This window comes from Rhipicephalus microplus, chromosome X, assembly GCF_043290135.1.
Source record: "Rhipicephalus microplus isolate Deutch F79 chromosome X, USDA_Rmic, whole genome shotgun sequence".
NCBI lineage: Eukaryota > Metazoa > Arthropoda > Arachnida > Ixodida > Ixodidae > Rhipicephalus > Rhipicephalus microplus.
The window spans coordinates 371968911-372113089 of NC_134710.1; the positions used below are offsets into that span (position 1 = coordinate 371968911).

The following is a 144179-nucleotide window of genomic DNA, read 5'->3' on the forward strand; positions in this document are numbered from 1 at the left end:
GAATTAAAGGAGTGACTTTATTCCATATCTGCTTTAATTTTTCAGTGACATGTACCATTTCAAGCGTGTTAAAAAATGGTACTCAGAAATATCAACTTGCATTATATGTTTACACACTTGCCTCATTGCAGAAGTACTGTGTGAGGAAATGCAGCAGAAAAAAAAAAGTTTCACTCACACATAATCATCAGCCCTTGGCAACTAGTAGTGTAGCGTCAATGCAAACTCTCTTGTTCTGGGGAGTAGCAGTAAACAACTTTATTAGTAAAGCCTTATTCTGGAAAGTAATCTTCTTTTCACGAAATAATTTGAGAAGTTCTGCGATATCAAGAAAAAACGATGCTTGGAAACCTTTCAATCTTTTATCTGATATGATGTAGTGTTCCATTAGCTGGCCAATAAAATTCCGGGAAGCCTCAATACGTTTTAAAAGGCTTGACCTTGATGTCTTGACCTTCTTTTTTCAGCTGCTTTACCTCGTTCGCCAATTCATGCACTTTTTGCCTGTACCACTGCTTTGAGGGTGAAGGCAATGGGTCGTTTGTGGGAGAGAAGGGAGGATTTTGGCAACTGCCTGAATAGGGAGTTTTTGAATAGCGTATGCCATGTTAGTGTTAACTGCGGTCACCCTCTATTTCTCTCACTTAACAAAAGCCCACAAGCGGTTAGTGTATACAAAGCACGCACAGTGGCACGAAACGCTAATGCAAAGCTTTGCATGCGCTATTCGAGAGCTCCCCAATGGCAGGTGCTTCAGGGAAAGCTGTTTTTTACTGGCATATAGAAACACGAGAAAATTCTGCATTTGGAGCACAGTGCTCATGAAAATATCGAAGAAACCCAAAATCTCAAAAGTGCCGCTGCTACATTTATTACCTTTCAAAAACAAAGCTCTCTCTTGTACAAAGCACACTCCCATACTGCCTTTTGTAGGTGTGCTGGAAATAAGACAAACACGGTAGGAATGTTATAGGCCTGCCACCTCATTATTTCCCTGCCTTGTGAAAGCAACCTACTTCAATGTGTACTGAACATAAGTCGTCATTCTTTTTTGGCGCTCAGCCTTCTTGCCTCATAGCGCAGGCTCCCATGTACTGTGCAATCCCTCGGGATCCTGAAATGTACAAAAATGATTCAAAGTGTCTCTTTGGCACCCGAACACAAAAATAAAATCTTTGTATGCAAGAATGCGTTCGTAGTCACAAACATTTGTGAAGGAAAGCGAGCGAGCGAAGCTACTTACACCTGTAATAATATGCCCAGTGTTTGCTTCACGTGATTCGCACAGCCAAACGCTGCACAAAAGCCCACCATTATCACAAAAAGTGAACACAGACATCTTCAAAATCGTGTTGTTCAATTAAAGCACTATACTCAACCCCACTAGCACAAAAAAAAATGCAAAAGCCACCTATAGTGTAATGCACCCATTCGCTATCTGCCCTGGTAAAAGTGGCGGCAAGTTGGCGTTAGCCATGGAGCACCTCCGCTACTCCAGAAGCTTTAGTATAACCTCCTTGTGTTATGAAAAATTTGAATGCCATGATGAAGGTGGTAGAAAGCTTTTACTCCTCAACTGCTTAGTTCACAGATGTGTCATACTGTGTGATGAAAAAAGGTGTAGCATGCTCAGGACAACAAATGAAGACATGTGAAACAGACAAGACCTGGTGCTGTCATGTTTTCTTGTTCCTCCATAATATTACCATACCACTATAATACTCCTTACTAGTTCATCCATGGTTAAATATAGAACATAATTTATGCTGACATTTGCATCACCCTTTGATCTAAAAATAGATGCTTTATTAGGAAAGTGCAAAAAAAAGGAAGATTTTGTTGTTTCCTGATGTCATTTGGGAGCCAGTTGAGCCAGCTGGTTGTGAACACCAGAGCTAATAGTGCACCCCACACGGTAGAAATTGTGCTCGGACCCATTGGTATTCAGGCAGTGAAGCATTGCCATTTTGTGCGAAAAGTCACAGCTTTGCCAGAAAGGTGAAGCAATGAACGCGATAGTGACAAATTGAAAGGTCACACGCAGAATGGAAAGCGAATCAAAACATGCCCCGCGTTCCTCACGCACAAATAACGCACAGAACATACTCACAGGTACGGATGCACGCAAACAAGCATCTCATTTGTTACTTTACTGTGTGAAAAGCACGCACTTTTCGCAAATGGAGACTGCAATGATTGCAGTGACCTTTGTGCACCCTGTCTCTACAGCAGAATCGTTCCAGGTAAAGCCCGAGGCCAGCCAAGGCGCAGGACCTTCCCCTCCTCGTTGCAGCGAGATAAGCGCCCGTGAGGGAGCAGTGCTTCCCTTCTCTAAGCGAGGCAAAGTAGTACCGTAGCCGGTGCTGTCAGCTGTCACGCGATATGGCAACGCGCACTCATGGCACCATCTTGCTGGTAATGCTGAAAACACAATCCCCCCCCCCGTCTCGAGATGTTCCTGAGCAGCGTTAAGTGGTAGATATAAGTAGCTTGCCATTTGAACAGTGAAGGATGTGCTCCGGGGTGGCTCAGTGGTTAACGCCTTGCTGTGGTTAACCCCACGCAGAGGTCCCAGAAGTCCCACGTTCGATTCCGTGCACCGAAGTGTTCTTTTCTGGATTTTTTTTTCCTTGCCTCTTCATATATATATAGATACGTATAAATATACAGTGCATGACATCGACGCCGATAGCAAAATCCAGCCGAGTGTCCATATAATTGCTATCGCAATAAAACACCACTTCATCCACTGTGATGAGCCCCAAACATCCATAACATACGCTCAATTTCAGAAGCAACTCGTAGTACAGTCCAAGCTACGGGGTGTTCCTTTTGTCTGCCCCTACTGTGGAACTTGATTACGAACAGCTATCATTGACTACAACCCTTGATTTTTATATATTTAAGACTCATTTCTGAACGAACCGATCTGCAAGCTTGTGTCAGCAGCTTATAGGACACAGCTGGTGGCGACTTGAATTTGTTTGCATTGCTAAAAATTTTGTGACCCCCTTGAACTATTTATTTAGGCTTGGGTGAATAGTGAATTTTATGTCTGAAGCAAATTTGAAGTGAATTGTGATTTTGGTCAAATAACTTGGAATCGAATCGAATAGTGTATATATCACATATTATATCCAAAGAGGGTCATATTTGTCGTGACCAAACTAACCTGCAAACAAGGCCTGTGCAAATGCCATTTTTTGCGTCAAACGAAGTGGAAACAACTTTAAATAGTAGCAGGATTTGACTTTCCGTAGAATGCAAGTGATAGCCTAGAAAATATGTTAAGCTTTATTATTTACTATACTTTGAGCATATAAGTTAGCATAACGAGCTTTTAAACTGAAAAAAAAAAATTAACGTGGGGGTAGTATCTTCATTTAACGCCAAGTCGGGCTTTGTGGCAGAGCAGAATTCTCCTGATCACGTGTTTTCACGGCTCAGCACGACTTCACAGCATTGAAGCCAGAGACAGAGAAACGAGTTTATTTAAAGAAAGGCAGAGGAGTCGGCCTGATCGAAAGCATGCTCTAGCCTGCTACTGTACACCGGGAGAGGAGCAAGGGGGGGAAAAAAGAGTAATGCATGATGATGGTGAGAGTGGCGAGTATATACAATCCTTTCCAGCTGAGAAAGTTTTATAGCTGTGCATATACTCCAGTTGCTTTTAAAAAGACTATAAGCGCTCTTACGACCACAGTTGCAATGTTTTTTGTCAGGCAAAGGGCCCAACACGGTTTCATCAGTTGATGACCTACAGTGAAATCGTTCATGAAAAGAAATCAGTTTGTCATTCACGTGCATATGCTGGGCAATCACAAAGTATGTGCTCAAGTGTTTGTGGCACATAACAGTGTTCACAATTGGGACCGGTGTCATTGCAGCCGATAATATGTGCGTAACCTCTTGTGTACGCCACACCAAGACGAATGCAGTGAATTGTACTGGCAATGCGTAGCTTCAATTGAGGGGTCATGCGGAACCTCATTTCCAGGTCCCATTTGTGAAGTCGCCGGTGTTGCCATTGTGGTTTGGTCCAGAGCTCAAGTGTGTAGCTATGCATCACGCAGCAAAGCAGGGTGTTCATGTCAGCTCGTGAAATCGCAATGCATACTTCAGAGGCACTGTTAAGGGCAGTTTTAGCTTCAGCGTCTACCTCTTCACTTCCCATCATGCCGCAGTGTGCGGGAATCCATTGGAAAGATGATGTCCATTTGTTGAAGAAACCTAAATAAGTGCTGCAATTTCTATGGCCAAGATGTATTACAGAACCTTGCCTCAGGATGCAATTAATGGTTTGCAAAGTGAATTTAACATCATAAAAAATTGTCCAGGCTCTTGGTTGCTCTGCAGAAATAAATCATAGTGCCTCCTAGATAGCGACAGTTGATGTTGTTCTATGGTCTACCTTGAATCGTCGAGCAATATCCATGTCTGGGATGGCAAAGGCTGCGGCGGAGTTACGTAGTGTGGTAGACCCTTCTGTGTACACGAGCAGAAAATCGCCGTACGATTTATAAATGTGATGTAGGATCTGTTGTCTGAGGCCAATAGAAGAAACGAGGAACTTCTTCGTAATCCCAGGAATCGTAAGATTAACAGGTGGTTTAGGCAACATCCATGGAGGCACTGAAGGAACACTTTGTAAGAAAAACTTTTATGATAGAATATTCGCATGCCACAATATCGCTCTTGAAAAAATTCAGTCTGGATGGGTGGCAGGGAGTGCCGATAGTGGGTGCTGCTTGTGTCAGCTCAACAATCGAAGGTGAACTCCGAGTGGCTCGCAGAGCATGTATACACCAATGGGACAAGCCCGAGCCTTCACGATGGTTGCATTTGTTGAAAGTAAAGCGCGGTAGGCCCAAGCATCTTCGCAAGCTTTGACCTTGAATGCTCTCTAGCATCTTCACACAACTAGATCTCATATTAGAGAGCACCGGCATGCTGTATCGTAGGTATCCCACAAATAGAGCATTGTACTATTGGAGTAGCGATGATTCTGATGTACCCCAGCTTGCTCTTGCCATGTTGCGATGAACGAGAACAAAGCTCTTCAATTTTTACTGAAGCACTATGACGTGTCTCATCCACGATAGATCTCTGCCTACGACAACCTCTTTTAAAATAAGTTACATGTGAACTAATATATACTTGAATAAGTTCTTTCACTGCTTAGCACCACTCCACTGCAGTGAAACAACTTTTACAGGAAGTTACATGCTGATTAATATGAACATATTTGTTCGTCTCAAATAATTTGAAGTTTTCAATAATTTAATTTCAATTCAAAATGAATTCGAATACTCTATTATTCGTTCGAATTATCGAAGATTTGAATGCTTGCCTAAGCTTAAAATTAATACTATAGTCTACTTGGCTTTCACAGAAATCAATTTTTAAATGTAAAGAACTGAACTGACTACACCGTAGAAATGAGTAGAAGTACTGCCAAACAGAACATTTTTATTCATGCTTGCAAATTATTCAGTTGCTGAGGCATTCCAGCTCACTGTTTCGTTCACTTCGCCTGGCCTTCATCTGGCTTCACACTTCCATCACCTGCCTCAGGCACAACTTCAGAAATCCACTTTAGGTATGGTGGGTTTCCATGCTGGATCTGCGAATATCAAATACAGATGTAAAAAAGAGGAATCACTTTCTCACTACACTCTGCTGCAATGTGCATGATAAGAATACCAGGAGAAATTGTTCAGTAATCTTGTAAAAAAAGGAAATGTGTTTATTTGGACCTGTCGAGGCTCTTATTTTAACCTATGGCCTCAGAAAATGTGGCATGGAATCCAGGACGCTCTCTCCTTACCTTTTCTTCAATCATTCTGCACATTTTAAGTAATGCGAGTACACCTTCTGACACTAAGTGGGCATAAAAGCACATTTTATATAAACAGGACACCCAACTACATAAAAAGTGCAAGTACAATGAGTACAAAAAAAAAGAAATACGCTTTGGTTCCACACTAGCACTTTGCTAGTGTGGGAACCCTGTTCATCCTTTACTATTCGCAATGTTCATAGACTGTCGCGCCGCCTAGTGGAATTCAGGAGCGTCCTCTCAATAATGATAATAGAGAGACACGCCCTTGTTCAACTGTGCTAGCCTCAGCGTTAATGCGTTAGCAAGAAACGAACAAAAACCAGTTTGTATGTTTGGTGCATAATTGACGTGATCAGTGAATATACCGGACCGTCCGTGACGCGATGCATCTGATTCGTTCTTGCGAGATGCGAAGTTTTCGTGAAAATACGTGGCAACTCATGCGTTCATTCATAGCCCACCGAATACACATATCAGCTTCACAAAATTTTCTGCAGCCACATTGAGTAGTTAAATGTCCTCATCTGACTTTTCAGTTGAAACCCACTTTATTTTACGTGCGTATAGCATTCGTCAATGCTTTTGTAGTGCGTGAATCCCATAACAATAATTGTACGTGGAAAGTAGCACAGACTCGCGCTTTGCTCTTCCAAACCTTGGCGAATGCTGTGCGGATTGATTTTTAGGCAGCACACTGCAAGCAATTCACTTCTTGCTAAGTGTCAGCACTGGTGTCGGTGCGAATTGTTCTCCGCACCCAGAAAAACATGGTAAGTGACACCATGTTGGTATTGTGCGTGGTGAGTGATGCCTTATTGGTGTTATCGAAGTTATTAAGCGGGGAAAATTTCTCAGATTCCTTTCAGCAGTGGTGTTTAAAAAAACCGTCTTGGCGTGGAGGATTTTCATTGAACGTAGAACGCAGCCAGAGTGACAGCGACAATGAACGATCAGCCGCTAGCTTACGAGAAGTAAGGTGCACTTCACGTCTCCTTGTGCGTTAAGTCTTTGCGGTCCAAAACTTTTACCGACTTTCCGCCTCTACCAGTCCGAAACTATTTTGCCAGTTTCTGGTGCCACGAGAAAACACGAACTGCGGAAGAAAAACTCACAGGATATTTATTTTTGCTCTTGCATTATACAGGCAACTCCTTTAGCGATATTTAGGCAGCATGTGATACCGCTAAAAGCTTTCTCCTGGAAGCAGGCCAGGGTTGTTACTGCAGGTTTTGCAAAAAAAACTCAGTTTCCCGCCTGCTTCGTTTTGTTTGCCTATTGCTAGAAATGATGCAGTCCTTGCTGCTTCGCCCTGGGAGCTTGTAGATGAAGTGGCTCCTTCTATCTAGCCTTTCTTCACAATTGTTCCGTGCTGACGGGCCCCCTTTTCGGGCTTCAGCCCTCATATTACCCACAAGCTGTTGGATGAGGTTGCGGCAGTACTGCAGGTATCACTGTTCATGCTGGCCGTGTATCTGCAGCTGTATGCACCTCAAAATAGAACTGTTGACAATGAAAACTTCCAGAATCCAGAAAAAAAAGCATGTGCCACCATTTCATCGTCTTGCTACAAGATGCGTAGCTCGCACAGTAATGATCCGCACAGTCAACTGCACCCATGTTTTCTGTGTAGTCACATATTCCCTCCTGCTTGTGTCCTTGTGACTTTTTTCATACATACATTGTGGGCAGAACTAAGCATGATGACTTGACATTTGTCTCTCCAAGCAAGCAAAATGTAGGAGTCTTCACATTTCTTTAGCTTCTTCTTGACCTGCTGTGGCATTTGCTTGTGATTCGGCGTCATGGTACCTGTCAATAATATATTCTGTCTTAGTAACTTCTCGGCAAGCGTTGGCAAAGTCTAAAATCTGTCAATGTAGAGGTGGTAGCCACTCCCCGGCGTATCTTGCTACACTTTCTGGAGCAGGTGCAGAACAATCCGGCAGGTGAAGGGCAGCTCAAGGCGGCGGCAGAGACTGTCAGTTGTTGTGCTGCCGTAGTAGGGCTAAAATGCCGAAATGTACCCCGTTCGGCAGTCAGCAAGTGCGTAAATATGCATGCCCAATTTGGTTAGCTTCTGTGGATTGTAGCATTTGAAAGAGACACGGCCTTTGAATCCAGCGGTGCTCTCGTCGATGCAAATCTTGGGGTCGGCTCTGAAGTGCTCTCGGCATTTTGCGTCGATGTTTGCACAATGTCTATGATTTCACTCTCAAGAGTCGGCCGCCGACCTAAAGAGGCATCAAGGCATGGGGCAACGTGCAACATCCAATAAATGTGCAGTAATCTCTTCCGGCAGAAGACGTGCCATAAGAAAGGCATCTTGTTTATAATATCGTGGCTAAAATACTCTTCCAACTCCGCTTTTGGATTCAAGGCCATGTTTATAATTATACAAAGAAAAGCTTTGAATTCTGTCAAAGTTACGTCTTCCCAGTGCTTCCGAATTGAGTCCTTTGAAAGCTCACCAGCACTCGAAATTTTTCCATGCCCATAGGGGTTTGTTTCATGCACAATATTGTCCATCAGCTGGTCGATAAAAAAACAGCTGAAGATAATCCAGGTCAATGTTGTGATTAAAAGCGCTTACTTGTGATCCTGGGCTCATGACAGTGAAGAGAAAGTGAGTGAAATGAGGCAGTGAATTATCCAAGTAAGCCTTCCATTCCGTAGCACGTGGTCGCGCACTGGTCCCTTGTGTGTGCGAACAGACACACAAAAAAAAAACAGTCCGCCGCCGCCGTCGTCATTCACATTGGTTGAATCACTGTCACCACTGTCTGATGGGTGCAAATAATTCTGTTCCTCACTAAAGTCATCTTCCCGTTTGCTAAAAGTGCCACCGTAAAATGCACGCGGTGAAAACGTGACCATGCTTCTCAACGAACCAATTGTGAGTGGATACGCTCTAGGTTCCGTGCTGAACATAGTGCTGCATCCTAGTGTAAAAAAAGTAAACACCAACAAATGAAGCTCACTCATTTCTCGAGAGATGGCGCTTCATGTATTTAAAAAATGTGCGCGACTTGCAGTGAGAAAGTCGCGAATGTTAAATGAGGAACACGCTCAACGCTTGACAGCGGTGTGGGGTTGTCGGGCGCTGCCCGACAACGAACCGCAAAGGGTTAATGTTTTTTCCCGCTCGTAAGTCACTTTTATTGTATTATTCGTATGATATCACTCAGCAAGCTTAAAATAAGGTACAGTTTTTCTTGTGCATTGCATGCAGCTCAATTACAGTAGATATTACGGAGCGCCGCTTGCCCCCAACACACTCGAGCTCAACCAGCGCTGCAAAATGGTTAGAGCAATGAAACCTGCAGTTACGACTAAAGCCCACATCTCTCTGCTCATACTGTACTTCATTGGTACGGTCCGTATGATGTTGCTTGTCGTTCGACAAATTTTCACAATTTTGACGGTGCAAAAAGCGTATGCGTGTATTCGTTTCCATATCGTTGTTGCGATCGTGCTGATGGAATCCGCAACATCTGCATGCAGTGAATCGCGCACTGTAAGAGTCTGAAACACAAGCACTGCTTAAAGGGAAGTTAAATGATTGTATTCCATTGAAGAAGCAACTAGATGGTGCTTACAACGCAAGTAATGGCGACGGCGTAATATGTTTGCAAAGCATTGGTACATAAAAATTCGGTCTCATGCAGCCACGACGGCGCGCTGCTTGCTAGTGGCCCACTACTGCTGCAAATCTGTCAGTCAGGCTTGGCACAAACCATCTCGGAGTGCCATTCAGTTCATACTTCAATCAATTCAAGTTCGCACAGTTTTCTGTAGCATGCGCACCATTAGGCAAGGGGTCGCCGATACCACCACTATTCTCACTGTGGCAAGATATGAGGTAGGCAACATTTAGTAGTTTTTATCGTTTGGGAAGGTACTTTAGTACGATTTACATTCATTGGACGATGAAGAGTTCATCTGATGAAAGTGGCATGGGGAGTACATCCGTGTGTCCTATCTTTTTCTATGCGAGTCCATGGGTCGATCATTCTCCCGCAGCCATCTTGGGTTGCAAGAGGCGCCACCTATAGTCCGTGGGCAGTGCGAATACAAGCCTTCATCAAGCTTAAGAGATATCATTTCAAGCATGTACCACAACTGGTTTTTACTTAAAAAAAATCCCTTAAGGAGATTTCATTACGTTTTTACAAACCAATTCAGCTGATTGCACATGTCCACTTCTATTTTACTATTATTATATGCATTAAAAGGTGCTTCAGGTGACACAACACACAATCAGAAACACTCGCATGTAGTACACTCAAACCTTGATATAATGAACACAATATAACGAAATATTGGAAATAACGACGAAAATAAAAAATAGTCTTGCAATGTATAGTATTGGAAATATGTATACCTTTTTAACAAATTTTCAAATATAATGAGCTCATTTTCGTGTAGGATGCAACTTTGTTATAATGTGGTTTGAGTGTAATTATAATAATAAATGTGTTTTATGTCCCAAAACCAGAATATAATTTTGAAAGATGTCTTAGTGAAGGGCTTCGGAAATTTCGGCCGCCTGTGAATCTTTAATGACAACCTTTATATAGGTGCACAGTCCTCTAGCATTTCGCCTCAACTGAAATGTTGCCACTACCGGAAATCAATCCAGCGACCTCCAGGTCAGCAGTCGAGCATAATACCTACTTGATCACCGTGTGGGGTCAAACACTCATGCGAGTGATATACAGTAGAACGCATTTATAGGTTAGTACAGGCATGATAACTTTGTTTGGTTCTCTTATAGCTGTTCATTTACTACATATAGTATTATGAATTCGGAACTTCTTGAGAGCCTCATGGATGCAGTAAAAGCTTGTTAATTTGATCTAAAGCCCTGGTCCCTGCATAGCCCATTGTAGTTCTATTGGGAAAAACTACCGATAATTCGAATGCATTGGTATCCACAATGCTCGATTTGAACTGGGAGCCCCAGGTATTCATCGCTGCTTGCAGAAGATAGGCTCAGGTGATCACAATGTGTTGAAATATCATTATAAAAAATTATTTTATATTGAAATATTTGGTGAGAGTTTATCCCAGTACGGAATGCTTTAAAGGGCCCCTAAACCACCCAGCAGTTGAAATTTAGTTGAGGCGAGGAAATTGTGCTCGAGTTTACAATGAACACGTAGCAGTGAGAATTTTTCGAAACGGTGCCGTAATAGCGGAGTTACACGCGTTAGATGATCGAAACCCGACGATCGCTTTTTCCCCTCTTTCCTACACTACCCTCTTCCAAAACCACTTGGCTCCTCCTCGCTGAGTCAGCTGAGTGTGCCTCCTCATCTCGCGTGGCATAAGTCACCACTGGCGCACTGTTCGAGACAGGGTCTACTTCCGGTTACCGCGATCCGCCACTCCAACGCCCCAGCTCGCCGTCAACTGTGTTGTGTGTGTCATTTAGGTGCACTGATTGTTAACTAACTGCTGTTGCTGTTGTGCCGGCCCGTGCACCTATGCTAGCGACTTGGCAGTTGCGGTACTGGCTGGAGATGTCGATTTGTAAGTGGCAACACGATGAAGAACAGCAAGGTGTGCGCGAACAGCTGTTTGCAGAGTGACCGGAAGTCGTCGGTTGTCGTTCGGCCAATTGCAAGCATGGAAAATGGTGATGTCATCCAGCTTCACTGGTGATGTCACACGTCCGTGGCGGGAGTGGTGGGGATCAGAAAAGAGAAGCTATAGTTTTTTTCAAAATTGTGGCGTGCCCACTTCATGTAGCGCTGCACCGTGTGGCATCGTTGATCGCGATGGCATTCTGCACTCGATGCGCTTGTTTACTTGAAATGTTTGGAAAAATATCGGAGGGGGTTCGGGAAAATATCGGAGCACATCCAGCAGCATCAAACAATGCCATTCAAAAATGTAGACATGTGCACAAAGCACCGCTTCAAAAAAGAAAAAAAAGAGAAAAAAACATTCAAGGCAGCTGCGGGCAACACCGCTGCCCGACTGTGTCGGAAATGACGGCAATGCATTCAGAACGTTCTGGCGAAATCCGTTTCTGCAAGACAGAGCACGCGAAACGCTCCGTCACTAAGTGGGTTGCTCCTAATCTGCCAGTGGAACATGCGAACTTGCTCTGAATCTGCTAGCGGAATGCAGCTTTTCGGCCGCGAAGCAAGAAAACTTGCTCCCGCTCTATGAGTAAAATTCGTCATTAGTTTTAGAGCAGATTTCTTTAGCCACACATCTCTGTTAACGAATTTTTTTCGTTTTGCTTTCTCATCAATACGAAAAATTTCAGCGGTTTTTACTAAGCGTTCAATGCTGATCTAGTGACCAGACTTACCCCAACTTGAGTGACCTCCCTCAACGCCGGAATAGTCTAGGGAGGGGGCTCTTGCTCGGAACTGCCCTGAAATCGAAGATGGCAGCCGACCCCCCCCCCCCCCCCTTGAGAAAAGAAATGCAACGCATTGAAACCAAAAAGCCTTATCAGTGACATTCGTTCTTATTTAATCACTCTCAAAACTATCGAATCACTCTTCGAAGTCGGAGCCGAAAACTAAGTCTAGGCATTCGTATTGTAAATTCTTGAGATGCTCAAGTGCCACGGCGCCAATGTCGGACAGGCAGTCATGCAGCTCGCCATCCTCGGAGCCGTCGAGTGCGTTGTAAATTCCACACCCTTGAAAGAGTGCACGACTGTTTCTACAGTCACAGGGGCCCAAGCCTCAGACACAAAATTCAGAGCGTCCTACCACGAGGGCTTTTGCAGATTGCCTTTCAGTGTTCTTTCTTTCCTTATGAACATCTCCCAAGAATGCCGAAGGTTCGCCTTGAATGGCCTGTTCCAAAAGACGTCGGCTGGCCGCAGTTGGCTTGTGCAGCCCCCAGGCACATAAACGACGTCTGTGTCACGTTCCGCTATTGTGTCTTTTGCTCCTTCAGTCTTGTGCATAGGTGCTTGATCCAGCACAAGTAGCCGCCGCACATCGTCGTTGTTTGGCCCCTACACCCTTGCCAGCTACTCCGGCAGTTTATCCGACGTCATCCAACTATTTTTCGATGTCGTGACGCGAACAATGGCTACAAAAATAAAAGAAAGTCCGGTCAACTGAGGTCACCGTAATCAAGCACATTTTCTTAATTGTTACTTTCTCCCATGAAAACAAAAAGAAAAAATACCGATGCACAAACTTCGTCACTCACCTAGTATAGAAAGGCTCATGAACACTTTGGTTGGTATCTTTCCACTTGGTTCCTTAACAACGATAAAAGCTGGTACTAGTTTGTGGCCGCTTGCGCATGCTGTGAATGTAACCCTAAAGCGCAGCCAGTATTGGTAATGGGCATGGTGCTCGCCCCAAGGACGTTGTTCGTCCTGCTCGCCGGCAAGTCCATTCGGGCTGGTCCATATTACAAATGTTGTATGGTGTGTAGTCGGGGCATGCTCGCAGGCTATTTACAGCAGAGCGAAATACCTTTGCTGTCTCTAAGAAATCATCAGGCGTCTTCTGACTCTTGTTTGTGGATTGGCGCAATGTCACGCCAAAACCGCTGCTTCCACCTCTTGATATACTGGCTCAACACAGCAAAATTTCCTAGCTGCAAGCTGTTTCGACAGCTTCTTCTGAGAGAAGTTTGTTACTAACAGCACGTCCAGCACTCCTTTCCGGCTCGAGGAACTCAAAAAGAGTATAGTCTACTTCCTCACTAAACACTGGCGCTCCATTGCTCAACTTACGCCGAAGTTTGGCAGTGCCAAAGCTTTGTTGCAATAAGCTCTCGAACTTGTCTTACTCGCGGACCCTTTTTATGTCAATACTGAAGTGGGGAGCTGTCACGTGCACATTTTTTCCGGCCTGGCGATGCCGTTTTAAAACTTATTTTCTTTAACTTTATAGAAATGCATGTCCGAAGTGGCTGCTGTCACATTCGGAACCTACAAACGACTACAATAAAATGGCAGGCACCGTGCCGATGCCAGAGAATGTGGTCAATGTGGTCACATGACCAATTTTTGGATTGGATTTTAGATTAGGCAAGAGCATAGCAGTTGGCGTGGTTTCGATTTCGGCAGTTCGGGGTGAGTCAGCAGAGAGTGGCGGGTTGATGATTGGGGGGGGGGGCACTTGCGCGGTTGAGATATCTTCACGGTACATGAGGACGGCGCTTACATGGGTGGGGGCGTTTGATTCATATTTTACGGTATATATTAAACTTTACAACATCAAAGCTGAAAGCACAGTAACAAAAAGAAGAAACATAAGCGGTGCTCTGAAAAGCTACTCAACCGAATAAGAAAATTTATTGTTAAAATGTTACAATGTTCAAAATGTGGTGAAAATACCTCATCTAACATGAACATCAACTCAAGACTAGAGATGAAGTAATATGATAAAAGTTATCTTCATACTAAACCAATAGGGCTCTATAAAAATAAATGTAAAAAACTTATGTTCCGGTCATTAAAGTGCCACAGCCGACATGAGAACTGCGGAAAAATTTAGACAGACTTGCCATGCCACTGCTAGGCAATTAAGTGATTTTTTTTATTAGGATAGGAACTACATGGACACTCGACGGGTTTTCTTTGTCACCTCCAAATTCTGTGCAAACTATAAGTTGGTAAGATTTCCCGCGCATCATACATTCTACCTGCGCATAAAATTGCGCAAGCTGGGGTGGTGAGAGCTACTCAAGCAGAGATTAAAGAAGACGGCCGATCTCCGTCGCTTGAAGGCGCACGCAGTACCATCCTACCGCGTGTTACACCTGCTGTCGAATGCTCAAGCACAGATCAAACACGCCGCTTGTCTTGAACAGTCATGAAAAAATGCGCAGGGGAAGGGGGAGGGGATGGGTCACTCGAGCAGCAGCGGTGAACTTTGATTCTAAGTGCATGGTTGCGATAATCTGGTGTGCACGCTATCGGCAAGCATGAGCGCGCGATTCGTAAACGATTCTACGTGGTGCACTCTCAACAGAAAGAGATTGTGCAATAAGAGCATTTCTCCTTGGAGCGGCCGTACGTCTTTTCTTACACCAGCGTTTTGTAGAGTGTCGGGATGTCGGATCTAAAAGTGTTACCTTTCAGCCTTCGTATTGTCACGAGGTTGTGAGGTTCACGAAGGCAGCAGCCGCTGTTTCATGAGTGAACCTTATTTGGGCAAACCTGTGCCCTGAAAATGAACCGTCACTCTACAAGCAATATAATCTGTACACTGACAGCAGCAAACCAGAGCATCGGCTGTCAATCTCCCAAGCAGCAAAGTGCGTTGGCATTTATACACGTGCCATCAAAGATTCCCGCGTTATCACTAATGGCTGCGTAAGTTTCACAACTCTAATGTATGCATTGTGTAATGTATGCATCTCATCAGAAGGTTCTAAGATGATCTACATTGCTACAAGCAATACACACTGTGGACTGATAGCAGCAAACCAGAGTGTCGGCCATCAATAATTTGCCAAGCAGCAAAGTGCGTCGGCATTTATACATGTGCTATCAAAGGTTCCAGCGTTATCGCTAGCGGGTGCGTAAGTTTCAGAACAAACTCTAATGTGCACTTTGTGCACATTAGAGTTTCTCTAAAAATTTCTGCCTATTAGTTTCTTTGTAAGCTAAGAAAGTCTTCAGTAACTGGCAGCCTAAATGGCACATTTTTTTAGTTTTTTTGTTGGTATTATATGAGTACCAATTTTATCGCATAACTTGTTTTTGTCATTCAAAATGACAGTGTGGTTACATTACATTATAAAAAATGCTTATTGTCACTTGACAACATAAAAGCTTCCGTGAAATGGAAAAAATGAAAGCTTATTTGCAACATTGCAGAAAATTAGGTGTACAAAGCCTCTACAGAATATAATATATGCAGGTAACAAAGTTAAGACTGTGGCCACATACAACTGTAGCAGTGGGCAGTGAAAAGATATTTAAATGTACACAGTAAGATATCATGTAGCTACATGATAAGATATTATGTAGAGGTCAAAGTATTGAATTGTGGCAGCAGTGGACTTGTGCGGCGCCGCGGTCTCTGATAATTCGCTATTAGTTCCGCATAACAGCCTATTTTACACTTCTACACGCATGTGTAGGGCATGCTAAGCCAATCCCGAATTACCACAGTCTGTGGGGTAGCGCAAAAGGGTGCACTCGAAAGCTACGAAACCGGTGGCTAACGACAGGACAGCGGCTAGCGCCGTCGTTATTGTAATGTCGATATTGTAATGAATTAGGCTAAGGACAGGACGGCGGCTAACGATGTTGGTAAATGGTCTAGTCATTCCAGGCCGGCGAGCCAGCGACGCCAAAGATATTGTAACAAAACCAGCGATCAGAAACTGAGGCGAGACCTATTGGCCGACCGATGTTGCGAAAGAAAGGTGGCAGTGTTAAAAACATGGGCTTTGTCTGGCGATGCGGGTGCTCAGAGTAGCAGGGGCAAAGGACAGAGGGGGTGCGTAACAAAAAACGGTCGGGGAGAGCAACAACAAAAGGGCTACAGAAGCAGGGACGGCAATGAACAATAAAAATGCATGGACACCTTGCTGGTGGCGTATCGGTTATCAAAAGTGGCTTCCCAGGAAGTCACCGGAGCACTGACTTCGTTCGTTGAAACCGATCGGTGGGGCTCAGAGACGTTTGTTGTAAGTGCGATTTCGAGCCATTGAAAGAATGTATATTTTCATGGTTATGCGGGCATCCTTCGTTTTAAGCAAAGGCTCGTTTCAAGCGAGGCCGTTATATGTAGACTCGACTGTAGCTCAATCACCCCTTCAGCCACTGCCTCAGCCAACCACACACTTGACATCTTCAAACCGTTTTCGAAAAATGACTTTTTCTTAGCACAGTAGTTTTATTCTGTGGTGACATTTAGTACAGCTTCACCGAGTGCTGCAAAAGCTTCAGCTGCAACACGTGTAAACTCATATCTCATTATAACAAAGTTCCATCTTACATGAAAATAAGTTTGTTATATCCAAAGATTTGTTGTAAAAGTATGTTCCTAACACAAGACCTATTGGAAGACTATTCTTCATTTACTTTGTAATAACCAATAATTCGTTACATCTGGTTTCGTTATATTGAGGCTTCAGTGTATATATGCATTTGTTCTACACACTTTTGTTCTGACACCATGGCTACAACAACAGCGAGGAGAACACTATAGAGCCGACCATGAAACATGAAGAATGGATGCTGTAGAACACCTCCAGTACGCCACAGGTCAATACAAGACCTATGTAAGCGTGCATGCAGCCACTACTATACAAGGCACTGCGCCACGTAGCCATAGCACCACTGTAGCTACTGTTTCTTGAGAAATAACTGTTTCTTGAGAAATCAATGTTATCTGCTCTTGCACCACAAAACTGGCTTGTCAGCTTCAATTTTTACTGAGTTTGCATCGTATGTTCCGCCAGATAATATGTCCATTTTTTATGTTTTCTTCATTATGTATCAATGAGGTTCTACATGAGCTTGACCATGAGCACTAAACGTATTGAGATTAGAACAATAAAAACATTGTTCAGTGAAAGCACAAAACACACTTACCGGTGTAGATATGACCTCACACACTTCATAAGGGTGGTTTTCTCTGTAAAATGAAATGTGTTCTTACTACTACTGATATGACTCAAAGCTTCCATGACTACCATGACATTTGTTTGCAAATCATAAGCTATGCAAAAAGTACAAGTAGGAACACCAACATACACGTCACAAATCAAGAAATGCTGTATAAAGGGAAATTGCAATAAAATGTTGATCTATACTGAGAGCCTAGTTCAGACATTGTGGATTATACTGAGCATCTTTCATAAACCTAAAACTTTCTTGTCTTGGTCACATTCAGTCTGCTTGTCATGCATGGCACAGAGGTTTGTGCGTTCCACCTTAAGAGGAGATGGTGGTCTTGAAATGAAAATTTTTATTATTGGAAATATTGTAATGAAATTAGGTGTACATATGTATTTCTTGCTCCTCTTTTCAAAAATGTAAGTAGTTTTAATGTTATCAAATTGTGAGGGCATAAGTGAAGTCTAATTGTGTCATTTCTTACAGGTGGTTGAGGTACTTTCCCTCAATATTTTTAGGTTCTGTTTAGAATGCAAGTATAGCTAAAGACCTGCCGTGTGGAGCTAAGCTATTTATATTGTCGATGAGATACATCATCACATAAAAATTCTCAATTGCACTGATGCTCTACAATTCAGAAATTTAATTAGCTCAGATATCATTTGATATGTCCCTCTTAACTACAAAAACATAGCGTAGCTCCACAGTCCTGTTTCTTACGAGTTCAGCGGTATGCAATTTTAAAAATTGCTTCACAAAAACATAATGAAAAGTGCCGTAAGGCTGGTCAGGTTGGCAAAAAAATGAAGCAAGACTGAAAGTTGGGCTTGTTGGTGATACATTATGGGCAGAAACAGCGCACAAATTCACGGGACGAAGAGTGTCTCTTCTCTTTGTCCCGTGAGTTTGTGCGCTGTTTCTGCCCATAATGGCAAAAAATTGAAGCTGAGAAAACTGTATTTGAAGTTTCGACATGCACTGCAAAATTTTCTAGAAGGAACTGTTACCACAAATTTTATACACAGGTTCCCCACCTATTCCCCGGCAAAACAAAACAAAATTTGCCTTATTTCACCCTTGGAATCATTTCAAAAAAATTTTTCCAATGTGGAAAGGATCATCAGAACTCCACCATGACACGCTGTTGAGGGGTTCTGGAAAATGTGTGGGGTATGAGGCTCAAAAAACTAGCTATGAGGCAGCATACTGCCCTGGGAAATAGGTCGCTGTGTTCTGGACCCTCAAGGGACCATCAAAATGTTCAGAAAACCGGGCATCTGTCCGGCAAATTGAATGCCCGCAAAAATGCTTCTTTTTTACAGGTGTTTTTTTCTTGACACAGAGGGTCGCCGTGGCTTTAGTACAAAATTCTTGTTGCAATCTTGTAAATGCATTGTTTAGGTGGCTCTGAGAAGAGTCGCTTATCGAAAAAAACTGATGTGGCCAGTGGTACCTCAGTGGTCAACAAGTTGGCCCAAAAAAAATTCTCCTATTTTCTTTTGCACGGCATTTCACTTGCGCGTGATGATGTCGGCCTCAATTTCAGCTACATGCCATGCTGTCGCTGTTCACCGATGACAGTGTCATCAGTGCTCGCGTCAGCTCCGAGCTCGTTGGCTGGGTAGGCACTGCTAAAAAGGGGATGGTGAAGGCTATAAGCGCTGACTCCAAGGAGGTTGAACTTTCGTGTATCCGACTTTCCCGACAAATCGATCTTCGTGTGCGCCAATTTCTCAACTCGCTGCGCCTGCTTCGCCGTTGAGTAGTATGCAGCATCAATCCAAAGTGTATAGCTCGTCGAACTTGGTCCTACGGCGTCGTCAGTAGACAGCGTCGTTAAAGTTTTTGGCGGATCCAACGGGTTCAGTCGTGACAGCAACTAGCTGCCAAAGGGCACTTGTGGCCGGCACCTTCTTGCTCCAAGGCCATTTTTTACAGCTTCCGAAAACTCGTCGCGACAATAATTTCAGACGGGAGTCTCCAGGCATCTCGATCGCGATGAAAAAGTACCGTTGCAAAGCAGAAACATGGATACATGCAAGAAAATGAAAAAAAAAAAAAGACGCGTTGGTCACCCGAGCCAATGGGAGACTAGGAAAGGTGCGCTTGCAAAGCGCGCCGCGTGAGGGCCAATCGGCGATCTAAAAACAACCTTTGGAAATCCCGCGACAGCAGCCATTCCGCTTGAGCGACGCCATTTTGAGATGGCGCAAAATGTGCACAAAGAAAACAGCTTCAAATCAAGCCCAAGATGGCGGCGCTCGGTCCGCCGCAATGCACATGGCGCACGCAGGAAGTTTGAACAAATTTCGTCCTTTTGAGGACATTTTAGTGCGACTGGGGTGCATTGAAGGCCGATCTTATTGCGTTTCTCGACCGAATTCAGCGTTAGAAATTTGAGAGTAGGTGCCCAGAAGTACCAAGGCCCCGAAAATAGGCTTTACAAAAAATCGATTATTTGACCATTTTTTACCTTTCTTTGACCCCAGTGACCCCCTAAACAAGACCATGCTGTATTATTCGTTCGGCATTTTTCTTAGAATATTCCTCGTTAGTGTCTAAGGAATAGCTTTTATTGAGATTACATAAAGAAACAAGCAAAAAACCTCAATTAACCACAAATCAATAAGTGCAACATACATTTAGCCGCTCCTAAACATTGTGCATCACTCTTATTGCTGTACATCATGTACAGATTGCAGAACGAAACATATGAACAGGGGCATCTTCATTACTATTACAGTTAAACCTGCTTATAATGAACCTTCATATAACGAATTCCTCGATATAACAAAGTTTTTCCATTCCCCGCTGTCGCTCCAAAGAAGCACAAGTATTTGCGACCTCTATGTAACAAAGTAACAGCGGGAGACAACCTTGATATAATGAATTTGCCTCACGAAAAATCTGGTAATATTGCTCTGCATTTAGACATTTTTGGTACAATCATGCATTGTCCGCGGCTGCCCCACCGCTAACGAAGCGTGAAGCGGAGGCAGCGGGCGCACGAGTCGTGTTTGTGCCTGCGTGAGGCGGGCCTGCACCCCACGAGCCTGCATTGCCGCAATCCTCGCCATCGTGGTCGCATGCACAGGTGTGTCCCTCCCCCCCCCCCCCCCGGCCCTCTCCCTACTCCAGACCAAAAAAAAAAAAAAAAGCTACTACTTTTGCGCATTGGCAGTACCACGTTTTCAACAAGCATCATATATGTGGGGCCGTGCTGCATATAGAGGGCGCTTTACTGAATAGTTTCCCGAGGTATCCGTGTCTGTATCCATGTCGTTCGCTCTTCGTTTTTGACGCCATGCGCACACGCATAGTTTCACTGCGCATGCTTGATGTGGCCACCGCCAACGTTCAGCTTTGCCTTTTTTTTTTTTATGGGGACAGCAGTTATGTATATGGACAGTGTCGGCTGGTTTATTGACACCGCCGCCATTCATTGTACATGAGATGTATACGTATCTATATATATGAAAGCTAAAGAAAAAAAGCCACCCGCACTCGGCGCCGAGCTTGTAATAATGCACTGACGCACGCTCATCTCCCAGGCGTACTTTGCCCCGCGAATGGGGAAGGAGTTAGATGCTTCTGCACGCACACTTATCCTTCCATGGGGAGAATCACGCGCAATTGACTTTGACCGGAACGATTGTGTTAAGTTGCCAGGCCCACAAAGTTATGTTATTCTGCCCACTACATGTAGCGCTGTGGCGTGTGGCATCGTTGATCGCAACGGCATTCTGCACTCGATGAGCTTGTTTACTTGAAATGTTTGGAAAAATATCGGAGGGGGTTAGTTAGTTATGTTATTCTGAAACGAAAAACAATTCCGAAGGGAAACTTTCCCCGTGGCATCCACATCCGTGCTCAAGTGAAAGGGTGGATGACAGCAGACCTCATGGTCGATTGGATCAAGACGGTTTGGGGGCGAAGAGCAGGAGCACTTCTGCTTCCTTCTTGTGCTGGACAGCTTTCGAAACCATCTGGTTGACATTGTCCGTACCAAGCTGAAGGAGTGGCGCACGGAAATCACAGTGATCCCTTGGGGTCTAATTTCCCTGCTACAGCCTCTGGACGTGTCACTGAACAAACCGTTCAAGGACAACGTCCGAAGGCTGTACGCAGAGTGGATGGCGGCGAGCGACCACGATTTCACGCCAAGTGGCAAAATCAGGAGACCATCTGTGGAAGTCCTCTGCTCATGGATTCTCGGAGTGTGGATTACCATTTCCGACGAGGTGGTCATCAAGAACTTCAAAAAGACTGGCATTTCCAACGCCCTCGACGATACGGAAGATGACCGTCTGTGGGACAGTGAAGACACTGCCGGTTCCAACAGGGAATCGTGCGGCGACAACACTGTCGCCAGTGACGCTTCGGAGTCTGCGTGAACGTTAGGGGGTCAGAGAAGTAAAAAATAAAGGGGCAGTGTGCCATGCATGTAGCTCCTGCGTAATGCGAGCATTTTATTACAAAGGTAAGCCTTAATTCACTTTTATTTTTGGTTATGTTCATGATAGTTATCGTAAAAATTTTAATTAGCGACTTTTTTGGGTTTTCAATGCTCAGAATATTTTTTCACGGAAAATTTACCACGCGTAATGATCTCATCCCGAAGTTGCAGTGAATTTTTTTGAAAAAAAAGTGCGATCATTATGCGAGTATATGCGGTACTCACCGAGATAGCAAGCGCGCCACCGATCGCGACCGCCCTTAAAAATCCAAGTTCGGTATTGCTACTCGAGTGATTACCCCTCTCCTTCCCCATGTTGTTTCATGCTCGTTCAAGAAGGGTGGTTTACTTTCTGTTAGAGCATTCGACGGCAGTTTTAACAACACGCAGGAGATGATATGCACTTTTCAGGCGATAGGAATGGGCTGACTGATTTGCTCTCTGCTTCAGCAGCACTCGCGCACTTTCACCTGCTCGTGAAAGTTACGATGCACGGGGGCATATGTATTATCAATTTGGACTTGTTAGGGAACATGGCGGCAACGACAAACACCCGCCGAGAGTGTCCATATAATTAGTATCACAATAATAATGCAGTTTTTTACTGTAAAATAGGTGTTTTGGGTTAGCTCTGCTTTTAGCCCTCCTTTTGTTTATTTTGCGCATTTGTCTTTCAAATTTTTGTACCGAACATATATATAACGAAATTGTCTTTATAACAAATTTTTACGAGAATTTATCAATTTCGTTATATATAAGTTCAACTGTATTTGCATCATCAACATATTAATAAATAATTTTGGTGCTGGCATCCGGTGTGCCAGGAGAGCTATGCCAGCTGAGCTGGGCTATGAGCCATTTCTCATAGTAGCGTAATAAATCACAGGACTAGATAATCTGGCACTTCAGACCATTGTTTCACATGAACTCACACAAAGGACAAGCCAACCTAGTCGGAAAGTCGCAGCAAAGAGGGGAAGCTGGTTGGGTTAAATTTAACATGGCACAATAATAAGATAATGCATTAAATGAATCTTCAAAGAGCACTAAATGACACGAGTCAACACAGCTAGCAACAACTTTTCCGCCTTCCTACATGAATCCTACCAATAATGTAGCAACTGCTATATTATTAGCATTCCTCTTCTGAATAGTCAGGTTTAAGGGGTTGAAGGGCATTGCATCTGACTATGATACAACACAATGCAAAACAAAAGCTATGTGCACTAGGTTTTTCATATAATGCAGTGGTGGTCCAGCCAGTTTAAGATAAGGAGCAATTTTTTGGAGCAGAGAAAAGTCCGTTTTAGAGCACAATTGGACCTGGAGAAGTGTGTTTTGAAGCAGGTTTGGAGCAGACAAAACAGAAATTGGAATAACTTGGAGTAGAATATGTATAAATTTTCGGTGAACGACCTTATTAGTCTACAAGAAGCCAAGGCTAACATCCAGAGAGCATCTATTAGTCAAGGTCTTAGCATGAAAAAGTGTCACATCCTGGCTTCACTGCACAGCACAGGATATGTGTTGAAATGAAGCATTAGTGACAAGGCAAGCATGCACATATGGTTTATGTGAATGACAAGTGTCATAAGGTCATTCAAAAAAGAAAGAAGTCCTAACCAGAAACCAGCAGTTTAACAATTGAGAAAAAAGACAAAAAACTCGTTGCAACTAAGAAAATACTGTTTAAAAGTGCCTGCGTATACAGCGCCTTTATTAATCACAATTCGCTCGGGATGACGTTCTGTCATACTCAATAATTTTTAGAGGTGTGAGCACTGCATGGAATTCTCCTTTAACTTTCAAGAACTTCGGTTGGAGAACTTACTAACGATTTTCCAAATATCAAGAAAATGTCTTCAAAAAATATAACTGGTACAAAGTAAACTGGTGTGAAGGGGGTGGGGTCAGTGGACAATCCAAACATAAATGGGAGGGATGCTCTTCTTCAAAGTAGACAAGTTCGCCAGTCGAACATTGGCTTCCACAGTGACACCCTATGTTGATGGATTTTTCACCTTAACATACTGTCAAAATGTGATTGGTGGGTATGCTATCACACGGTCGGGGAATAACCATGGCATTCCACAGACAGGCCACATGATACAGGACAACCCCCACATTATTAAGTGGGAAGAGTGCTACAGTATTTTTTTTAAGGGGCGGGAGTGGCCCAAAACCTCCTCTTTCCCAAAATCAATACCCCCTGGTTCATATCCACTGTTGACAAGGGTCCTAGACTGAGTTTGGCTGGGAAGGATGATGTATGGTTCAGCAAGTGCCCAGGACTAACAGGACTGCATATAATTTACAGTATTGCTTTACAATTTATACTTAACAAAGCCACTGCACCTGCACAGCTCTCTAGGTGGTCCGTGAACAGTGAGAAATCCCCATGGCAGCACCATTCAGTGCCTGCGTTATACAAAAACTGTGGCCTCGGAGGAAACGAGTCAGAATGACTTGCAACCTAGACTATCTCTTTCACCTTTAATTGCGTTAGCAATTACATGGACACTCTCGATTGGTTTTTGCTGCCAGCGTCGCCGCCATGTTTTGAATAAGTCCAAGCTGACATGTCCATGCGCATCGTATGTTTTACCCACGGGTGAGGGTGAACTCGCGGGAATGGTAGCGATGAACGCGGCTGAAGACGAGGTCAAGCGAGCCAGCCTATCTCCATCACTAGGAGAGTGCATGCAATATAATCCCCCCATGTGTTAGATCAGCCGTCTAATGCTCAAGCAGAGGAAGCACCCCCTGCAGTCTCTAACGGGCATAAAGGGATGCACGGAGGGGGCAGAGGTCGTGCTGGAGGAACTGTGAATTTTGATTCTAAGGCTGCGGTCACTAGCGCGCGTACTAACTCAACCAGCATCAGCAGTCCGCACGCTGCGCTCTCAACACGAAAAAACTGTGTGAAAAGAGCATCTTTCCATAGAGCGACTGTATTCTCTTACATCAGTGCATTCTCTAGTTACAAGATATTGCATACAAAACAGATAGCTACCAGCCTCACTTAGCATAATGTTAAAATTTTTTTCTACTACATTTAATGCTTTGCTTGCGGTGAAACAGCTTTTTTTGTTTATTGATGGCAATATAGATTATTTTAATGGCGTTTAGGCCACGCTAGAGAGCATTTGTTTTTTTTTTATTTGTGGCTGACTGCATGGCCTAGCATCTACGTTGGCTTTTTACCGAGTTACGTCAGTTTCCCAATCAAGACGCGCGATGAGCGCTGAGACATGCGCGAGTAGCAGCTGCGCCACATCATGCCAGAGGTGCTCAAGAGGGTATTTAGGTTTAGCTTTATGATAGGCATTCAGAGGAATATTGCGCAATGCAATTAGGAGGCACTTACCAACTTTTTTTTTCTTTGAGAAATGTCAAACTTTCACAAGACCACATTTTCATTCGCGTGAAGATAGCAGACAGTGTCGATACTTAGCTATTGCCGCTTGGCCGCGGTGGTTACATAACAGAAGGTAAACTGACTCGTGAGCGAAAAAAATAAGAACTTTTCTATACCTGTTATCACCAGTTTCCTCACAAATATGAGAGATTGTTGACGATATTCTAAACTTTCAACATCGGAGACACACACACAGATGCAGAAACTTTTGCTAGGCTGAATATTACGAAAAGCACACCGCAGAAATGAATTCAGTAGAGGGCATCGACGGCATTATGGAAAAGCTCTAGTAGTGTTTGTTGTGACTCAAATATTTTTGGGCAGAAAACAGCTCGATGGTGTAAAAAATGTGGATTAGTCAACTTTAGTGCAGTTGCCGTCAGCTTTACTTGAATGCATGCAACAAGGTGCAGAAGCATGGAATCGTAGCGAAATTAGGCAATTGGACCATCACTGCATAATGATATAGCACTTGTGCAGAAAACCCAGTGCACAGAACCAAACATTTCCTGTCAAGTTAGTCTCGAGCACGATGGTGAAGTGCCAAACTGTGGCCAAAAGGAATCTCAGTTGACTCACCGAACAAATTTTGTCATTTCATCTAGCCGCGATGACCGGGACTTGATCACCTGAATGAAAGATTCCAAACAACATATTAGTAAAATGCACGTCCGTCCGTATGTAGAAATACAGCTGCTGTGGCTAAGAATCCCACCTGCAACAGCGCATCCAGTGGCAGCAGCGGGTGAGCCAACCACACGCTAAGGTTCTAACGGGAGTATTCATCACACCGCAAGTTATGTTCAAATAGGTATAGAACATTCATTTTTGCTTTTCTTCACTGTGATTCCAAATTATCGTGACATGCTGGTTTACATTGCAATTCTCTCAGCTGAGGAAAAATCTGCACACTATACCTTTAATATACATAAAAGCTATATAATATACTAGCAAAACAATTTGTACATTAGAAATCAGTGCACCAAAGAAACTATCAGAACATTAAATGTCACTAACTATGAGGGTGCGTTGTGGTGACGTCCTCTTTTTTTTTTTTTTTTCAAGTGCTGTGCTTCGCACTTATACACTGCATTCTTTGGAAGCCTAAAATAGCATCAAGGTGCAGTGATGGCCGTTACCCTTTCCAGTGGGCCGATGTTCACAAGAAGAATTGTAAGACTGTGCGAATTAGTTAATTTTAGATTCGAAGCGAATAGTTATTTTGGTTGAATATTTTGAATCAAATTCGAATAGTATATATGACATATAAAGAAAAATGGGCATATTTATCATGACCTAACTAATCTGCACAATATTTTTTGAAAATCGAACTGGGGCCTCTATTCAAATGCTATTTTTTATTTTGTTCAAAGAAAGTCTAAAGAACTTTGAGTAGTAACAGGATTTGAATTTCAGTAGGATACGAGTCATAACCCTTCAAATACAAACATTTTAAAATTTATTACACTTAGAGCATGTAGGTTGTCATAATTAGCTTTTAAGCTTGTTAAAATGAATTGACTTGAGAGTAATATATTAAGAGACCATGCGACTTTTTCAAGTAGCCATGGAATAGAATCCCTAAAGAAGCTTACTTATTGCCTCGTGAATTCACCGCAGCAAATATTTCTAGAATCCGCCCAGTACACGCAGAGTTGCAAAGATTTCTCGAACACTGCAAGTGCATTCTCTCTTCTCATCCCAATGAAAGCGCTAAGAGCAGGAAGGGATGGCACAGGGAAAGAAAATACGCCACATGTGCTTTCTGAGCTTGTGCAGTAATTTGCCGAGAGAAGAGAGCAATTTTTAGCTGACCTTTAGAATTTCTTATGAATTGCACGCTGCGTGCTGCGCTATATTATTTGACTTGCGTGTCCTCGGTAGCCTAGACTACTTATCAGCAGTGTTTTCTAACAATGCTCCAAAAGTGTTGCAAGGCCCCTTTAAATCTGAAGGGGAGCTTCGAGTAAAGCGGATTTTTCCTGAATAGGTGCTTTCACGGTTCAGCACCCCTACACTGCAGTGAAACCACTTTTAGAGGCGGTACATTCGTACTAATATGCACTTATTCGTTCCTTGCGAGTTATTCGAAATTTTCAATAATTCAAATGTGAATTGAAGCAAATTCAAATACCATACTATTCATTCGAATATTTAAAGCATTCGAATATTTGCACAAGCCTAGACAATTGAATTTATGGGCATACTTTAGAAGTGCTGTGATGTGAGTGCAAATGAAAACATTACATTTATTTACAGGAAGTGCAAATACTTTAAATTGTAAAATTCCAGTGCGTATCAAATCAAATAGCAAGCACTATTAGAAAATACTTGATAGTTCAACTATTTGCAGACCCCTAAAAATGCAACGCAGTGTTATTTATTCCCCATCCCCCTCTAGTTTATGGACTCTGTTATTTCAAAATTTTAGCACAAGAACGTTTGCATGAAGAAAAAACAGGAAACAGGAACAAGCACAGTAAGTCAGCTGAACAAGAAAATCTTTTGAAATCAGATGACAGAAAAAAACTAATATGGCCTTGTCTTACAACCCTACTAATTCACTGACACATGTGAGCTAGCAATGACAAAATCATAGCTCACGTGGAAGAAAAATGTTGACTGGTAGAGGCTTCTATTATTATACTGTATAATCATTTGCCTTTGTACAGCAAAACTCATATTTTTAAGCTAGGTTCAGTTGCTCTTGTACTCAGCATTACTCAATAACATGTTCGTTTTTTTTTTTTGTTGTTCACAACACCAAACACACTTCAGTTTTCTTAAGCTGAAAAATTATCTGACAATTCTAGATGTCACAGCCTAAAGAAAAACTACAGCAAAAAACTGAGTTATGCTTGGTATGCACCTACACAAATATATAATACTTGTGATGAACCTAAAAGCTACAATGTTAGAGGGTATTATTGAGAACTAACAGACAATGATGCCAAGGAAAGTATGGGAGATGTTATAACACGTAATTGTAATGTAAATATGAACTAGAAAAAGTGGATAAATGATGACTTGGCACAGGCAGGATCCATACCGGCAGCATCGTGTTGCATGTATCCGATGGTTCAGTGACTGTACCGCCCTGTTTAAGTGTGCTGGTTAACATGGTTAGCAACATCAACCGAACGACTTTCGGAGTTGAGAAAGGCAATACGTCCGTGCTGTTGTCTCGTCAAGTATGCGTTGCCCACGGCCTCATGGAACTGACAAAACAGCCTGAGACAACTCTACGAACGAATTTCAGTCATGAATAACATCACTTCACGAGGCAGTGTTGTCACTTACTTCGAAGACACAACAACTTGAGAGCTAGCTTGTCACTTGCACAACTCTCTTCCAGTCCTCACGACGACAAGCAAGACTTCCGGTTAAGCTTGATGTGAATTCTGTTCTATCGACTTCACAGAAAAAAAGTCTTCGCTACCTCCTACTTTCCTTCAGTGACTGCATTGCCACGACGTCAAAAATCAGACGCCCGTTGTGAAGCACAGAATTATACCCGAGCCTAAAAAGACCTATTCAGCAACATGCTTATCGTTTTTCCCGCAGAAAAAAAGATACCATTAACTACCAAGTTCAACAAGTGCTTGCTGACGACATCATCCAACCATCTACAGGAACATGGGCATTGTGTTGGTCAAAAAGAAAAACAGCACATTGCTTCTCTGTGTTGATTATTGCAAACTGAACAATGTGACAAAAAAGACATCTAACCGCTTCCTCCCATCAATGACTCACTCGACCACCTTCAAAACGCCAGGTATTTTTCATCCACACATCTGTGCAGTGGTTATTGACAAACTGAGGTTGATGAGTGTGACCTAAAAAAGACTGCATTCATTACTCCTGATAGGCACGTTGAATTCAAGGTGCTTCCTTTCGGACTGCACTCTGCTCCCGTAACTTTTCAACGAATGATGAACACAGTTTTGTCAACTCCGAACTGGCTATTGTGTCTTGTCTATTTATATAACATTGTCGTTTTTCCAGCGACTTTCGAGCAGCACCTTTAGTGTCTTTGGACAGTATTTGATTCACTTCCAACAGCTGGCCTGTCACTCAAGCCTGAAAAATGCCATTTCAGCTCTGAGGAGCTGATATTTCTTGGCCATGTCATAAGCAGCGATAGGATTCGCACAGACCCCCGAGAAAACGCGGGATGTTGCTGCCTTCCCAACCCTAATGAACAAATACGACGTTTGCCACTTTCTGGGATATTGTGCGTACTACTGTCGTTTTGTCCCAAACTTATCGAAAATAGCAGAACCCTTACACCATCTTACGTGAAACGCCGCTTTTGTGCGGGAGACAAAACAACACAAAGCTTTCTGCGAGCTATGATAATAATGCCTTCAGACTTTACCAATCTTGGGTAACTTCGGTCGCAGGTTCGGATGCTGCAGGTGGCAAGTAATCTTTTGTCCACTTTTCTTTCTTCACATTTACATAACAATTACTTCTAATAACATTTTCTATACTTCTCTTGGCATTGTTGTTTGTTAATTCTCATTAATATTGTGTTTAACCATGAAAACGAGCCCTTAAATTTACACTTTTTTCCTATGTGTGAGGGCAAAAGATCTATTTACAAAATATGCACAGAAAATTACCATAAGTACTTCAGAGTCAGTCTGAATCTCACTTTTCCACTCGTATCTGCAAAAGAAAGCAAGAACTCTGCCATGAACTGGAATTGTCAGGAGGTTATCACAACAAAGAGCTGAAAATGTTTCAGTGAAAACTCTGCCGCTGATGCCTAATCTACAGATTTTCAACTCGTTAAATATGTGCACACAACATAATGAGTCATTCACACATGCTTTTCCTCACCTTACACTAACTGTGTCATGCAGTGCATTTACAAGATCAGAATGAACCAAGTAGATTGCAAAAAAAGTAGTTATTGAACAACTAAGCTTATCTACAAAGCCAACAAGGCACGCACGTGCTGTCCAGATGCAGACCAAGTCTCAAATTAAAAAATAGGCAGATAAAATAAAACTATAAATACGAAATTTCTTGCAGAAACAAACCATGGAGTGTCAACGCCTTCCTACCCAAGGAGCAATGAGAGAGTCAAATGAGCTATTATAACGAGCAATAACAGTAGTACAAGTGTCATCCATACTCTTTTATGATGTACTGAAGGCCTGCTTGATGCATTGTTATGCCTCACCTTTTATATAAGAGGCATTTTCATGAGTCTTGCCACTACTGAGTTAAAAAAAAAAATATGCTACTACCTGATAACATATCTTCATTAGCAAAAAGTAAAGAAAACTAGAAAGTCCAGCCACTTACACTGATGTAATGCCAGGAACTATGTTGACACATGCTGCCAGCTTCTTTTCGACTAGGCCACTGGAAGAACCAAGACAGTTTCAAAAAATTAGTGCTCATGTTTATATAAGAACTAGTATACAAGGAGCCCTGAAAAACTTCACCTTCACTCAAGAATTTTGTGCTTGAACTGCTGTTGCAGAGATCAAAATGCTTTACAACAAGGCAAATGTACTATGTTCTGCAAGCCAATGAGATCATCCTTTTTATTCATCTTTTGAGCCTGTATTAAGGCCTACTAAGCGCGTCTTTGTTAAGCAGCAAGAACATAACTGACAAAGGGAGTAAATAATAAAATAATGAGGTTACACAATTGGCCTAAAACAAAGTGGCTTTTTAAAGTGGCAAATAAAAGCGTTAGTAAAGATCCATAAATAAAGGCACTTTCCTACAATAAAAAGTGACAAGTGCCGCCAGTTGAGGCATATCATGTAATTTGTCAGGACTACTTGAAAGCCTGATATACTATAAATTATCAACTGAGCATTCTTTACATGATATTGTTACGTTTGAATTAAGCTTGACAGTGTTTATTTTCAGGATGAGAATGAGGTCAGGCAATGGAAGGCTAAGATAAAGCCCACAGGCGACACCCGACAACTTAGTCTTCCTCTTCCACATGCCCGGCTTATACCGTAGCAATCCCCGGTTCACAGACGAGGCCTACTAGACAAGTCCAAGTCACTGGAGGAATGATATCTCTTGGGCAAGCCACATGCACCAACTGCATTTAATTTGACCGATGACAAGGTGTCATCAAGCGTGCCACAACGTACGTTAAGTCACTCAAGCAAACTACAATGATGAAAGAGCCAGTATACTGTGGTAAAAACTTTTGGCATATACCACGTTTGCCAAATACCACGTTTGCATTGGGGGGTCCACAACCACAAAAATTCACCTCTGTCAAATAAGATCACACCATGGCGTTGATCAAACTGCTGCTTGGAGCGACCTTATGATGCCAGTGTGTGCAGGTGCGAATTCTGGTGGGCTTCTTCAGCCTAGCACGTTTCGGCCACTGAGTCATTGGCATGGAGCTTAAGTAGGAGGATCGTATTGAGGGAGCTGTACGGTGATAGAGTGTAGAGCATGTAGAAAAGAGAAAGTCCATAATCTAGTGCTTCATTCTATTGTACGCAGAGAAAATAAACGATAACATTGCATTCCAGCTCTTGTGATTGGACAAGACATACATAGCGAGCATGTTCATACGTCCTACAAGACCGTTTTTCTGGAGATGGTATGGTGTTGAATGTTGGAACTGCGAAGTACAGAGGCGAAGCAATTCTTCCACAGCATCCTCGATAAATTAGCGATCACAGTCACTAATGATTACTCGAGGTGGACCATGGAAAAAAACTACAGAGTGCAACAAAAAGGCAGCGTCGCGATCAGCTGTGGAAGATGGCATTGCAGTGGTTTTGGCAATCGATGAAGGTGATCAATGCACACTATTATCCAGCGGTTGTTGTTCAAACATAGTGCAGGGGTGCAACAGCTAAAATACTCATTGGAGCAACTTGTGGAGCAGCAAAATGTTACTTTTGGAGCGCTAAATTACAAATATGAAGCACGTTACAAGGAAAAAAAAACACATTTTTTATCATGAAATACATCATTTGGAGCAGTATAAAAAAGAAGGGTTACATTTAGGAAAAAAGTATGTATAATTCAACATCATCTTAATCGTGTAATGTGAACATGAGCACTACTATTTCTATATAAGTAGTATTTTCAAAGACCCCGCTGAGCAAACAATGATAAAAGTCCATATTAGCATTCGCTGCACCTGTCAAATCATTTGACAGACTCAGTGAATTTAAATATCGATCTGCCAAGCTCCCAATCTTGAAATTTGGGAGATTCATAAAACCGAGGAGTAGGGGTGCTGAAAAAAAAACTGGCGCACAATTCAGTTTATTATTTTAGGGAAGCAGAAATGTCATACACTTCAAATGATTGCCAGTAGCTTATTTACACATCAGTGAATATACTGGTACTCAGAATTGTGTGGCATACAAACGCATGAGTAACTGAGCAAAATGCGCAGTGTCTCACTAGCACTTACAGCCTCATTTAAATCTCATTACACTTTTCCGCAGGGCACCGGTGTACTGCGGCCAAGGTAGCTCAAGCAGCATTAGAACCAAAGGCAAGAAATTTTCTAACCGTTACACCACCACCCCACTTCCCACCCTTTTTTTTTTTTTTTTCACAGTGGGGTTAGCTGCCGCTTCAGCTCCCTTGCAAGGTGCGTTCGATCAGGTAAAGTAAAAACGGCGCGTGCCCATTGGCCCGGCAATGGCACCAAATATCTATTGCCAGGACAACACAACATCAAGAGAAAAGTGTTTGATGTGGCACTGCTAGGGCAATCAACGTGGTCGCTGGCAATGCTGGCGTTCGTAGCACGTTGAGCTTGTTCGGGAGAGGAAAACACTCCCAGCTTTAGTTTTTAACAAGGCATAGCAGCGTTTTCAGGCTAGGTAATTTACATTTCCCGTGAAGTGCTGGTGGCTACAGCAACGTATTTTGTCTTGAAGCTCTGTCGTCCCGCTGATAGGTATTGGCTGCGGTCAGCGAACTGATGGGCGTGCCTAGAAACCATAGTGCCTAGAATATTTGAAGTGTATTCTAGGCACTATAGTTTAGGTCTGCGCAATTTGATTGATGGCGCAAACTGCAGGTGGCCAACGTGGCCTGCATTTCTCGCCGAAATTAGCGAACCTGAAAAATATTTTGAGGCTGGCTGGGCAATTTGGCGCAGCGTGGCGCAATTTCAACAAATTGGCACAATCGGTGCAGCTGTTATAGTGAGAACAGGTCCAACAGGTCGATGCCAACCTGCTTCAAAGGTGTAGTAGGCGGCACTACGGGGTGAAGAAAGCCGCGCGGGAAACTTGTCAGTTGTTTGTGACGCTGACACTTTTCGCAGCCCGAGTCGTATTGCTTCATAGAATCTCGTATTCGAGGCCAGTGAAAACATTTTTGTGCTCAATGTAAGGTGTGAATGAAGCCAAAGTGTCCTGATATTTGATCATCGTGCATAGCACGAAGAATGTTACTTCGAAGACTTTCAGGTGCCACCAGTAAAAAACGTGCGCCCCTTGCTGAGTAACTAGCCTTGCAAAACAGTCCATCACGAAGGCAAAAGCGACCACTACTTTTGAGACTGCGGGCATCAGCGAATAGAGGATCTAAAGATACATCATTTAGTTGTTCCCGCTTGAAGATGTTGGGGTCCAGAAACGTTTGAGATACTGCTGCAAAACACATGTCGAAGGTATCTGCACTATCTTTCGTCGTGGTCATTGGTAAGCGAGAAAGGCAATCAGCATTCGAATGACGCCTTTCACTTATATACTAAATGCTGAAGTTAATTTACTTACATACTAAATGCTCAAGATAATTTTTTGGCCGCATAAAGCCCATCTTGCAAAGTGGCCAGAAGGGTCTCTAACAGTAACCAGTCAACACAATGAATAATGGTCTGTCACAACCATGAACGAATGGCTACAGAGATAGCAAGAGAACTTCTGAATGGCGAATACAGCCACTATGTATTCTTGCTCTGTCACCGTACAATTCTTTTCAGCCTTGCTTAAAGGTCAACTTGTACAAGTAACTACATGCTCTGCATTATTATGGCACTGAACAAGTGCACCTCCAATGCCAATTCCACTTGCGTCAGTCTTCAGTAGAAGCAGGTGGATTTAAGTGGCGGAAAATAAGTTCTGATGTCAGTAGAAGCTTCAGTTCAGAAAATGCGGCATAACATTTAGGCGTCCACTTGAATGAGCTGTCTTTTCACAACAAGCTTGTCACTGGGTGCACAACATCCACGAATCTAGGCACAAAACGATGAAAGTAGGAACATAACCACAAGAAGCTGTGAAGTTCTTTTACAGGATGTCTACCATTTTTCCTTTTCCAAATTCCCCGACTTTTCCAGGTTTTCCATGATGTTTAAAAGCAAATGCCATGACAGTCATGTCTTCCTGAAAAACTCTGTGCACAGGAAACAAACCTTTGAGTGAAAAAAAATAATTAAATCAGACGCTCACATAGAATAAGTAAACATATATACCGCACATGCTCAGAATGTTCTGAGCATGTGCGGTAAATATGAAGAAGTACATTTGGCCAAAATAAAGCCTCTGAGCCAGGCAGCGAGCAAGTTGGCTATTTAATGTACGGAAGAACCAGAAGCAAACTCCCGAGTTAAAATTAACTGCTGCTGGAAGTTTGAAGGAGCGTGCGATAGTCCAACAACGCAGCCAAAGCTGCTACGAAACCTAGAAGTAGTGCTATCTCGTGGCATTCGTCTAAAAGGAAGACAGAGGAGCCCGGTCAGCTCTCTCACTGAAGTATCAAGTTCACTATATATCAAGTTCACATCCAGGCTGCTCAGGATGTGGATAGAATTGGATTAGATTAACATGGATTAGATTGACATGGACTGCTGTATTGACTATTGATTTGCATCCCCACCTGATTTGCACACCTCTAAAATATAGTTTTAAGCAACAAAGAATAACTACTACTTGTGTACTCTGTGCCCCTTGCCTTGACAACAACTAATGACAATGTCACAAGAACGTAGCGGTACAGCAAAATCTTCTTTATATTTCTTTTTTTTCCACGGCGTGCACATGCGTGTTGGGGTTCTATTTCTCTGGACTTTGATGCTTGGAGCACGACAGAAGTTCTTAGATGCCTGCAATAAAAACTGGGGGTAGCATTTAAAGAGCTGACATTTGAAAAATATGTGATGGCAAAAAGGGAATCTGTCAGGTCGGAACAGAGCTACCTTGATTCCATAGCTGAATCACAAATGCCAGCATGTAACCTTTGTTTACGTACTCTTCTATGAATGTGACGCCAAAAAATATACACAGATTTACAAACACAATCTCAAGAAACTAAAATGAAGAATTTAGCTGAAGTTATCCAATGCTACCCTTGAAACATGAGTAACCAGTAATAAGTGCTTAGCTGAGGACGTTTGCCACTGAATCGCCAATAATAAAAATAGTAATAACAACAACAAAATGCATGACGTACACCGGCATGCCTGTGCTGATGGCAGTTCTACCCTAACCAAAAGAGCTTCAGGCAGAGCCGAAAGCGTGGTCAAAAAACATGCACAAATTTACCTACGTGAGTAATGTGGTTCAAAAGTCATATGCTGTATGATATTGTTACACGACATCGGCTATGAGAGAGCATCAGGTAGACGACGAAGACGATGAATGCGATCGCGCTCATGTTGTTGTTGCTGTTGTACCTTCATCTTGGCCACAGCTGCCTCAGACTCTCCCTGTATATTTTGTAAATATATTTATTTCATTCATTCTCTCACCCCCGTGACTGACATTTGGTGGAGGTGTGGGGTACAACACGATATAACGGAGCTCCGCAGTGGCCGACATTTGGACTTTTCTACCATGGCAAACCAGCGACCCGCTCCCGCCGAGGCGACTACAACAACTATTGTCCTTCCGCAACTAAAAGATCCTGGCACGTTCTGTGGCACTGATGATGTCGACATCGAAGAATGTTTGCCGTTGTACGAACGTACAAGTAAGAATTACCGCTGGGATCAAACTCTTATGCTGGCTAACATCCTGTTCTACTTGAAAGGAACAGCAAAAGTGTGGTTCGAGAACCACGAAGATGAAATTGGAAGCTGGGATGCGTGCAAGACAAAGATGCGCATCCTTTTTGGCAAGTCTGTGGGTAGAAAGACAGGGGCCAAGAAGGAGTTGGCATCTCGTGCGCAAACGTCAGCAGAGTCCTAGGTGACTTACATACAGGACGTGCTTGCCCTTTGCGGAAAAGCAGACAATGGCACGGAAGAAACCGAGAAAGTAGCACACATATCGAAAGGCATTTGCAGATGATGCGTTCATACTCTCATATGCAAGGACTGCAACACGGTCGATGTCATCATCAAGGAGTGCCAGCGTTTTGAGGCCGCAAAAAATCGACGTATCGCCCATCATTTCACTCAACTACCAAACACAGCAGCAACCTGGTTGTGCGAAGACGGGCCTGCACTACAGATGCCATTAACTGCAGAGCATGTGACCAAGATCATCAGACATGAACTTGAAGCTCTGTCTCCTGCGTCCACATGCTCCCATGCCTGTGAATCTAGCCCTCAGAGGGTGCCACTAGTACATGCCATCGTGTGATGACCTTTCACATGCTGGACTGGCCTCCGAGTGTACTACAGCTTCCTCTCAGCCGATCGACCGTCGTCGACCACCGGTTTCGTTTGCCCAAAGCCAAAACCTTCTGATGCGCCCTCGCAATCCAGTCGAGTGCAGGACTGCTGAGGATCATCTGATTTGTTTCAACTGCCGCCATATCGGTCACGTGGCCCGCCATTGTAACACTCGGCGGTATTGGCATCAGGCATCCTATGGGTACACCCATCGCCCAGGGAGGGATCATGGACGCTTTCAACCTTACCGAGAATCACCTCAGACCACCAGTGAAGACGGCCCTTCTATGTTGCCATATCGTCGTCGTTCTCCATCTTTGCATGCTCACCAGTCCCGTTCACCGCTCTCCCGTCACCCGTCCTCTCGCTCGCCCCAATTTTGCCGACTGACCACTTGCCGCAAGAAAACTGGATGATGCAGCTCCCGGAGGTGATGGTGCATCAACCACTTGCTTGCCGAATCCTCTGACCATGCTGCTAACTCGACGCAACCTTATCGACATTGAAGTAGACGACACACCCGTTGTTGCACTTGTGGACACAAGGGCTCACATTTCAGTGATGAATTCAGAACTTCGTTGCCGCCTTAGGAAAGTTTTAATGCCACCCACAGTACCACTCATTCAGGTTGCCGACGGTGGCACATTTCCCATGCTCCACGTGTATAAGAGTTACCGATCGCTCCACGACAGTGCTATTTGCTGTGCTCAAGAAATGTTCCCATGAACTTATCCTCGGCATGGACTTTCTATTCGCCCACTCTGCCCTTATCGATTGTGAAACCGGCATGCTTCAACTTGATTTATCGTGCTACCATGATGACCCAACACCAGCTCAACCACGTCTGTGTTCTGTAGATCACGTTCGTCCAGCACCTCAAGCCGTTACCTACGTGAACCTGAGATCTGTCCCTCCTGTTCCCGACGGTGCCTCCATGTTGATTGATATGTGGGGTTTAACGTCCCAAACCACCATATGATTATGAGAGACGCCGTAGTGGAGGGCTCCAAAAGTTTCGATTACCAGGGGTTCTTTAACGTGCACCCAAATCTGAGCACACGGGCCTACAACATTTCCGCCTCCATGGCAAATGCAGCCACAGCAGCCGGAATTCGAACCTGCGACCTGCGGGTCAGCAGCCGAGTACCTTAGCCACTAGACCACTGCGGCGGGGCCGATGCCTACATGTTGACACCTATTGCTGATGTTCTCCTGGCCAAAAATGTTGCCGTGCCTCACACACTTTTGAAAGTCACGGGAAATACAGCATCTCTTCCGATCCTAAACTTCAGCTGGTGCACTTAACTTATCCCAGATGGTATCACTTTGGCAAAAGTTTCTTTTATAGATGCTGCCATTTCGGCGTTCGTTGCCAAATCTTCTTCGTCATCTGCCCCATTCTCCTCCTAGAAGAGCACAGCGGATGCCACCATCGACAAGATGATCGCCCCCGACCTTCTTCCAGCACAAACAGCTGATATCCGACATCTGCTGAAATCCTACCATGACAACTTTGATTTTGATGACCGCCCTTTGGGTCAGACATCCTTCGTAACTCATAGGATTAACACTGGAGATGCCAGCCCCATCCGACGACGTCCTTATCGCGTGTCTAATGCTGAGCGACAAGTTATCCCGCACAAAGTTGAAGAAATGCTCACAAAAGACGTCATCGAACCTTCCTTCAGTCCACGGGCATTGTCGGTCGTGCTAGTCAAGAAGAAGGATGGCAGCTGGCGCTTCTGCGTAGGCTACCGTCATTTATACAAAGTAACACATAAGGACCTGCATCTACTGCCGCGGATTGACAATGCTCTCGACTGCCTACATGGGTCTGCCTACTTTTCATCTATCGACTTACGATCAGGATGCTGGCAGATTTCTGTCGATCATCGACACCGTGAGAAAACCGCATTCATTACACCTGGTGGACATTTCCAGTTCAAGGTTATACCATTCAGATTGTGTAATGCCCCAGCTACATTTGAAAAAATAATGGACTCTCTCCTGCGTGGATACAAATGGTCTACATGCCTGTGCTATCTCGATGACGTCATCGTATCTTCACCTACAATCGTAAGCCATCTTAGCCGCCTATCGGCTCTTCTTGAGGTTTTCCGGACAGCAGGACTTCAGCTCAACTCTTCCAAATGTCATTTTGGCCGTCGGGAAATCACTGTGCTAGGCCACCTTCTCAGTGCTCGAGGCGTGCAACCTGTTCCTAACAAAATTAGAGTTGTCAAAGATTTTCTCCTACCACGTTCCGCAAAATATGTACGCAGTTTTATTGGCCTCTGTTCTTACTTTCGACATTTTGTGAAGAATTTCACTGACATTGCCTGACCACTTACAGAACTACTGAAGAAGAACAGGCCTTTTTATTGGGGTACTGACAAAGCGACTACCTTCAGCACCCTGATTAGTTTGTGGGGTTTAACGTCCCAAAACCACCATTTGATTATGAGAGACGCCGGGCTCCGGAAATTTTGACCACCTGGGGTTCTTTAACGTGCACCCGAACCTGAGTACACGGGCCTACAACATTTCCACCTCCATCGGAAATGCAGCCGCCACAGCCGGGATTTGATCCCGCGACCTGCGGGTCAGCAGCCGAGTACCTCAGCCACTAGACCACCGTGGCGGGGCTGCCTTCAGCACCCTTACAACCTTACTTACTTCCCCAACGATCTTGGCACATTTTGACCAGTCAGCCCATACTGAAGTTCGTATAGGCCAACGGACATGGAATCAGTGCTGTTCTCGCCCAGCGGCAACGAGGACAGGATAACGTCATCGCTTATGCCAGTCGCCTCCTTTCTCCTTCGGAGAGCAAGTTTTCGATCACACAGCGTGAGTGCCTCCTCGCACTAGTCTGGGCAGTCAGAAAATTTCGACCATACTTGTTTGGCCGCACCTTTTCGGTAATTACGGATCACCATGCCTTGTGCTGGCTGTCGTCCCTTAAAGATCGAACTGGGCGACTTGGCCATTGGGCCCTTAAAACTCCAAGAATACAGCTTTGACATGGCATACAAATCTTGCCTAATGCACCAGGATGCCGACTGTCTATGCCGTCAACCCGTGGATCCACCCGACCTTTCAGCACATAATTCTGACCCTTGTGTCTTCACCATGTCTGCTTTCAACGACATGCGCAAGGAACAGCTCATGATGTCCACTTGCGGTCTATCGTGCAGAGTCTACGTTTGCCCCACTCAGACCCGTCGCTACACATGTTCATTCTACGCGATGGCATTCTTTACCAACACAACACCAGACCCGAGGGACCAGAGCTACTACTTATGGTTCCTGTGACACTCCGTTCTGCTGTTCTTGAACAGCTTCACGATGCCCCAACCGCGGGACATCTCTGGGTCACGCGCACGTACGATTGCGTGCAGTGTATTTTTCTGGCCAGGCCTTTCTTGTTCTGCACCAGTGCGCCGATACATTGCTGCTTGTGAGTCCTGCCAGCACTCCAAAATTTCACCTTGCCACCAGCTGGTCTGCTCCAACCAATCGACATACCCATCGTCCCTTTCTACCGCGTCGGTCTTGATCTCGTTGGACCATTTCCTACTTCTCCCACTGGAAACAAGTGGATAGCCATGGCCACTGACTACGCCACAAGATACCCTATCACACGAACGCTACCGACAAGCTGTGCCACTGACGTCGCGGATTTCTTGCTTTATGACGTAATTCTTCATGGCACTACTGGACAGCTGATGACCGATCGTGGCTCATTTCTTTGAAAAGTAGTAAGTGACATCCTTCGCTCGTGTTTGACGCGTCACAAGCTCACTACGGCCTACCACTCGCAAACAAATGGTCTTACCGAGCGCCTAAATAGAACATTCACAACAATGCTCTCCATGTATATTTCCAAAGATCACCTTGATTGGGATAGTACTTCGCCTTATGCGACATTCGGATACAATTAGTCACGCCCCGACACCACTGGCTTCTCCCCTTTCTATTTATTGTTCGGCCTCCATCCAGTGTTACCCTTCGAGACTCTTCTCCCATCGACTATGCAAATGGTTACACAGTATGCCCGGTATGCCACTGCTCGGGCTCAAGTGGCCCGCGAAATCGCACAGGAACGTCTTCTTGGCTTGCAGCTCTCTCAGAAGGCCCGCTACGATAGCCATCACAGAGTAGTTTCCTACTCTCCAGGTTCATTGGTCCTCTTCTGGACACCATGCTGCCACTTGGCCTCTCTTCGAAGCTCCTATCTCGCTACTCTGGGCCTTACAAGGTTTTACGCCGGCTTACTGAGATCACATATGAGATCGCTCTGTTGGACAGTCAGTCGTCGTCGTCCGCACCCGCCACTGTCTGAAACCATACATCTCTGCATATGATGCTACTCTCCTTTAGGCGCCGAGACGGCGCTACCGGCGGCAGGGGGTTATATGTTACACGATCGGCAACGAGAGAGCATCAGCTAGACGACGAAAATAATGAACGCAATTGCGCTCGTGTTGTTGTTGCTGTTGTACCTCCATCTTGGCCGCAGCTGCCTCTGACTCTCCCTGTATATTTTGTAAATATATTTATTTCATTCATTCTCTCACCCCCGTGACAATATGTAAAAGCAACAGACATCAAAATAGTTTATGTACTCATATGAAAGCTAAGAAATGCCATAATCAACGTGAAGGACAGGTTGCCGAGCGTAAATTCCCCCAGTCTTGTTTGTGCCACAGGCCCCCATGGTTGTGACAACCAGTACAATGATGAAACCGGTGATTTCCATGAGTTAAACAACATCAACATGATGTGACAAAACGAGGCGTGACCTCGAACCCCCTTGCTTAACTCATAAAATCTACAATTAATCAGATTGACTGGTCAAGCGCACATGCCCTGGGAGGGAGGGAGGGGAGGGAAGAGAAGCTAGCGTTATCCTGCAGGTGGAATCCCTGCACGTACAGCCAACTGCCTATACACTGAACAGGAGCTTCTGACAATAAACGCTCAGGGCTTATGTCACGTACTAAGGTGTACTAAAGTAGACACTAAAGAGAAAGAGTCAAAAGTGGTATAGATTGCAAACTGCATTCTGACAACCCTAATGCCTTACTTTTAACTATTATAAGAATAAAATAAAGGTTGAAGTTTCATTTCAAAATGCATTTCTTGTATTTTCATGACACTGACTTGAGAAAATTTTCTGAAACTTCGTTTGCTACATCTATGGCATGTACAGATCAAAATGTACATTTCTATCAAGGAGAAGCTATGTACGCCCCAGTAGACGCCTTCAAAATTTATGACATCACGGCGTTCGGTACAGGAATCTGAAGGTGGCGTCTCCATCTGCATTTTCTTTTTTAGGGCTTTCTCGCTTACCAAGCATTGCGTTGCGATAAGAGTGGTGTTTTAGAGATTCTTAAATTGTACTTCACCAATACACAAAAAATAGTTTTGCTCTTAGTGTCCCTTTGAGTATGCTGTGCCTTTTTTATGGGTTTTACTGTGAACAAGGCTCCCGCATGAGGTGCCAGAATGTCAGTAAACTGTATTCCTTTGGTTCGTGTATCCTTTCGTGCTTGCTCTAAGAAGCAACAGTTATGAACTGCCTTTTTTTCCCCATCTTTTCTAGTTGTTCATTGTAGCCAGCCGAAACAGAGACTTTTCAAGCTTTGATCAATGGCAATGCTTATTTTTGTTACGAATGCACAGACTGCCGTCAGTTTCCACGATCTGGCCAAGTTTCTCAGATATTCCCCGACATTTCCAGAAGGACCTAAATTCCCCAACTTTACCAGGTTTTCCAGGTTGAATGACACCCTGTTTTAGTGTTTGGGTGGTTTGAATGTGCTGACTGCTTTAATTTTGCAGGTATCTGGCCTGACACCATCTTTGTCAGCTAGGTGACCGAGATCCAATGCTTGTCATTTCCCAAAGCTGCACTTCTTACAGTTCAAAATCAAACGGTCCTTTTTGACACAGTCTAAAACAAGACTCAATGATGACATATGGTGTTTATTGGCACAAGGGCCATGTGATGGCCAAAGAGCAGCATGAACTATGATGACCGAAAAGCAATGGTACGCTATTGAAGTGATATGAACAGGATACCAACAATGATAGTGCTGTGGGGCTGTAAAGGAGCCTAAAATTACGCGCCCGGAGGCAGGTTAAAACTCAAAACTATTAAAATCATGGAGATGATGTGAAACGTGTGACGCTGGAATAAATGGCAGTGTTGGTGGTGCGGCGCGCCACAGCCGCGACCTCTGTGCAAGAGTCGAGCTACGGATAATTTCGGTATATGGGGTGAAAACTATGTACATCTTTTAAAACGTAAGAACTGACTGAAGTTTAAAAAGCGGATCCCTACCAATCAGCACATTAGGATCTAGTGATAGCTGCTGTCGGGCAATAAAAAGTGGTTTTTCCTTAAATCATCGAAATCACTACACTGAACTAGGATGTGGAGTACCGTAAGTGGATCTCCACACCTCTCACAGATGAGTTGGTCATCGCCAGACAAAGGTATGAATGTGTAGAGTGTGTGTGTCCTATTTGCAGCCTTGTAAGTGTAACTTGTATGTAGGGGGGAGATGATTTAGACTCCAACCAAAAGTTTTGAAAAAACATGACATTTCGAAACCGACTTGGTTCCTTCCTTTGGGGGTGACTGCGGAGACTACGTAGCAGCGGCGTCTTCAAAGCACTCTCAGGGCGGATAATGACCTCTCCCCCTTTCTCTCTCTCATTTTGCCGTGGAGCGCAGTCCATGTGTATACGCTGGGGGAAAGGCTCCGAGAAAGCGGTTCAGACAGCACCTAAATTCCGTGCACCCAACCATACAAATCACGACCGAGTGTGAAAGCGACAACTGCCTGCCCTTTCTCGACGTCCAGGTGACAAGAAACCTGGAGTTCTCCGTTCACAGAAAGCCAATGCACACTGGTTTTCCCACCCCGCCTGCTACAAGGCCTCAGTTGTGATCACGCTACTCCAGAGAGCTAAGAACTTATGCTCCAGTGACACGGAGCGAAAGAAAGAAGAGGCCCGTATAATTGCAGAACTCAGAAAAAACGGATACCCAAAGAACTTCATTCGAGCCGCCACCCGCCACGCAGAGCAACGAAGGATACGAAAACATCAATCAACCTTAAGGGGAGATGCTACTCGAAGACACTTTTTTTTATTATTCACCCTACAGCAATGAAACTTGAGCTGTTTATGGAACATTTTATGCTGATTTCCAATTTATTATTAGTTTTCTTTCAAGTTGCTTACTTTCAGCTCTGCAAAATGACAAAGTGAAAACCTTAACCCTTTTGCCCCCCCTCTTTTCATCCCTGAACTTCCGTAATTTTTTACCATTCATAGTTCATAATGTTTGAAATAAAGTTTAGAATGCAAATAACTAATTAGGAAGCATATACAAAATATGTAATGGGCGTGAAAAAAAATAGATGTAAAAAGTCTATAATTCGCCTACCCTAGTAAAGGTTTACATAGATTTTTTTTATTAGACAATAAAATATTAACATTTAAACTATATAATTGCATTTGCCATACTTTAGAAAAAATTTGGGCAATATTTCATGCAGATCTAAGCACTGGAAGTGCCCGAAAAAGGAGGGGCACATTGAAAAAAATGCCAAAATTTGTTTTGAGAAAAAATGAGTTTTTAAGTTAAAATTGAGTTTTTATTTATGAAAGATATTAAATCTGATGAAATTTGCGCACCAAAAAGAACACTCTTTCTTGTAGTGGCCACTGCGACTAAAATACGCCAGCCCCATGAGTTGGTCCCTTTCGGCTTTTTCGAGCCGACTCCTCACAGACATTTCGCTCCCAGACAGAGCCATGAAAAGCTTGCCAAACTTCCGCTCCATCTGGCAGAGCCTTGTGCCAACTGCAAGCTAGGAAGAAGTTCGACAGGACAGCGAAATCCAAACTAAGTCCAGTGTCATGCCATCTTGCGGCCATGTTTGTGCCACATACCGTCGTACATAATGGCAATGACGTCCCTGCTAAGTTCTCTCACTGCGAGCTCTTTCAACCTCGCAAGATTGCTGATGACATCATTCATTGCCGCATCATGAACTTTCCGGCTGACAGGTGTGAATGACTTTTGATGCATTGGTTTTGACTTTGATGCATTGACCGCAAGTTTGGCATTGATCGCAAGATGGTTTGATTTTGATGAATTGGTCGCAAGTGCAATCCGCACAACGGCTTTCACTTGCGAGCAATGCATTTTTCCTTCATAACGGAGATAATTACACGAGAAAAGCATTGTTCAGCTCCGCTGCTCAACAAGACATGAACCCCGCAAATAGGTTTCACAGCGCATATAGGCACACAGAGGCCAATGGCGGTCCCGATCCGTACCACATGATGAGCCAGTCGCGGCGCTCAAAAAACGCGCAGAAGCATGCTTCTTTCTATTATTTCTTGTGCCGCATCAGCGAGGGAAACTGTTGTTATTTGAATAGCGAGGCTCGACTCTTCGGCTCATGCGATCAACAATGGCGAGCGGCGGCGCATTATTTGGGGCAAGGTGCTCGAAGACTGCACACTTTGGACCTTTTAACAGGCACCTTGTGCTCTTTAGATGCAATTTTAAAACATTTCCGGTTAAGTCTCGACCTGTACTTTTTTTTTCATAGTAGAGGTAATCTAGTAATTTTGAAAAAAAAACAAACTCCCGTTTTTCGACTCGCATCTCCCCTTCATTGATAGCCCCTAGAAACGCGTACCGGTCCCATATGCTCAGGGAACCAGCGAGATGTTAGCGCGGATCTTCAAGAAGGAAGGGGTTCGCATCGCGCACGTGCCTTCGTGTAGGCTGGGCCGCCTCCTCCCCTGCCCGAAAGACCGGCCAACAAGGGACAGAACCCTTGGTGTCGTTTACGAAATTCCGTGCGCCGAGTACCCCTCTTCGTATATCGGTGAGACAAAAACCTACCGGAACGACTGAAGCAACACGCCAACAATGTGCGGAAGCTCTACAAAGAGCGCAGCACAGTCGCCGAACATTCTGAGACGTGGGATCACCAGATAAATTCACCGGGAAAGCGAGCCGAACTGGAGGAAAAGGTTATTAGTCAAGCCATGGCACAAACAGAGGATAGCCCTTAACATCAACCACTCTCTTGGAACCCTTCCCCCTGTGCATACACATGGACTGCGCTCCACAGCAAAACGGGAGAGAGGGGGGTCATTATCCGCCCCACGAGTGCTTTGAAACACCACTGCTACGTAGTCTCCACAGTTACCCTTGAGGAAGGAACGAAGTCGGTTTCAAAGCGTCAGGTTTCTTCAGAACTTTTAGTTGTAGTCTAAACCATCTCTCAGTTTCATATCCAACCAGACAGACTTCTCTCGAATGTTTACATTCAACATGTGTGTAGCGTGATCTAGACACTCATGGCAAACTTCCAAGTATCGGTTTAATAACATGTGGTTTGCCATCTGTTTGCCAATCCCATAGGCGCTGCCAGCACGCCCTGAGCTCCCGTTGTAACAAGCGTTTCATGTCGAGTGAAGGGACGGCCATGGGTGCATTGGCGGGAATGTGGTCGTGCGCTGACGCAGAGGCAGCTAGCTGGTCTGCTGCCACATTTCCAGCATTCTCACAGTGCCCTGGAACCCAGCACACAACAACATGTCGTTTGAGGGCGTAGATACTGCATAAAAGACAGTAAAGCGACACAAGTACAGGATTTTAATGTTGTTTAAGTGTTTTCAAAGCTGTCACAACGCTCATCAAATTTGTGAATACAACCATGCATTGTAGTTGTAATTGCTTAATATGCCTGACAGCCACAGATACCGCATGGGCTTCTGCGATAAAAATGCTTGTTTGGGGGTGCAGCATACCGTAATATGAAAAAGATAGGCCAACAGCTGCATAGGACACGCCAGTGTGAGACTTCGAAGCATCTGTGAAAAATTCTGGGGAAGTATACCTGTGTTGCAGTTCGAGGAAGTGTGTGCGCATATGTGCAATAGGTGCATGTTTAGTGACCTCCACAAAAGATAGATTGCAGTTTATAACCTGCCAATGCCACGGTGGCGAATATATTGCTTAAGTTATAAAACAGTGTTCTACAAGTAGCACGGCTGTTTCCTAGCGAGCCTCCTGACACGGAGTGAGTAGGGCTGTCTCAGCGAAGGAGGGTTGTTAAATGAAGTAGAATTGGACAGATAATTAGTTATGGAGTGAGTGGGATGTTCCTCATCTGAGTTCACCCAGAGATAATAAGTAAAAGACGTTTAGCATCTCTGCAGATGGAGTGACCAGTAGTTTCACACTGCCTAAAGGCTTTCTATGGGGCTAGTTCGAAAAGCACCCGTAGAAAGGCGAATGCCTAGGTAGTGGATAGGCTTAAGAGTCTTTAAAGCTGATGGTGTCGCAGATTGGTAGCTTATAGCACCGTAATCAAGGCATGTGTGCACGAGGCTTCTATACAATTTCATCAGGCATTTCCTGTCACTACCCCACGTAGTGCATGACAACACTTTCAAATTTATTCATTATTTTTAAGCCCCTGTTCTTTAAATACTTGTTGTGGGGTATGAAGGTTAATTTTGTGTCTAATATTAGACCCAGAAAGTTATGCTCAGACTGCACAGACAGACGTCGACCATGGAGTTCAATTTCGGGATCGGGATGAACTCCCCTCTACCAGCAGAACAAGACGCATGCGCGCTTTCGCGCATTCAGTTTAAAACCATTCTGATCTGCCCATTGATAAACCTTGTTCAAACCTAATTGAACCTGTCGTTCACATATTGAGAAGTTGCACGATTTAAAACCAGCCAGTACATCATCAACATGTGTGCAGTAAAACATATTGCGAGGGATAGCAAGGCGTAAGGAGTTCATTTTGACTATGAAAAGTGTGCAACTCAATACACCTTCTTGCGGCACTCCTGTTTCCTGGACAAATGTTCGCAACAAAACAGTGCCTAATGAAACACGGAATGTGCAACTGGTCAAGTAGCTTTCAATTATGTTCAACATTCTCCCCATACACCGAAGTGTGAGAGGTCTCTCAGTATGCCAAAGCGCCACGTATTATCATAGGCACACCTGCCAAGTTCAAGGGTGCTGAATCCGGGAGATTTCTGCAATGGGAGGGGGGGGGGGGGCACAAAAAACAAGGACATACAAACAAACCAAAAAACATTGCGAAAAACAAAAGGCGGTGGGAGGAGGTCTCAATCGCAAGTACCAACATCAGCGTTGCGGTCTTATAGTGGCTAGGAGTGGCCGAACACACCAAGGTAAGGTTTTTTACTAAGGTGAGAGTCTCAAAGGATCAACACAGTTAGCAGAATCTATTTCAGTCAAAACAACTCACGTGTGTCTTTCTGGGACACACGTGAACGGACGGGACGGCGCAGCTGGCTGCCACAAAAGCGCGGGTCAAAGCTTTGCTCACTACTACATTCTTTTGACACGAACACCAAAATGCATCTGGCCCCTTTTTATTGCGATAGCAATTATATGGACAGTCTAGGCTGTTTTTGCCGTCGCCATTCTTCACAGTATATGTATACCTATTTATATTTATGAACACTCAAAGAAAAAAAGCCGCCCGCACTCGGTACCAGGCTCGTCGCGATGCGGCGACGCGTGCTTATCTCTCACGTGTACTGTCTCAAGGATGGATGCCTGTGCGCGCTCATCCTTTGGTGAGAGAATTGTGTGCCTTCGGCTTTCACTGAAACAAAACCGTTAGTTGCCGGCCCCACAAAGGCCACTTTGGTCTCTGCACAGGCCCCTTTTGCGATAACAGCACGCTTTTCATACACAGCGAGGTATAACAACTGGGACACTTGTTAGTTTGTACTCATCTGTACCTGTGATAACGTATCGTGCATCGTTTTTGTTCAAACAGCGCATTACATGTCGAGCGGTAAACGTTGTAAGTTACGATACTCTTGTTCTGCGAGTATCGTTTTCGTGCGTCATTAGTGTGTGAGCAGAGCGCCGCACGTTCTGAACTGCTTGCCGTTCTCAGCGTTACATTTCAAGGTGTTGCCGTCGCATTTATTGCTTCGCCCTTGCGGCGAAACTGTAGCCTTTTTATTTCTGATGCATTCACTGTCTTTAACCTACTGCTGGGTGCCCTCGGAGCTCGTAGATCGCTATCGCGTTGCCACGACAGCGGTGTTGTGCGCAGTGGTTGCGGCAAACGGTAGTTCAATTTACAATCCCCAAGTGCTTGGCTGCGCACGCGCCTTCAAAACTAAGTCATTTTATGCCATCTACGATGGCATCTGCCGCAGTTTTGTCCGCAGAGTTTGTGGAAAACAGCATTGCTTTGACTGGTTGAGCGCACACTTTCGGGGTTGTGCCAGTTACGCCGTCGCCATACATGATCGTGTCAAGAGAGACCGTGGTTTCGTCCACAGTGGTTGTGGCAACGACAATCACATGCACTGCAGAAGACAAGCGTGTGCCGGTCGCACGCGTACTTCCAAAGCTCTGAGTACGCTGCTCTCACTATTACACCAAGGGATGCAACGTTTTGTGCCATGTCCCGTTTGTGGGATACATTTTGTTGTAGCATCAATTAGAAAAGCTGTAAGGTAGTCTACAGCTGCATCTATACTTAAGCCACACATATCAGGCCAACTTAGGTTGCCAGCATTCCGAAACTTTTCCCAGTCTGCCTTGCCAATCTGCCATCTGAGATCCTATGGAGGGCCTGTTTTATCTATTGTTGTACTCAAAATTAAAGGAAAATGATCACTTACATATGAATTATTTATGATTTTCCATGTGAGTAACGATAGGGGCAATGGAGAGACATACGGAGGTCTATTTATGAGTAGGTGTTGTTAGCGGGACTATAGTATGTTGGGTCCTTTCGATTTAGGAGACACGCACCAAAAAAGGAAAGGAACTGTTCAATTAGGCGGCCTCGCGCATCACAGCGAGAGTCACTCCATAGGCTATTATGAGCATTAAAGTCCCCTAGAACGAGTTACGGTTCTGGAAGTTCATCGATTAGTGACTGGAATTCATGTTTGTTTAGTTGATGATGTCGAAGTATGTAAATACTGCAAATTGTTACCAGTTTATTGAAAATGACAGCTCGAACAGCTACTGCTTGCTTCAAGAGATGTTTGAAGTGGTAAATGTGCGCAGGCTGTTCCTTGACTAACTATTATGGCAACACCACCGGATGAAGCTACAGCATCATCTCGGTCCTTTTGAAAGATAACCTAATTGTGTAGAAAGTTAGCGTGTTTTGACTTTAAGTGGGTTTCTTGCATGCACAGCACTTTTGCTGTATGTTTGTGTAATAGTTCCTGGATATCGTCGAGGTTTCTCAGCAGTCCTCTGACGTTCCACCGTAGTAATTCTGTCATTTTAATGTTGCCTTGTACTGTGTGTACAAAGTGTTTCCTAAGGTTACAGGACCTTTTGGGGGCCCTGTGATTCGGGTTTTTTTTTTCTTGGCGCGTACCAAAGAGTTGCACCTATCCTTCAGCATCTGAAGCGCTGTAGGTGTGGTACTTGTATCCATCACCTCCTCTGAGGTGGTGGATGATGCCCACTCGGCAGGCACATTCACAAACTTTCGGATCTGCTTGCAGTGGTCCGAGGTCCAGCAGACACGGGGGTCTGCCGACCCTGTTTGTCAGGTGGCAGAGCTGTACAGACTGTTCCAGCTGGGGGTGCTGGTGGCACGATCGCAGCCACACACTGTGTGACATTCGCAGGTGCAAAAACATGTGGCGCGGCGCCCCGGCGCGTCACATCGGCGAAGGAGGGAAAACACAGGTTGTGTAGTGCGAAACGTTGACGTGCTTCTATGAATGAGATTAAATTTGACCTTAACTTCTACTGTTTGTTTCTCTTTTTTCCATTCAAGGCATGCTTGTGAGTAGGCAGGATGATCTTTTTCACAGTTCAAACTGAGTTGCTTCTGAGGTACAATTGTCGGATGTGTGTTGAATGGATGCACACTTTGCGCAAGTGGTGCAACCTCTGCAATTCCGTGATCCATGCCTGAAATGTTGACACTTGAAACATCGACAAGGATTGGAAATCTATGGTCTTACACGAAGCTTACGATAGCCAGTTTCAATTGATTCTGGTAGGTCACTGGTTCCGAAGGTAATTATTAAATGTTTTGTAGGAGTATGTTGCTGTGCCTTATTGTTATTTGTTGGACTTTGACCACGTTCTAGTCCTGCCAAAGGAAAAGGTGACTGCCGATTTCCCCTAGGTGGGTCAGCCCAGGGGTGCTGTCTACATGAAGCCAGGACCAAAGGTGCGTGTTGCCTCTGCCGGGGGGCCTTAAAAGTCGAATCACTCGGCGTCGGCTCAACCCCCAGGATCCTCTTTTCCCCAGATTCGAACTCCCCCCCTCCCCTTTGTTGGCTCGTGTCCGTGGTATTGCCACACACACCAAACGCCTGCTTGCGCGGACGCCCCTACGGGGCTAAAACAAGACTCAAACAGGCGTTATGCTCTTCAAAGGTACGACAAAAAATGACAACGTTGTCAACGCAGCACAAATACTCTTCCCAAGACCCCGAAAGATACAGTCCATAAATCTTTCAAAGGTATTGGGGCGTTGCAAAGCCCAAACGACATCACATTAAATTGGTACCGTCCACAAGGCATCATGCATGAGGCTTTCTCTTTGTCTGAAGGGTGCATACGTATCTGCCAGTATTCTGATCATAGGTCTACTGAAGAAAAGTACGAAGTCAAGTGTAAGCAGTCAATTATTCCATCAATCTGAGTCAGCCAATATACATCTTTTTTGGTGAGGGCATTGAGTCGCCTGTCGTCAATGCGAAACCGCCAGGAACCGTCTTTATAACCAAGATGACTGGTGCTGCCTTCGGGCTACACGACTCTGCGATGACGCCCTTTTGCAGCATTTCTTGAACCTGGTCAATGATAACTTTGCGTTCTGATGACGATGCTCGGTAAGGTTTCTGCCATATCGGATGAGCAGTGCTGGTATCAAGCCTGTGCCGAGCGCGAGAACATGGTAGAGGTAATGGCTTCTTGGCAAAAGTTAAACACAAAAACATATTCTCCAAACAGGTGAAGTAATGTCTGCTGCTCGTGTGACCGCAAAGTGGTGCTAATGATGCCTTCGATCAGTGACTCGTAAGAGCAACTACGCTGGCTGTACAGTGAAACCTAATTCAAACTCTGTTATTTCGACATCCCACTTAATTTGCATTATTTCTGCGGTCCCATATTTTTCAAAGTAAGTCTGAGTAGATAATTTAAAGCGGCGGTCAGCACCAGTCTGGTTAATTCAAAAGCTTTGGGTGCCATGTGCGAATTTCTGATCCCGATTTCGCCGCAAATCCGGGAGAACGACTGCCCTGAAGGGACCGATGACTGCCCAGAACATGAAATGACTGCACGTATCGAAAGATTGTCCCTTATAGAGATTCAAACCAACCGCATTTGTCTCGTGAGAAGTGAAGTTATATTTTTGTTTCTTCATTGAAAATCGCAAAAATAATCTGTGGCTCTACCTGGTGGCAGAAAGTTAAATTATCCGCCCTGCCCTGTCACGTGATCGTAAACTAGTATACGCGGTGAACAATTGTCTCATTAGTATTGAAATATTGTATGTTCCTTTGTAATAAAAAAATATTGCTCCTTGTAAATGTATTTATAGGCCTGCGTTAGTTTTAAGCAATAAAGAGGCGCTGCCTTGGCATGATGAAATGATCCTGTGTTCGTCAGCGCGACTTGACCCAACTTGCCTACGTGTTCCCCGCGGCGGTGGTGGCTGGAGACTGCGGCACATCTCTTCAAGCTTGTTCAGCGCCATGCCGGTACACTGTCAGAACGTACAGACTGTTGAGAATCAGAAATGCTTGCTCTGATTTATTGCTAACTTGCCCGGTTTGTGACGCCGACGAGAACAAGGTGATATGCCAGAGAGATACACTCACCGCTTCATGTGCGCTTCGCCGCCGCGCACAGCAGACAGCTCGGGAGGCCCGGCGAATCAGAAAGTGCGACTTAGTCGTGTGCTCGCAGCAACGAAAGGCTCACGTGGCGGGACTTTTTTTGATGCGGATTCATGGCGTGCATACTGAGTAAATGAAAACAAGCGTGTTGGGATATGAAAAATGAAAAGGGTGGTTCTTTCGAGTGCGACCAAGATGGCTGTTGTAGCAAGCGTAGAACGGCAACAGCTCGGTGCTGAGAAAGCCCATTTTTCACGCGACCATTGCTAAAAATTTAGCCCACTAATATAGCATAAAATGCTGTCACGGCTATAATAGCAATCTATGATGCACGAAAATCAGTGAAATTATGCATCGATAGCGGCCCAAGAATCTAAAAGTAATGTTTTCAAAACATTGACTTGTTTTGAGACTTTCGGTCTCAAGGACCCATCTCCCCGTTCAAAACAGAAAAAAGAAATCTGAACCAAGGTACTGCTTCAGAGCTCTTGCCATGCAGGGAAGCATTTCCCAGTTTTTCTTGATACACAGGTGCACTTGTATATTTTTCAGATAATTTTTTTTATACGAAGAGCTTGCTGGTGTTAATGATTAGACGGACACATGCAATACGGATAATGCTTATATACAAACAACAGCTCTTTAGTAAATAGCTGGCATAAGATAGAGCCAATTATTATGGATCAACATTGTCAGATTGTGAAGCAGCTGCCATAATTTGACATTTGACTTGCTGAGGTTTTTTTCGATTACCGAATGTCAATGTTACTGGAGCATAGCCACAAATGGCATGCATTTTTTTCAAGTTCGTCAGCCAATCACATTCCCCCCCCCCCCCCCTCGCACACACACATTGGTTCACGAAAAGGCCTGTCAAAAAGCACTACATTGCCAAATCGGGCAAACTCAAACTGATTCTGGAATGCACTTACAAGGAAGTGCTAGGTGCTTGTGAAACAAATTCAACATGACAAAAAAGATGGTTCAGAGCATGAATCACCACTGATAAATTTGAATAGACGTGGTGACGAAAAAGTTAACACACAACAATCAATGTAAATTTCATGAAGCGGACAATGGCAGGTTGTGAAAAATGTGCTGCGAAATGAAGTATAATTTGATATACTAGTATTTGTGGCAGAAATTAAATCAAACCAAAAAAGCTAAGGGCCACATTTTAATTGATTGATTGATATGTGGGGTTTAACGTCCCGAAACCACCATATGATTATGAGAGACGCCGTAGTGGAGGGCTCCAGAAATTTTGACCACCTGGGGTTCTTTAACGTGCACCCAAATCTGAGCACACGGGCCTACAACATTTCCGCCTCCATCGGAAATGCAGCCGCCGCAGCCGGGATTCGATCCCGCGACCTGCGGGTCAGCAGCCGAGTACCTTAGCCACTAGACCACCGAGGCGGGGCGAGCGCCACATTTTAAAACTATCCAGAGTTGCATATACCTTTTGCCAAATAAGCAGTAGATAATCGGTATGAGATAAAAGGAATCCTGCTCATTTTCACATTTCACTGCACTAACCTGAAAGTCTAGCTGAGGAAAAAAAAGCCAAATGAACTATATGCTTAATATGCCCGTTCTTGTTGCATAAATGAAATAAGAGCTGATAATGCTCCACACTATAGCACACTGGGATGATAGTACACAGATTCTTTTCGGTTTCTTTAGGACTTATGAGTCAGTCAAACAGTGAAAGTTTGTCATTCTCATTCTCTCAGTGTCATTTCAGAGCATGTTTGGAGCAATCATTAACGAAAATTACTGTTTGGAGCAACATTTCTCTTTTGGAGCAGCACTTCCATCACTGCTTATGATGTCGGTTATTGTTCCAAGGCTCTCTTTGCTGATGAAAAACTGATATACATCCTTGGCAATGCCCTTCAACAGCTGGCCAACTTTGTCCTCCTCTGACATAGAAGTGTTGACGATTTTGCACAGATTCAAGATGGTCTGGATATAGGTCCTGCACGCCTCACCTGGGATCTGGGCTCTCTACAACAGCATTTGTTCTGCTTGCTTTAGCTTTGCTACAGTCTCTCCAAAGCCCGGCCTTATTTGAGACACGAAGCGGTCCCTTGACGTGAGAGCATCCTGGAGGTTCTCATACCACATGAGTGCTCTGTCTGTCAAGAAGCATACTACATTGGATAGCTGGGTCTCGGCGTCCCACTAGTAGTATTTGCTCACCCATTTGCAGTGTGTGAACTAGGCGTCCACATCATCCCTCGCCAGATTTGCCACCAAATGTGCGAGGCACTAACAGGTCCTGACGCAACCAGGGACCAGCCACACCCGAAGCTGGTACTAGCGGTGCTGCAAATGCCAGCTTCGGGGATCCGGTTTCCATCATCACTGTGAGACGTCTCAGCCGCCAGTGGTAGCAGAAGTAGTCAAGCAAGGAGGCGACTTCGGCATAGATCAAGTGCTTGCAGAACCGTGGTGGTAGATCGACTGCCTCGAAGCTCCACCAACAACAGTAACGTTTGAATTAAGATTGACAGTGTTTACTTTCAAGATGAGAATGAGGTCAGGCAATGGCAGGCTGGAGTCCACCGGCCACACCCGACAACCTCATCTTCCTCTCACATGCCCGGATCACACCGTAGCAATACTTTAAAATTCGATACACTATTCTGATAGCCTGAAACTCAGTCTATGTTCCACTTTCGTGTCAGTTCTGTGTCATCAAACCTCTGCTCATACTATAAAAAACTAAGAGCAGGCCTCAAAGGTGATGAATGACTTCCAGTCTCAGTGCAAGAATGAGAGACAACCAAAAAACATATGAATAGCACTTTTGATTAGCACTTTTCTGTTGTCAATATTTTTTTTTCTTTCAGCTGGAACTAGCACTTTCTAGTGTCTCTTGTGCACAATAGATTTTTTGTGAGAAACTATGGAACCTAAAATTGCATGCATAAGTAAAATAAGCTGGTACAAGAGCCTCACGTGGCAAGCTTCTTGGCGACATCCTGGTTGGGTGCCGTGACATAGGAAACCGAAAAGGTACCAGAGGAGAAGTTTCCTGAGGCACCAATGCCTGCCATGGATGCTAGGGCCCGGCGAGCTAGCAAGGAAAGTAGGCCTTGGTGCATTAACAGCGCAACAAAGATGACCTGCAGATGTAGAGTCACAATATAATAATGGTAATTATTCACTTATTTATTAGTACCCTCAAGGCCCAAAGGCACAACAGAAGGACGTAGTACATACGGCGATGCATAGGAGAGTAAGTGGTGCATGGAACTAAACTAATACGAAAAGTAAGTAACCACTATCCACTGATATCTAGTGTTGTATAATAACAGCGAGGTAGCGACCAGTGTGCCAGTAATGACTAGGAACGAAATTGATTAGGATACCAGTGTGCACAGGGCTCTGCATTAGAGGGGAGAAGGGGAATGCAATTTTACCACAGAGTCCGACCCCCTCAAATTGGTCAACTCTATAAAAAACAATCTTTGCAATGAATACGAACATGATAACTAAATGAGGACGAGTTTCCCAGAACATCTTTCCTTTGGCCTCGAGCTCTGCGAAGGCAAAGGTGGGAAGTATGCAGTTATTAGAATGAAATGTGACAGATCCTCAGCTGACAATATCCTTGAAAACCTGCACGGCCATAATAACCCTGGGCTAGAAAAAATGACGGGGTAGGTCTGGCCAAGTAAAGGTATGGGACAGACAAGGCAGCTCCATTCAATGGTTAGAAGGGGAAGTAGTGCACCAATGTGTACACTAATGCTTATGATGATATAGGTTTAGCTACAAGAGTGTGAAGTTGACAGGGTTTCAAGTGGAGGCTATTGATCCAGGTAGGCCGTTCTAGCCCTTATAATCAGGTTTTGCGTGGCACAGCCCACTACTGATGTGATTGAAGGTTTTAGATGCATAGGACAGTGGCGACATTAAGAAAGTGGCTGCAAAATATAATAAAAAAAGTTTTCGGAAACAAAGATAGGCGGGAATATTTGCGGCAGGAGGCGCAAGCACATCACTAAGTTTTATAAAGCTTTTCTTTTTTTCAAAAGTAAAAATTAAACCTTAGTAATAACATCTGGGGTTGAACGTCTTAAAACCACGATATGATATGAGGGACACCGTAGTGGCGGTCTCCGGAAATTTCGACCATATGTTGTTCTTTAACATGCACTGACATCGCACAGTACAGGGGCCTTTACTATTCCGCTTCTATCGAAACGCGAGTGCCGCGGCCGAGATCGAACCCGCGAAATTCGGCTCAGCAGTCGAGCACCCTAACCTCTACATCCCCGCGGCGGACAATCATTAAACCTTCAAGTGCCACTTTAGCTGTTGTACACCCCCCTTCCCAACACACAAACACACCCGCGCGCGCGGCACTACGGTGACGGGGCCCGTCAGCACAGTACTATAGTTAGGGCGAGGGGGTCCCGTCAGCGTAGTGTAATCGTAACGAGAACATAGTGTCAGATAGCGACACCAAAAGACACAGCACAAACCTGCGAGACAGACAGAAACATTATGTTGGCAGAGCAACACCAAGGCCGTAGTTTCTACCCTGGCGCGTTCCGACCAAGTTGTGCTTCAAGTTATTTACAACGCCACGGAAACTCGTTCCTGCTGTACTGATAAGCTTGCAATCGCCGGCACCACGCACCCTCTTTTTGTAATGCACAGCTTGAAAACGGATACCAACCGTGAAAACGCCGACAGACGTCCAAGTAAACTGAGATCGTTTCAGCACATCGACGACCTTTGGCACGAGAATTGGCATTTACTGTAGACTTGAACAAGCTATAGAATTGTAAAGAATATAGCACTAGGGACACACGTTTTTTTTTTTTTTTTTTTTGTTTCCTCCACTAAAGCAAAACTATTTCAAGAAGCAACAACGCGATTTACAAACGTAAACAAAACTGGGCGCCGCTCTACTTACTTGATGATGATATCGAACGAAAACAAACCTTACTAAAGTAAAACATATTTATCTGTTTAGGAAACAAAGATACACCACGTTATAACAACTTCCTAATACATTACATGTAAGTCACTTTTTAGTTAAATTGAACGTACGAAATTTGATTTTATTAGGTTCAATTTTGTTTTTTACAGTATTGGTAGTCCAACGCAGTCAAGACTAGTCAAGATAAACATGACAAGACTAGCCAATATGGCAGCTTTCATTGAACTCGAGCGCCCATGTGGTCGCCGCTAGCGTGATAGTGAGAGTTTAATCAGTTAATCGCCTTTTGAATCAGTTTACGTCGCCGTAATGTCAGAAACCAAAGACCCCCCCAGCATAATCTCGTCACTGCAGTCAAGATATCTTCAGAAGTTCGACGGCATAACGCTGTCGAAATGCGGGTCGGGTAAGTCGTCAGGTGCCGTGTTCGCTCTTCGTGGCAAGCGCTTGATCACATATAATTTTAGTTCCTGGCTGTGCGTCAGCACCTCTGTATAGAGAAGTGCGGTTTGACATATTTTCAGACGATTCGGATGACAATGATGACGAGCCTAATACGCCCGTGTTCGTCATTGACAGCAAACCTCGGATTGAGCCGGAGACTGAAGAAGCACCACGCACGACCCGAGAAAGGTGTGTGCCATTCTTGGGCTTAGGCCGCTTCTCCTGTTCGTCATTTTTTTATTGAGCTGCAAGACACTGCTGTTGATATGGTATGGCTGACGAAAATAACACAGCATTATTGCTTCTTTTAACAGTTGGGTGAGGGTCTGAATGTTCCTAAACGAAAACACCATCATCATTCTGTGCACTTTAAATCGCTAACCAGCCCAATCGGGACCTAGTTTTGTGATCACAATTTCTTCCTTTGCGTAAGCTAGGGAATAAAGTCAATGATAGCCGAACAATTCGATCATTGTTGTGATCGAAAGGTTACCGTGTGACACCGTCACAGCACGTGTATCTATCCAATCAAATGGCCTAGATTTACCTCCTGCGTGATATACTTTCTGTTTCCCATTGTACTCTGTGCATGTTCTGCAAAGCTTCTTCCTGTGGGGTAATAAAATACATTGATGGGGGGAGGGGGAAAGCGGAGTTAGCCTATTTCATGCATGTCAATACATTAAAACACCTTAAATAATACTGTTGGCTATATAAGTGCTCTTTGTGAAAAAGAAGCTAATTCTGGCGTTTTGTTCATTTTTCAACTTCTATATGGGGTGGAGTAGTTGAGACCGCAAAACTTGTCCCTTGTTAGTGAGAGTTCGACTTGTCATCCATCTGTCCATTGTGTGTTGTTCAGTGTTCGCATATTTCGACATTAAAACACATGTGATTGTCTCTGGCGTGTCAATTGTATGAAACTGTCGGAGTGTGTGCTTGATGTATATCATGTTCTGCTTGGACCTAATTTCCTGCCAAATTATGAATAATTGCTGCTTGCCTTTCTTTTTCATTGTGTTGATGCAGGGTTAAGTTAGCATCGGAGCTGAACCCGGGAATCAATCTGGATGACACATATGTGGCATCTCATGATGCTGCATCCAAGTCGGCTCAGAAGGTCAAGGAACTTATGCTTGAGTCATCTGCTGACAGTGTGAGCATTTTGCTTTTATTTTAGTACATGATCTTCCTGTTTGTGCATAATTGTGCGCTTCGGTCACATTGCATGCTATGTACTATCAGCATCAAATGAAACGCAAACAGCGGAGTGCGTTGTGCTAGCCTTATCAATGGCATAGTGCGTGCCGTCCACCAGTCAATGACACAGACAGGCCCACACATCCGGTGTGGCAGCACTGCACGGTCCCTCTATTGTGCAATATTTCTGCTTGTGTTTCAGGTAGGGTATTTGAAAGGAATAAAAGTTTTTTAAAATACAGAGGTTAAACTACTGCAGCCGAAGGCGAGTATTGTATAGCACGGTTTGTCATCATGGAGTCAATTGTATTTATAGTAGGCAAAGGTAAGTTCATAATGCTGGAGATTTCACGCTGTTTCACTTCGTGGCGGTAAAGCGAAACAATTTGCGTGCTCTCTTCCTAAGAAACACTCGGCGTTTCCAGTTAAAATGAAGCCTTTTCAGGTCGTTCTCTGAAAGAAAGGTGTAGGTAAAGCAGCACTGGTGAACTGAATACGACAGTCGTTTATATTTCTCTTTTCGTTTTATCAAGCTGAGACACCGATTGCTTTGCGACGCTGCAGTAAATGCAAGAAATTGCGAGTGATACGATCAAAAGCGCTCGGTGCGCCCACGATTTCCACCATTGTCACCATACGAAAGCTAGAGCAGAAACGGAAATAACACACTCTAGGTGGATCGCGCAGTGCTGCCAAACCGGATGTGCCTGTCTGTCAATAGTGATGACTGGACAGCCAACACTGTACTGTTTCTAATACTTGAAACACGCACTCCGCTGTTCGGGTTTCATTTGACGCGATAGTACACTGTAATTGCCTAAGTGTCTTTTTGCTGATACAAGAAATTTGGCAGCCAACAATAATGCACAAGCATATTGCTTTTAATTTTAAATCTCCACGCCTTGATTCGGAAACGGCCCCAATAGTTCTTTGAGGTAGATGCAGTTTTATGATGTACAGACGGGTCCACTGTTAAAGGAAACACTTGCGTGAGCAGCATTTTTAGACTTCGCTATCTTACGGAATCATAGTGGCTTAGATATGCATAAGGCTACTGTTGGTTTAAAGTTCCGACTTCTCTTGACAGACTATTGGCTTGTATGAAGATTGCTTCTTAATCCACTTGCTCTTAGAGGGCCAGGAATATTGATATTGTGCATTCGAGTGTTCCCTTTAACAGTGGACCATACTGTACATCGGTGTTGCCCTTGGGTAAATTCAAAGAGTGACCAGAACTCAGGTTAAAGTAGCCAGGCCATATAATGGTATTTACTGTTACCACCAAATTTGTAGCCAAATGATAGAAATGCTGTATAATGCAGAATTTTTTTTTCATATTTGAACGATGAATAATATAGCTTTGAATGATATTACTCATTGTAGTGAAATAGAAATAAATACTTTTTTTTTCTTGTCATCCATAGTTTTCAAGCGTAATCTAGTGGTAAATAAGCGAACAAATTGTAAGTTCAGTGAGCATACATGTAGTCTACATAGGATGAACAAATTGACTGCCAGAAAAAAAGATTGGTACATTTCTGCCTACTGGTGGGAAAATTATTTATAGTAGCAGGCCTTGCGTGAAGTGACGGACAGGAAATGATTAGTAGTTACTGCAATGCCAGCCCAGATTTCCAGTAGTGCTTGGTTGAAGATGACGAGGCCACCTTCTTTCAAGTGTGCAGTACTTTAAAGGGATATTGAACAAAAATCGGAAAAACTGACGAAACTTTGAAATTCTACTCAGAAGATGCCGCTGTTCAGATAAACGAAGTTTATTTTCTGTATTTTTGAACAGTTAGTTGTATTGTGAGCGCACGGCAGCTGCTCGCGAAGGTGAGCAGTTATGTCAAACTCACCGAGGCGCATGCAGGATGCGCGTGTTATTGTCCTCCACTTAATAATACAATAATAAATAGGGAAGCGTGCGCTCTGACGCACCTTCACCCTCCCCTGAAAGGGAACCCTGCAGACGCCTATGCTGTCGTATGCCGCGATCGTATTCTGTTGTCGTCACTTGTAGTATTGCAGGCAAATACATGTTTAAAAATTTGGAAGAAGTAGCAAGCAAGAAAGAGATAATCAGAAAGAACCAAATAAGAAGCAAAATAGAAATTTATAGAAATGGGGAAACAGAGAGGAAAAAACCCTGAAAAAGATAAGAAAGAAAAAGAAGATAAACAAGGTAGACTTCCCATCTCTGCACTTCCCTCAGGCTTCGCAGCACTTGTGTGAAACTGCATCAATTTTTTGTTTGTTTGCGGATCTCTGTGATTGTCAAGTTGGCAGGAGAACAGGTTCTTGCTGTGCATGAGCCGTCAGCATGAGCACCGTGCTAGTCGCGAATTTACCAATGTGCGTGCAACTTCGTCAGTTTGAAATTAGCCAAAAGGGGCCCTTAAAAAGGGACCTTTCTCATGTATCACTTTTACTCGGATTCATAAAGCACTAATTTTTTTGCCTGTTGCCCCCCCCCCCCCCCCCCGCCCTCCCCCCATTCCTCCCAGCATGTGTTAGTCACTACTGACTACGCGAAAAATAACATAAACTTTATCGCTATATCCTGGTAAGTGCATTTTCTCAAAGTGCATCAGTGATCGCGGGGCGAAGACATGCGGACGCATCATGTGACGTGTCAGAAAATCTTAGGGGAAAGAGTATAGTTGCCTTGTTTCCTAGGTATTTTATCCCCAAATACTCAGGAAAATTGCTCCTAAATGCAGCAAAATATAAGTTTAAGGTACCCAGAAAAGAACCATAGTACCAGCCGGGAATTTTCGTCACCAGATGAGGTGAAAAATGGCCAATCAGCTGCAAAGTAGCCATCAAAGGCAACCTTGGTGTAGTTGACAATATTTACTTTGTCAATTTCGAAGATCTTATTTTTCTGCTAATAATTGGTTAAACAAACATTTGAATGTTTTCGTCCAGTGTATGTTTTATACCTTAATCATAATACATGGTACATGAAGCTCAATTGCAATAATGCTACTTAATATATACATAATAACTCTATGCCACGACTACTTTTCTTCAGTCACTTGACATCCTCACACTGACCCTGCTTTTTATCTTTTTGTTTGTTTCAATCAATTTTTTTCTAGTGGTGTGCATAGCTTTCTGGCATATAGTGGAGCAAATGTATTTTTATTCTTTAAGGAAAGTGTTATGTTGATCTTATTTAATGATTGATCAATTCACTGATGGCCATGCATTGCACAACAGATGTAAGTTTCTGCTATATTAGGCTATGTTGATGTTATTTATTGATTGATCAATTCACTGATGGCCATGCATTCCACAACAGATGGAAATTTTCGCTATATTAGGCTATGGCACATTTTCATTGTAAAATCATTGTTTAGCTCACGAGATCCTCTACAAATCAGAACTTCGCATTTGAGGCTGTATTGCTAGACATCACAAAAATTTAACTCCTTTTTTTAATTATAATTTTCTGCTTGAAAGTCTTGTGCCCTGTAAACAGTGGCTCGCTCAGTGTGCATAAGCGTGCAATCACTCTTCTTTAAAACAGGAGGAAGAAAATAGTAGTTTAAAGCCATCGCCTGTTGTGAGCTCAAGAAAGTTTTTCATTGCAGTTGCTGAAGGGAAGCGTGCTCACTCCTGGCTTTGAGAAACAGGATTGTGTACCTCCGTACTCAGAGTCCCTGAGACGCATCAAACTACGCCGCAAGGTAGGCGTTCACTTATAGACCTACTGTCGTTGATCTATATTGAGAAGTATGCTGGGGCTTAATTTTTTTTAGGGCTGGTTGGTATGTGATTAGGACGGTAACAAACTGTGCTGGGACACAGGGCGTCTAAAGAACAAGAAATGAAGTGTGTCATTGCTTTGCTGCCGTGTGTCCAGCACTCTTTCTTCTTGCCCTAATATATATGTGAGAATAAAACGAAAACAGTTTTCTGGTGAGTTGCGAGCAGATGAGCTAGAGAAGAATTTTCATTTATTTGTACATACTGCAGTGCATTATGCACTATGGCAGAAGTGGGATCCACTTGAATCACCTTCTTTTCAAGCATCTGTCCAGAAAAGCTTTTAGAGCACTGAGTCACATTACACAAGATTCCATGCTATAAACGAGGAAGAAAGTTTCTTCATGTTCATTTTTTAAGCTTCCAAAGACTTATTTTGTTAATTGTTTTATTCTGAAAATTACTGTATTTATTATGCAATAAGTGATTTTGAAAAAAAAACTACTAATGCAATATCTTGAGCATTTTAATTAGGTTCTTCTTGGTTTACTTGCACATAATTTCATTGGGCAACAAGCCTGTGTACACTGATACTGTCGTGAAACAGTCAAGCCAATAATTTCTAGCTGTAATATATACGTTCTCATATACCTACACAAGCTGTAATGCTCTTTGATATTCTCACGTTACTGCTGCATTCTACCTCAATTATGGATGCCCAGTTGTTCGCCTGCCTTCAAACAGTATTCTCGCATTTCTAGGCTCGATGAGGCGTTAACGCAAAAACTCTAAGCACTAGGGTTGTCACCCGTCCTGTTTTAGACTTGCTCAGCTGGTTTTTTAGACAGCGAACTGGTTGCTGGTCTGTAGCCGCTGACAATGGCCTTCTTTTTTTAGAGCAGTAAACGAAGCGTCATTATAATCATGGGCATTTTTATGCCAGCAATTAGACTAGTAGGTTAGCTCAGTGTGCCATTTTTGTTTGTACATCAGGTTTATTTGGCTCAAGGAAAACAATGTTACATTAAATGGCACTGCATGCTAAATACCTGACATAGCGTGTATTGTTCAACACTAATCTCCTAAGTAGCTCTCTCCCCCCCCCCCCCCCATCGTCGGGTCGTTTCTTTTGTTCGAGAAAAGGTGGCAACCATAAAAAACAGCTGTGTGCTTAGATGTAGTTGAAATGACCCCAGAGCCCCCACTACAGTGAGCCTCATAATCACGCACCATGCCTGCCAAGTCTCTCGTATTCACCGGGAGACTCCCGGATTTCGACTGTTTCTTTCGTTTGTACGATTGTCATGAAAATCTCCCAGAAATCTAAATTTCTCTGCGTGATCTGGACACATTGACAACAAAGCAGCTGAATCCGCTCTAGGCTTTTCGAACTTGCCCCATCTTACTATAAATAAATTTAAAAGTAGAATCTTAGGGATGCGAAACTCTGGTAGATACGAATTCGTGAAATTCTCCTGCCAAATTCTACTATATCCATTGGGCCGGAATTAGAATGTTTTGAACACTCTAATCGTGGCGGGTGATATGAACTTTAGTACTGAAACTGTTGAACGAAGGCCGAGAGTAACATAATCGAAGCTTTGGAAGTATGCATGCAGCTGGGGCACCCACTGTCTTCTACAGTGCGTGTGATTGTCGTTGCCACAACCGCTGTGGATGAAGCGGTGGTCGTTCTTGACACAATCGTGTATGGCAACGACCTACCTGACAAAACCCTGAAAGTGTGCCCGTGCCGAACACTCAACCAGTCATAGCAACGCTGCTTTCCACAAACTCTGCGGACAAAACCACAGCAGGGGTGATTTTAGATGGCACAAGGTGATTTAATTTTTAAGGTGCATGAGCAGCTAAGCGCACGGGGATTGAAAAAGGAACTACCGTTAGCCGCAAGCGCCGCGCACAAAACCACAGTCATGGCGACTCAATAGCGATCTACGAGCTCCGAGGGCATGCGGCGAACGCAGCGGTAGATTAAAGACAGTAAATATGAAAAAAAAAAGGCCAGTCACGATTTGGTGTTCCTGTCAAAAGAATCTAGTAGTTAGCAAAGCTTTGACCCGCGCTTTTGCGGCAGCCATCTGCATCGTCCCATCCGTTCACATGTGTCACAGGAAAACATAAGCAAGTTGTTTTGACGGAAATAGATTTTGCCAGTTGTGTTGATTCTTTGAGGCTCTCATCTTAGTGGGAAACCCTACCCTCGCATGTACAACCACTCCAAGCTACTATAAGACCGAAATGCTGATGTTGGCGTTTGCAGTTCAGACCCCACCCCCTCTTGTTTTTCGCAATAGTTTTTTTTTTTTTTTTTGTCCTTGGCCTTTCTTTTATGCCAAAAAAAAAAGTAGGGGCAAATGATTCAGCACAACCCCCTTCCCTCTCCAGTCCCGTGTCGGAATTCTCCCGGATTTAGAATACTTGAAGTTGGCAGGTATGATGCACATTAAACACTTGACATGGCACATGATACCCCAATAATTTTTAATAGTAATATCTAAAAGGTCTTCTTATATTCATGATAGTGATTCTGCCAGTGCGCCAGTTGCGCCTTAATGGGAACTGTTAGGAATGGGATGTCGCAGCATCCCACCGCTTCCACTACTGTAAGTAATGGGGTTGCATGGCTGGTGCAAACACTAGTCCTGCTCAGAACAGTCATGGGGACAAGTTGGACGACAGAAACTGCTTTATACAAAGTACAGGAAAACCTCGTTATTTTGAAGTCACTGGGACCGTGAGAAACCTTCAAATTAAGGGTTTTTTTTAATTAACAGAACATACAAAAAGGGGGATGCAATAAACTTGAAATAATTCAAAGTAATCAGGGCTGGTTGTTTGATTGATATGTGGGGTTTAACGTCCCAAAACCACCATATCATTATGAGAGACGCCGTAGTGGAGGGCTCCGGAAATTTTGACCACCTGGGGTTCTTTAACGTGCGCCCAAATCTGAGCACACGGGCCTACAACATTTCCGCCTCCATCGGAAATGCAGCCGCCGCAGTCGGGATTCGATCCCGCGACCTGCGGGTCAGCAGCCAAGTACCTTAGCCACTAGACCACCGCGGCGGGGCAGGGCTGGTTGTTTCTTGTGCCGGCTACTTTGCTGCTCCAAGGTTTATGTTGTCCAGCAATAACAGCTGCGTCACAATTTAGCCGCAAACATGGGGGGAGCGCTGGGCCTCGTTGCTGCCACTACACACACAAAAAAATAAAATTGTCGTGCTCAACTGAAATGCGCGCCTGTGAAAAAAAAGGCATCTTCACTGCAACACAGTAGTGACAGGCAGGCAGCATGTCGCCTGCTTCTCGCTGCGTCAGCATGTCATGATTAGACCATTCGCCCGATCTTTCTAGTGAAATAAAGAATTTAGTAATGGACAGTGTGACAAAATTTGCATTGTGTTTCGGCTGGAAAACATGATCATTGGAGCTGTCGAACAGAGTTTTCGAAGTAGGCGTTGCAGGCAAGAACTCCGCCAGCAGTGCAAGTACGAAAATTGCTAGAGCAACCGGCATCCAGAGGTTCGCATACATCACAGATTCTGCCAGACTGTCCTTCATTACTTTCTTTATATTCCTAGAAAGAATGGGTAAATCATGACGTGCTGATGTTTCGAGAAGTCTGCAACATGCTGCCCACGCGGGATTGCTGTGTTGCAGTGAAGCACGTCTTGTTTGCCACAGGTACACATTTTAGTTGAGCACGCGACCATTTTTTTTTAACACTTTTGTTTTTTGAGCTGGAAGTATCAAGGTTGGCGTGCTTCAGCTGACACTAATTAGTATCGCTACAGTACATTGCTTATTGGCTCTTAAGGGCTGTCGTTTCCCCAGTTTTCCGGCGAAATCGGGATCGGGAATTGGCACACTGCACCCAAAGTTTTTTAATTAACCGAACTGGTGCTGACCGCCGCTTCAAATTATCTGCTCAAACTTACATTGCAAAATACCAGACCGTAAAAATACTTCGAAGTAATGAGGTTTTACTGTACTTGCAAGTTGACGGTCTCAACTCTCAAAGGACAGGCATGGCGCTCTTCTTTGCACCGGATAATATAAATTTAAACAGTGGTGTCCACCTCCACATTCTCCTCCTCACGCAGTGGCCGAAAGTCCACCTATCCTGCACTTCTTGCTGGTGCATAGTGATCACGCCTTGGCCTCCAATGGTCGATACCCGGTTGATGGCGTAGGACCACAAAGTTAGCAAGAGCATCTGGGCAGGCTAAAGCTGGCCTGATATGATTAGCATTGCGCCAAACAGGCGGCACTGCACGTGCGCGCGGCTTTATTGTTTCTCTCATTCATCCTGCTCAGGAATATTGCTTTGCAGTCTCTGAGAAGCGTAGATGGATGAGTTGACGACTGATGTAGCTGACAGGGGCTGGCAAGGCAGCAAAACAACAGGACTCCCGCGACCAAACAATGCATCAGGAGGAAAAGTGTCTCTGCGCGGTTCGACTGAATTGTTGCGGCCGGACAACAGGCTCATCTATGGGTCTTGATGCAAAGTTCTCAGGAGCACAGCTGTCTCCAGGCATTCCACATGAACACGCTGCTTTTATGGACTCCTGGTTATTACGAATAACATTAACTCATTAGCACAACCATTGTCAAATCACACCTAACACTGCAAGTGCCCTGTGCACACTCCTTGAACTGCCAGACCTGACACAAACAAATCAAACCTCGCTGCTAAGGTTGCTGCTGTTAAATAAAATGAGGAGGAGTGGGCATCTCATGACACCAAGCCCCAAAACAGACCTCAATTTCTGGGGTTAAAGCAACAACTTTGAGAGAATACAATAATTGTAATTGTACTACAGTCGCCGACGGATTTTTCAGATGCCCTGTTTTTTAGACCAGCCTGAATATCCGAACTCTGCCATGGCACTGTCAGTCGATCCATTAGAGTCGCTGTATAACACTGACCAAATTTTCGGATGTTTTAAACACTTATCGTTCCATTTTTCTTTGCTTTTTTTTAGATCGCAAGTCAAAATCTGTCAAAAACACTGTACACCGCTACAGTTTTTTTTTTTTTTTTAGTCTCGAATTTGCGTCACTAGTACTATGTGGTCAGGTCAACTGATCTTTCATATAGCCTCGATAGCAGGCACAACCGCTTGATCGTCAGTGTTCTCTTAAATCGCCATTAGCCACTTTGTTGACAGTCTCCGAGCAAGTCGTTCATCACCAGCCTGTGCAGCTGTATGCATTGCCACTTGAACAATCGTGATTTATCGCCACTGTTTACCCATGGCGCCGCCATCCTCGCTCGCCTCCTCGTCAACAGCTTCGAAGCGAGGAAAATACAGCCGATTGATAATGTAGCTGTTGTCATCTGATAACAGTAGTGAAGATGATCAACCATGTTCATCTGCTGATCTCATGGAACATTTGCGTGCTGGAGGCACCGTTCCCATGGAACTGACACTGGAGAAGTTTGCTAATCTTGACAGCGAAATCAAGCTCTGTGCCGAGCTGACCAGCGATTAAACAGTTCGCCAGGTGCTGGAAGACGATGACTCGGACTCCCAGACGAAGGAACCAGTGATGGCGCTACCCACGTGTGCTGAACTAACTCAAGTGTTCGTAGTGCTTTCCGCTGTTTAAGCGAGAACACCACCCTCGCCGATGTGCAAACTGACCTGTTGGTACCGCAACGTAACGCCCGGCAAAAACGTATTGAGCACTTTTTCAAGCTGCTCGGTCGTAACGTGATTTTTTTTTTCGTGAATTCATTTTTTTGGATGTTTTTTGGCCCCTTGAGGGTCCGAAAAATCAGTCAGCGACTGTATTCCTATTTAGGCAGGGGAAGTAAACGTTCAAAGAAGCCAACAGGAGCTCAAAGGCTTGACTAAACGCTTTCTTAATGTTCTCACTAATGGGTAACAAAGTAACACGACACAGTTCTGCTATCAAATAATAGTGAAACTAAAGATTACACGCTCGACATAATCATTGTTGAACTACGCTTCACCTTAAATGCTAAAGCTATTACAAAAACATAACAAGACTCAACCTACAGCTAGCTCTGTACAAACTGTTTTCAACTGTGATGCAATTAGCTATTTTCCAAAATAATGCCCCGCCATGGTGGTCTAGTGGCTAAGGCACTCGGTTGCTGACTCGCTGGTCGCGGGTTCGAATCCCAGCTGCGGCGGCTGCATTTTTTATGGAGGCGGAAATGTTGTAGGCCCGTGGCTCAGATTTGGGTGCACGTTAGAGAACGCCAGGTGGTCGAAATTTCCGGAGCCCTCCACTACGGCGTCTCTCATAATCATATGGTCATTTTGGGACGTTAAACCCCACATATCAATCAATTTTCCAAAATAACGATTGCTACATAGCTCTAAAGTTTCTACTCCTACACTGCGCACAAAGTCGCAACTTTTGGCACATTTGGCAAAAAAGTCATACGCATGACAAAAGTACTCAATAAGCTGCCATCATGACAAATAAACTGTCCAGTAAATCGCACCATCGCAAAATTTTCTTTTACCAACATGCCACAAAAGATCAGCAGATGAACTTATCTCACTTCAATGTTAAATATGTGGTTAGTCAATACTTAAACAGAGGTTACCATGGGGTTTCCCCAAACTTACGCCTTAATTAAGTGAACTCTAGGGAGTTGGGCACTCCACGGCTTTCGTAAATTGCAATTGTGACAAAAGAAAACGTGGTAAACCTGCGTGACAGGAGAGTTACTTGCACACTCTGATTTCTGACCTTTACCGTGTGAGAAAGCGGCCTCCGAATGGTGTCTTATGTTCATTTACCCCTTCTTCGCCAAACAACCACTCTTTTTCCATGAAGGGCGATGACGTTTGTTAGAGCTCTGTACCGTATTTACTCGCGTATTGCACACACTTTATTTCTCGAAAAATCGGAGCTAGCCGAGGGTGCATTCATTATGCGGGGCAAATTTTATTTAAATTGTTTCAGGATGAGTAAAAATGCTATATTGGGAAAAAAGTTAGTACGTCGCTTAGTCTTTCGCAACTGACATGCACGTACGCTGTTTGGAAACAGCTTCATTGTTGCAGTTCACTCAGTGGTTCGAAGGCGCTATTTTCTGCAAGCTGTGCGCCACCCGCGCACTCCATAAAGGCACTTCGTGGCTTTCTTCTCTTGCAATTGTTTTAAGGGGGGACATGGGTCTTTAAAATTTTTTTTCTGTTTTTGGCTCAATCTTGACCAAACCTCACCATCTTGGACAGTTTTTCATGCTGATTTCAAATATGTAATTGTTTCTGAAATAGCTTCAGTGGATAAAAAGACATTAACATCTGTAATTTAATTAATTATGCACTTCATTGGGGGCTTTTTGGCAACTTAATCAAGCCAGATCCAAAAAATAAATGCATAGCCCCAATGCTGAGGGCTTTCTGTATGGGGTGATGCTATATTTATTAATTTTTAGGCATTATATAGATAAGAAAACAGACCAGCACTTACAATGGATATTCTGTTCAATTTTCGCTCATTACTATCCATAATTGTAATTAACAGTGTGCTTCTAGAGTAATCAAAATAGCATCACCCCATAGGTAATGTTATTACAAATAAAATGATACCAAGTTTGTCATTCTCAATCAACAGTAACATATAAGAAAAACCCCTAAGGTTTAGTGTGGTGCACAAAAACATCGAACTGAGAAAAACGCATTTAAAGTTTCTAATAACTGTAACGTTTGCTAAAGTGAAGCTAGAGCAATAAAAATGGCACCGTTGTATAGCTCTACATTATGTGAGTATGGCTGTACCAAATGTGTCAATGCACCTTCCCAAAATATTTGCCACAGCTCATTTAAATACTGTGTACTGGCTGTTGAATCAGTATAAGGAACCCAGTCTACAACTTTGTGGCTGTTCTAGTGCACTGAAAACCAAAGGAAGACACATGTTATATATAAAAACATCGCCCTTTTATACATAAAACACTATTTCAAGTAAAACACACATTTTTGTCCCAGACATCCTTACTTACACTGCATACAGCATGCCAGGGCTGTATGCAGTGTCTCTTGCAGGCTTATGTCGCTTTGCAAGTGTTGCCTTTGTTGAACTGCTCTGCAGGTGCTCCCTCCGCAATTTGTGAAGCCTGGTTTTATCCTTTTCAAGGCTACGACGCATGAAGAGATTTCCTGCACTGTAGCCTAGCTTCTCAGCAATTGCTTCATTGCTCTTCGTGGCCCCCTGATTAAAGCGGCTGATGGCTTCAGCCACTGCTCTTTCTATGCTGCACAGTGAGGCATGGGTGGTCTTGGGGACTTGTTGCCAAATTGTAGCGTGTAAGCTCTCACTAGGATTCTGGCAATAACAGGCACTTGCGCCAGCGAGTCGTCGTCTGAATGTGCTGCCTCCGCAATAACAGGCATTTCCGACAGCCCGTTGTCGTCGGAATGCGCTGCCTCGGCCATCTCCGGCGTTCTCGGCGGCGCGCAGGCCGCTCCCTTCTGCCGCGCATTCCACGCTCGCTTTCGTTTCCTGCCGAAAGCTTGACGAGTGTTCTTCTTCAGGCGAGCTTCCCAAGCCATGCCAGCGAAATGAATAAAGACGTATACGTCGGCGACGTCGGTACACGAGCGGGTAGCAGACGAGATAACACGCACGAGAGCGGACGCCGACGGAGCAAAACCAAACAAAAAAAAAAGAGCGAGCAACCGTGGCCGCGCCGCCGCGCCAGCCAATGGTAAGCGCGAGACGGGGGGGCTCGCCGGCGCGCACGCGCGCGCTCTAGCCAATCAGCGGTCTGGCAGACGGCTTCACAAAACGGGGGAGGGCAGTCGTTGTGTTGGAGCTACGCCATTTTGAGAGCCCGCAAAACGCGCACAAAAGAACCAGCTTCAAAACAAGCCCAAGATGGCGCCGATCCGCCGGCTGCTTCGCTGGCGGCGCGCGCGAGAAGTTCGAACGAATTTTCTGTTTTGCGGGTTGTTTTGCGACTCCCGTGATGGTTTGATAATAGATTTTAACCTATTTTTTTATCGAATTTAGCGATAATAATTTGAGGAGAGGTGCTTATAGGTTCAAAGATTCGAAAAATGCGTTTTTCTCAAAATCGATTTTTTGGCCATTTTTTACTTTTCTAAGACCCGCGTCCCCCCTTAACTGCAACAGTGGTATCTGCTGTGATCTTGAGGAGCGCCCAGAAGCGTGCACTACAACCTACTTTGCCAGCTCAGTGGCGTAACCGCACGATGACCGCGACGACACCGTTGACATGACAGCAAGCTACCACCGAAGCACCAAACAAACCGTCGATAACAAGATTAATGACAAAAATACGGCTGCCGTCTCGCTGTTCACATGAGAAGTTAAGGTAGAAAAGGTAGCCTATATGTATTTTGTGTTCCTTGAAGTACGCGCAGATAACGAGCATGAAGAGCAAATTGCGATCGAAGCGAGAATCGGGGGTGCTATCATGTTGTGGACATTGTCATGCTCTTTTCTGAGCAAGAAGCGATTTTTTCTGGTTCTTCAGAAACCTGGGACGCGATGACGACGAATGGCCTTTCGCGGCAGCCATGGCGAATACAAATCCCCTCGTCATTGCTCGAAAATTATGGGCATGTGGTTGGGCCTTAAAGTTTCGTACGTGCAGGAAACGACCGTTGGCTAGTGCTGGCCGTTTCGTAACTTCCGCTCGCTGGGTGCTTATCAGCTGTGAGTTCTGTACACTCGCACCTTTTGTGAACCCCGCTGTGCCGCAGAGATAATGATAAAAAAGACAGGGCACATACTGTGCGCAGATAGAAAGGGCAGTATGGCGCACGGCAGCGGGTGGGGAAGGGGATGGGTGCGAAGGGAGAGGAAGCAAGCAAGCCGAAGTTGTCGAAGGAGATCGGCATAAGAATTAGAAACAAGAGATCTAATGGACAAGGAGGCACCAGGTGCCGGTTAATGGTACTACAGCGGACAAATGTTGGGGGTGTGTGTATTACGCGAGAGAAAAAAAATCTAGATTTTGACTACTGAAGTTGGGGGTGTATTTATTATGCAGGTGCATTCATTATGAGAGTAAATATGGTACTTTGCAACTTGTTGCAGTGTTTCTTCATCCACTGTGCGAGAAAGCGGCCTTTGAAGGGTATCTTATGCACATTAACCCCTTCCTTTTGAAGCAACCTTCTTCTTTCCATGGTGGGTGACTGCCTTTGTTAGCATTGAGTACTCTGCCGTTCCTGCATCCGTCATGTGGTAAAACAGACTAGACCACGCAGCTACTGCATTGTCTTGATTTCTTTGAAACTCTGTCCTTCCTCACGCACGTCGTGCCTAAATTTTCTCTCAACTACAGCTTGACCTTCAGATTTATTTTAGACGGTCCTTTTGTGCTCTCACACAAGTCTTAGCGCCTCGAAAGCCGACACGATGGCGCTTTTTAGGCGTATTTGTAATCCTGTTTTCTCCTTCTGAGGCTAACCGAATGAACACTGCCAAAGTTACTGAACAATGTATCCTTTGCAACTTCTGTAAGTTACTGCTAACTATCTGGCGTGCAAACTATCTAACTGAGCCTTCACCACCTCTAGGCACTCAGCATGCCAATTACTCATCTTCCCTTTTCACCATACATGCGCTCATCAGATTCTCTAGTTGTGCGCGTATGCCTAAATCATTGGAATGTTTCTGTTTACAAGCCATATTTGTGCCTTAGTACCCCTCCGATTCTAGCTACTACATTGGCAGCCTTGCAGGGCAGAAGCATTAGTGATTCCTGTGGCCAACTTCTGAGGGAGAATCCTGTCTCTTCACAGGTTTACTGAAAATCAATAAGAAAAAGTGCGGTGTCCTCGCCAACTTTAAACTGCTGCTAAAGGTCTTCCATATTTATTGGTTCTTTCACAGCTGGAACACGCCTTGCTGCTGATATTCTAAGTTCTAGCTCTCTTAGTTTCAGCTCATGTTGCATCTCTGCAGCTTTCTGTCTATCCCTTTTCTTCTGAAATGCGATTTTTCTAGCTCAAGTACCCTCACGAGCTTCCTGGGTCTCTTCGACAGTCACTTTTTTTGCCTTCATTGCTGGGAGAATTGGTCATTTACGCTTACTGGAGCCAACCTGAATACCTAACTCTCCGCAAATTTCAAGGAGGTCCTGCACTTTGAACGTGTTTATACTGACACATCGCTCCCCTTCATTTACTTTCTACTGAAACTTAGTAGCCAAACCACCCACTTCATGGCTGATTTGATTTGATTGATTGATATGTGGGGTTTAACATCCCAAAACCGCCATATGATTATGAGAGACGCTGTAGTGGAGGGCTCCGAAAATTTCGACCACCTGGGGTTCTTTAACGTGCACTCAGATGTGATCACACGGGCCTACAACATTTCCGCCTCCTCCGGAAATGCAGCCGCCGCAGCCGGGATTCGATCCCGCAACCTGCGGGTCAGCAACTGAGTACCTTAGCCACTAGACCACCGCAGCGGGGCTTTCGCGTTACTAGTAAGCACACCTTGCAAACATCTGTAAGATTGCTTTCCCTAAGATATTTTTTGTTATCAATACTTCTCTTTCTTGGACAAGTTTTCTCCTACATTCATCCCTCTGCATTCCAATTAGGGTGCTGGTCTTCATAAATCGTTTTAAAAGTTATTACTTGAATGCCACCTTCTCATTGTACACAGGCATCCTGGCGTACAGAGAGAGGCAAAATAAAGGAGTGGAATGTGTTAGAAACATTGGAATTCATGTAGAATGGAAAGAATAGTATGTCTTTGAGTCTGGGGCTCAACGTTTTTCATCTGGTAACTAGACCACCGTGGCGGGGCCGCTTCATGGCTGATGAACAGTTACATCAGAGTGCTAGCTAGGTATGGCAATGTAGTCAATTCCCGCTACAACTAAATTGATGGGATGCGTGAAAGAATTCGTTGTCGCGGAATTTCGTTGTAGCGAAAGGTCATCGATAGACCACAAGCTTTGGTAAGACCTGATGATTTTGAGTCATCCTTCGGTCCCTGCAAGCGCATGCACTGAACTCTCGCTAACTCAGGCATCTGGCATCACACAGAGGGAACGTATTTTAACGCGTATAATACTATCAAAAAGTACAGAAAACTTGGAGATAAAGTAGGGGTGCGAGTTATACAAGTCTTGGTCCACAAGTCGGCTTCACGGCATACCTTCACGATAATGCAAGGAAGGTGGCATTTCATCAATACGGGGTTACCTTTTTTTTCTTCACCGCATTGCAGTAGGGGGCGCTGGTTATATGCAAAGGCGTGTTATACAAGAAAGTATGTGCATACGAAGACTCTTGGACAGTGTCGAATGCACAGCGCCGCGATCGAGCGTGCCAAAGCTTCGCTACAGGCCTACTGAAAACTGCAACTGAAAGCGCCGAAGCTCCACACTATCATAGCCGTTAGTGAACAACAGAAAGAACGGCATCATTGATATATTTATTTGCATCGACGTGGCTTTGTCCGCGGCATTGAGGCAAGCAGTAATGGGTTAAGTCAGTGTGCATTAGATGCGTGCGTACTTTTGCAGTCGCCCATGGTGACATCGACACGCCCACATTTGTGTTCTCAGCAGTTGCAGCAGAATGTAGTTAGGCTAGAACTAGGTGCGTGCCCATGGTGACATTGACACGCCCACATTTGTGTTCTCAGCAGTTGCAGCAGAATGTAGTTAGGCTAGAACTAGGTGCGTGCTGGCCACACATGCGCTTTCATAATGCCCTAGATGCCATTCATGATTGCAGGGCTAGTGACAATGAGCGGTAGTTTTGTCTTGAGGGTGACATTAAAAGCATACAGCCGGAGTTCTTGAAGATCGTCATTATGACGCGGCCCGCATGTGCATCAGACCCACCGGCTGCATCATAGTGGATGGGCGATTAGTCGACGAGCATCTCAATGGCAAAAAATTTACCAGAATGCGTGTAAGGTGTGGCAGAAAGTGTGTCTCCGATCAAGACTTGGGTGTTGCGATGCGGCCGTGCGCTCTGGATGTCACAAGCCAAGGAGGAAATGGCCAAGTTAATAGCAGAATTTAGCAGCAATCCTATGCAAGCTTCGTTTTCTTTTGCAGTAGTACTGGCGATAACTTGGTTGAAGCAAAAGTATCCAGGAAAAGTATTCGCAGTGACGAGTCATTTTTCACATTGTTTCTTATGAGCGGTGGGCGGGGAATCTGAAATCGTTGTGTTGGAAATTGCATTGTAGCCCACTTTGTTATAGCTGGATTCGACGATACTGGAGGTAATCTTCAAGCACTCACCACATCCCACATCAGGGTGGCTGACGCTGGCTGATCCCACCGTTGCCATCACGGTTAGGTATGGGATGTCGCAGCATTTTACCACTTCCCCCACGGTTAGGAATGGGGTTGTGTGGCCGGTGCGAACACGTGGGTGTGTTGGGCTTGGCGGAGTTATGAGGATGAGTTGGAAAACAGAAAATAATTTATATAAAGTATTTACGTGTTGAGGGTCTCAACTCTGAAACCCCGCAGGGGCGCCTGCGCAAGTAGGCGTTTGGTGTGTAGCGACACCAAGGACCCGAGCTAACGGGGGAGTTTCGACTCCCTCCCACGCCTAGCAGTGCGTGGCTTTGCCGTGTCCGGGGAAAAGGGGATCCTGGGGGTTGAGCTGACGCTGGGTGATTGGACCTTTAAGGCCCCCTGGCAGAGGCAACACACCTCTTTGGCCCCGGCTTCACGTAGACGGCACCCCTGGGCTGACCCACCCAGGGGAAATCGGCAGTTGCCTTTTCCTATCTCTCTCTGCCTATATCTTCGTCTTTATCTCTCACTATCTATCTGTCCTGTCTTCTACTCTCTTCTGTTTACTTCCAATTTTCCTGGCGGCAAGGGTTAACCCTGTGCAAATAGCCTACCTTGGTCTAGGCGCATTGGGTTATGGCAGTGTTGTACGGCTGACGTCTGCATGCTTTCAGCACCTGTAAACTTGCAGCGTCCCCTTGTTGGGCTCCGTGGTGGGTGGCCGCCAACGCTGCTGAACAAACATAAGACCGGCATGCATGGCGCATTCCCTCTGCTACCTGATCGTACCGGCCTAAAGCGGGTACGCACCGACGACATAAATCTCTTCAACCAGCCAATAGAAACTTTTCCCCACTTCCACGTCATTCACTGCGAAAAAACCGGAAAGCAAGCCAGGACCGTATCTACTTTCGTAGTTGCCAGGTGTCTTACGGAAACTCTCGGGGCTGGATACAAAGTAACCAAAATGGCGAGCGGAGACCTTCTTCTAAAATTCGGGACAAAGCACAATTTGTAAAGCTAAACAGCCTCTCAACGTTTGGTGACGTACCGATCACCGTAACACCACACCGATCCATGAACATCACTCGCGGAGTGGTATCTGATGCAGACTTACTTGAGCTCACCGAGACTGAACTTTTGGAAGGGTGGAAGAGCCAAAATGTAAATAATGTACAGAGAATTATCATCAGAAGAGACAATAAGGAAATACCAACGAAACACTTGATACTCACGTTTGCATCCAGTAAACTACCAGATTCCATTCAAACAGGGTACACAAAGACATCTATCAGGCCGTATATACCAAACCCTCGTCGTTGCTTTCAATGCCAGAAGTATGGCCATGGCTCTAAAACCTGTCGTGGTTGCCAGACTTGTGCACAATGTGGAGTCCTAGGCCACGTGTCTGAGAACTGCAAAGAACCGCCACACTGTGTAAACTGCGAAGGAAACCATGCCGCATATTCACGCTTCTGCACATACTGGAAAAAAGAAAAAGAAATAATTACATTGAAGGTGAAGGAGAACATTACGTTTAAGGAAGCACGGGGAAAAGTCGCTCCATTCTATGGACCTACATACGCTGATGCGGCGCGTCAGGGGGCACCGCCGCACCAGCCCTCGCCACCCCTTCGACCCGCGCAGAGCGAGCCGTCGGCTGTGGCACCTGCCCCCAAGGCGGCTGTAGCCCAGGCTACACCGCCTACTCCCGAAGAGAGACCGGAGACTCCAGAGTCTTCTGGCCTCAAGGCCTCCCCTCACCAGGCGAGGCCCAAAATCCGAACTAACAGCCCGCACGTGCGGGCATCCAGTGCCTCCGAGGAGGCAATGGATACGTCGGCACCCTTGGTGCCGAAAGAGCGGCGTGGCTCCTTGGAGCGCGCCAAGAAAACAAAAAAGCAAATAACAGGGCCTGGTGACGGCCCTGTTAAGTGAACTCAAACTCCCCGTCTAAACAGCCACTCGCTTTTCGTACACACAGTATTATTTTACATTCACTATGAACACTCAAATTATACAATGGAACGTCAGGGGCCTTCTCAGAAACCTTGACGACATCCAAGAACTCTTACACGAACACTCACCAAAAGTGCTGTGTGTACAAGAAACACACCTTAATTCAAAACACACAAACTTTCTTCGTAAATACGTTATTTTCCGAAAGGACCGTGTTGATGCCATGACATCATCCGAAGGTGTTGCCATCATAGTGAATCAAGGAATATCATGCACACACATACAACTCCGAACATCCCTTGAGGCAGTGGCTGTTCGAGCAGTTCTTTTTGATAAACTGATCACAATCTGCACTATTTACATTCCTCCTAGCTATCAGCTACAAAAACGTGATTTACACTCTCTAATTGATGAACTTCCGGAGCCTTATGTTCTCCTTGGAGACTTTAATGCGCATAGCAGGCTATGGGGTGATTCTCGGTATGACGCGCGAGGTCGACTGATCGAACAGTTCCTTCTCTCGTCGAGCGCGTGTCTCCTGAATCGAAAAGAACCAACCTATTATAATCTCGCTAATAACACCTACTCCTCCATAGACCTAAGCATAGCATCTCCATCTCTTGTGGCTCTACTCCAGTGGAATGTCGTCAGTAATCTGTACGGAAGTGACCACTTCCCCGTAGTTTTGAGCACAACTACAGTAACCGAGTGCCCACCACGTGTTCTCAAGTGGCTAACAAACAGAGCCGACTGGGAACAGTTTTATACTATCGCTCGTCTAGGTTGGAATGACATCTGTACTTTGAACATTGATGTTGCTGTGAACTACTTCACAGCGTTTTTGATTGATGCTGCAACAAAATGCATCCCACAAACAAATGGACACCCTGGAAAACGACATGTGCCATGGTGGAACTCTGAATGCCGAAACGCGCGCAAACAGCAAAACAGAGCTTTGAGGCTGCTTCGGAACTCACCGACAGCCGAAAATCTTGAAACCTTCAAGAAAATGAAGTCTCAAGGCAGGAGAACGCGTCGGCAGGCCAGAAGAGAAAGCTGGCAGAAGTTTTTATCAGGGGTTAATTCATACACACTGGAGGCTAAAGTCTGGAACATGGTCGGTAGGATAGCAGGAAAACAAGTACACACACTTCCCCTCGTAAACACTCAGGGTGATACCTTGGAAGATCAGGCAAACTTCCTCGGTGCACACTTCGAACAGGTATCCAGCTCGTGCCACTATACTGACACTTTCTAAAAATACAGAACAAGAATAGAAAAGCAAAAACTCGAACGCAAATCCACTAGATACGAGGCATATAACCAAGCTTTCAGTCTAGCTGAGCTCCAAACATCTCTAAACTCCTGCAGTACTTCTGCCCCAGGTTCTGACCGTGTGATGTATGAAATGTTAAAAAACCTACCAAACGAAACCCGAAAAACCTTACTTTGTTTGTACAATGCTATTTGGTCTTCTGGCACTATTCCTACCTCCTGGAAAGAGGCTATTGTTATTCCCATTTTGAAAGAGGGCAAGGACCCTTCTTTAGCTTCGAGTTACAGGCCTATTGCACTTACAAGCTGCTTGTGCAAAATCTTCAAAAAAATGATAAACTGCCGACTTGTACACTTTCTTGAAACAAACAATCTGCTCGACCCATTTCAGTGCGGGTTTCGAGAGAGTAGATCCACGACAGACCACCTTGTTCGTATCGAGGCACAGATCAGAGACGCCTTCGTCCATAAACAATATTTTCTCTCTGTGTTCCTCGATATCGAAAAGGCTTATGATACAACATGGCGTTTTGGAATTCTAAGAGACCTATCCCACCTTGGCGTGGGCGGAAGAATGTTTCACATAATCAAAAGTTACCTGTCAAACCGGACATTCCGTGTCCGAGTTGGCACGGTTCTTTCCCAAACATTTGTCCAGGAAACAGGCGTGCCACAAGGTGGTGTACTTAGCTGCACACTTTTTCTCATAAAAATGAATTCCTTGCGCTTGACCATCCCTCGCAATATGTTTTATTGTACATATGTCGATGACGTCCAGCTTGGCTTTAGGTCTTGCAATCTGGCAATGTGTGAGCGGCAGGTTCAGTTAGGTTTAAACAAGCTTTCCAAATGGGCAGAGGAAAATGGATTCCGACTGAACCCACAAAAAAGCACGTGTGTCCTGTTCTCCAGAAAGAGAGGCATGCACTCAGAACCCGACATTGAACTGAACGGTCAACGTCTGTCTGTTAATACGGAGCATAAATTCTTAGGATTAATCTTGGACAACAAGTTGACCTTCGTACCGCACATCAAGTATCTAAAAACAAAATGTTTAAAAGCCATGAATATTTTAAAAGTGTTGTCACATACTAGGTGGGGTAGTGACAGGCAATGTCTCATAAACCTATATAGAAGCCTTATTCGCACCCGCTTAGATTATGGGGCCATTGTTTATCAGTCTGCGACTCAAAGTGCTTTGAAGATGCTGGATCCCGTGCACCATTCGGGCATCCACCTTTCTACGGGTGCTTTTCGCACCAGCCCCGTAGAAAGCCTTTACGTTGAGTCAAATGAGTGGTCGCTTCATCTGCAAAGAACCTACATGTCCTTTGTATATTTCCTTAAGGTGAAAGCAGACAAGAGGCATCCCTCATACTCTACTATTAATGACCTGTCGAGCTCCATTCTTTTTTAAAACAGGCCTTCAATGAGGCAGCCCTTCTCAGTTCGCCTGAAGGGTCTAGCTGAGGACACTGGAGTGTCACTCGAATACAGTTTAATGGCTCCTGTAGCATACCCGCCACCGTGGCAGTGGCAGACTATAGACTGCGATGTGTCTTTTCTAGAAGTTACAAAACATGCGCCTATTGCCCATATCCGAACATACTTCCTGGAACTTCAACACAAATACACTCGTCCTGAGTTCTTTACAGATGCCTCCAAGTCTAACTCCTCTGTGTCCTATGCTGCTGTCGGCCCATCCTTTTCGGATGCTGGCCCTCTACATCCAGGCACAAGTATCTTCACAGCGGAAGCCTATGCGATACTTGTGGCGGCTAAACACATCAAGCAATTACAAATACAAAAAGCAGTAATTTATACAGACTCCCTCAGTGTAGTAATGGCTCTGCACACTCTTAAAAAACACGAAAACCCAGTCCTTGTCTCACTTTACTCCATTTTATGCACACTCTACACACTCAAACAACATGTTGTAGTGTGCTGGGTGCCAGGGCACCGTGAGATTCAAGGCAACGTGAGGGCGGATCAGCTCGCTGCATCCGTCCACAAAAGCACTGCCCCTACACCCATATCGATCCCGGCCCTTGATCTTAAGCCGTCTCTCAAACGAAACCTCAGAGTATACTGGCAGAGCAAGTGGGATACACACACACAAAACAAACTACACGTTATTAAGCCACACCTTGGTCATTGGCTGCCCGTATCGAAATCGCGTCATACAGGGGTAATACTAACGAGACTCAGGATAGGACACACATACACGACACACACACACCTTTTGTCCGGTGGCGATCCACCATTGTGTGACAGATGTGGTGAAGTATTGACAGTCCTTCACATTTTAATTGAGTGCAAACAATTGGACACTGTAAGAAAACAACACTTTCCATTACCCTACCGACAACATATACCTTTACACCCTGCAATGTTCGTCGGTAGGGAACCGCTTTTTAATCACAAATCATTGTTAGCATTTTTTAAAGGAATTCATAGTTTTCATATCATATACCCGGGCATCCCGTAGCATGACCTCTCCAGAGAGGTTTTTGCTGCGGTGGTTACACAAGAAAGCACTTGCCTCATGGCCCTTGGACGCAAGGGTATAAACGAGTGAGGCACTTGTGCTAATGCCATACATATTCACCATCGTCTTTTATTATCACCAACTTTTGTCATCTATTCACACCACACACACCTTTCACGACATGGTCATGATTTTATTACTTGTATGTTTTTACCCGCCTTACCGCGAGGAATTTTATGGCCCTTATACAGCCGCTTATCACAATCATTGTCCATGTTTTTAGTAAGATGAACTGGCGCTTTTTGGCCGTGAAATGGCCCTTGCGCCATAAAACATCAAACATCATCATCATCATCTCAACTCTCAAGGAACAGGCACAACACTCTTCAGTGCGTTGGATTAAATTGGAATGATGATGTCAACCACCACATTATGCTCTCCACACAGTGGCCTAAAGTCCACCAATCCTGCATCTCTTGTCGGCGCATGGTGCATAGTGATGATCGTACCTTCGCTTCCAAGGCTCAATACTGGTAAATGACGTAGGGCCACGAGGTTTGTAAATAACCGCTCTGGTAACCCCATTGGGGAGTCGGTGGTTTGCTGAATGCATCTGTTGCACCAGGGCTGGGTAAGGGCGACCTGACAAGATCAGCGTGGCGTGGAGTAGGAAGGCACTGTATGTGCGCAGGGCTTCATCGTTTCTCTCGTTCATCCCACTCAGGAAGTTGCTTTGCAGTCTCCGAGAAGCATAGAAGGACTAGTTCACGACTGGTGTAAGTGGTAGGGGCTGGCGAGGTAGCGGCACAACACAAGCCTGCTATGAACAGCCACATTTCTGCTAAATGCAGTAACTATGCACCTGCTCTAGGCTGAAGAGTACACTCCAGCTTTCAGAAACCAAGCCACAATAACTGTTCAAGGTTATTTGTCATCGCACCTTCACGTTAGGTACCAGATTCGCAGCACATGTGAGTCAAGCCAAGCGAGATAGCAGGGCTGCTGTGTTCATTGTGATGCCTACTATATATGTATCAACATTCTTTTATTTGTGGTACAACTGAAAAAAATGCATGCTTTTTTATTTTTCACCAGCAGCTTTATGTAGAAATCATATGTAGATGCTCCCGAGTTTTCCTAGCATTCAATTGGGAACTTTCATCATTTTTAGAGTATGTAAAACCTAGGTTTCTCCTTTTTTTTTTCATGCACTCTTCATGCAAGCTACACATTTCATCTTCCTTTATAACTATAAAGTAACTTGCAGAGCTGTGCATGCAGCAAATGTTTGGGTGTGAAGCAAACATGAATATTTTTTGAATAGTTGGAAGTGAAATTGCGGGGAAAAAAAAGTTGGGAAGCATATTCCTATGAGATGTAGCAACATTAAAGTGTTTCTTTTCGCTAGGTTGACAAAGCGCTGGCAGTACGGTGTTTCATAGCCTTATTAAAAATGAAGCAATGCAGAGGCTGAGTAGTATTTAATTATATAATTTAGTACAACGAAAGTGTTGCTGACAACACTTCACATGTAAAAGGCAACCATGCTATTTTCTCAGCCTCTCCTCCTCTTGCAACTTTGGAAGCCCAATGGATGTAGCAGACAAGGTTGTGCTCCCTTCGAGTTAGGAGTTCCATATCTGCCTCGTAGAAGTCAACACAAAGATTTAAAATTTTGGATGCTAAAAATCTTGGGCGTCCAATTTTTCATATCTCAAATTTCAGGTCCTTAAAGGCGTAATGACACAAAATTTTGCAGCCGAGATAGCCTCTAGGGTGGATTTCCGTGAACATTCCTATATCATCTGCAAAATATCAACAGAGAATATAGCTTGGAAGGCATTTTAAGTCAATTTTGAAGATTGTGTGAGCCCTCGACTTCATTGTGTCATTGACGCCCTCGAACGGGACCCTTTGGGTACCCCCTAATTCTCTTCCGTCACCATGCTGCAGTCAATGAAACAAGTTGTGATGAAACTGTAGCTGCCATTTTTTCTTTGCCGCTTTTGTTCTCGCAGTCTATACTTCTCGGCGGCTGGTTGTAAGTCCGTGGCCATGGCGCATGCTTTGAAAGTTTTGTGTTTGGTGATACTGCAGACCCGTTTCACATTCGAAAGTAATTCTTGATGCGGACTGTGTGGAAGTGTGTCATAGTTCTGTCTGCTCACGTGTTCAAGAGCGGCACACGTTAAGTGGCGATAGTTGCATCCGGCTTCTGGGGCTCTCTCAAATGGAAACTGAAAGTGGTCGATAATGATGGTTCTTTAATTATCTGTCGCATGCTGCAGCAAACGATGTGTCATTTCATGACTGATAGGCCGCCAGCAACACATTGCAGCAGCAAAATGCCAGGCCAAAGTTTTTGTGTCAGTAACCCTTTGACATTCACAAACCTCGTGGCCCTATGTCATTTACCAGTATTGAGCCTTGGAAGCGAAGGTACGATCATCACTATGCACCATGCGCCGACAAGAGATGCAGGATTGGTGGACTTTAGGCCACTGTGTGGAGAGCATAATGTGGTGGTTGACATCATCATTCCAATTTAATCCAACGCACTGAAGAGTGTTGTGCCTGTTCTTTCAGAGTTGAGATGATAGATGTGACCTCTGTCACATCTATCATCTCCGTGTTCAAACCAGCATTTTCTTGAGTCAATACATTTGTGACTGTAGCAAAGCCTGAAAGGCAGCTTGGCTGCAGCATGAAAGTGCAATCAGGTGAAGAATTTAAAAATTTTAAGGGGTCACTTCTAATCAGACAATTGTACTTTTCTGAAAAGTTTGACTGTGGCGCCTGAAAGGCAGCTTTGCCGCAATACGACGATGTGGTGACATGAAGCATATTTAACCCTTTAATGCTTGGATTGCGAAACTTCTGAGAAAAATAAAAATCCTATTTATTTTCCAGTTTCAAATAGCAACCTTTAAATGATTCTGCAGTTATAAACTATCTGAAATGCAATTTTAATGCCTACTTTTGTGTATGTCACGAATTCTCAATATGTTACAGAAACAAGGACATTGCAACAAAAAACGTACTTCAGAACTATGTAACATGTGTGCGATCTCTTGAGTGCACACACAAAATAAACAAAACTATTGAAGATAGAACACACATCACCAAGGCGAGAAAAAATGAAGAAATGAGAGCTCTTGCACGTGTTTCGTGCTCTCCGCCATCAGCTTCAAAATAATTAGTTCTAGCTCAAAATATTTTAGAAGAGACGATGTAAAATTTTTCATCTTTATAGCTACATGCCCCTTGAGTACTTGACAGCCAGCATTAAAGGTGGCACGCTTGCACGACTTACTTGCTCGAAGTTTTTCAGTATGTCGCGAACTCACGACATCCAACAGTAAAGGGTTAAAGATCTTAAGGAGTCACTTTCAATTGGATGTTAGCTATATTTGTCTTTGGGAACTTCAAATTGTTCAAGTAGTGAAAATTCCAGTAAAATTCCAGTGTGAATCGAATCGAATGGCGAACATTATTTTTAAAGTATTAGAACATTTGAATATTAGTGCACCCCTGGTAAATTATTCACTGTTTAGTGATTGTTTATTATGATTGTTACATTAGTATAATTGATTCTGGCTATTCATTTACTGTTCAGGCCTTGTAGGGACCAATGCAATCAGTTTTATATACAGTGTGTCAAATGAAACAATAGCTGAATAGTCACTCAGGAAAATACTGAACTAAAATTTTAAGCTTTTCTCTCCCTCTTTCTCTTTGTGATCAACAAAGGTTCACAATACTATAGAAATCAGCAATAGCTTATTTCATGTCTCTTGCAGGCCACAATGATCTCAACTTACCACTCCTTGTTTTTCCTCTGGTAATGTCAACTAGAATATTACAATCACTGTTCATTCTCTGACTTGCTGCGTTTTTACCATCTCCTTGAATTTTTCGTTTCATTGCTCTCAACGCAGCTCCAAAACTTTCTCTTGAGTTTTTGCATCATATGTTAGAAGTAGGAGAATTCAATTGTACTGTGCTGTTTTTTTTTTTTTTTAGGGATCTTGGTAAGCTGCTAGTCACAGTTTATGCCTGCCTTATGCACTATAACCTATCTTCACTCATTGGTACCATGAACTTTCTTCTAGTGATGAGCGTATCTCGTTAAATTGACCTAAAAAAAGCCATCTTCGTTCTGATTCTAAATGCCTGCTGTCAAACCTGAATTATTTTCAAAGCATCAAAATAGGTTAACTAATTTTACGATAGTACATACTTGCTTCTGCAAGTGAGATTTAGTTGCAGTACCAGAAGATTAATGTTTTATCTTGTCTGATAGTACATTGAGTCACTGAATTTCTGCTATTTGATATCACTGTGACTATCACACATGAGCACAGTCTGAAGAAGCACACATAGCACTCTTATCTTTTATGAGCATGTTGTAATCCTCTGCCTTATTGTCGCTCTGTATTAGATAATTGCTCCGTGTTGGCATGTCACAATAATGTTGATGATGCCAGCTCTGGCTATTTTGCTGCTACCTAATAAAATGTCTTATGTTTCTCAATCTGCATACTTCGGTGAGAACGTTTTATGCGCAAGAAGCTCATGTTAACATTTATGCGTCATTGAAAATATATCTTCTTGTAAAGTTGAAGTTTCATGTTGTATCCCATGAGTTTCGCAGCCACTGTACATCATTCACCTTTCATGTAGCTGGACATTTGGGAGAAAAGAAAACAACATAATGCTACTTTTCTCTCACTTAGTTTCAACAACAAATCTTCATTTCTGCTCTTGCAGGAGGAGCGCAGCAAAACAAAGGGTCCTGGCTGGTTTGGCTTGCCTGCGCCGGAGATGACCGATGAGCTGAAGCATGATCTAGAGGTTCTCCGCATGAGGCATGTTCTCGACCCCAAGCGCTTCTACAAGAAAAATGACCTCAAGGATCTGCCGAAGTATTTCCAGGTATACAAACACTGACTTCTCAGGCCACATGCTTGAGAAGTCAAATAGCGCAAGACAAACAAGAGATCACAATTTTTAGGCGCTTTAGAGACGAAAAGAGAAGTTGAAACTTTAAACACAGTTTTCTCAATAGTGTTTTTCTGCATTATGCACAGCACGTGAAGCAGATATCTTGGAAACCACTTCACAGATTTTCATTTCGTTTGTTTTTTCACGCTCCTTGAACCGTGCTTCAGGGGGCTGCTGTCTTAGTTTTTCATATTTCCTCCTAAATAATTTTTTGTAGGGCTTCTTGTTTGTAGTTCAAGTGTGCTCATTGCAGTGTCGCTGAAGAAAACGTTAACTACAAGTTTTAATCTTGCTAAAAAATTATTTCGGAAATGCAGGAGCCCTCTTTAGCATACATTTGGCTGTGCATACAGTAATTACCAACTATTTTTGTCATTTTATAAATCCTCCAGCCCCTCCACGAGGTTCAATGAAAAAATAACTTGTCTCTCATCAAGTATTCAGGTATCGCCTGTGAAGCCATTCTTAGTGTCTGTGCCAATTTTCATCAATGTCCAACCAGAAACAGGAAAGTTCGCCAGAAAAAGCCTGTCGAAAACTTCGACAGGCATTTTCTCACAAGTGTGTTTCTGACATTGCGCATTGCTTGTGGAAAATGTAGCACTGGAACGACTGGACTGATTTTGATGAAGTTGTTTTTCTTGAATCTCAAAACATTTCTTGAGGGTCTGACAATCTTTGAACTCTTGTTTATAGCCCAGCTTTTTTTCTAGAAGATGACTTGTATATGACTTTGTTTCTGACAATGTGTGCAGGCAGCCACAGTGATCTCTATAAAAAAAAAGGAGAGAACTGATAAAAAAAAAATCCTGAAATTTCATACCCAATAGTCTTCTTTTGAGTAACAATCAACACCATTTGGAGCTTTCTGGCATGTTTTGTTACAGCGCTAGGTTTTTCACGAGCAGACCATAAAAATCGAACCATGTAGCATGATGTAACTTGAGAACTACTCGAGGTATAATAATGAAATTGCATATTACCCTCTTTAAGATGCTTATTAGTATGTATATCAAATTTCATTGCTCTAGGTTATCAAGCAAAACAGTTTTTTTTTCTACGCCACCTCTCCCCTTAAGCCTACTGCACGCTTTTAATAGCCGGTGGCTACCTGTGAGCGCTGAGGCGCCAATCGCTGCCGCCTCAATCATTGTGCGGAACCATGTTCAGCGTGCACCGCCTCGTAGAAACGAAAGCAGCTCGCTGTTGCGAAGTTGAATGTTGAGGATTGCGGGCACCGAGACAGCAAGCGTAGCGCATGCTTTCATGAGGCGACAGCCCAAATGTGCCTCCTTCTGCTGCCAGGACCGCTAGAGCATCGCGTGCAGAAAGCTCGCATCGTCGCGTTATTGCAACTCAGGTTTCTCGCTGCATCTGTGCACGGTCTGAAGCAAGCTGCTCAACACTGTGTTTGCGCAAGTAAGCGAAGCACTGCATGCAACTAGCCAGTAAACGATAGGCTGCCTGCGACGGTATCGCACCTCAAAAAAACTGTCGTCAGTTTTCGCTTGTGGTATATCACGGTACACATTTATTGCAAAGAGCCGATTATTATGTTCGTTTCGTCGCTATGTCAGTCGCTTCATTGGCTGCGTATCCCGGACTCCACAGTAGTTTCGAAATGTTCTTTTATGTCGCCACCACGTGCCATCGGACTGTCGTGCGAGAGTGCCAATAGTTTCTAAACATTGGCAAAAAAAAAATTTTTTTAGTGGCTTTGTGGTGGGTACTTTTGGCAATATTTACTAAGGCAGTGTACTAATTTCATTGGTGATGGTACACGTAAGGAACTGCAAATTGGTTCTTCATCATAGGCGAGCGCATGGGGGGGGGGCAAACGGGGGGCACAAAGTCAGCCCTATACATTGGCATGATAGGGGGGAGTGTAGGGGGGAGCAACATCACCCTCAGGCATTGACATAATAAGGAGGGGCGTGCAAAGTAAGCCCCATACATTGACATGTAGGGAAGGAGGGCAAGGGGAGTGCAGTATCATCCTCCTACATTTATAGAATAAAGAGGAGGTGCGACAGGGGGGCGCATAGTCATCCTTATTCAATGACATGATAGAAAGGGGAGAAGCAGTAGCCAGCCCCATACATTGACATTATAGGGAGGGTGGCACTGTGAAGAACCTTTAACCCCCCCTTTTGCAGGGGAACCCTGCGCCTGCTTATGTACTTGGTGGTTAATGCATACTACGTTTACGTTCAGTGCGTAGTTAGCTGCGTTCCTGGCAGCTATTACGTTCCAACGAGGTTATAGTGTGACAAGCTTTGAATGTGTGTGTGCGTGCACATGAATTGGCACACTTGCACTATTATCAATTTTGTGCTGCAGCTAGCTTGTTGGTGCAAAATATGTCACCATGTTAGGTCACCGTTTCTGTACATAATCCTACGTTGGTTATTTTTTGTGCATATTTTGGGGGCTTGCTGCTATTGTATAAATTATTATGTAAACTGAGAAAAAATTCAATTTAATTAAACCTAAATGTTCCTCTGAGTGTGTCATGGAAAGCCGGTGTGTGCTCCAAACACAGAGGTGGCTGCTCCAAGTGCAGATTTTGCCTGCTTTAATGGCTGCCTCAAAATGCTGGAAGGCATTCCCACCACTGAGATGAGATAATTTGTTGCCAGGGGAAGGAAGACCTGTAACCATTGCATTAAATGTGTGTTGCATTAGCACTTGTCCTATAGGATCTGCTTATTCTCTGTACACCTTGGTATTTATGCAATATGTATACAAAATGTAAGCCTGAGATTCACCAGCACCATTTGTGGCCTATGGGGGGGGGGGGGGGGGGGAGAGGAGGATTAGATGTGGAATCACGGTTGCATTCCTGGAAAGTAGGAGGAAATTAGTACGTACAAAGGGCTATGTGTTAATATTTTCATAACGTAGGAGCAAGCGCAAATGTAGTGCAAGTTGTGTGCTATTTCAATGTTATTTGGGAATGACTTTGTGGCAAGGCCAAAGTATGCAGGAAAAAAAATATTTTTTATGACAAACTTGCAGTGGCAGATGTTGTTATTATGTATTGTTCATGGAGTTTCTTGTCTTTCATGTGCATAAATTCAGGTTGGGACGGTAATGGACTCGCCAGCCGATTTCTACCATGCAAGGGTGCCCAAGAAGGACCGCAAGCAAACTATGGTTGAAGAATTGCTGGCTGATGCAGAGTTTAGACGGTAAGTGATGACAGTGCGAGTGCCAGAGATGTTGCCCAATTTATGGCATGACGATGATGATGATCGTTGTTGCCCTGCTCTTTGTAGCGGGTGATCTAACCGAAAATACACATCTTGCTCAAAAACACACAAAAAAAAGGAAAAGGTCTCGTATAACTGGCTTAATGTGCTTTCTACTGGACGTGTTCTATCTTGCGGGTAGGTCGCACATCACCAGTGTTCCAATCTTCCATTTGTTCTTTGAACTGTTTCTCACTACAGTTGCTCCTCTTGCGTCTCTAGGAAACCTAGCACTGTCGCCAGTGATCGTTGTGGCTGCAGCTAGAGTTGTACCCCTGTCACACGGGCACCCGCGAACATCGTTTAAGGGGAGACACGGCTCTTGGGACCCGAAAATTTGACCCAAAATCGAATTTCCGAAAGTGGTATTTTCGTATTCTTTCTACAATCGCGCACCTGTTTGCAAGATTTCGTTTCGAAGTCCCGCGTATTAGCAGCGTAACAGTGAATCAAAGATGCGTTGGCATGCCCCCAGCCCTTTAAATTGTGGACAAATCCCGCTTATTTCGGCAGCTTGTAACTCTTGAACGGCCCGCTCTAGTGTGGCCATTTTGGTACCTTGAAAAGCTCTCGTGTTTGGCTTTTTTTATCGCTAAGTTGGGTAACATTGAGCTTGCCATTTCTCAAATAACAAAGAAAAAGAAAGTAGGCATAAAACATTGCCATTGGCCACTGCCGATCACATAGCTAAAATGGCATCACCCGATTGGCGTAGGGCGCTGTATTTGAAAACCTGGCTAGTTGAGGCACCATTTTGGGTTAGGTTACAATCCTAGCACAAATGTGCTTAGAGGATTGAGAAGGTTCCACTCGGTGTATTAGATTGGCCGAAGGCGAGCCAAAATTAAAAAAACGTGCCAACGGCACAACATCACAGCTTTCTGCAAGCGATCAGCAAGCGAGTGTCGTTGCTTCGGCACCCGATAACAGCGATGGAGGTGATTGGCGGTCCTCTCCACAAAGGCACGGCATTGCGCTGCTCTGCAACCGATGAGCAAGCGACTCGCGGTGCCGGGACATCGGATATCGTCGGCGCAGAAAATAGCAGTCCGCAAGATAAGGGCAAGCCGTCACCCGGCTTCACAAGCGATAAGCAAGTGACTCGCGACGATGCAACTGACAGCGATCCGCCCGAGAACGACGGCATTCTTCGCGCTAGCTCTAGTTTTCTGCCAGTTCACACGGAAGCTGTCACGAGCACGAACATAGCCCAAGTAAGTGCTTGTGAGCAGGTCATGCCTGAACTACTTGAGTCAACATCCGCGACATCGAGAAAGAGTGCAGTTTTCACCAATGCAAGCGACGCCTCATATCGGCCTCCGCCGCGGACACTGCAGCTTTGTATTTGATGGTCGACTTGGAGATCCTGAATGGACTGGTCACTCATTCCCTTTGATAGAAAGCGTGGTGCAAAGTATGTGGCAGGTGTGCGAAACTAGTCACGGGTGACCGCGACTACGGCCTCGCTAAGAAAATTATACAGTAAAAGCTCGTTAATTCGACACCCGTTAATTCGGAAATTCGGATAATTCGGACGGCTCTATTGGTCCCGGCCAAAGTGCATGTTAATCTATGGGACCAAACCTTCGTTATTTCGTTGGAATTCGGCTCCGCACCGCTTAATTCGGACAAATGCTGACGGCCCCTGCTACACAAAAGTGTGATAAGGCTGCGCTGGCACCACTGGAGTGAAACCGAAACTTGAGTGGCATCGCCATTACCATCAACTAGTGGGGGCGATCGCAGCGTCACCGAACGTCGGCGTCTTCTTTTTTCTCCACTCAGCGCCTCCGACGCCATTTTCCCTTGTGTTGTCGTGTCGGAACCATCTTTTTTTGCGGAGTTCTCTTTTTCTTCCATTGTGACCGTATTTGCATGCCACCACCATAGTGCGCTACAGTGATGGCAATACCGAAAAAGTGGCAGAACTACGAGTGGTTTACTGACCGATCAAGAGATTATTAATGATGTCACGGGCGCCCATGAAGACCACGATCCCGACGAAGAATCATGCGAGGAGATACAGCCGCGACCTCATCGCACTTTACGGGAAGAGTTGGAGGCGCTGTTAATATTAGAGGACGCTTGCCTGAACACTCCCGACAGCTTGCGTGCTGTTGGCCATTTGGAACAGTTAAGAAAAATTGTGATGTCAGCCGGAATCTGCGCGAAAACGCAGATGACAATTACAAAATACTTCAACGAATAAAATTATGCATCTGCAGCTTGATTTTAAATGTTGTTTTCCCTGTTCATTCGTTAATTCGGCATTCGGTTACTTCAGACAGTTTTTCCGGTCCCGTGAAATCCGAATTAACGAGCTTTTACTGTAGTCAAGTGCGACTGTTGTGTCGAAGTGACGATGGCATAGAATTCGCACAGAGTCGGTGGTGAAAAGTTGTGCAATGCATTTGAGATGAATATTTTATTTATGCATGCAATGCTCAGTAGTGGAAAGGGCCACACATTAATAAATGATATTTTCGCGTCGATGGGGCTGTCGCGGTGAGGGCTGTGGCATGTCTGGCATTTCTGATGGTGTCTTATTAGAGCAACAATATCTCTAGTTCTACTTGACCAGTTTTAATAATTTTTTTTTTTGTCAGAAAGGTTGGGAATTGACAAGTGCAGTAGGACTAGTACATAGTTACATATTATTAAAGAACATGTACAAAAAGAATTTTTTTGAAGTTATTGTTGGGTTTTACAAATAAATTTTCAAATTCTTAATTTTATTTGAGATTGTTGTAAAATATTCATTCTTGCCTGATTGAACCCGTATATCATCCTCGATCACTGTAGTGTTCAATTGATGTTCATAATTATTTCTAACTTGTCCTGAAATGTTTTTTCTCGTTTTCTCAAAACTGCGTTTTTGATCACTGTAGTTTTGAAGTGACGATATCTCTGGAGGTACCTATCCTATCGCAGTGATTCTTGTTTTGTTAGAAACGTGGACAAATGTGGAGCGCAGTAGGCATAAAATTTGATTGAATAACATGAGATATGTTTTCAAAAAGTAACAATTTCTCAAGTGTGTTACTAAAACATTCGGTTACAAAAGTTTGACATGCTGTAACTTTGGCCTAAATTATTCTAGAGCATTCATTTTTGTAGCACTGCAAGCTCTGACTATACATCATTTTTATATGCCACTGTCTTTTATCACTACCAGCATTCAAGAGAAAGCTCACCGACAAATTAATCAATGCAAGAAACTTGTATTTCTCAATATTTTGAAAAGTACTTGTTGCACAGAAAACGTAATAGCATACTTGAAATCAGCATGTCAAACTACATCAAAGATGGAAGTTTGATCAAAATTCACCCATAAATGAAAAAAAAAATTTTAAGTGTGGTGTCCACCCTTAACTCCCTCATCCTTATGACAAGGGTGATGCGGTCCATGCCGTGCAATCACCCTTAGTAAAACGGAAATAAATGGAACATTTTGCAAAGGAAGTTTGGCGATCTCCCTTTGCAGCGGAACGAGGTACTCTTGTCCCCAGTAGTGTGCAGGTCGGAAAAAAATTTTGAGCACTGAACTGCCGCAGTGAAAACAATGATGTATTTTGGCAATACTAAACGTTCTTTCGTTGCAGTACTCTTTCATAACGTGTGTTTCTTCACACATATATATGCCCGCCAGAGTGAAGCTACTTGCTTACACGGATGCCCCGTGCCTCGCGAGTCGGACCGGGATATTTTGTCGTCGCCGTGTTTGCGCTTGCTCGTGAGAGGAATGACCGACAGTGCGCACGAGGCAAGAAAACACAAGAACTTAGGTACACTGGCTACAAAACATCTAGTAAAGAAACAGCGTTAGGCACAAGGTGACCAGTGGTGCTGCTAGCATCGCTACATTTAGCGAATGCATTTTAATTTGAAATACAGTCGAATCTTGATAATTTGAACTCGAAGGGGCTCGAAAATTTGTTTGAATTAAAAGAAGTTTGAATTATCGAAAGCTAAATAAACAGAAGGCTCTCCATGCAGTGTGTATGTGCATTGAGCTAACACATGAGGGGGAAGTTTCAGAAGACTTACATTTATTCACAAATCACAGGACATCCGTCAATAATTGAAGTAATCAGTGATGCGCGTCTACACACGTTTGCCTTGCAGCAAGGCAATAAATTTCACACGCAGCTTGCACATTTCTACTTTGGCTTCACCATTCTCCTGGTAAGAGAAGTTGTGCGCGGAAATGTCCAGTGCCGACACTCTCTAAAGACGACGACAACAACTGGGTAGCGGAGCCGCAGCATGGCCAGCACTTGACGAGAAAGGAGGAGCGTCTCCACGCGTAGAGAAGCAGATCAGCAGCGAAAACCAATACTCTACGGCAGCTTTTTCTTCTTTTTTTTTTGCTCCCTTCGTGTGTGTCGTTGAAAGGAGAAGGGTTACGTGGCAGGGAGGGGAAAGAGAAAGCGTGGCACCGGCCGGAGAAAGACCCCCTCCCCCAAAGGCGCAGAGCCATGCTCCCGCAAGGCGTAAGGGCTGCAGAAGATAGTGCCTTTTTCCTTTCCTTCAACCACACAACTAACCCCGCTACAGCTTTTTTTTTTTTCCTCTCTTCGCGCGGGGCATTTGAAGGAGAAGGGTTTTTATGTGGCCGGGACGGAAAAAGAAGCGTGACACAGGTGCGTGGCAGATCGGCATTTGAAAGAGAAAAAACATTCCACCGCAGCCTTTTCTTTCCTTTTCCTTTCCTTCGCGCCCTGTGTTGAGGTGTGGCAGGTGCCGCCGTGGGATTGGGTGGGGTGCTGAGAGCATTTTCGGAGCGCGGTATGTTCGAATTAACCCTTGCAAGTTCTTGCGCGTTCGAATTACCGGGCGTTTTCGCCCATTGGAATACACATAGCTTTGAGGGGACCTCACCATGAGTTTGAATTAAGGGGGGACGCGGGTCTTAGAATGGTGAAAAACGGCCAAAAAGTCAATTTTGAGAAAATGCATTATTTGAAATTTTTAGACCTATAAGCACGTGTCCTCAAATTGTAAATGCTGAATTCGATCAGTAAATGGATTAAAATTGATTATGAAGTCACCACGGGAGCCGCAAAACAACCCACGGCAGGTCGAATTCGCTCAAACTTCTCGCGCGCGCCGCAGGCGAGGCAGTCGGCCGAGCGCCGCCACCTTGGGCTTGTTTTGAAGTCGATTCCTTTGTGCGCATTTTGCCACCCTTCAAAATGGCATTGCTTAAACAGAACGGCTGCCCTCGCCCCTTTTCCGGAGCCTCCTTCCGCGCCGCTGATTGGCCGGAGCGTGCGCGCACCAGGCGAGCCCCCTGTTCCTCGCTTCTCATTGGCTGATGCAGCGAAAGTTGCCCGCGCTTTTTTTTTTTGTATATTGTTCGTCGGCCGCCGGTTCCCATTCGCGCACGTTGTTCGTCTGCTTCCCGCACGTGCCTGCTTGTGCTACGCGACCGACGCACCGACTTTCCGTCTTTTGCCGGCATGATTGGAGACGCTCGTCTAAAGAAGACGCGCCAAGCGTACGGCAACAAACGAAGGCGCCCGTGGAACGTCCGCCAGAAAAAAGCAGCCGACAACGTGCAGCCGATTTCGCCCGATGCCGCCGAAGCGGCGCATTCCGACGACGGCGCGCAGCCGCGGCCGCTCGTGTCTGAAGTGGTGCACTCTCCTGTGCCTTGCAGCAGCACCTCATCGAATTGTGTCATCGTCGGATCGTCATCTTGCACTTCCAGCAGCATCCTAGACCGCATTGACACGGCGTTTTAATCGGCGGACAAGTTCGCTGAGTGCGCGAGAAATGCAGCAGGCTTCAAGGCATCACTCGCATTGCAGTGCGTGACGGAACGTAAGTTCGAGTTACTAGATATTGATCTGGAGGATGGTGGCAAAGAAAACGGGACAGAATTTGTTATTGTTGATCTGGCGGCGATACGCTCGTTATTTGGACTTGTCGCATTCCCAGAATGCGGTGAAAAAAGCGTCACTATTTTAAAGGCCAAGAAAGAGTACGGGCTGTGTTCGAAGCTCATAGTCACGCGCGGCAGTTGTGACTTTCGTGAAGAGCGTTTTTCGTCCCCACGTATAGCCGACGAGACCGACGCCAAAATAAGGCCGTTTGAAGTTAATATGCGTGCCACGAAGGCCATCAACAGTATCAGCAAAGGGGCAACGGCTCTGTCGGACTTCTTCGCCGGGATGAATATTTCGCATCGAGGGCTTCACCACATGAATATAATGAAAGAAGCCTGCTGTGCGACTGCTGCCGAATGCGAAGCGGCGAGCGTTGCTCGCGTCAAGGAGCTCTATGCGGAGTTCGACAACGTGCCCAAAAACGTCGATGTCATTTATGAAGGCACCTGGCTTACGCGTGGACATAGCTCGCATATATGTGTTGGCTGCATTGTTGAGATGTATAGTGGCCTCGCGATAGACCATATCGTGCTATCGAACTTCTGCCTGGCTTGCACCACAGGACCCAAGGAAGGAGAAGCAGGACATTCTGCCTGGCTCATTCAGCATGCCTCTCTGAGCCAGAAGAATGTTGATTGTAATGCTGGCCAGATGGAAGTGGAGGCAGCACTACGCTTGTTTGAGCGGTCACTTGAAAAGCACAAGCTTCGTTATACGACAATGCTGTCGGACGGCGACAGCAGGACATTCCATGCACTCACAGAAAATGAGGTGTACGGCTTCATAAAGGTGGCCAAAAAGGACTGCATAAATCATGTACACAAGTGTATGGGAGCTGCCTTACGTACCCTTGTAGAGAAAAAAAAAGCTCGGTGGCTGTCTTGGTGGAAAGGGCAGACTAACGCAACAAAAGATCAAGAAGATCACCTCATAGTATGGCTACGCATTGAGAAGCCTCAGGAACGATGTTCTAGGTATGCAGAAGGCTGTTCTAGCAACTTTGAACCACAAGTCTTCAAGTGACGAGGCACCAAAGCATGACCTTTGCCCTGAAGGCCCTGAATCTTGGTGCAAATTTCAGAGAGCTCTTGCGAAAAATGAAAAGCCGCCACCACACAAGGACAGCCTGCCTGATTTCGTAACTGAGGCATTGGAGCCTGTGTTTAGGCGGCTGAGCGACAAAGCCCTCTTGGAAAGGTGCAGCGATGGGATCACCCAGAACCCAAGTGAGAGCCTGCACGCTATGATTTGGCAGCAGGCCCCCAAAACTCAGCATGCATCCTTGCGGAGCATTGAAAGGGCAGTTGCCGAAGCCATCAGCCGCTTCAACCAAGGCACAACCAAGAGCAATGTGGAAATTGCCGAGAAGCTGGGCTACAGCGCTGGCAATAACTTGGTGCGTCGCAGCATTGAGAAGGACAAGGGCAGGCTGCAAAAATCGCGAAGAGAGCATCTCGACAGCAGTTCAATAAAGGAAAGACTTTCAAAGCGTCATAAGCCAGCAGCGGACTCTGCTTACAGCCCTTGTCTGCTGTAAACAGTCATGATGGCAAATAGTGAGAATTTTTGCAAAAATAAGTATTCTTGGTTTTAGACTTAAACATTGTGTAAATCTATTGTCTATCCAAGGACAACATTATTACATGATTTTTTTGTGTTCCTTTCACTTGCAAGGCACTGGAACGACCACAAAGTAAAAAAATAATAATTCTCATGCTGAGTCAATGACTATTTTATAGTTCTAGAACAAGCTGTGAGCAGTATTCTGGGTGGGTACAGTGAAATTTAGCATGTCAATTTATCCTATAATATAGAGCTACAGAATGATGTCATTAATATTGCTGTAGCTTTTCTTTAGTAAAAGTTAAAGTTGCTAGAAACTTCAAACGCGTTTTTCTCATGTGGGAATCGAGGCTAGCCCGCTGCCGTTGCGCGGGCTTTGCCGCCTTTTCTGCGGTTCTCATGCCCCGATATGTCTACCCTCCTGTGCTGTCTGCCGCGCTGAGAGAGCGGAGTGACGTTTAACTCCCTCACCCGGTAGCGGATGTTGACTGTGGTGCCGCGCGTGGAGCCTCCTGAGAGATTTTCGCGCACTGCGTCAGGAGACAGGTACCCTCCGGGACTTCAAACGGTGAGCCACGCAATCTTTTCTGTCCGTCGACCCCAGTCGCTCGGGGCTCTTCGGACTTCGCTGACGGCGCCTCGCGCACGAGGCAAACGCTCACCTTTTGTTGCCCCGCTGCGTACTCACGGCCGAAGGGCAGTACGGTGTCCTATTGCGTGGCCTAGCTACGCCGATCCGTCTCCCTCCGAAGCCAACGCGAGCACCTTTGCCCTCGCTCGAGCAACCGGGCCTTGGTCCCGGTGTCTCCGTGGATCACCTTTACCGCGGAGACGTGCCCGTGGCACCCTGTGTAGTACTTTTGTGCCCGTGGCGTGGATAAGCCTATTTGCTTTCCCGCCGCGCCTTTGCAATGGGCTGTACTGCGTTTGGTGTTGCCACAATAAAGTGTTGCGACTTTAAGCAGTATCGTGTTCTCGCCACGACGACGGTTAACGCGTGCCCTGCGGCTCGCTAAGACCGGACTCACGGTGGTGGCCGTACTCCTTCGGGATACGTGCACACCACACTCAGTTCGATGTTTTTGCACATTGCACTCGGCCTTACGTGGGTTTTTCCTATGCTAAACTTGAGTGAATGCGACAAAGTTGGTATAATTTTATTCGTCTTGACATGATTTAGGGGGTGATGCTATTTCTCTAGCATCACTTCAAAAATTACCATTGAAGATTTTAGTGAGAGAAATTTATTGTAATATAGTGACCATAAGTGTTCGTCCGTTTTCTTGCTTATAAAATGCCGTCAAATGGATAAAAATAGCATCACCCCCTACAGCAAGTCTCTAGCTTTGGGATTATGCATTCACTTTTTGGATTTAGCAAGAATAAATTGCCAAGAAGTCCTGTAAGAAGTACGCAATTAAGATTCAGACCTTCATATTTTCTAAACCTCTTGAAATATTAAGAAACAAATTAGAGATTTGAAATAAGCATGAAAAACTAGCTTAGGTAGTGAAGTTTAGTTAAGGTTGAGCAAAAAATTTCTTAACCGGAAGTTCGAATTGAGCGTGTTTGAATTAATGAGATTCAACTGTAATTTTTAATGCTTTGTTCGCTTCAAACCTACTTAATAGTGTTTTTGTAAAAGCAGCATAAGGAAGATTCACAAAAAAATGCAACTACATATGTAATTATGATATTTCCACAAAAATTTAACAGTGCCGGCTGGGCCGCTCGCGCCAACTATTACAACCTTGTCATTGCTGTGTGATACTGCCACAACTCCATGTACCTAGGTGAGATTTACGTCGACGAAGTTTAAGAGAGCTTGGTGGTGGCCGTATGACAGGAGTTTTACTGTATATGCTGCCTTTAGATAGCAGAGTTGCGCATGTCTGCCATCTTGCCCCCCCTCTCCCCCCTTCCCTCCTCCTTGATGTCTATGTTATGAAGAAAAGCCACCCCTTCTGAATGTGGGAGCCAATGCAGCCCAGCGGTTCCGTGCATTTTCTCGCTCGTTCATGACCCATCGCTGGTGCAATAACTTTTGCTCTGTAAAAAGTATGAAAAAATTGAATAAATAATGGTTTTAGATATTAATGATGCTATAGCTTGTTCGATGGCAGTCACCATAGGAAGATATTTTTGTTTTAAATAGGAAACAGGAAAGCCTTGACTTAATTTGTTGAGAATCGTGTACAGGGTTCACGACTACTTGGTTTTCGCACATTGCTCGTTTGACGTAGCTTTTTGCTATTTTAAACAATTAAGCAGGTGGCTTGATAAAACAATTGCTAGAACTATAGAGTAAAACCTCATTTATTTAAACTCGGTTATTTTGAAATCCCACTTAATTAGAAATATTTACGCGGTCCTGTTTTTTGCATTGTAAGTCTGAGTGGATAATTTGAAGCGGCAGTAAGCACCACTCTGCTTAATTAGAAAACTTTGGGTGTTGTGTGCCAATTTCCAATCTCAATTTCTCCTCAAATCCGCGGAACTGACGCCCTTTAAAAGGCACAAGGCAATGTAATCTAGCAATAATAATGAGTGTCAGTTGAAGCAGCCCAGCCTTGCGACCTCCAGCACAAAAAAAGAAAGAGAAAAAAACGTGGTCAGCATAAAACGTGCACCTGCGGAAAAGGAGGCATGCTGAAAAAGGAGACATTGTCAATTAAAAAGCAAGTATTGCGCATATCTGAGGCACCATTACAACATGTCAATATTTTGTATGTGTGTTTTTATACTAGAGAAGGCATACATAAGTAATTCTAAGAACCATAGCGTTTATCATGCTGGGCTGACAATGCAATGCAATGCTCAAAAAGGCAAGTGTTTCCAACGCTCTGCTAAGACAACACGATGGTGGCACCTGCACGTCGCTTTGCGTTCTTCACCTTATCGCTTCCGAGACAGGCGCGCATGCCTTCCATCGTTCTCGAAGATAACTGCCAGATAGTGCTCGTGTCTAACGGGCCTTGATGCGCTCGCTCGCTTTCGCTGCACCAATCGAGACTCTCTAACGCAGCGCCTGCAGAATACAGCGAAACCCGGGTATATCGAACTCGCCAAAAAACTTTTATTAGTTAAATGTACGGCATAATTCGATATATGCCCAGTATAGGATTTGACACAAAAGCACATACCGTATTTACTCGATTCTACTCGATTCTACCGCGCCCTCGATTGTAACCCGCACCCGATTTCCACGACGAAAAAAAAAAAACGTAAGACATCGATTGCGACGCGCACCCATTTTTCTTGCTGGCCCGCACGATCACACCACTCGAAAAAACAACTCTTTTCGGGAGCTTCTTCCATCTAAATATGAGGTACGGGCGAAGCTTGTGCCCATCTGACGTGTAACAGAGCATTGCCGTCACGGTAGTTTTACCGTGGACCGATGTCAGCACGCGAACTTGCTTCGCCCCCTTCTTCTCGTTGGTTGTGGTGCCAGGCATGTCGAAGTAAAGAGGCGTCTGATCGTCATTCCAGATTTGCCCAAGCAGGTAGCCGTTGTTGTACCGCAAGTTTAGGACAAACCTCTGAAAACTGTGAAGCTTTTCATCGTACTCCTCCGCAAAACTTTTCGCATATGCCCGTTCCCCTTTGGAGGCAAAAGCTTTTCCTCTTCATAAAGTTAGTTAGCCAGCACCTGCTCGCTTTAAACTGGCTCCGCATTAGACCTTTTTCTAAGGCTAATTGCATAGCCCGCACTTGGAGCAGTTCTGTCGTCGCGGGCCGCTGTGCCGCTCGGTGCACAAGCACATACTCGCCGAGCAGCTCTTTAATTTGCGGAAACTGACCCTGCTGTGGTCCACTGAAGCCTTTGCGTGAAGCTCTGCTGTCGACAATCTTCTGCTTTTGCTTACGCCAGTCCCGCACGCACGTTTCGGGAACTCCGAACGACCGCGATGCGGCCCGATTTCCGTCCGTTTCTGCACAGGTGATGACTTTTCTATTAAAAGCGGCATCATGGTGCACTCGAGTTTTCGGAGTCGGCCCTTCCATGCCGTCGATTAATGCACTACAAGATGACGAACTCCTCAGCACACGTACAAAGTGCTGCACAAGGGAAACAGATAGGCAGAAATGGCCGACGCGCCATGTCGACGCACGTAGGGGGCGGCCATTTTGGAATTGTCGATGGCAATAGAATGACCGCATTTATTTATTTTTTTTCGTACTCGATTCTAACTCGCATGCGATTTATTAACTCGCTTAACCGTAAAAAAGGTGCGCATTATATTCGAGTAATTACGGTAATAAATTATGAGAAAAGTAGTTTATTAATATGGCGGCTTACTTGCGACTCCTGCTGTGGTGCAAAATAGTCCTGGATTTTCTGCTGGGTCAACGACTTCGCTACCTGCGACAGCACGCACGCCTTCATGTTGTCCAACGAGTCGGAGCAGCTGTGGCCGCAACCTTCCACATTCACGCAATAGCGCCGGACCAACGTAAGTGCACTAATTACCTCGGAAGATGTAGGCAATGGGCCATCGTCAATTTCCTTATTGCTGTCGCTTTGGCTCGTGGTCGGCACGACTTCTGCAATGTAGTCCTCATCTTGCAGCTGATCCGTGATGGCGACATCATCGCCCGTACTGACGAACTCGTCGAATGTCGATCCGGCGACAGTACTTGGGAACACTTGTAAACAGCCGCTTTAACATCTTTGTACACAGCAGTGCGCACACGTCGGGCGCCACGAGCACCTGGCCTTTTGTCCGACTTGGCCCCGATGTCTGTCTTGTTCTTCAGGATAGTACTCAAGGGGCTCCTAGGAATTGTGTACGCAGTGGCGACGTCGGACTTCTTTTTACCGCGCTCGACCCAATTTACGATTTCGAGTTTTGCGGCGAACGGCAAATTCTGCGTTCTTGCGCAAGCCATGATGACAGCGCGCCAACACAGGTCACAGAGCAACAGGGAACACCACCAGCACAGACCACATTGGATGAGGACTCAAGGAAAACAGGCAGCTGCAGGCACTCAAGCATAAATTAAAAATGGTACTCACTTCTACCGCCTCTGCGCCTCAGAGAAAGCACAACGGCCTCTGATTGGCTGTAAGCGCTGCGAGCAGTCTAGGATTATTTCTTGCAGGGGGGTGTTCACCCGTGCACAACCGGGTCTAACCAATTTATTCTAGGGTGGCGTCGGCAGTTTTCCCCGTTATCGCGAAGGAAAGCCAACTTGCTGGGGCACTTTTGAAGCATATAGAGTTCAATATATCACTTGTCTTTGCTATTTTCGTTCGATAAAACAGTAACTTTTGCTATATATTCTCAATGTAAATTTAACTTCATTAGGAATTGTTCGATATACGGGACAATTTAATATAAACAGTTTCGATATAGTCGGGCTCGACTGCATCAAATAAGCGTTTTGTTCACTCTCTCCAGGCGCAAGGCTATCGTCTTTCGACAACATTTGCAGTGAAACATGCAGATACGGGGCCCATTTTTTTTGGGGGGGATTGTAAAAAAATTTGATAAAGTTCAGTTTGGTGGAATTCGCAATGTATGCGAACCTCCGATTGCCCGTGGATCCAGCCGTTTGCGCACCTGCAATGCTTGCAGAATTCTACCCTGCAATGCCTACTTTGAAAACCAAGCTTGAAAGCTTCAGTGGTCACGTTCACCAGCCAAACGTATCACGAATTTAATTACACTGACCATTAATAAATTCTTTATTTTATCAGGAAGGATCGACAAATGGTCACAGCATGACGTGCTGACGCAGCGAGGAGCAGGTGACTGCCCGCATGTCACTACTGTGCTGCAGTGAAGCACTTTTTGTTTTCTGCAGGCATGCATTTTAGTCGACCACGACAGCGTTATATTTTTCTTTTTCGGTGGGAGCAGCGAGGCTTACCATTCCTCTGAGTTCGTGGCAAAACTAAGACCAGGTATTGCAGAAAAATGTAACTCTTGGAGCCGCAAACTAGCAGGCACAACAAATGTGAAACCCTCATTTCTTCGAATAATTGCAAGTTCCTTGCTTCACACTTTTTTGTATGTTCTGGTAATTCGAAAACCCGCTTAATTTGAAGATTTCTTGTGGCTCCAGTGACTTGGAATTAACAAGGTTTTACTGTACTTCTGTGTTTAACAAATAACGCAAGTAAACGCAAATTTTTGGCAATCTATACGTAGCTGTGGCATTCTGTCATCGTGAACTATGCAAAACTGAGTCGCTGCGCTGTACGGCACAGACACCACTAGCACTGAATTTACACCGAAAACGGACAACACAAGACACAATCACAACACCAACGAAGAAGTACATCCGCACTCAGCGGGATCGGCTCGCGGGACTGCTTTGGCAGCAGTGCAGTGTTGCCAGGTTGGACAAGGCTACGCAGCCAAAAGCTAGGGCAACTGTAGCCCAAAAGTAGCCAAAGACAAAAAGCAACAAAAATATTTGTAGCCAAAGATGGACATTCGCTTTTGCTGTTTTATTTAGTTACAATATGACTTTTGCTGGTAATAAATTATCTTTTTGTACGAGAAATGGATTCAGTGAAGAAGCTTATCGCCTTATGAATTAACTGCCACAAAAATTTTTAGAATCTGTTCAGTATGGGCGGAGTTGCAAATATTTGCCACATGCTGCAATCGCATTCTCTCTTCTCGTCTCGACGAAAGCGCTTGAAGCAAAGCCAAGAGAAATGGCATTGGGAAAGAAAATATGTCACGTGCCTGTCGACTTTGAGCACACTTTCTCTCTCTTTTTTTCTTTTTTTTAAGACATGCCTGGGTCTGCAGGGCTGTAGGTTGCTGTATACACATACACTGCCAGAATTTCTTGGCAGCTTCTTTCCGTGTTCTTTTCATGTCTTGTAGGAGGCACACACTCGCCGCTTGCAATTTTTCTGTTCTACGCTGGCCATGTGTCTTTCCACTTTCCAGTAGGCCTCCTGTATGGGCAGGATATTTTCTCCCAGAGCCCCATACTGGAGTGTGACGATGTGCACAGCACGCTTGCTTGCACCTGAGCAGAGCCTCCGAGACCTCCTTGTCCATGCATCCTTGTCCATGCTTTTCCGCGGTGTTTCTTGTTTGTGTTTGTGGCAGGATTCACTGTTTTTGTGATAGACTTCATGTTGTTCACTAGCCACTGCTCGAAACCTTCATATTCATTGGGGTCCACTTGTTCCACCAAGTTTCTCAACCAGGTTGTCCTAGGCCATTTCTGGTAGGTTGTGAGACCTTTCATAGCGTGGTCACTGCCCACACTATGAGCACCATTGGTGTTAACTGTCATGTCCACTACGCTGGCATACAGCTATGGGGAAACTAGGCTATAGTCTGTACATGTTTGCTTGTCTGAGACTGCTCACGTGGTTTTCCCAGCACACTTATCGGTGATGTTGAGAATCACTAGTCTAAGTTTTTTAGCCCAGTTCAAGAGGTACCTTCCCATTTGGTCTGCCTTCCCATTGAGGTCCTCAATGTGGGCATTGGAATTCCTTATGATGATGGTGGGTAGGTCAATTGTTTGAATGTTTTTTTCTATGCATCCAAGAGTCTCCAGGTTTGTTCGGTAGGAGGCTGCCACCATCCACAGGTAGGTAAGCCCAGCTGCCAGCTTTAAGTTTCCTATTCTGCCTGTTATCCACATAATATTTGTGCGTCCTTGTACGGTGCTTTCCCACTAGGTATCTAAATGATACAAGAAGCCCATGCCACCTCCTCTTCATTCACTATTATGGCGGTTTTAAGGGGGTACACGGGTCTCAAAAGGACGAAAATCGCGAAAAAAAACGACCTTTTGAAGTTAACATTTTCGGAATCTGCAACTATTTTTGCACTTATCTGAGAAGTTTCAAGCTTCTCACGACATTATTTCTGGCACAAAATCAATTTATAACACCCCTGTGAGATTAATCTGAGCACAAATCGATGCCAAAGTCGCGCTTTTTCCACGCCGAACCGTTGCCGTTACACATGAGCTATCGTGGTCATCTTGATCTCGGTTGGAAGGGTCATTCTTCACCTTCGATTTCCCGCCACCAGTGGCTCGCCTTGCTCATTGGTTTTTCAGCCGAAAATGCGTCAGCAAAATTGCATGGTTCTATTGGCTGCTTGGGGCACGTGACAAAACCTAGGCACCCCATTAGCAAAGTGACGTTTCCGACGTCTGCTTCTTCGTGACGCACACGGACATGAGCGATTTTGTCATGGTGCTGTCGACTGCCTGCCACGGTAAATAAGTTCCTTGCCTCACTAATTTGTGAAGCGGGTGAGTCGTTGGTTCGTTCGCTGTGAACTTCAGAAAGAGCCCCTCTATCACTCAGGACAGGGAGAATAGCAAACTCGCGGCGTTAAACGGCAGTCACCGGTCTAGGCCTAACTCACCTACGAGCCCATCGGTTGTCGACAACGTCGCTGAAAACGGCAGTGCTTTGTAGCTTCAGTTACAGAACGGCAAGATGGCAATCTTTGCTACAGTGGAACGAAAGTGCAATCTTATCGCTAAACGCGCCGATGCCGCGGGTTCCCCCCGTCTGACGTGAACTGCGTGACTGGTCGTCACAGTGGAGTTTGCCGAGCGTCTGCAAAGAACAAAAAATTAATCCGTTTACAATGAACGTGCTCGCCGCCCGCGCAATGAAGGCTGCTGGCAACAGGTAGGGCGCTTGTAACGACGCGTCCGCACCGATTAACATATTGCACCGTGGCCTCCACTCTAAAATGTGGCAATCTTACGTGAAAAGGAAACTAACACCTCGCTGCTCTTGGAGCCTTGAAATTGATGAGCGAGTGCACGAGTTTGGTCTGCAACATCAACAACTGAATCGGAATAAGCCGGAAAACCTCTTTATTATGTGATGGATTGCGGATTACGTGCGCACATTTGTCGCACATAGGCGTCACCGAACTGATAAGCGGCCTAGTCGGTAGATGAGTATATGTCGACCGCATCAGCTCGCAAGTGTGTCTCTGCAGAAAACATGCAGCGGGCATTGAAAAAACGCCATTTAGGTGACGCAAAGCAAAAGGACTATATGCCTGGTGCCTACTGAAAAAGCTCAATTAGCATATCATTGTAAATAAACAGCTTTTCCATGCTACTGTCTGCCCAAATCGGACTTGTGTTTTTGCATGATTTCTCAGGATTCAAATTTTGCTGCAGTTGCAAACTTGTCTAAAATATATCTCTGCCTTCAAAGCCGCTAGCACTGTCATTTTTGTTGTGACGTGTAGCTGTATCTTCAGTTTACACAGTGGTAGGTGTGAATTTTCGATTGAGACCTTTAAAAAAAAATTAAATTTTTGCCAGAAATTGAGGCATCAAGTGGGTGTGTCTGCACCACTGAAATGCAAGGTGCGACAAACCTTGCTAAAATGATCAAATCAAAAAAAGCACTCCTATTGTGGTGTAGCTTATGTTCATTAGTACACAGGCACGTGCCAATAGTAGCTCTGCAATACAAATTTCTTGTGACATGATACGGCAAACAATGGGCAATTAATTTTAGGATATCTCAAAAGCTAACTAGTTTAGAGGAACAGTAATTACATTTTTGAAATAAGCATCAAAAACTCAATCAGACTGAATTTTTTTATAAACACATGAAAACATCTGGCATTTCATCTCAAGTACAGTGTCCCTCCCCCCTTAAACCTTTTCATGCGAAACCAGCATACGGGGCGGGGGGGGGGGTAATCATTTTGGCCAACTACTTAATTGTGTCCCTCAAAAATTTTATACAGCTCCTGCAATTTCTGCTCTCTTCTGCCTTCCTGCATGTTCAAGTAATATAGTGTCTTATTATGGCTCTTGTTTATTTATTTATTTATTTATTTATTTACATTACCCTCAGGGCCCATAAAGGCGTTATAGGGGGGGTGGGTAATATAACAAAAATGCAGCAATAACAGAACACAATAATACAACCAAATAATTAGAATACATGTTCAAACAATATTCAGTTATTAGAGGCTTAAGATATGATCGGTTAGTGCAGTCTTGAAGGATGACACGTCCTCAATGGAGGCGATGGAGGGGGGGAAGGTGGTTCCACTCGGCACTGGTCTTTGGCAGAAAGGAGTCTGAAAAAACGTTAGTTCGGCAGAAAGGAATAAAAACTTTATACTGATGATCAAGACGTGACGACATGTATGAAGGTTGCGAGATGAGTTCCTGTTTAAGTGAATTATTTTGGTAAAGGATTTTGTGAAAAAGGCATAGACGAAAAATTTTTCTTCGAATTTGCAAATCAATTAGTCCAAGGTTTGATTTCATTGTTCTTGCTTTGTCTCCTTTTCTTGATTCGACCGTGGCTGTCTCTTTTGTGAGAGGGAGGAACTGAATGATGTGGGTTTTCTGTTGAGCAAGATTGGCTATCTTACTGACATTATGTGATTGTTCAATGGAGGTAATGTAACTTGCTTGTGTCCCAACGTACCCACATTACTTATTTATAGATAGTGCAGCTACAGGTAAGTTCAAGGAGCAGCGTACCAGCAGAAAACACTTCTATTCTTGGTACGCATATTTGCTAGTACCAGTTGCTTTCACTGAGAATCGGTAGCGTCTGTCAATATCATGTTGTCCGACACCAAGAGAAAAAAATGGCAATGTCATTTAAGTGATTGTCCAAGCTTGATCTGTCATGAGGCGTTCTGTTTTTAGGTTGGCCGGAAGTGGTACCAACCATTTGAGTTTTAGGCATATTAATCACTTATATAAAAAACCACAAATTCAAATCAATTGGCATTGTTTCAGTGTTTTAGAAGCTTAGATTATAAGGTAGCTGAATGTTTTTGACGCGATAGCGTTAAGGAGCTCGTTTTACAGAAATTCCGGTGTTGGTGTCAGCGGTTGTGAGCAAAACATTATCTTGTGCATGACCGAGAAATTGAGAAAGATGCAAATAAAATAAATTATATAGAATTCTGGGTCTGATTGGTGATTGAACTTGGGTCGTTTGTGTGGCAAGCGGGTGTTCTAACGCATAGCCATGTTGCTTATGAACACACTGAAATTAACTTCCTCTGCTTGGAAATGCAGTGAAAGTAACTTTCGTGCTTTACAAACACATGCGTATCATATACATGGTTCACAATATAACATGAAATATCAGTAATAATGTGTGGTACAAGCATACATTGCCATCAGGTGTTAGAACATGTGATTATCATAATGGCTTCATAGTTTAACGGGACCCACAACTGGCCAGAACAAGTGGTTAGATTCCGGTGGAAAAGAAAAGAGCATGAATTATTACAACAGATGACAGCATACTTTTCGCGATCTGAGTAAGATTTATATTTTAAACATGATAGTCTTTCTTGGAGTACTTCGACGCAATAAGTCTTAGTCGGTGTTTCTGTCTGTGCATTTGTCTGTTTGTCCATTGTAACGATGCCTCAAACGGCCAACCTCATCCACAGCGCCCACCAATATTGCTCAAGTTTCAGTGTTCATACTTGTGCGATTGTCAATTAGAAGGAACTATTGCGCATATCTGAGGCATCATAATGACACGTCAATAGTTTGTATGTGTGGCTTTATACTAGAGAAGGCATGCATAAGTAATTCTAACGGCCGTAGGATTTATCACGATGCGCTGACAGTGCAACGCGATGCTCAAAAAGGCAAGTGTTTCCAACGTTTTGCTAAGACGACACGGTTATGGCACCTGCCCGTCGCTTTGCGTTCTACACCTAATCCCCTCCGAGACTGGCGCGCATCTTTCTCCGTGGGCACGCATGCCTTCCTTTGTTTTCGAAGATAACTGCCAGATAGCACTCGTGTCTAACGTGCCTTGATGCAGTAGTTCGCCTTCACTGCACTGATCGTCACTCTCTAACGTGGTGCTTCCAAAATACAATTCACCAATTTTCTCGCTCAGAACATCAAATAAATGTTTTGTTCACTCTCTCTATATGTGAGACTAACATTTTTCAGCGACATTTGCAGTGAAACATGCAGATACGGGGCCAATTTTTTAAAATCGCGTTCAAAAGTAATGAAAACCGGTATGTTGCGCCTCTAGCGCTAGAGCCATAAACGACAAATATCAAGTCCTAATAACTTTGCTCTGAATATTTAAAGGGGTCGTGAAACGTCCTCCAAAAATTTTCAACTACGTGTGTATTCAGAATCCTAGCCATCCATTTAATACTAAACTTCGACTCGTTTAATGTCTGGGTTCGCTGAATTACTAAAAAGGCGCAATTTCGGTTTCCCTGCTCACGTTCTTGTCAACAGTGCAGTTGACGTCATTTTAAGACAGCCAATGAAAAGTCTGTGTCGTCGACAAATTATGGCGACGCAGCGATGTTTTTGCGTTTGAGTTGACTGTAGTCTGTAGCATCACACTGTTTAGATTAGGCTGCCGGCAACACCATAACATCATGGGCACTCGGCATGCGATGGCCGACCTCTCCTAACTACAGCGTCATCTGCTCGAGCGGAGTCGGCTCTTGGGTGGCGATGGTGAAGAAGCCTGCACTGTGGAGGCACCCATATCGAGACCGTGTGGGAAAACCTCCGCTAGCGGAAGCCCCGACCACGACCCTGACAGCCCGAATGTAGCCCGGACGTGACAGCTCGGATGTAGTAGAAAGCAGAACCGAGCAGGTCACTCATTGTAATTGTACTGCTTAGAACTCAGAGCACACAAACAACTCTGTTGTTTTTTCTTTTTTATTATCCTGTAATTATATTACTTTAGACCGAAGTAAAGCTAACGCTCTGTTTTTAACTTTTCTTAAGATGACGTATCACTGACATCACATTTTAGTGCTTATAGCGACTGACGGTCGCGCATAGTCACTAGCGATTTCCAAAAAACTGTGGTTTCAAATGGGTGTCATTAATTAAAGAAGGGATATTGTGCCGAAATATTTCGGAATCGGTATGTTCTCTCCTTATTAAATCAGGGGAAAATGCTACCGGGAAGTTTAATTTTTGTTTCACAACCCCTCTAAAGCGCTCCGAAATAAGGGCTTAAATTAGAAACTTGTATGTTATTGTTCATTTGTTTCTGTGTGGCTTCCATTTAAAAGAGGTACAGCATACAAAGTGGCGCTACTTTCGTGGCCTCTGTAAAAAAACGGTTGTAGTCGCACAGGCGCTGCCATGCGGCGTTTTCAGTGTACCTCGATTCCCGTCGCGTCAGGCGCATTGGAAGAAGCACTCGAGCTTGTGGATGCGATCGCTGTGGCACGCGAAATGTCGTCAACCAACTGCTCTGTGGAGAATTACTTCATGCATGGTGCTGGTGGTGGCTATGGTGACGGTTCGTCGGATTCATCGCTATCACCGTCGTCTGTCGAAGCATGTCTCCTTGGTAGGGGTCCAAATTAGAGCTCAAATGCGAGCCCAAATTCGTTCCTCTAATTTGCTCAAGTTTTCAAGCGACGACTTATCGAAGCCGTCCAACTATGGCTGGCTGCACATGAACTACTATGTGTGAATGGCTGATCACTTGTAAAGGCATCGTTTCGTTTTCGCAGACTTGGCTTAGCTCGACTTAGCTAAAGTAGAAAAAAAACGACCTGTGCACGACCAAAAGTACTTGCATAAGAAGCCCGGGGAAAACGCTGTAGCTCTTGTAAAATAATTTAGCTTGCTAGGAAGCAGTGGTCGCGGGACTGCAGGATTAACGAACACAACATTACATGTTTTGTACTTAGGTCTTCACTTTTCATTACTGCCGGTGTTACACTGGAGTATAACCCCTATCGCGATCACATCCACTGTTTGCAGCATGTCTCCTTGAGACTGCATAATCACTGCAAATCAACAAATTCTAATTATAAATGTTCTGGGGTGTTTTCCTCGTTATCATTCCGTGATTACAAGCTCTAACTGATAAGGCTTCCGTTGCACTCAAGAAAACTGGTACTATAAATATCGGTTGTATGTCCTTTCAATTAAAGCCGGTCAACCACTACAAAAGGGACGCGGTACTGCACCTATTCCCTTAAAAGAACCCTGAAACACTTTTTCAAGTAACTATGGATTGAATTCGCTGGATGAGCTTATCACCTTAAGAATTCAATGCAGCAAAAGTTCTAAGAATTCGTTTAGTGCGAGAGGAGTTACGAAGATTTGTCACATGCTGCAGTTGCTTTCTCCCGTCCCGACGAAAGCACTGGAAGCTTAGCAGGCAGGGATGGCAGGGGCAAAGAATATACGTGACCCGCGCCGTGTGACCTTGAACACTTTTTTCTCTTTTTTTCTTCAAATGTGCGGCTTTTTCAGTGTGATCGTGCACGCATGCGTGGGCAAGTCGTGGCCTCCCGTGGCAATCTCTGTAATGATCGAGCATGCCATGTTCAAATCAGCCAATTTTTGATAGATGAGCTTGCTACGAGGGATTCTTGAGAGTCTCCTGTCATTGGTCGAGAGAAGAGAAAGTAATTTTTAGCTGACTGTATAATTCATTGTGAATTCCAGGCCATGTGCTGCGCTATATTATTTGGCTCACGTGTTGTAGATAGCCCCTAACCGATTGGCATTTTCTGACCATGCTCAAAAAGTGTTGCAGGGCCCCTGTATGGCCACGTAGTGGGTGCATAGCAAGTTCGAATAGATTTGCACTAAGTGCTTGAAGTATGCACTAGGGGCAAGATATCACTATTGAGTTCAACTCTTACCGGTGAAGTCTAGGGATTCTTCCATTTTTTAGCATTGCGACTTTCATTGTTATAAATTTTTTCTGCACTTTCTAAACTTAACTTTTTCTCTTCATAAAAAGACGAAGGTCTTTTGAATGGTATTGAATAAACGGAAAATGGTGTCAAGAATTGTTTATACAGTGGTAGTGTTCTGTGTGCAGAAGTTTGAACGCTAATGAGTGCAGCAACTGTACTCAAAAGATCTATACTGCTAAAGTCGTTAAACATGGGGGCCTTGAAATGAACCCAATTTTTTTTCCTTGTTCCACTATGCAGGTTTAACAAGAAAAAATACAGTGAGGCCATGGCCCGGCAGCAGCAAGGGGTCTCAAAGAAGGCCTTAAAGCACATGAAGCGGCTGAAAAAGAGAAAGAAATAAAACCTTTTGTAAGAACTGTTTACATTATCTGAAAGTTGTGCTTCAGATTGTGCCATGGGTCCTGGATGTTGTCCCATTTATAGTCAGGCTAAGAAGGCTCCAAGTTTTAGCCAGATGGTATTACAATACTATAACTTGAACCCTTTATGCAACAGTGGGACATACGTCCCACTTTTATGTCTGCAGGGGTGAGAGAGCTGCGCATATTGCGCATTTTTTATAAGTTTCCGTTTCTTGTACCAAGCTGTTCCAAAAGCATAAAAATTGTAGAAATTGCGCTGAATCGCTTCGAAGCAGCCCCAAAAACAAAAGTTTTGATGCGAACCTGCGCTTCAGTGGAAAAAAAAAGCCGAGTTTACTACATGACTTTCCGAGCAACACCAGGAATAACAAGAAAATAAGACACGCCCAAGTGTGTTTTTTACTTTGCATTTTTCTGGTGACGAAGGCTCCCATGGTGCCGCTTTAATTTTCTTTGGACTATTGTAAATATGCGTGACACAGCAAAAATGTGCTGCCGTGCATCGAGCGTACTGTTTCGGCTAGCTAGGCTGTGTGTTAGACACCACTGTCAATCAGGGAAAACCACCGAGTTAGCCACCCTAAATGAGTGGCATGTATAGGGATTGTCTATCAGGATCTTCGTTGTGCGTAGCACGTGTCTCCGCTTGCTGTGGTTTTCATGTCGACGCTGCTGCGTGCGGTCACATACGCGCGAGTTTTGCCGAGAGCGAGCGGCTTGTTGCATGCATGGAGTCATCCTTTTGCATGCGACGAGTCTCCTGGATGTTCTGGCGTGTGGGTTCTCGAACTGGGTTCCGTGAGTGACAGAACTCGTGCAACCCGCTTCCAGTTTCCCCAATTAGTTAATAAATTAGTTAGATAAACGAGTTTTCATTCCTTTTTGCATTTAAAAAAGCCATCGCACGCCAAATCTGCACATCAATGTCTGCAGGTAGCGAGAAACCCACTTGGTAGCAGCACTAACACTTTCCTGACCAGGCCTATCCCCATCGATAGTATGTTTCAGTATTTACAACAAGCTATCCAACTTGTAAAAAGAGAAGTATTTTACCATTTTTGCTTTTGTTTTTCTGATTTTCACCTCGTGGGAGTTTTAAGCGTCTGTCTTTATGCACGGGTGAGCGTGCGTAGCTTCAATGATGGCGTCGGCGTCGCGTGTGACTGCTTCACAAAAACGGCGAAATGCAGCATGTCGCATTTCACGCTGGTTGTCGTGAGGCCGCGCTGATGGACGCTGGTCGCGCCTGGCATCAGACTGAAGAGTGCTTGCATCTTGCTAATGTAGCATCGCTATGCATAGCATGTGCGTGTGTAAACGCTGCATTACAGTATATTGGGCCTTTCATGATGCGCTCGCGGCCGTTTTGCTAGCTCCACATATACCAAATTTGGTGTTACGTGACGTCAATGGATGACGAAGTATATGACTGGTGTAAACATAGTAATTTTGACACGCGTGTCATGTAAGAACATGATAACATACCACGCTCATAGCGTGCTCACTTTCCTCGTTTTGCCCCGCCGCGGTGGTCTAGTGGCTAAGGTACTCGGCTGCTGACCCGCAGGTCGCGGGTTCGATTCCCGGCTGCGGCGGCTGCATTTCCGATGGAGGCGGAAATGTTGTAGGCCCGTGTACTCAGACTTGGGTGCACGTTAAAGAACCCCAGGTGGTCAAAATTTCCGGAGTCCTCCACTACGGCGTCTCTCATAATCAAATGGTGGTTTTGGGACGTTAAACCCCACATATCGATCGATCGATAATGTGCTCACGACGATTTCGCTAGCTTCACGTGTACTAAATTTAGTACTACGTGACGTAAATAAGCGACGAAGGTAAACGACTTATTCAAAAATGATAATCATGACACGGAAGTCATGTACAGCATCATTTACCTCCACCTCATAATGTTGGGCTGATTTTAGACTGACATATCAACATTTCTAATTCGTGCTTCGCATGTCATCGATTCCCACTGTACGTGAGATCTGCCAATTTTTTTCAGTCATACCAAGTTACGAAGGTGAGCATGAGAGCACCCAGATGCAGGCCTATAGATAGATATAAATGCTCAAGGTGCCTTTGGTTCTATAAAGAAATGCTTTGCTTTTAAAAAGCTTCTTAACAGAAAAAAAGTTAGCTGCTCATGCATGTTGACCTACACAAGGTAGGCAAAAAGCAATGAAACAGAGCGACTGGAAGATGCATTGAGTGTGTGCTACTAAAAGCACTGGTTTTGTGTATAAACAAAAATCTGTTTGTGGTACACTGTTTTGCTCATTGTTAATATTTACTGTTTGAAGTGACGAAATATGCACTATATAAAAAAATTACCCAGTTACGAGTGCAAGTATGTTTCAATTTTTTGACACTTGCTATTTTCATTAATGTTTCCCATGTAGCTTCCAGCACCTTTCTGCTCTATTTCTCTCAACCTGCACATAAAATCTTCAACAGGGTTACGGATATCACTAGTGCACAATTCTTGGTCCCACTGGGCACCCCGTGCTGAACCACTTTCATCTAGGCCTTCTTGCTCCAAGTCAACAAAATTAAAGCATATGGTATGGAGCATCACGGGCAATAAAAAACTTGTTCAGCCACAATACGGTGTGGAGCTTAAGGTAAACGAGCTGGCAGAATGTTTCCTTTAGGCTGTCAAAACTGTTTTCTATTAGGACAATTACTGCTGAAAAGCACTTGCCGAAACCTTTGTGGGTGTTGGGAGTAAGGTACATAAAATAATAGGCTGCATCTCTAGAAGCTAATGGCTAAGCATTGTTTACACATAGTTTAGGAAGTTTTATAAAAGTGATGGTATTTTGAATGTTACGGGATAAAGAATGTTGCTTAATCTTCTAATGTTGAAGAATTGCCTTTATGGGCACAGATCGTTTAAATTTTGAAGCTTATGGTAGAAGCAGTTGCAGTTGGCAGAAGTGACCGTTTCTGGGAATTAACGTTAAAGGAGTCGCATGCTTAGACACCTCGGGTAGAAAAATGACAACTTCCAGCTAATGAATACATGCAGTGATGCATCTTTAGGACAAAGCTCTCTGGTGCACAACTTGTTTTTAAAAAGAAGTACTTGCTTACCTACCATCCTTAATTCACTCCACAGTTGTTGTACGCTGGAAGTAAAGAACACAGCAGATGGACTTATGGCGAGGGGAATGTCGGCCATACTGAGGAGGATCCTTTGAATGGAACTCTTCGAGCGGCTTTTTTTGTTTGATTAGCTTCACACCAGCGTATATTTTAAAAAAGTTGATTTCCAGGAAAGAACAGACCACTGGCCTGAATTATGGAGCTGGGCATTTATTTTTAAAGAAAACGTGCACGGCAAAAGAGCACAAGCACGTTGAGCAAACATAGTTTAATCTCACCAGATAAATCCGAGTTTCAGCAGATTTCGTGGGCACTCGCATGTGGGTGCTTGTTGACGAGCACGCATGCGATACAAGTTCTCAGACACACGGAAGTTTGTCTCCAGAAGCAGGCAACACAGTACTTTTTCTTCTCGATTTTCTTGCAATACTTCCTATTTGTGACGTGCAGTACCTTGTCGTTCCTCGACGGAGGCCAAGCACGTTAAGACATTTCGACAGGCAGGCGAATCATCAGACTGAATGCTCGGTGGTATAGTATACCATAGCACCATCACAGTGAAACTACACGCTGAGCTTGCAACTCTTTCTGAACTGTTACTACAAGAAACAAAGGTTCACGGAGTGCCGTGTTTAGTATGTTAGCTCCCACGAAGTGACAGCGACATAGAGGCGGCAAACATGCCGCACGTAAAAAAAGCGTAGCAATGCATGAAGTAGTTTCATTTCTCCATTCTTGGCCGGCGCGTTTCGCAGGAGCAACCTCAAAATGAGAGTACGGCACGGTGGCCGTTGCTAGGGGCAAGTCATGGCGCGTCCCTGTGAGAGTGTAGCCAATAGCGTGCCACTGTATTCCTAATCAGGCTTGACACAGTGAGTGTTGTTCTCTGTAGCATGCTATGATCGAGACAGAGCCAACCAGCGTGAGGCGACTGCGTGTGGCGCGGCTTGTTCACAAATTTCACCTTCATGACACATCTATTAAGCTGACTGACTACGTGATCTGCCCCGCTTTCCTTTCTTGATTGATTGATATGTGGAGTTTAACGTCCCGAAACCACTATATGATTATGAGAGACGCCGTAGTGGAGGGCTCCGGAAATTTAGACCACCTGGGGTTCTTTAACGTGCACCCAAATCTGAGCACACGGGCCTACAACATTTCCGCCTCCATCGGAACGCTTTCCATTCTTTGTTTTAGCGATAGTTTCTCCCACTGCCACCTGAAACGGTGCACGTCAATTAAGGCGTCCTTTTTCTCTTAAAAGGAATGCATTGCGTCGTTGTCGACCCTGCATATATAGCTATGTTACATAGTCTTGCTCTGTCCTCACAGCATCACATTGCTGGAAAACTAAACCGCAGTGTTGGTAATGCTACAGTCAATTTCACCTACACGATGATCGGCAAAATTTTGTTGTGGGCACGACACTTCAGCATTTCTAAGTTCCCATGGTACGACAGTATTGCGAATGGGACATTCTTATCTAAGCGCACATCGCATGTAGGCGAATATGAACGTGAAAATGAAGGGCGATGCTAGTCGCCTGCGAATTATAGGGTGCCATGGATTGGTCACCCCATCACCAAAGCACTTTCTTTCGCTTAGGTGAATCGTGTCATTTTACAGCGCAATATCGTTAAAGAGCTTGTTTTGCAGAAATTATATCGTCAGCATCTGTATGTGAGTGGAAAAGCTGCGTTGGCCATGAGCAAAAATTTGAAGTAGATGCAATGAAGATGGTGCTTGCACTTTGGCCTTCCTTACGGTAAAGTGTAGGTCTCCGCCGAAAAGTGAAGGCTTCGTGCTAGTGATTGGGGAGGAGATTGTGTGTGTGCTCTTCCGTGCGTGAGTGTGTATGTCTGTGCACTTGTGTGTGTGCGTGCACTTTTGTGTGGGGTCCAGTTTGTGCGCGCCGTGTGTGTGTATGCTCTTAGGTGTGTATATGTGGGATTGTGTGTGTATGTACGCGCACGCTCGTTAGTCTGTGTGTGCGCACTTGTGTGTTGGCAAGTGCACGCGCTCGCGCATGTGCTCTTTTGTGCGTGCGAATGTGTGTCTGTGTGCGCTCTTTTGTGAGTGACTGTGTGCAAATCTGTGTGTATGTGAGCGCGCTCGTCTTTTGTGAGCATGTGTTCATTTGCGAATGTTTTTGTGCGTGTTTCCACATGTGGAAAAAAACGCCTTCTACATGTCTACATGTACCTCAAACGCTAAGCGTTGTCTGTGTGCATGTAAATTAACACTGGTTGCGCTCGGCCGTCACTTTCCGCAGTTACGAGACGCGTGCCAAACCAGACTGTTTCGCGTAGAAGCACATTTGCAGAAAGCTCCGCTCCCGTAGCTTTCCCTTCATATCCGAAAAAAGTTGTCTGCGAGTAAGGAATGTAAGATTGCGCATTGAAGGCCTCATTACCCCAAAGTATTTCCACCAACATCCACGATGCAGCTCAGCTATTCTTCGAATCGTTTCCCTCTTCTGGAAGCGGTCCACAAAAAAGTTAAATAAATCAATCAGGTGACTTGGGTCTCCTGTGAACTTTCTATATCATGTGCTGTACAGGAGGACACCAAAATTTTCTTTAAAACTGGCTCACAGATGTTTGCTTCGGTCACTATCATCACGACAGCTGCTGGCGCATGAAGAAAAAAAAGAATATAGTGTCAACCATTATAAATTCTTCTATATGTTTTATTTGAGGTGGTTGGGGGCGAGGAAAGATAAGGTGTACAGCTAACCAGCGGTCTGCGGTTTCTATAGAGCGACATCTTCAAGCACCCCAAACCATCCCGCATAGACATCAAATGAAAGGATGGATGGATGGATTGATGTGGCTGTACCCTTTAGATCGGGCGGCGGCTCACGCCACCTAGCAGTAATACTTAGTGAACCAACAACTAGATTTATCTTTTTTTTTCTTTAAATAGTGAAGTATAGGACTGCTACTTTGCAGTGACTGCTTTAATTTTCACTCGTGCCTCTACTTTAGCCATCAATCAGATAACCTCGTTCTAGTTAATTCTACCCGCTTAAAGTCGATTTTCCCTCCCTGTCTCCAAACCCAAGTACTTTAAAAAACTCTGCACCATCATCCTGAACTATAGGGTCACCAGCGGTTTGGTAGCGTAGGTTTCTCAGCTCGCGACTGCTTATGCGCAGAGCTGATAGACGAGCAGACGAAACGACGGTGAGTTAAGGAAAGGTTTATGTACAGCATAGAAATAGAGGCGTTACAAATTCGGCAATGGGGCCGACAGCTTAGGGACTCGAAGAGCCGAGATGTCTTCTCTCGCATGCATCCGTCGGCTTCTCTATCTGTTACAAAGCGCACCGCCGACGAGGTTACGAAAGACGCCACAAAATTCGCCGCTGCCAAGGACACCGGGCACGCCGACTCCGAAAGGGGCTTGAAGCAACGAGAGGCTTCTCTGACACATAGGTCTACTGCTGGCGATGAGCCGCAGGGCTGTTTTTATAGGCACCAGGTGGAACTTTTGAGTTACTAAACGTTTAACCAGAAGCGCCGCTGGCCGTAATGTCAGAATCCTCCAATATGGCTCGCCGCTGGGCCACGTATTGCTCATCGAATCCGGAGCCGCTGCACGTGGTTGCAGCCAAGGACGAGTGACGTTCCCACGCATTGCGTAAGACTCGCCAGACTGGAAGGCGCCGATTGCTTCAATGGGCTCATGGGCTGAGGGTGCTCGTTCTGCGTTGTGTGACAGACCGGCGCCGCCGCTTGATGACGTCGTTGAGTCGATCATGTCAGGCGGGCTCGATTGCTGGCCTTTACACAGATTGCCATTGCAGAGGCATTGACGTTCGGTGTGGCGTAACAATTTGCAACTGCTACAGCGAGACAGCAGTTCTGAAAATATACAGTCGAACACGGGTATATCGAACTCACCAAAAAACGTTTATTAGTTCGATATGTGGCATAATTCGATATAGGCCCGGTAGAAGTTTTGACACAAAGGCACATAACAAACTAGAAGAAAAGTACTTTATTAATATGGTGGCTTACTTGCGTGCCCTACTGTGGAAGAAAATAGTCCCGAATTTTTTTCTGTGTCAACGACTTCGCTGCCTGCGACAGCACGCGCGCCTCCACGTTGTTCTACGAGTCGGAGCAGCTGAGGCCGCAACCTTCCACATTCAAGCAATAGCGCCGGACCAACACAAGTGCGCTAATCACTTTGGAGGATGTAGGCAATGGGCCGTCATCGATTTCCATATTGCTGTCGCTTTGGCTCGTGGTCGGCATGACGTCTGCAATGTAATCCTCATCCTGTAAATGGCCCATAATGGGGACATCATCGTCTGGACTGACGAACTTGTCGAATGTCGATCCGTTGATAGCTCCCGAGAACTCTGCCAGCTCGTTCCAAACTTCAGCGGAAACACCTGCGGTGTCTTCAGTGCTGTCAGAATTTGGGGTGTCATCACCAGGCATGCGGAAGTCGGCATGCCTAAAGCAGTTCTAGATCGTCTCCTTCTTGACATTTGCCCACGATATACTCAACATAGAAATAGCTCCGAGCAAGTCGATCTTAAGCTCCCTGCCAACACAAAGATTCTGCAGCAGCCTCTCCACCAGGCGCTTTCTATAGCCAGCTTTCGTTGTGCGTATAACGCCTTGATCCAGTGGTTGCAGTAGAGACGTAGTGTTCGGAGGCAAAAAAACGCAGCTCCATGTTGCTGAAGGTCGTACTGCAGTGGTGCGATGAACAATTGTTAACAAGCAGGCACACCTTGCGATTTCTGCCTACCAAATCATCATTCCACGACGATAGCCATCTGGTGAAAAGCTCCTCGGTCATCCACGCTTTTGAGTTTGCTCGGTAGCTAACTGAAAGCGACAGTGCATTTCGAAAACACCGCGGTGCCATGCTTTTCCCGATAACCAGAGGTCGAAGCTTTTTCGATCTGTCTAAATTAACTGCCAACAGCACGGACACACGAGCTTTGTTTGCCTTGCCGCCGCTTGTCTTGTCGCCACGACACGCAAGTGTCTTGTTTGGCAACATTTGCCAAAACAGAGCGGTTTCATTTGCATTGAAGATATTTTGGGTTCTATATCTTCCTGCGATATCTCGCCAGTTTTCCTCGAGCCATTTTTCTACGCTGTCCAGGTTCGCCGCTCTGCTTTCACCTGTAACAGCTTTGCCAACAATGTCGTGCCGTTCTTCGAACCGCTGAAGCCAGCCTGAACCGCCTGCCAAGCAGAAAAGCAAGGTCCTTGGCTTTCTGCTCGATCATAGGGCCGGACACCGGGATGTTTCGCGACCGAACGTCCACAAACCACTTGTAAACGGCCGCTTCAACATCTTCGTACACAGCAGCACGCACACGTCGGGCGCCACGGGCACCTGGCCTTTTGTCCGACTTGGCCCTGATGTCTGCCTTGTTCTTCAGGATAGTACTCAAGGTGCTCCTTGGAATTTTGTACGCGGCGGCGACGTCGGACTTCTTTTCACTGCGCTCAATCCGATTGATGATTGCGAGTTTCGCGGCGAACGGCAAATTTTTCCTCTTTGCGCAAGACATGATGACAACGCGCCAATACAGTTCACAGAGCACCAACAGGCAACATCGTAGACCATGCTGAATCTGCACACAAGCATAAAGAAAGAAAAAATGACGCTCACTTCTACCGCCTCCGCGCCTCGGAAAAAGCATGACGGCCTCTGATTGGCTGTAAGCGCTGCGAGCGGGCCAGGATCATTTCTTGGAGGGGGGTGTTTGCCAGCGCACAACCGGGTCTAACCAACTTTTTCTATGGTGGCGCCAGCAGTTTTCCCCGCCACCGCGAGGGAAAGCCAACTTGCTGGGGTACTTTTGAGGCACATGGAGTTTGATATATCAGTTGTCGTTGCTATTTTCGTTCGATAAAACAGTAACTTTTGCTATATATTCTCAATGTAAACTTACCGTGTTTAGGAATTGTTTTATATACGGGATAATTTGATATAAACGGGTTCGATATAGTCGGGCTCGACTGTAGCTTTGTCAGCCGTAGAGTACAGCATCTTGTTACTGAGCCTGTCGCATTTACAGTCACCAAAGGCGATGGCACGCCAGCCGTGCGCCAGCGAAAGCAGTCGGCAGTCACAGGAGCAGCCATCTACACATTCTGTGAGCTAGTTGAGCTAGAGAGACTAGGTCATTCTAGTTGAGCTACGAAATGCACATAGAGAATAAGTAAACTTCTGAAGGTGCGCACGAGATTACCACGGAAATGTGAGTGATGCCCCATTGACCTGGTTATTAGCCTAACCAAAGAACACACCGGCACAAGTTTCCAATAGCATATTGCCAAGATACGTCCCCAAATTCGTTGGCCCATCTTACTAGACTGCCTGCATGTATGTGCCTGCTGTTTTTTAAACCAAAAGAAAAAGAAGGGCGCTTAACCGCACACCAAAAACCAAAGCTTTATTAAAGTAAACTACAAATTTTTGAAACAAATAAAATAAAATTACTGAAAATAAACATTAATTTTTTTTATTTTCGCTTTTTGTCCCCCGTACTTAGTTGCACTTCAATCGTCACGTGGTTGTTGATATCTGTCGCAATGGGTTTCAGACCACTTTTCGTTCCGAGTTTCGCGACTTATTTAGATTGACCTTGCAATCGTCACAGTGGACACATTCGTAGAGATAATGGCTGACCAAAGACAGTTCCAAACAATAATCTTTATGCACTTGAAGTGAATTCACAAAGCAAAATTAAAATTTGCAAAGCTCCACATCTACACAAACATCACATCCGCAGCGCCCACCAATATTGCTCTGAATTCTGTGTTCATACGTGTACGACTGTCGAATAAAAGGAAAATATTGTGCATATCTGAGGCACAATATCAACACGTCAATACTATGCAGTGTGTTTTTTCATACTAGAGAAGGAACATGAGTAATTCTAAGGACCGTAGCGTTTATCATGCTGCGCTGACAATGCAACGATGTGCACGAAAAGGCAAATGTTTCCTACGCTTTGCTAAGAGGTTACGGTGATGGCACCTACTCGTCGCCTTGCATTCTACAAATTACGGCCTCCGAGACGGGCGCACACGCCGCGCGCTTGCCATATCAGAGGTCATACTTTCGTTTTCCAAGGTAATTGCCAGATGATGCTAATGTCTCACACCGTTGAGTCTCTCGATGCGCTCGTTCACCTCCGCTTCGCGCATCAAGGCACTGTCTCCAGAACCAATTCACCGATGTTCTCGCACAGTTCATCAAATAAATGTTTTGTTCACTCCCTCGAGATGCAATCTTTTAACGACATTTTCAGAGAAACATGTAGATACGGGGCCCATTTTTTATGGGGAGACAGCTACAGAAGCACGAAGTAAATTCGCTTCAGTAGCACTAAATCAGTGTGTGGTAGGTGGAACAGAAGCAAAACACATACAAATAAAATAACCACATCAAAAAGCGTCAGTCAAGATGAAAGCGCAGACTGTCACTAGTGCTGAGAACGCATTCCAATGGGCAGATTGCATTTCTTTTACCCTTGTACTAATGCATCGTGTATTTATACGGTGATGTAGAGCATAGATATTAATAGTATGCTGCCGTTAGCGCTTTTTTATCGCTGACAATCTGCTCAAACCTATGAAAACATAGCGTTTCTGTGTCAATTTGCAGACGTTCCGCCAACCGCATAACTACACTAACGCTGCGACTTTCTTACCACCATATAGGTTGATCTCACGGCCAATACGTTACTGCAGCAATTTGCGGTTAGCTATTACGGAAAGACAAATAGTCTAAAGTTACACACATATACCGATATGATTGTGTAACGGCTATACTACCTGCGTTATCAAGCATTAGGCAAAAACTTTTGATGCTAACTAAAGGCGACACATACGAAGCTTCTAATTAACATTATGAACTCTATTTTTCCAACCACATAGAGAAACACACCTGAAGAGTGGACACTCCTGTAGGACCCTGCGGCCGAGATACTGCCCTGCTTTCAGCGCCATGAGCGGTTGGTCGGACCCGATAATGTCTTCAGCGGGAATAAAACAAAACAAATATCTTTCCGATACTTGGATTTTAACCGGAACCCTCATGCTCCGAAATCCAGTGTTTTTACCACCAGGCTACACATCCATGCCACCCACATAACGGCGCGAGGACTAGTAAACCGCGTAGCTATCGGGGCGCATGGCACTGGTTTTTTGAAGAACCATGACACTCTCACCTCGTATAACAAACTAACAAAATATTTTTACCTGGCACAGAGACAATACCCTCCACCACACAGAAAACTAAGCTGGCCTATCAGGCTCTTACTCAAGCTTTTTCAGGTCATGGTGTACCCGAACGCCCCGCTATTGAACAAGATTTATTGTAAAATACAGCCAACTAATGGATGTTGCTTCTGTGGTGATGTAGGTAACTTGGCACGTGCTCTGGCGGTGCCCCGCGTTCCGCTGTGGAGACGTCATGACGCCGTCCAAATGAGAGGGTGCTATTACAAGCTCCGGACTTGAACAACTGTTATAGGCAGTCCAACGGGCCCGCGACGCAGCAGCGAGACTTGGTCTTTCTGTTCTGACATGGAGCGGCCCGCAACGTGCAGAAGCGCGTTCCAAAGGACCAAATAAAGTTCATTCATCCATCCATCCATCCACCCACACACAAAATAATTGTACAGAACATTTAAACCATATGAATGTGCATATACCTTTAGTGCAAAAGAAATGCAGAAAGATAACACTTTTCTGGTCAGACAATAATGATTTTTGTGGTAGCGTCTCAAGCGTCTTCAGCGGGGCACGATGTAGAGGTGATATGGAGAATCGCACAAATCAATATATTTTTTGAAAAAATTTTCGATGCTAAGTTTGGGTCTTCATAGTTCTCCTGGGGCGACTATTACATTTGTTGACTAGCGAGTAAAAGCGTATAGAAGCGGGCATGGGCCTGCCATCTTGCAGTTGGGCAGACCCTTCATTGCTCGGCCGCGGAAAGGCTCCAGTGGTCACTCTTTACGAAAGTATATTTCTTTATGGCTGCCAGGCCTACTCTTGGCAGCAAGGAATGCATTTATTACAATAGCACAGGATATAGCGTTCACAATTTCAGTTATATTTTCGTGTTTAGAAAACTTGCAAGACGAATGTAAATGGTACTAAAACTTTCATAAAAGCCTTTGCGTTCAAAAAATGGCGATTCTTCAGCTGCTCATGCGGCTTACCGCCATCTGTGTGAGAGGGGCACACTTCCGGTGGAACAAAAAAAAAAACCGTATGTGACGCAATAGTTGGTAAACAAGTTATGTCATTTTGTGTGCACTAACCTTGATCTCAAATCTGGTGTCAAATTACTTTTAATGGGCCCCTGATCACTAACGACTCGCACTAAGGCGATTGTCGGTGAGTCATTTACGAGTGCGCTTCAAGTCAACGTCAGCTAATATAATACAGACTGAATACTGACTAGTTATGTTCAAGTGCACTACCGTTCATTTTGTCTCAATTTTACAAAAAAAAAAACTTATTCTTTGAACTTTTATTTGCCGTTTGTGGCATCTTCCACCAATGCATTAAGGCAACCAACAGCGTAGCAGCGTATACAAGTGATACCTTGCCGCATGACTTATTTGTTTCACAATACGCAGGTTCTCTAGCATGCACAATGCTTGTGATTTTCTGTTTTAACAGGATGAAAAGTCCTAGTCATGCCAAAATGTTGACATTTTAGTTTTATTCAATGGTCACAATTACTCAAATTCATTCCATTGCATGAAATGGCAATAAGAACAAAAACATCAGCGGACACTCCCAGCGTTATGTCTTTTTTTTTGTATTATGCTCCGATAAATTACCGGTACGTATGCGAATGAAGACATGTGAATTGTGCCGTGATAGATAACTTGGCAATTTTCTCACCGATAACGCATATAGTAGACACTGCATGCTACAGAAGGAAATCGGGCTGCAGGATTATTGATAGATGAAAGTCCAGCGAGCAGTGCTTTCCGAACCATTGCCCTTGTTTCTTATCTAGAAGACATGTGTCACCAGGCATACATTTGTTGCTACTGCATTCTTGCACATCACATCATTTCCGCAGCTACCCACGAAAGCACTCAATGTTAAGTGTAATTCGCATCATTCCGCGGCTCGTTAGACACTGCACTGAAGACATTCACTAAGGATAAAACGCACCTAACATTTTCGCACACAACAGAGTCGCAAGCAGGCTTAGAACACTAAAACACGCGAGGGGGTGTGTCTTCGCAGACCAATGTTACGAGCGGGCCTTGCCTTGTGTGCCCATGTAGTGCAAGGGCTGGCTGCACTACGTAATAATAGCATGGGCCATGGGCGCTAAAAAAAGATTTTTCGTCATATTAAAACCATCATAAATTCTTTGTTCATTACACCTATGTAATATTGTTGTGGAAAAGAAATCTCATTTGTAAAACTGATTGATTGCTTCGACTTTGAAACTTGGTTTTTCCTTATTAAGGCAGGTGCACACCGGCGACTAGGAGCGGTCGCACACCGGCGACTAGGAGCGGTCGCACGACCATTTGGGACTGGTCGCAAGCAGTCGCGAACGGTCGCAAACGGTCGCAAAGCGACTGCTTTGGCTAGTCGCTTCCTGGCCGATTTTTTGGTCACGCGACTGCAGTCGCAAAACAGTTGGAACCAATCAGCGAAGACCAGAAGTGACGTCAGCTTTGTTTACATCCAGGCTTCTCGATTGCTTTTTTTTTTCTCATTACGCTGGCCCACTGCCGCGAGGTACGAATAACGAGTGCGTTCCTCCATGGATGTTTTTTCGCGTCTGGCTCACGCTACCATGACCCCCTTTGAGTACTCGGCCGAGCTCCTAATCGACGTGATTAAAATGTACGCAAGATTGGACGAAGAAGGACCGGGCTTGGGCAGAGATCAGAGACATGTTTGGCATGTCGAGTAAGTATCGAGATTTTTTATTTGAATAGCTATATAAGCAAGAACAGTAGTGTAGTGCATGGCTGGCGTTGAATGAACAATGAAAATATTGGTATTTGTACTGCAAGGTGACATGGTTAGTTTGCATTAGATGTATTGACAGTGATGTATGCGAGCGCAGTTGTGTGCACGTTTATTCTTGCGACTTTCTGAGTTTAACATCGAAATCTACGTGAAAGAATATTGCATAGCTGATATTAAAGCTCAGACGTTCCAAATACTGCTCGCGGTTCGCGACCCACCTCGCGCATGCTCCTTGCTGTGTTTTTACGTCATCGTCAGGCCAAGGAAATGTGTGCTATTGTGAACGTGCGGCCTTTGCAATGCATAATATCGAGTGCGCGGTAAGGGAGGGGGGGGGGTGTAAGCGTAATTTTACTTATGTGTTGCAATTCTACTGTTTTAAAAAAGATTACAAAGTAGCTTCTGCTTTGAGCGCATTTTGTGTGCTTCATAGAGGAGCGTGTAATTAAGACATACAAAACATGTTTAGCAGCACACTCTAATGTCTGGATTTGTGAGTCAGACAGGCTGTTGATGCCAAATGACATGCAATTGTGAAAAACAAAAAAGATATGGTAGTGTTCTGGTGGCAGGGCGAACACTGAAGGAAAGCACGGATGGGGGAATTTATTCCTCTGTAATGTGGCCCATATCTAATCTTTGTTTCTTCACAATTGTTCATTTCCTCTCCTGTGTTTGCCTATTGGTGCCTTTATCTCTCGATTATTCCTCTTTCTTTCCAGAGGTTATATCTCTCCGCTTCCTACTGTGCCTCGTTTGTGTTTCTTCGTTCCTATATTTTAAAGCCAATTTTTCATGTCTGCTTCTATGAGTTGCTATGTTTTCATGTTTTGGTTCCTTTTTTTTCTTATATTTTCCTTCCTCTCGCTCTCCCTATGTTACACTTTAAGTCATATACTACGTTTGTTTCATTTCTTTCTCTCGAAAATTGTCATCTTCTAGTTAGTTTCATCCTTCTTTTCAAGTTATTTAACGTTTGCTTTTGTTTGACAACACTCGCTCCCGCTGTACACGGCGGGGCGCTTGGCCGTTATCAATGGCATATGCTCACCTGTGGAGTTTTGCACAGTGCAGTAATGCTTCAAAAGCTTCACTGAGAAGGTGATGAAGACATCATGTGCTGGTTCATGAAATAGACTTTTTACATGTGAACCTCAGTTGCTGACAGCATAAACAGCCTCTTTGTTACAATAGCTTGGCAGACAAGCTTAGCTTCAAGAAACAGAGTACATACCTCTTTGCATAATTAATCATTGCTTCAGCTGTGATGTCGTGCACATGTAGGGGGACGGTGCGAAACACTAGGTGGGTGTCAACTCTGGAATCCTCGACTGCAGGTTCTCTCAATCATGTCGTGGTTTTGCAATGTTAAGCCCCTACCAATACTTTAGTATAGATTGCATGCGATTCATTTTGATGCCCAATATTCATATTTCTAGGGTGCTGCAACCGAAATGTTCCGGGCAAAGAAAATAAAGACCGCTCACAATTGTGCAGAAATAAAGTAGAACATTTATCAGCGATACACTATGCACAAGACATTGTTACAGCAAGGGTTTTGTTTTCAGGTGTCCTTGTTAAGAAACGATTTAAGAACCTTCATGATATCTTCAAAAGGAAAAAATATACGTGAGAAACAAAGAAGCGGAGCCGGAGCAGCGGACATTCCAACAATAAATTGGCCCCATTTTGAGGCCGTGCTTGAATTATTGGAATGTGAGTCTGAGCCTGAGGCATAAGTTCAGTATTTGCTGACTATTGAGTACTAAACAGGGAAAGTGTATTTATTTCACATGACTGTTGATTGATCGATATGTGGGGTTTAATGTCCCAAAACCACCATATGATTATGAGAGACGCCATAGTGGAGGGCTCCGGAAATTTCGACCACCTGGGGTTCTTTAACGTGCACCCAAATCTGAGCACATGGGCCTACAACATTTCCGCCTCCATCGGAAATGCAGCCGCTACAGCCGGGATTCGAACCCGCGACCTGCGGGTCAGTAGCCGAGTACCTTAGCAACTGGACCACCGCGGCGGGGCTTCACATGACTGTTATACATACACATAAATACACACATATAAATACACAGAAGTACACTGCACATAAACATAGAAGTCCCAGGAGGTAATTCACAGTGGGCATGCATGTGTTCAGAACATAGTGGCAATGGGCTGTTTTAATGTCGAATAATTGCGGATACAGCTATGAAGAATAACTCTGTGCATCATTCTTTCAGGGTACTGTGCAACATGAGTGCCATTGACCAAAGGTAATGAATGATGCTTACCCTTCAATGAACAAAAAATGAAATTTTTTGGTTAGCATAGCACAATGCATCAAAACAACACAAAAAATATAGCATACCGTACAACTGGCATGTGGACAGCTTCACAAAACAGAACTTCGAACACCAAGAATGAGAGAATTGAGTGTACTTCTGTGTCATTCACAGTTCTCAGTTACCGAAAGAAAGAAGGCTTAATATAAAATCTAAATATCTGGAGAGATCGCTTATTGCATGTCATGAGGCTGTTCATAGGCAAGCATTACACATATTCATTACAAGAATGCAGCTTGAGTATTTATATTGTAACAAAACAGTAAAAATGCTCTAAAGATGTACACAATAGCACTGATATAATCGCATATTGCATGTTCTCTTGCAGCAGCCACATAATAGCAGATGAGGCTAACGAGAGGTGAGCATGCACAAAAATGTTCAGTATCATGTGCATGCACTTGAAGTTATACACGCATGGATTTGGACCTAGAAACATTACTTTTTATTGCTAGATGATTGTACTTTGCAAAATTATGAAAAATGCAAGCATGTTTGAAAGATGGTGTTCAATTCATTAGCTTGCCCTAACCACTGCATTTTTTAAAATACATTCAGCACTCAACACTGAACAGAAGCAGACAAGAATACATGAGGGCACAGGCATTGTTTCTGTGTGAATGTGGTTATTGTGCAACGTTAAATATTTCTGAAAAAGCAAAGTATTAATCAGTGACAGGCTGCAATTAAGCAAACTAATGCATTATCTACACACACTGGCAACACATTCATGTCATTTCATTATGAACAAGTGCCCAGCACTGATTGCTATACAAGTGAGCTGAATAATGTGAACCATTCACTCATTTGTAGCAGCAAAATGATGCTGCGAAACAAACATTCATGTCATTTCGTTATGAACAAGTGCCCAGCACTGATTGCTATACAAGTGAGCTGAATAATGTGAACCATTCACTCATTCGTAGCAGTAAAATGATGCTGGGAAAGTCGTAAGCAGCATGTGTTCAAGAAGCATAATGACAGCACACACAGTTTCATCAGACACATCGTTGCACAGCCATTTAAGATTGACCGTATAAATTTCATTCACATAGCCAGTGAGATATCTCTTGTTCTCATTTCGATGTGCAGCCTACATAGCATTTTATTAACATAATAGGCACATTAAACTTCTGTATGCACACCTTCTATACAGCAGTGCTTAATGAAGAACGCAAGCGACTTCTTATGATGATTAAACCTCATGTTGAGTGCAATCATATTGTCATTTGAACTCCCAAAGAATGCCTAAAACAGTTCATATACTAGTGGCACCATCAAATACACAGAGAGAAGTTTTCATCACTGCAGTTCACCGCCTCGGCCAAGCCATGCAGCGAAACCTGAACGTACCTCTGATACGGCTGAGGAGACTAGTGTCGATATCTGGAGCAATGAGTAAAACCTTTATGAATCCGCCTAAGTGATGACAAATGAAGTGCATGCATAGATAGCCAACATAAAAACATGTTTTGTAACTTTCTTCGTGTTCTAGCACATTTGGAGAATGTGTTTAATGTTTTCACAACAGATTCTGCTGCAGGCAATTGTAACACTTCATAAGTTGTATAGTAATACTGACCCGTGTCTGCGTGTGAATGACAACGATGATGTGGGGATTTAGCAGACACCAAGTAGTGGGCCTCTGGCTTGACTCAACAACAAAGAAGACAATCTTGCGGCTTAGCTGTTTTCTCTGCCTGCTTTCTCTGCCTCAAGGCGTACTTGTGCTTTGTTCGCGTTGTACTGCGACACTGGTGGAGGTGCTGGCCCGCGACACCACCTGATGCTCCACACTCCCACGGGGAGCCGTTCATCCAGTCCAGAAGCACTTGTCGACACTCCCGTGTATCGCTTCAGTCGTCGCTTGCGAAGCCTCCCTCCAGAGTTCACCCCCTCGCAGGAACACTCTACAAGGCAGCGCTCACATCTCCCAATGGCCACCGCCAGTCCACAACAGTTACTACGAGACAGCAGTCTACCAACCCCATCTCAGGTAACCTTTTTTTCACCACTGGTGCCTGATCGCTTTGGTGGTGGAGCACATGAAGACGTCGAAGACTGGCTTCATCACTATGAACGTGTCGCCAACACCAACTAGTGGTCTCTTGAACAAAGGCTTTCCCGCGCCTTTTTCTATCTCGACGACAGTGCTCGTACTTGGTACGAGAACAGAGAAGGCAGTTTGTCAATATGGAGTGACTTTAAAAGAGGGATGATTGACACATTTGCCGTTGTTGACCGGCGCGAACGTGCGCAACATATACTCGAGCTACGGGTTCAGAAACCCAATGAAACGGTCGCAATGTTCGCTGAGGACATGGCCCGTCTCTTCCGTAAAGCTGACCCGCACATGACCGACGACAAAAAGTTACGCTACCTCATGCGTGGTGTTAAAGAGCAATTGTTCGCCGGACTTTTGCGGAACCCGCCAAGCACCATGACAGACTTCATCAAAGAAGCTACGGCTATCGAGCGGGCGCTTCAACTACGATGCAGACAATACGATCGCTTGTCCAGCAGCACCCACACTCAACTCGCCGCTACGACATCTGATAATCACAGCTCGTTACGCGATTTAATACGAGAGATTGTTCGCGAAGAGCTGCTGAAGCTGCGGACTCTGGTCACGGAACCACCCACGGCGTTTGTCGCTGAAGTCGTCCGCGAAGAAATACGCCAAGCATTTTCGGCAGCTGATCCTACTCACGATCAGCGACCCATGAGCTACGCAGCCGCGCTTCGCCGCCCGCCGTCCGTTCCGCTGTCGTACCGCCAGCCATCGACAGCCGTTTCTTGGTCGCCACCGCAAGAACAGACACCGTGGCGCCCTTCCATCGTGCCACCGCATGAAATGCTGCCGTACGAAGAGCCGTCTCCCAACGAGACACGGCATTTACAACATTATGAGCCGTTGAGGCGTCCACAGCTTCGTAAAACAGACGTCTGGCGCACCGTGGATAGACGTCCGCTTTGTTTTACTTGCGGAGGTGTCGGCCACATTTCTCGTCATTGCTGGCACCGCGGCGACACGTTTCGACCTCTTCGGCAATGGTCTGACGATCGACGCCCCAACGACGACTACCCACCACGCCGGGACGCTGATTCTCAACGACCTTCCTTGTCTCGGTTCCATTTTGACAACCGCCGAGCCAACAATGACGACGGTGAGCCTAATTACCAGCCAGGTTTGGGACGTCGACCACGTTCTCCGTCTCCGGCATATTCGCCTTCGTCGCGCCACCGCACTACAGCCGACGCCAGCGGAAGGAGGTCACCAAGTCCACGCCGGGGCGGCGACCTCCGGGGGTGAGGTTGCAGGCCGCCAAGGCGACGAAAAAAGGCCCCCGTTACCCTTACCACAGGACGCCGTAAAGCCGACTAGTTGTAACGTTGACGAAACTGTGACCACAGATCTTACCGTTTTTGTAGACGGACAGCAAGTAACAGCCTTAGTTGACACCAGTGCCGACTTTTCTATCATAAGTGAAAACCTTGCCGTGCGCCTAAAAAAAGTGAAGACTACGTGGACGGGACCTCACCTGAGGACAACAGGCGGCCAGCTGTTGATGCCTGTCGGAAGGTGTACAGCGAGACTCGGCATCGGTAGCTCTTCTTTCGTGGCGACGTTTGTCATCCTCACCTCATGTTGCAAGGACCTGATCATAGGGATGGACTTCTTAAGAGAATATGGTGCCATCATCACCATCCCGGACCGTTCAATTACGTTCCGCAACAGCCCTGGTTTGGTTGACTGTTCAGACGCAATACGTAACACTTTACGTATAATTGATGATGATGTGGTCGTCTCACCACGGTCATGCACTCTTGTTTCGGTGGAAGGGCACGAAGCGTTTGATGGCGAAGGCATTGCCGACCAAATTGGCTCGCTGCTATTTAGCTATGGCATTTCGGTCGCACGAGGTATGGTCCGTCTCACTGGTGGGCGCACGAATTTACTTTTGACCAACTTCAGTACTGAGCGCCGGCACCTTCCGAAGGGCACAGCTATTGCTTCTTACGACAATATCGTAGACATGCGAGGCAGTTTATGTTTATCGGTACTAGACGAAGCGCCTAATCAAGAGCCAGAACCCGTTCTCGATGTTAGTCCCACTCTGTCAGAAGATGACCAACAGAGACTTCTTCAGCTACTAGCCGGATTCCACGACTGCTTTTCATCGACCTCACAAGTTGGTCGAACACCTTTGACAAAGCATCGAATAATCACCGAGGACACGGCGCGACCTATTCACCAGAACCCTTATCGTGTAGCTTTAAAGGAACGCGAAGCCATACAACAACAAGTCGCGAAAATGCTTGAAGATGAAGTAATTCAACCGTCACAGAGCCCCTGGGCATCGCCTGTAGTGCTAGTAAAGAAAAAGGACGGCACGCTGCGTTTTTGCGTGGACTACAGGAAGCTGAATCGGGTGACCAAAACATATGTGTACCCTCTCCCACGTATTGATGACTCCCTTGACAGACTTCGGCACGCTCGCTACTTTTCTTCCATGGACTTGAGGAGTGGATACTGGCAGATCGAGGTAGACCCAAGAGACCGAGAGAAAACCGCTTTTGTGACGCCAGATGGTTTATACGAGTTTAAAGTCTTGCCTTTCGGTTTGTGCTCCGCGCCCGCAACATTTCAAAGGCTTATGGACACCGTACTTTCGGGATTGAAGTGGAAGACGTGCCTAGTTTATCTGGACGACGTTGTAGTATTTTCAACGACTTTTGACGAGCATCTTCAAAGGCTGGAAGTTTTTTTACGTGCCATACGGTCTGCGGGCCTAACATTGAAGCCGGAAAAGTGTCATTTCTGTTTCCACGAACTTCAGTTTCTCGGTCACGTCGTCAGTAACGTAGGCATCCAACCCGATCCTGGAAAAATTGCCGCTGTCGCACGGTTCCCAGTACCCTCCAATAAGAAGGCTGTCAGACGCTTCCTGGGCCTTTGTGTCTATTATCGCCGATTTATCGCAGACTTTGCCCGCATCGCGTCGCCACTAACTCGTCTCACAAGAGACGACGTTGCCTTTGAGTGGAACGAAGAACAGGAGGCTGCCTTTAATGACCTGCGTCAACGTCTTCAAACGCCCCCAGTGCTTGCCCACTTCGATGAAGAAGCCCCGACGATGCTTCACACAGACGCGAGCAATGTTGGTCTGGGAGCTGTGCTTGTGCAGCAGCAAGAGGGCACAGAAAGGGTAATCGCTTACGCAAGCAGAACGTTAACACGTGCTGAGGCTAATTACTCTACAACTGAGAAGGAATGTCTCGCCGTGGTATGGGCGGTTTTAAAATTTCGCCCGTATTTATATGGCCGCCCCTTCAAAGTAATTAGCGAGCTCCACTCATTGTGCTGGTTAACAAGTCTAAAAGACCCTACCCGGCGATTAGCGCGTTGGAGTCTCAGGCTGCAAGAATTCTATATTGTAGTTGTACACAAGTCAGGCAAGCGACATATGGACGCCGACTGTCTGTCCCGTTCACCCATTGGGTTGGCAACCCTACCTGAAGAGGAGGAAATGGCATTTCTCGGTGTCCTCGACACGACCGCCATTGAGCAGCAAAAACGTGACGACGCTGAGTTGCTTGGCCTAATTAACTACTTGGATGGCAGATCTCAGAAGGCGCCAAGAGTTTTCGCAAGAGTGTTGTCATCATTTTGTTTACGGGACGGAGTACTCTACAAAAGAAACTTTTCGCCGACGGGATCTGCCTATCTGCTCGTCATCCCAGCAGCCCTTCGTACCGAAGTACTCAAAGCATGCCACAACGAGGTGAGCTCTGGCCATTTGGGTTACACGAGAACGTTGGCCAGAATACAGCAAAAGTATTACTGGCCGAGACTAACCACAGTCGTGAAGCACCACGTCCGTGCCTGTCTCGACTGCCAGCGACGCAAGTCACCACCGACTAAACCAGCTGGCCTCCTGCAACCCGTACAAGTCCCAACAGCTCCATTCTACCAGATCGGCATGGACGTTTTGGGCCCACTACCTACTTCTACTGCAGGGAACCGCTGGGTTATCATCGCGATGGATTATCTGACCCGTTATGCCGAGACAAAGGCTATCCAGAGAGGTACAGCAGCAGAGATGGCAACATTTTTCATCGAGAACATTGTACTGAGGCATGGTGCACCATCCGTCGTGATCACAGACAGAAGAGCCGCATTTATGGCAGCTCTTTTGGATCACGTCCTCATGCTGAGTGGAACAGCGCATCGTAAGACCACCGCCTACCACCCACAAACGAACGGGCTGACAGAGCGTCTAAACAAAACCATTGAAGACATGCTTTCGATGTACGTAGACGTTGAACACAATAATTGGGATGAAATCTTGCCGTACATAACGTTTGCGTACAATACGGCAAAGCAAGAAACGATGCGCCTGACCCCGTTCAGCCTCGTTCATGAACGAGAAGTACGAACTATGTTAGATGCGATGCTACCGCACGAAGGTGACGGCATCGACCCATACGCCAACACGTTTACGGAACGCGCGGAAGAAGCTAGGCAACTTGCACGTTTACGGATCCGCCAGCAACAAGAGTACGATGCAGGCCGCTACAATGCTCACCGCAGAACAGTCGTCTATCAAACTGGCGACAAAGTATGGGTTTGGACACCCGTACGGAAACGAGGACTTTCCGAAAAGCTTTTAAGAAGATACTTTGGGCCTTACCGAGTGCTGCGACAACTGAGGGAGGTTACTTACGAAGTTGTTCCCAACAGTTCGTGTAGTACCAATCGTCGCCAGCACCATCCTGAACTCGTTCACGTAGTGCGCATGGAGCCTTACGTCAGCGAGTGATTGCGTGAGACTTTTCTTTAACAAAAAAACTGCATTATTGACTTCGCATCGGGTCGATGCTCTTTGAGAGGGAGGCAAATGACCTGTGTCTGCGTGTGAACGACAACGATTATGTGGGGATTTAGCAGACACCAAGTAGTGGGCCTCTGGCTTGACTCAACAACAAAGAAGACAATCTTGCGGTTTAGCTGTTGAAAACACGCTGCTTTCTCTGCCTCAAGGCGTACTTGTGCTTTGTTCGCGTTGTACTGCGACAATACTTCCTTCTTCTGCAGTGACGCTTCAGCAACCACCTCAAGAGAGTAGCGACCATCAAAACGGTGCGTATATGGAAAAATTATTTTAGGTACTCCTGGCGAGAGATCACAATCACAACTTTTTAAAAAGGATCTCTTTCTGTACATTTAAGCAATATGTATAATTCACTGCAGGTCACGCCTGTCAAGACGACAAAGAACCTGCGAAGATGCTAGTTGAGATGTACCGCAAGAGCTGTAGGATAAACTTGCAGATTTTTTTCTAACAATCCTGCACATGATACAAAAAACAAAACTTTATAAGGTTAATGCTTGGTCAAGTTGATACACAGACATAGTAAAAAAAACAGTGTGAGAACAACAAGGTAGAAACAGAAAAACAGGACAGAGCACCGACTTTAAACTAATGTTTTTTATTGTGGGCACATTTATACTATGGCAGACAGAACCCATGCAACTACCGCAATATTAGACGTCAATATCACAACATCAGTATCCTATCGAAAAACACGAGTGTCCGTTTAAAAGATGAAAAGCCCATTTATTTCTCAAAGAGGGGTAGACGCCCTATTGGCACATTTATCTTTTAAGTGCGCTATTTCATTTGCTTCAGTTACTCTATTTTTTTTCCTTTCATAGTGCCCAAAATCACAAACATCAGTTGAAGGTCAGTGCTGTCTTGTTTCTTCTGTTTCTACCTTGTCGTTCTCACACTTTTTTTTTAACTAAACAGTGCTTTATGAAGCAACAATGCCACCTTAAAGCATTCATATGCATGAATCACAGATCACACTTGCTTTATAGCAATGCAGGAGAGGGCACAAGCCATGAAGCTGTGGCGCAAGCGTGCATGGAGCACCTTGAACACATCTGAGCGAACAGGGGAATTATTAAAAAACATAACTTTGGTTTCTTCCCTGTACGTACCGATGCACGCCTCGGAGAGCTACCAGTGCACATTGCGCAAGATATAATGCATGCACTAGAACTTATGCTGTATGAAGCAGAGGTGAAACTGTGTCAGAGCAGTGAAGCAACTTGAAGTGTTTACATACCGCCAATGACACCCACCTTTTTTTATCTTGTGTTCGCTTCTCTAGGCCCAACTTAAAGGGGTCATGACTGGTCACCCAACAATTCACGGTTATCAGCAAAAACAAAACTATAGAGTCAAATGTGCTAGTACACGTGTGAAAAGTGGCCTTAAGAGACTACTTAGGCAAAAATAAGCCGTAGAAATCATCGGCTCTTAACTCAACCAACCACAGGTGACCGCCACTTTGTCATGGCGTGCGAGACGTCACAAGCCGAAGGAGCTGTGGCAAAGGTATACGCATTGCACATTCACAGGACCCATTTTGTCGTCCAAAATTATTTGCTACGAGTACCAGCGCTACATTGCTAATGCAGTAGCAATGTTTCAACCCCTGGAAGTCACTTAGCTTGAGTGGCGAGTTCGACACTGCAAAAAAAAAATTTAATTGCAAGCGCAGTTGACGACGAAACATGACCATTTGCCAGAATGCATACCGTGCAGCAGCTTGCCGAACAAGCGGTTCGTGATGTAACGGCTAGGGAGTGCGTCAGTGTTGCCCAACTGTCAGGCCACTAGCTCGTTTATAAAAATATTCGATTATAAATTAACAGCTCGACAAAATTGCTCAAATTTTGCCAGCTTGTCTGTGAACATACAAGAATCAGCCCGTACAACACACATTATGGTTAAAAATTAGGTGTCATGACCCCTCTAAGGCAACTTATTTCTGTGATAATTGTAGTGATAACTGTGCATGAACTCAGACTTTAACATGAATTATTTACTTTTGTGTTTTCATTGTTATATTTGGACATGACATAGTTTTCCCTGTAATGTATCTGTTGTGTCACCGGTGATTTTCTCTTCCTTGTTTAGCTTAAGAGGATGATATGTACACAAATTCTGTAAGCAATAAAATGCACTTACAACACATCTTCACCTTGCCCCGCCGCGGTGGTCAAGTGGCTAAGGTACTCGGCTGCTGACCCGCAGGTCGCGGGTTCAAATCCCGGCTGCGGCGGCTGCATTTCCGATGGAGGCGGAAATGTTGTAGGCCCGTGTACTCAGATTTGGGTGCACGTTAAAGAACCCCAGGTGGTCTAAATTTCCGGAGCCCTCCACTACGGCGTCTCTCATAATCATCAGTGGTTTTGGGACGTTAAACCCCACATATCAATCAATCAATCAACACATCTTCACCTTGTACACCTCAAGTGTTGTTCACCACTTTGTTCTGCCAAGGAACCTGGTCGTCTGTGACGAAGTAGTGCGCCAATTTATCTCGAACTTTCTTGGCATACCTGCAACTCATAAGTGCCATGTGAAATTTGTGTCAGCATAGCCTGATGGAGGACACACACTGTAAAAGGAGCATACTGAGCTTGAAAATCTCACGCGTAGTTGCATTTCAGTGTCGTAGTCATGACACTACATTGCCAAAGTGTTCCTCATTTTTATGAATTAATGAGTGCTACCTCTGTTGTCTATTTTCTACGGCATCATCACAGCTTCTGATAGAATGCATATTTACTGACTAACTTTAGAAATTTCGATATGTGAAGTTCCATGACAGCCAAGGTCAGCAACTGCTCGCATTTGGACAAAATCACTGTACACTTTTGAGAGAACGATTGCCCTGTACAGTTAAACCTAATTAAATAACTCGGTCAGCTCAAAATTCATCATAATTGATGGACCCGTTCAATAGGCTTCAGCAAGGTACTCAACAGGAATATCGTTTTGTTTTGTTAAAACCTCATCTTGTGCAGCACATGGGTGTGCCCGCCAATTTGGAACAAGGTTGACCTCTATGTTCTCTTAATGCTCCCTTGTTAACATATATTCAGCTACAATAGGAAAGTAGAAGAATCAAAGACTCATTTCTGTTAAGTAGACACAGTCTTAATTGGAACAAACAAAAAAACTGATATAAGTATATAGGATGCTGTTGGTAGTAATTATGATATAAATGTGAAGAAACCAAATGGACGTAAAGATTGGCACTTCTAGGGACAAAACTTGTGCCCACAAATCTCCCATAAATTGACCAGGGAGATTTGGTAGAAGCTACCATAGTAGAACATAGCACGTTATATTCGATTGATTGATATGTGGGGTTTAACGTTCCAAAACCACCATATGATTATGAGAGATGCCGTAGTGGAGGGCTCCGGAAATTTCGACCACCTGGGGTTCTTTAACGTGCACCCAAATCTGAGCACACCGGCCAACAACATTTCCGCCTCCATAGGAAATGCAGCCCCCGCAGCCGGGATTCTAACCCGCGCCCTGAGGGTAAGCAGCCCACGTTATATTCGAGGGTCAGAGGTTCATTTCACCGGCATCAAGGTATCCTTTCACTATGCTTCTTTCTTCATATTGTCATTGTGAATACTACTAGCATCTTCTACACATTCCCTTGCTTTGATGTATGATAGTACTAAAGAACTTCCACCAACTGATGCTTACATTTAAAAGTAGTAAAACTTGACTAGCTCTTGAGCAACAGAGACGATTTGACATACACGTAGTGTTCATGTCTTTACATGTTTTCTTTTAAAAGTGCATTGTAAAAACGTCGCTGCAGAGCAACATTTCTTACAATGTGTGTTTGTCGTATGCTTTAACACAAAACATACTGTCCGAGCACTGTTTATATGCCCATTACTAATGCAAAACGCATGTGAGCCTCTCGTCTGTGTCCCTTCTGTATCCGTCAGTCTTTGTCGGTCGCGCACTATATGTGTATCGGCACCTCAACAGTCATAAATTGAATGAAAGCATACTGCGCAGCATTGCAGCCGGTAGGCCTTGATGGTATGAGCGCTCCGCCGTCTGCTTCCTCGTCCCTCCAGCTTTCAGGTGAAGGATGTCCTTCCCAATCCTCGCTGTCTGTGGCGCCGGGGGGGGGGGGGGGGGGGGTAATAGGCAGTGGAGGATGCTGTGGACTCCTTAAGGAGAAAGTTATGTAGCACTATGCATGCTCCGATGTATGCCTTTATATTGACTTCTTTCGCCTTAATTGGTCGGTGCAGCACCCTCTACCTTTGTGCCAGAATGCCAAAGGTATTCTCAATAGTGCGGCGTGCCCTGGACATCCTATAATTGAAGACGCGACGCTCGTAGGACTTGTCGTCGTCTTCATGCAGTGCTGAAAAGGACATCACTGAACATTGTAGTAAAAATAAGCTCACAAGCCTTATATAACATAACGCTATCATTGGTGATAACAAATGAAACATGCAGTGAGCCGTGCACTGTCACAAAGGTCCAACAAAGATGCTAACTTGCCAACACAGATGTTTCTGTAAGAAACCTTCAAAGACCCCGATAAACTGTATAACTCTAATTACCTACATCCGTGCAAGAAAAAAATCTCGAAATTCAAAACAATGATCACACAAGGAAGCAGAATTAGGCGCACTAGTCGCCAGTGTGTGCTTAAAGAGTACGCCCTTGTTTTGCTCCTCATTCTGAGTTTTGGTGGCTTTCCTCGCATTGCTCCAACCGAGCCATTTTTGCATACTTATGAAGCACGATTGCCTACTCAAACACTTTTCTACTGCATATTGCTTTTAACAAATCTCACAGGTCATTTGTCGAGTCATATAATGACGAAATTTGTACCTCTCTTTATTTTTTTTCAAATGTAAGCAGCGAGGTCCTGCGTTCACCCGTGTTTGAGGCATAATTCGGACCACATATTGCTCGGGTGTAATGTGTTGTAATTGTACCAGTGCAAGCACCTTCTTTCCCACAACATTAAACACGTGTCCAATTACGAGAGAGGTGGCCCAACATTTTTCCCTAAAATTCACACATAGTCTACATTTCCACAGACACATCACGGTGCAACAATTCCTTAGTAAAATTAAGATGGCACGTAATAGCTACAATACAATGGCTTTAGTCCTGAAAGCTTGTGCTGTTACTTACAAAATAGTAAACACAAACAGGTAATGATGTCTTGAGCCACCTATCTGATGTCCAAAATGACAACAGGGATCGTTGTAGCATACCTTCTGCAAAGCTCTTGCACATAAATTGAAAAAAACTAAGCCTTTCTTTCATACATTCTTAACTTACTCCGTCTTGCGTATGGCCGCATCACGTACTCCTTCAACGGGAAGGCCTCGTCTCCGACGAAGACGTAAGGGAGAGGACCCTCGTTGCCCATGGTGCTCACTGGTGGCAAGCCCAGTGCTCCTTGCAAAATATTTTTTTTTGGAGATTGCAGCGGAAGAAAATCCCACCGTCACTTTCACTTCCAGCCCGAATTCCACGTATATGAACCTGGGTGCAAAAGTACTGTAGCTATAAGATTTTCAACAAAGGCCAGCCACCAATACTCGTAGCATGTCTTGAAACCCATTGTCTTTCTATGAAAAATGTTGTTTGACCATGCCCTGTAACTGCGTCCGCATACAATACTCATTGTTACGTCAGTGGTGCACAAAATAACTAGACACCTATATTGTTTTGTGCAGCATTCATCTCTAATGAGTTACCAAGTTGCGCAGCAGTCCGCCACTCTCAAGGATGGACTACTGTATAGCCTTCTAAAGTTCTATGTACACGCATGCACACATGGCAAAGGAAAATCATACACATCACTCAACCTCTTGAATATCACTTGTTACTTTGTGCATTAATGAAATTGTCAACACCTAGGCTCATAATGCTGATGCTACCTTACTAGTGTACACATTTCAATACAAGAACCCAGAATCACCTGTATTATGCATCACACACAGCAAGCAGCGACTTGCTGAATGAGCCCTTATAATTGAAGTCCACAGACCCGAGTTCGCAGGGCACTCTATAGTCACGTACTTGCCATCTATAGTACCGAGGCAGTGAAGGATGTTCCACCTCTCGTGAAATTCTTGTGAAATCTGCAAAAAAAAAAAATCCAACCAATGATCGCCTTCACATACGTTGCCACTGCTACGAAATGTACATCTGGCTGCTTCAAATACTCAAAACTTTTTGTAGCCAAAAAGCAATTCTAGCTAAATATGTGCCTCTCCTGAAGGGGCCCCGCCGCGGTGGTCTAGTGGCTAAGGTACTCGGCTGCTGACCCGCAGGTCGCGGGTTCGATTCCCGGCTGCGGCGGCTGCATTTCCGATGGAGGCGGAAATGTTGTAGGCCCGTGTACTCAGATTTGGGTGCACGTTAAAGAACCCCAGGTAGTCAAAATTTCCGGAGCCCTCCACTACGGCGTCTCTCATAATCAAATGGTGGTTTTGGTACGTTAAACCTCACAAATCAATCAAATCAATCAATCTCCTGAAGGGACTCTTAAGTCAATATAACAAAGGTTATGACACTGATGCTATGCCAAACAGGTTTCCTACAGGTTTTACAATGAACTCTGATAGGCAATCTGCATTTCCTAGTGAAACGGAATGTTTACTTCAATTATATGCAAGTTATTGAGTACTAATGAACATAAAGCCCTTGGTGCAATGCATTTTGCTTATGATTATCTTCATGCACTCCCCTGTGTTGAGAGGGTCAGGACTACGATGAGCTAAACATAAGCCCATCATTCCCACTTTAGTTCAACATACATTTCTCCCTTCCTGTAAAGGTGTGTTTCCAGTGTTTTGCCACAATATATTTGGGTTAACATAGGCTGATCGGGCTTGCATTGCACTTCTTACATGCAAGCACATTCACTTTTTGATGTCATTTCTCAGTTAAAACCGAACTCTCACACATCAGCCATGAGTATTTTGGTGGAAAACCTTGCAATGTTGCACACTCCTTTAATGACTGAGTTACCTTTACGTTGCGTTGTATCGACTTTGCCAGTAAAGCTGCTGCTATTGAGTTGTGTGTCAACCACCTTCACTCTGAACACACGATAACTTGTCTCACCCATGCATACACAAATCTATCAAATAGCGATTTTGTGTCCTTAGTTATTCCAATATATTGTGCACAACCTAAAAGGCAGTGTCCTGAAGTGTGTGCTATTTTGGTAACGTTCTAGCTACATTTCAATTGCACCACACAAAGCAGCACAAGCCAGCAATGTGTCAATATCGTTGCTGCAAAAATGCTGGAAATACTAGCCTGCCATACCTTCATCCACTCATCTGCTGTTGAAGGGTGCCGGAGGTACAGTGGCTGAAGTACAAGCCAAAGGGCCTCACTGACCTCCGACAGTATGGAGGAAACGGTTTATCTTTCCGCTAGGAAGTTGAAGGCCACGTCCCTCTGGGTTTCGCCTGTCGCCAGAAATCTGGCAAGGCAATGAGATGCAGCAATGAAATAAATAAATACACTGAAATTAGCATGCATTAGGTACACTACTCGGTCCTTATGACGGCAATCTTTTCAGAAAGAGTTTTTTTGTCAATTAAGCACATTCACTAATTACTTTACAGGTGATTGGACATTTAACATTTAGAGCCTCACTGCTCTGCTTGTGCACTCTGCAAGCTCTCGTATATGCAGTGAATATTTCTGTGCGTACACATTTTGGCGAATCATAAGCATGCATCAGCCTTTTCATGGAAGAGCGTACGTGCTCATATCACTCAGGTTGACGAAGAGCAACCTAAACGTACCTGTAGCAATTTGCTTAGCATGGATTTCTGAAAAGCTGTAAATTCAAAGAGAACCTATTTCACAAAACGTACATCACTCAAGTCTGTTGTTTAAATTGCTTTCACACAATGTGCTACCGTCCACAATACGTTTTGCTACTGCA

At 44.7% G+C, this 144179-nt stretch overlaps 2 protein-coding genes and 1 pseudogene across 7 annotated transcripts; 1 reads left to right on the top strand and 2 right to left on the bottom strand.

Annotated features, from left to right (window-relative positions):
* Positions 1–5449: 5449 nt before the first annotated feature.
* LOC119161078 (protein CutA homolog) lies at positions 5450–57742 on the bottom strand. 5 transcript variants are annotated; one of them, XM_075879983.1, is made up of 7 exons: positions 57514–57742; positions 55785–55902; positions 30599–30658; positions 29908–29953; positions 25862–25911; positions 17385–17427; positions 5450–5623 (listed from the first exon to the last, which is right to left on the bottom strand). In XM_075879983.1, the coding sequence occupies exons 2-7, from the start codon at positions 55880–55882 to the stop codon at positions 5525–5527; spliced, it is 396 nt and encodes a 131-aa protein (XP_075736098.1). In that variant the 5' UTR covers positions 55883–55902; positions 57514–57742; the 3' UTR covers positions 5450–5524. The 5 variants fall into 5 exon arrangements, with proteins under 5 accessions (XP_075736098.1, XP_075736095.1, XP_075736096.1 ...); XM_075879980.1 differs by having other exon boundaries at positions 55785–55951; positions 57514–57736; XM_075879981.1 differs by lacking the exon at positions 57514–57742 and adding an exon at positions 57317–57468 and having other exon boundaries at positions 55785–55951.
* On the bottom strand, positions 12899–15103 carry LOC142777024 (uncharacterized; annotated as a pseudogene).
* Positions 57743–57956: 214 nt separating the features above from the next.
* LOC119161945 (deoxynucleotidyltransferase terminal-interacting protein 2) lies at positions 57957–112882 on the top strand. 2 transcript variants are annotated; one of them, XM_037414439.2, is made up of 7 exons: positions 57957–58186; positions 58305–58413; positions 59254–59380; positions 63024–63119; positions 86901–87065; positions 90216–90325; positions 112758–112882. In XM_037414439.2, the coding sequence occupies exons 1-7, from the start codon at positions 58090–58092 to the stop codon at positions 112858–112860; spliced, it is 807 nt and encodes a 268-aa protein (XP_037270336.2). In that variant the 5' UTR covers positions 57957–58089; the 3' UTR covers positions 112861–112882. The 2 variants fall into 2 exon arrangements, with proteins under 2 accessions (XP_037270336.2, XP_075736094.1); XM_075879979.1 differs by having other exon boundaries at positions 58000–58186; positions 58360–58413.
* The last annotated feature ends 31297 nt before the right edge of the window (positions 112883–144179 follow it).

Coding starts and splice junctions, on each gene's coding strand:
- LOC119161078 (XM_075879980.1), bottom strand. CDS start 57,591: ATGCCAATTCTCGTGCCAAAGGTCGTCGATGTGCTGAAACGATCTCAG. Junction 55,952..57,513: donor CGTCTGTCGGCGTTTTCACG/GTTGGTATCCGT, acceptor CTACATCTGCAG/GTCATCTTTGTTGCGCTGTT. Junction 17,428..25,861: donor GAAATGACAAAATTTGTTCG/GTGAGTCAACTG, acceptor TTCATTTTACAG/AGAAAACCACCCTTATGAAG.
- LOC119161945 (XM_037414439.2), top strand. CDS start 58,090: ATGTCAGAAACCAAAGACCCCCCCAGCATAATCTCGTCACTGCAGTCA. Junction 58,414..59,253: donor CCACGCACGACCCGAGAAAG/GTGTGTGCCATT, acceptor GTGTTGATGCAG/GGTTAAGTTAGCATCGGAGC. Junction 90,326..112,757: donor GCTGATGCAGAGTTTAGACG/GTAAGTGATGAC, acceptor TCCACTATGCAG/GTTTAACAAGAAAAAATACA.